At 47.1% G+C, this 142,417-nt stretch overlaps 5 protein-coding genes and 4 long non-coding RNA genes across 12 annotated transcripts; 3 read left to right on the plus strand and 6 right to left on the minus strand.

The window, feature by feature from the left end:
- The first annotated feature begins 14,046 nt into the window (after positions 1-14,046).
- Positions 14,047-57,714, plus strand: efna3a (ephrin-A3a). Its single transcript, XM_076139444.1, has 5 exons — positions 14,047-14,479; positions 49,092-49,393; positions 49,703-49,768; positions 51,589-51,666; positions 55,443-57,714. The coding sequence occupies exons 1-5, from the start codon at positions 14,340-14,342 to the stop codon at positions 55,559-55,561; spliced, it is 705 nt and encodes a 234-aa protein (XP_075995559.1). The 5' UTR covers positions 14,047-14,339; the 3' UTR covers positions 55,562-57,714.
- A 28,780-nt stretch (positions 57,715-86,494) lies between these two features.
- On the plus strand, positions 86,495-101,545 carry efna1a (ephrin-A1a). Its single transcript, XM_076139595.1, has 5 exons — positions 86,495-86,859; positions 98,119-98,414; positions 98,933-98,998; positions 99,494-99,592; positions 99,739-101,545. Exons 1-5 carry the CDS (start codon positions 86,762-86,764, stop codon positions 99,864-99,866), a joined length of 687 nt encoding a protein of 228 aa, XP_075995710.1. The 5' UTR covers positions 86,495-86,761; the 3' UTR covers positions 99,867-101,545.
- Positions 101,546-105,991: 4,446 nt separating this feature from the next.
- Positions 105,992-107,177, minus strand: dpm3 (dolichyl-phosphate mannosyltransferase subunit 3, regulatory). Its single transcript, XM_076139395.1, has 2 exons — positions 107,123-107,177; positions 105,992-106,873 (listed from the first exon to the last, which is right to left on the minus strand). Exon 2 carries the CDS (start codon positions 106,835-106,837, stop codon positions 106,559-106,561), a length of 279 nt encoding a protein of 92 aa, XP_075995510.1. The 5' UTR covers positions 106,838-106,873; positions 107,123-107,177; the 3' UTR covers positions 105,992-106,558.
- Positions 107,178-116,125: 8,948 nt separating this feature from the next.
- On the minus strand, positions 116,126-126,221 carry trim46b (tripartite motif containing 46b). 3 transcript variants are annotated; one of them, XM_076139666.1, is made up of 12 exons: positions 125,831-126,221; positions 123,527-123,788; positions 123,160-123,310; positions 122,174-122,372; positions 121,853-121,999; positions 121,453-121,548; positions 120,836-121,089; positions 120,414-120,535; positions 119,948-120,286; positions 118,026-118,255; positions 117,641-117,708; positions 116,126-117,539 (listed from the first exon to the last, which is right to left on the minus strand). In XM_076139666.1, exons 1-12 carry the CDS (start codon positions 125,888-125,890, stop codon positions 117,095-117,097), a joined length of 2,373 nt encoding a protein of 790 aa, XP_075995781.1. In that variant the 5' UTR covers positions 125,891-126,221; the 3' UTR covers positions 116,126-117,094. The 3 variants fall into 3 exon arrangements, with proteins under 3 accessions (XP_075995781.1, XP_075995780.1, XP_075995779.1); XM_076139665.1 differs by lacking the exons at positions 116,126-117,539; positions 117,641-117,708 and adding an exon at positions 119,088-119,152 and having other exon boundaries at positions 118,121-118,255; XM_076139664.1 differs by lacking the exons at positions 116,126-117,539; positions 117,641-117,708 and having other exon boundaries at positions 118,182-119,152.
- Positions 126,222-128,007: 1,786 nt separating this feature from the next.
- LOC142989546 (uncharacterized) lies at positions 128,008-129,938 on the minus strand. Its single transcript, XR_012960700.1, has 3 exons — positions 129,786-129,938; positions 129,270-129,417; positions 128,008-128,278 (listed from the first exon to the last, which is right to left on the minus strand). It is a non-coding gene; the product is annotated as an uncharacterized LOC142989546 (long non-coding RNA).
- Positions 129,939-130,970: 1,032 nt separating this feature from the next.
- On the minus strand, positions 130,971-132,190 carry LOC142989901 (uncharacterized). The gene is made up of 3 exons (XR_012960720.1): positions 132,040-132,190; positions 131,524-131,671; positions 130,971-131,238 (listed from the first exon to the last, which is right to left on the minus strand). It is a non-coding gene; the product is annotated as an uncharacterized LOC142989901 (long non-coding RNA).
- A 1,034-nt stretch (positions 132,191-133,224) lies between these two features.
- LOC142989900 (uncharacterized) lies at positions 133,225-134,447 on the minus strand. The gene is made up of 3 exons (XR_012960719.1): positions 134,294-134,447; positions 133,778-133,925; positions 133,225-133,492 (listed from the first exon to the last, which is right to left on the minus strand). It is a non-coding gene; the product is annotated as an uncharacterized LOC142989900 (long non-coding RNA).
- A 1,035-nt stretch (positions 134,448-135,482) lies between these two features.
- Positions 135,483-136,612, minus strand: LOC142989661 (uncharacterized). 2 transcript variants are annotated; one of them, XR_012960705.1, is made up of 3 exons: positions 136,488-136,612; positions 136,036-136,183; positions 135,483-135,750 (listed from the first exon to the last, which is right to left on the minus strand). It is a non-coding gene; the product is annotated as an uncharacterized LOC142989661 (long non-coding RNA). The 2 variants fall into 2 exon arrangements; XR_012960706.1 differs by having other exon boundaries at positions 136,036-136,186; positions 136,488-136,611.
- A 3,373-nt stretch (positions 136,613-139,985) lies between these two features.
- Positions 139,986-141,705, plus strand: LOC142989658 (protein S100-A10-like). Its single transcript, XM_076139285.1, has 3 exons — positions 139,986-140,132; positions 141,179-141,327; positions 141,463-141,705. Exons 2-3 carry the CDS (start codon positions 141,199-141,201, stop codon positions 141,622-141,624), a joined length of 291 nt encoding a protein of 96 aa, XP_075995400.1. The 5' UTR covers positions 139,986-140,132; positions 141,179-141,198; the 3' UTR covers positions 141,625-141,705.
- The last annotated feature ends 712 nt before the right edge of the window (positions 141,706-142,417 follow it).

A 142,417-nucleotide genomic window follows, 5' to 3' on the forward strand; every position in this document is an offset into this window, starting at 1 on the left:
TATGTTTGTTTATTTGCGATTATGCGCGACTGTTAGTGCGTCTGTTTGTTTCAATGTCTCTTACACCTCTTCCTCAAGTCGTCGCTCTGGCCTGGCAGGGGAGAGAGCCTGTCTCACACCCGGGGCTGGTTAGATTATACAGTACAAGACAGCGGGACGCGTCGCCATGACATCGATGACACGACGTGTGTCACCCCTCTGCTTTCTCTCTGCCATTTAGTGATGTGGCGTTCTGTGTGTATATATATATACGTGTGTGTGTGTGTGTTTGGGTGTGGGGGGCCCCCTATATTTCTCCTGGTGTCCGGGTGTGTGATGGAGGTGCGGTAGTATATAAGGAATGACTCGGTGGCAACTCATCTAATATGATTTGTGTAGACGCTCATAAAGCCTCACCAAGCGTAACTTTAAAAGAATGAATTGGAAAAAAAGGGGGCTGTGTTGATTCTGCCCTGAGTGCCGCATTGCAGGCTTCATAAATGCATTTACAATCTTAGCCTGTGTGATGAGAATTTTCCTCTGAATTTCTTGTCACTATTAATGGCAACCACATCATTTTGTCATCGTATCTGCTGGGTTTGAATATGTGTCACCGAGTGGTCCGATAGATACCATCATCGAATGAGTGTGTGTGTGCGCGCCTGTGTGTGTGTGTGTCATGCTCTGAGGAAGCAGTGAGGCATCTGATTCCCCCCCCCCCCCTACCCTGTAACTGTGAAAATAAATAATAAACACATTTAATTAAAATGAAAATGTGCAGCATTTCTGCGTTAATCCTAATTTATTCGCCTTAATTGAGCTTCCATTTGCTTCTCCCATGCTTGGCAGAAGTGTTAATAAATAAAGCATTGTCTCCATGCCATGAAGCATTTAGCTGAGCAAATCCTAATATACTGTAGCACTTCAGCCCTAATCAGCAGGAAGAAAACTCCGCAATGTCGTAAAACTACACACACATAAACACACACATACATCACCTGGCATGCACACACACCTGCACGCTCTAGCTTATATACATAATGTACATACACATACGCAGTCACTACCCCGCATGCATACAAACATGCATCTCCAAGCTCAAACACACATTCCCACATGCACACACACACACACACACACACCACGCACACAGGCAATTTTTCAGCAATAACGGCATCTGTTTCATATTGAAGACCCTCCCCGACGTTAATTAGAAAAGCATAATACACTCGTGTGTGTAGTATAATGTGTCCTGATAATATTTCCTCACTCATTTATCTTTTTAGCCTCACCCGAACATTCGCTCGGTGGGGGGACAATCGATCTATTTGTCCCTGTGTTCTTCAGTTCCGTGTTGCTTATTAGTGTCATGTGGTAAGAGGATATCTCTGTGATGAGAGTCTGGACCCCCCCCTCCCCCCACACACACACACACACACACTCCCCTCTCCCCCCCATCTCTCCCACCTCCTATCTCCTGTTTCACTGTTTTGGAGTCGTGGCGAAGTGCTAGTTTCCTCTCTCTAAGGGTTAGAATAATCACTTTCCAAAGCGGGGATTTAATTGCGAGTTAAAAGTCCATTTTGGAGACTTTCACTGTTCTTGAACTCTTGCTCCTTTGTCTGTCACCAAGCAGCATCGATGCACACTCTCCCCTCTCTCTCTCTCCGTCTGTGTCTCTCTCTCTCTCATTAGTGGAGTTTCCCTTCATTACCCTAATGTCACAATTTTGTGTCTACTTTTTTTGGGGGGAGATGTAATTGGGCTTCTTGCGTGCAGGAGAATCTCTGCAACTCCTGCAAGCGGTGAAATTCCACCCTGGGCATATTTTCATATTTATCTTCTTCGCTTCCCTTTCTTAGCTTCTTTGGACTCCTGTTGGGAGTAGCAGTAAACTCAGACGGCGTGGAAAAAGGAAAATGGATATGGGGCTAATTTTCCCTCACTTGACGCCTCAGATTGTTACGTAAGGTACTACAGGCAGGTTAGCAGAAGTGCCACGTCTCAGGCTTTCTCAAAGCTGCGTTTATCGGGGGGTATGTGAGTAGATTCCATATGTCTTTTCTCGGGGCGTAGTACATGTCGGGTGTATATATATCAAGAGGTCTGTTCCTCTTCCATGTGGCCTCAGGCAAAGCATCTGTACACATCTGCAGAGAGCGGAGTATCCCCCGTTGCCTCGTTATCTTCTCCAGAGCTGCTTAGTGATTTATTTACCTGCTCGCCTCATGCTGCTCAGGCAAAAAGGACGAGGAGGATAAAGGGAGAGAAAATGGAGGGGGGAGAGAGTGTGAGAGGGTGTGAGGAAAGAGGAAGCGACGATCACCGGCGCCGGCGATGAGAGGAGCAGGTGGAGAGGAGGCGCTTTCAGTCGACGTTCTGCAGACTGACAAAGCCAGCGAGGGGACGGGTGAGGGGGAGGAAGAGTGAGGAGAGGGGGGGGAAGAGGGGGGGAATGGAAACGACACGGCTGAGACGCGGTAAACTCGTCTCGCCTCGCTCGTTGCTCTTATAGCTCCAATCAAAAGGTTTGATTTGAGTGGAATAAAAATCCATCCGAGCCCCGAGGATGCCACTTCACATTAGTCTGGCCCGCATCAGCCATAACCAAACATCTCCAACTGGTGATGGAAAGCAGGTGGTGTGAGGGAAAAAGGTGCATAAGGCGATGAGAAGAGACAGGATTGTTTCATCTACTTCATTAAGTGTGTTTGTCTGCGTATGTAAACATCTATAGAAGTTAAACCCCCCGTTACATGTAAGACCGTGGGAGGATAATTGAAAATCTAACGTTTTCTGCCGGTGCAGTTGGAGGAAGGTTGCTACTCTTTACCGGTGGATTAGTTTGATTAGTTTGAGTAGAAATCAGAGGTGAAGCTGCTTCCATTGTTGCGTAATTCTACCTACACTTTCATCACAACAACAACGAAACTAACACTCGACTCCCTGCAAATGTGAGAGCAACATTTACTCACTTTTAGCTCTTTTTGTCAGATTAAAAGAATAAAAAAAAATAGAAACAGCTGCCTTCTACCGCCTGAAACAGGTTTTATGGCGGCTGCTAAACAGTAAATGTGCGGCCATAAAACTAAAATGAAAAAGGCTCCTTGAGCTGCAGAGGTGAGAGAGCGATAACTCCTGAGGTTGGTGATGACAGGCGATCCTCTCACACTGCTTAGAGTTCTTCCACTCACTCTCCATGTAAACTTTTTGAATAATGTATATTATAAATGCCATCGTTTTGAGGCGTCAGTTATTATTCCAGTTGTCAGTTTGTTCAAATGGTGAATATGACATTTTTTAAACTCTGTAACAAGCAGATGGGCAGCGAGTGAAAGCTTGCCAAGGTCAACCCTGGGGTACCCGGAGATACCGGCGTCTGTGAAGCGGCGCTTTTATCCGCAGCCAGGACTCACGCTGCTCCCCGGAGCTCTGCCTCTCCTCCCCACGCCGCCCCCCCCCGCTCTGTCCCCTCTGGATCTGCAGGCTTAGCTAGCTCAACCGTGTAAGCACATCTCCCCCAACGCAGGAGCCAGCCTCCGGCGGGGCCCCCTCGCCCGCTTTGCCACACAGCGTGCACCGGGCCACGCACCGGCAGTTTCGCTGGAAGCCAGACAGACATTGATGGAGAAGTCGCCCCCCTCCTCCCCCTCCGCCTGCCCGCCCTGCTCTCTGCCCTTTCCCACCTCAGCATGCCGGAGTTTACCCCAGAGGTTCGGTGCCAGTCATGTCACAGCCAAGCCCCTACAGTATGAATGTGAGACCCCGCCAGCGCATTCCACTGATTCACCCGGCGCGGTTCAGAGGGGGGGACGGGCCCGTGTTCAGAGCGATCAGGGTTCTACCGAGCTGGGCGTGTTAAATGACCCTCTTAATGTCACTTGGGAGAAAAATGGGCAATCTCTCAATTTGGCACGAGCTCGTCCATGGCGGCGAGGCAAGAAGTTGATAGAGTGCGGAGGTTTTAAACGGCAGGAAACCTGGTGACCTTTCCCTGTTTTCTGACACACTGACTCGATTGCCCTTTTGAAAAATGCTAATATCGAAACGGCTCCCGACAAAACAGGTCCTCCGCGAAAAAGCCCTGTGGCATGTCAGATAGAAAAGGTGGAGGAAGACCACGAGCTCTGTGTGTTTAGAAAGGCGACGAGTGGAGTTCGGGGGTTAAATCTGTGTGTAATGTGAGCGCGGCCGCATTTATCACCAGCTGTTTCTTTTGGCGGTACAACTTTTTGACAACTTCATACATCAAAATGTGTTCATAAGCAATAAAAACAACATCTGCACGGCCAATTTAGAATTTTTTACGAGGGCTGGTTATAAAATCACAAAAAAGCCTGCATTTTGCGACGAAGGCTGCCTCCTTCCTCGTCTTCCTCCAGAGCCAGTATTAATTCCGCCCTTCTTACCACCTGCGCTTCCTACCAAACCTTACGACTTTGTTTCTTTCGGGCTCAGCAAAAAAGAGAAAAGCGAAAAAAGAAACGCATAAAGAGCAACTTAATTATTTGCGATTTCATTCATTCAACGGGCCACAGAGGTGTGCAAAAGACGATAGAGAGCATAATTATCTTAATGGAAGACTGAGACGCATGCCCTTTGTAACACAAGCACCTCTTAACCGCCAAATCAATAGCGCACCGCCGCTGTGCCCTCAGCCCAGGAGTGGATCACCTCCATCTCCACTATCGAGCGCTGATGATCATAATAAGCTGCTTTGATGCAACTCGCATTACCAGGAATAATGAGGCATCCTCAATCAAGAGAACGCTATTACCTTTTTTTCCCCGTAGCTCCCCTCTCAGCAAAGTTCAACCTTAATGTAACTAAACAACTTTCTCCCCGTAACCTCTCCGGGGGCTTTACATCCCGCTCCCTCCCATTCATCTACTTCCCTCTTTTGCCGCCGCCGCCTCTCTTCTCGCCTCTCCTCCCTTTGCGCTTTTTCTTCCAGCAACATCTCGCCGGGAAGATTAATTAACTGCTTGTGATACGATTGCAACATGAGAAACGTAGAATGATGACCGTTGCGGTTAGGAGTGTCGCCCTGGCAGATTATGGGCTCATCAGAGAGCACTGTCGAAGGAGGCCGCTTAGTCTCCGGAGACCGCTTAGTCTCTGGAGACTTCCTCCGTCAACCTCCGCTGCAAAACAGATGTCGTGCCACGCAAAAAACTCCTCACCGATGCTTGTGTAACTCTGTATGAGACTGCGTCAGCCGTCGTGTGTCACCGGGCTTTGAACAAGTAACTGTGATTGCCGGGCTCATTACTCCTCGTCGCTGGACTGCACTGACTAACAATACTCCTCTGAGGCGATGCACTTGGCCTTTGTACGAGTGCTTACAGCAGAACGGACTGTGCATGTGTGCTGAAACAGCTCTCTGAGCATCGGCTGAGCCCCCCCCCCCCCCCCCCCCCCCCGGTGACTCATACTGACTTTCACAATAAAGAAACAAGAGCCAGGGTGCGATAGAAAGAGCCCAGAACAAGAGGATTTAAATAGAGGCACATATTGCTTTGTGAGCCTCTGTGGGGTCACTCTGGAGGAGCTTTGTAGCCATATGATCAAGGCGTTAGTCCTTCTTACGTGGGCGCTCTGTTGCCGTGTGAGCTGTCCACATAATGTGCCTGAACGGTAATGAAAATGTTTTATTTTAGCCAAGCCATTGACCACCTGTCCGCACACGAGCCAGACACATACACATTCATCCAAATCAGCCACATGCCAGGCGGCGAGGCAATTATTCAAAAAGCTAATTAGGTCACTCAGTCTCCTTTGGCCCTGCAGGCGGAGGATTGTGCAAGATGGTCAGACCTGACACAGTGACCTCGTGACGGCTTGCCTGGATATCGCTGGCCGGGATTGGTCCGAAGCCAACGCACGGGTGACCAGGGCGTGTCAGGCAGGAGTCATGATTGAAGTCCTGAGCATCAAATACAGGCCTTCTGGGCTTTGTGCCATGTGTTGCTGTGATCCTCCACCGTTCAGACAGAAGATGACCAGGAGTGGAATCCTTTAGAACAGTCGGGACGGGTTTCATTCTATCACAGGATCATCGCAGACAAAACCCACATATTGGCGATTGATTTGATTTAGTAGAGAAGAGATTGTTGCGGACGTCTGTGCGTGACGTGACTCAGATCTTAGATGAAACGACGGTTTGTAAATACATCTCCGGGAACACGAATGACAAAACGCCCTCGCTCCTTTGCTGCTGAATTGTCCCAGTGCAGCCAAGTCAATCTTACACTTCAATAATCCGGTTAATATTCAATGAAAGGGAATTCTGTTTAGCATTCTGTTTGGCATCCGACAGAGATAATTCATTAGTAGTGAGCTTATTGCTGCGTCATCAAGCCGATACACAATCAGCTTCTTCATCCTCCCGCAAGCTGTTTTTTGTTGTCTAATTTAAAGCCGTCATCCTCGGGCTGTTTTTCACTCTCACACACACACACACTAACGCGGGGGAAAGGCTGATGTCCGTAGACCCCCCTCCGATAGCGGTAGTGACATTTCTCCTTCTCCCTTAGGGCTTTAGCTAAACCCCCCCCCCCCCCACCTCTACCTCGCCCCCCCGGCCCCCCCACACCTTCTCATCCAAACTGCTTCAATTCCTCCTGAGCAATATCTTCTGCTGGCGGAGAAAAAGGTCACATGCTCCATTATTTCAAAGTGAACTTTCGACCTAACATTTACAGAAGAGGCACCAAAAAAAAAGAAGAAAAGAAAATAGCTGTCGGCGTGACGACGCGGCGGTTTGGTGAATCTTTGCTTTTTGTGCCCAGGGATGGATGGATGGATGGATGGATAGATGGATAGATGAGCGGAGCTAAAGCTGTACGGAGACGAGGGATAACAGGGGAGAGCGCAGAGAAACACACGTTGATCTGAGTGTTGGAGGTATTATTATGGGATATTGCAGGTAATTTCCATGCTAATAATAACCCTTCTATTGCGCGATACGGAGACCGCACATCCATCCAGGATACGGCCGACCCCCGAGGCTGTAATGGCAGTGACTAACAGCGCTTTTTGACTGTGATTCACTCTGCCAGTCAGCTCTCCCCCGCCGCCATAGCTCCTCATTAGGGCCGCGAGCCAGCCAAAGCCAAGCGAGTGAGACGCAGAGTGAAATCTTTGCCATTTCGCTCGCAACCAGAGGCACGTAAAAAAAAAGGTTTACCGACGACTCGCCTTCCGTTCAGCCCGTTGCTGTCCGTTTACAGATTTTCTTTGGGTTACAGATAGCAACAGAGAGAGAGAGAGAGAGAGAGAAGGGGGCGTGAAAGGGAGAGAGACGTGTGGAAAGAAACAATCTTTCATGAATACATTAGGAGGCATACTTAATTGCTTCCTCAATCGATCTTCATCCTGCGGTTTAGTCAGTTGAGACTGCTGTTTTGAGCCTGGTTATTGACTCAGCTGCTGTCCGGACATTTGCTTTGTCGTGCAAAAAAAAAACAATCCTCAGAGCTCCAATAAGAGGAGGCTGCAGTGAGGAGAGAGGCTTGTTTAACCAGGCAGAGGCTAGAGTACAATGACCATCATTTCCTGTCCTCCTGACTTTCTCAAGAATTGCATTTTTCGGGGGAAGCTCGTAGCTCTCAGGTTTTGTCGATACTTGTTTGTTACGCAGAGGCGTTGTGTTATTGCATATGGACTGTGTCGGCACTTTTATTGCTCAGTGGTACGGCCTGATTTCTAACAAGAAGGTCCGGGGAGAAAACCGTTTTTGCAACAAGTCATCTCTCTCTCTCCCTCTTTCTCTCTCTCTCGCTCCCTCTTTCTCTCTCTCTCTCTCTCCCTCTCTCTCTCTCTCTCTCTCTCTCTCTCCCTCTCTCTCTCTCTCTCTCTCTCTCTCTCTCTCTCTCTCTCTCTCTCTCTCTCTCTCTCTCTCTCTCTCTCTCTCTCTGTTGTGTGGATTGCAGGGCCGTACATTTTAAACAAAGGCCATTACGACCACACTGCTGGGATCTCTTATATTAATTAGATGTGCTGTACTTTATAATGTCAGCAGGTTACAATTCGGTACCAAACTTTAGTAAATGAGTCCACTAAAAATCGACTCCAAGGTTGTTCTTTTGAGCCAATTTCACCAAATTAAATGATTTCCAAGGGACCGGCGTCTAGACTCGGCGGCTGTCACTTTTTAATTTGAAGTCATAGCGTTTATGATGATATTTGCTGTTCACTTGCCAGGTCTGGGTCGGAGCCATGAGCCGGTGTCTTCTGCAGCACAAAGATAGAAGTTACACGCGCCAATATAAAAGGTCAACGCACCCGCCTGGTTTCCCAAATAGAACTGTGCTGTTATAATGATGGCACTGCCTTGTAAAATCTGTTTTCTCCGGTTGTATTTTCCTTCACGACGTCGGGGATAATGGCATCTGCCAAGCGATCGGGACATCGAGCGAGCAGCAACCAGATGTGAGATGGCAACAGGGAAAAAATACAGACGTTTAAGGGTAAAATGTCATAGGAAAACAGTTACTCAGGCAACCGTGAACATATTTGCGTCAAAATAAATATATAACTTTATTCCACAGTATCTTTTTAATGCATTGTGTTCTGTGGATCATTCCATAGAACACACAGGGCTGCTGTAGACCTCGTAAGTAAACACTGAATATCTCTAAGATCGCTCCAACTCCAACACATGACGTCAGTGACCTAGTTTGGATGTAATTTCCCCCCAATTCAGTAAATTTAGTAAAACGCGTATCATTTGAATAGTGAAGCACATGAAATATTCATGCGGCAGTAAAAATAATGAAAAACAAGATGATTTTCTTCAGCCTCCTCCATTTTGCATCTTAAGCGCCATCTGATTGGCCATGCATAGTTTCATTCCATTGTCACCGTGCCTGGTTGAAGCTCCCACTGTTGCTGCTGTTTTGGGATTTTTTTGTAATGCGATGGAAACGCTGGCGTCCCTTTGCCCTGTTTACGTCTCGCGTTCCTGACGGCTCCTATGCAAAGGAATATATCTCTCTTTCCTGTAACAGTCATGCCAATAAATCTTTTCTCCTCTTTTTGTCTGCTCATCAGACACACGCTGTTCTGCCGTCTCTTGTTTTCTTTCCTCCCCTCAATATTTCATGCCACTGAAAGTGCATCTATTCTCAGCGTTTCCCCATGCCTTACCACCTCCCGACTGTCAAAACATAATTTTCTATCATTCGACACCCCTCCGACTGTTTAACCCTTTGAGTGCCTCCCAGTTTTCCCAGAAGCAGCCTCTGAGTATGCTAAAGTGACCTTGTGTGTGCTATTCTGCACTCAGGAACATTTATTTTCATCTGTTTCTATAATTTCAGGCTGAAAACAAACATAAAAACTTTGTGACCTTTTGTCAAATTCAGGCAAGAACTAACCTAGTTCATGAACCATGGTGAGTCGAGAGTCTGCAGGCTTTTAGTCCAATCAAACAGGACACTAGCTGATTAAATTGGCTCTGAGTGGCTGGTGACGTGGTTGGCGAGCCATGCAAGCCAGTCTGCATACTGGCATACTGAACGCAGCCTACAGATGGGGCTACAAAGGCTGTGTGATCTATTCCTGTGGATTAAATTGGATGAAATGTGACACACAAGCTCCAGGGGTATTGATTGTTTATTTAATCAGTTCTGGTCACAGTTGGTGAAATGGGCACGACCTGGGATGTGCCGACAAGCTTCAACACCTGACTTTGCATGAGACACTGTAGGTTTAGCGTAGATGTACAATAGGAGAGGAACTTGGGAAGGGATGGCTGGGTGGCGTACACATATCCGTCGACAGGGGGCGCCATAAAGCTCCCAAACTATATTCATCAATAGTGATTGATTGGAACAAAATGAAGGTCAGCACACATTGGCACAAGGCTCATAGCAGGAGGGTTTGCGCTCTGGACTGACAGTGGGTAGATGGATGAGAGGTGCAATGTCCTACACGTTTCTAAATGCGGGGGCATGACCATTTACCAAGCATTGTTTGATCATATTTAACCTGAAATATGAAATTCCTCATTAATACAAATGAACAATTAAGAATCGTAATTACCTTCACTTACCTATATTAATCCTTTAAATTCCATTTCCTCCATCCAATTCACACACTTAGTGAGTTTCTCTCTCAGTGATTGATGGCGTTCCACACCTTACCTTTGTTTTGGTTCCATCCCAAAATATCATCATGCCTTTAATCCACGGCAGATTAACTCCAAATATTACTCTGCCTTTCTCATATTCTGCACTCTGAACCCGCCGCTCCCTTCCTTGCTCTTCCAACCCTCCGTCCTTTACGACCATTTACCAACACATCACCGCTTTCCCCAAAGGCTCAACCCTCATCCCGTGCATCCATTTCGCTCCGCTCCCTTTTCATCACGGCCCAACGCGGAGGAACATTGTTCTTGATTGCTTGGCAGATGCCATTATCCCGGGCTTATATCTTCACAATCACATTAGCCATTTGCACAGCTGGGCACTTACTGAAGCGAGGCAGGTTAAGCACCACACTCGCGGGGACAAAACGACAGAGGCCCACCTGGAGCTGAGGCCAGGACTCTCCTCAGCACCGGGCCATTACCGAAAACGCTGCTGGCCTTTCATCCATTTAGCCTCGTGTCTCCTTCTCCATCTTCCCTCTCCACGCTTTTCTTCTTTTATATTTTAGTCATCTATAACCTTCTCGGCTTCTCCCTTGATTCCCCTGCTGTAATTTCTTCCTAACCCAATCTATGAGCGCCCGCGGGCTTTCAACCATTCCTGTCTTTCTTTCTCTCACATTCTCTCCAACTTTTACTGTCCCCCCTCCTCTCCATATCCGCCGCTGCTGAATCTTGACGTGCATCTCGTTTAGTTTCACTTAGTTTGGAACAAGGCGGGGGTAAGGGATTGCAAATGCAGATTCTTACAAGGCCCGAGAGCCATAAGAGAGGGAAAGATGAGGGATGCTGGTGAGGCGACTGTGTCAGCACGGTTTACTGACACAATGCTGAGCAGAGATATAACACTTTTACAGTTCCACACAGCTTTCCTTTTACTTTCACACAGAGACGTTCATTTATCTGTGTCTACGGGTTTAAAAAGCCTTCTGCCGCAGATGTTATTTTTGTCACGCTTACTTTATATTCCGAGTTTGACATTTGGGGAGATGAACTGATCAATCAAATGGATCATTGTTTACTGACACAGCCACTGGACGTTCGACTCAATCAAGTCTAGCTCATTTAAATTCATTAACATTAAAGCTGTGATATCTCCTAAATGGGAATGTAGGAAAAGAGGAATAGATTGGTGGAGAAAATTAAGTGCAAATTGTAGCCAGGGGGGGAAGAATGAAGAAATCCCATGGAGGAGAAACCGGTACATTTTCCACTGGAATATTGCTTACCCTAGGAATTAACTTGGTTAGGAAATCAATATCAAGCCAACAAGGATATATGAAAGTGTTGAGGCAGATTGATGATAAGAAATTATCTGAATAATCAATGTGCCCATATTGCGGGTATTCATGAATTAATCACAGCTGGGGTTAGAGTCAAGGTAACAAGCCATAGTTACTGTTACTAGCGTGTACCTGTCTAGTGCCAGAACGCGACACAGGAGGCGGTATAGAGGCTGCGGCGAGGCAGTGAGCATACATAAACAGTGCATCGCATGGTGCAGAGTCAAAAGAGCAAATGTGCTCAATAACGTATGACACACACACACAGGCAGAGAGAGGGAAAGAGAGAGAGAGAGAGAGAGTACGTCATAAATATGCATTTATGCCTGTGCTGGTTTTTTTTACCGCGTCCAGGAAACATATTAAATGTCACTCTCCATATTTTCATCCCACACTCATTGGCGGTGCATAGTGGGCAGAGGCAATAGAGAGGGAGAGATCACAGGTTTATGAAGAAACGGAGGCACTCTCCTCTCTCTCCCGAGTGTGTGAGGCGACAAAGAGATGACAAATGTGAGCGCGGATGGAGGCAAGTGATCCGGTTGGAGCTGTAAAGAAAGGTAGTGGGACAGAGAGGGGGGGAAGGGGGGTTAGGGGGAGAGAGAGAGGGAGAGCGGGTGGAGTGGAGGGGGAGAAAAAGTGATGGTACTTACTCTTTCATCCACCCCTTTACTCCAGTCGCCACGGCAACATGCCTGGAGGGCACTCTTGAGAGGCGTCATCGCTGACAAAAACAACAGAGGGGGGGTGGGGGGGGGGATAGTGAGTGAGAGCAAATGAGAGCAAAACAGACAGTGTGTGTGTGTGTGTGTGTGTGTGTGTGTGTGTGTGTGTGTGTGTGTGTGTGTGTGTGTGTGTGTGTGTGTGTGTGTGAGAGCTGTGAGAGAAGACAGTATAAGCAGCACATCTGCGACCAACTCCGGCTACTTTTTGGCCCCGAGTCCCCGAGTCAAAGAAGTTTTGATTTTGACCTTCATGGCTTTAAGAAGCAGCGTTCCTTCACCATCACAGGTTATTAATGTCGGGGATATTGCTCAGCACAAGATTTCAACACATTTCTACAACCCTGTTTATGGCTGTGAATATTACTATTACCCCCTAACCCCCCCTACACACACACCCCCCCCCAACAAAAAGGGACACTATTATGAGATATGAATTTGGCAGAGTTAATCAAGCCGAGGTTAATGCTTAATATTTGGAATTAACCGAGACATTAATAGTGTGGGCTGCAGGTAGGCTAAATAGGATGGTTAAACCACCGCCGGCAAAATTAAACAGGTTAATTAAAGTCTCTGAATTTTCATATGCTCGCCCCTTCTCTCTCTCTCACTCTCGCTCTCTCTCTCACACACACACACACATACATGCGCACACATCCACATATGTGACTGTATGTGTAATGACTATATTTAATCTCCCAATGCCAATCTTAACATTTTCCCTTTGCAAATAGCTTTTTTTTTACCAATCTCTCCCTCCAGTATAAACGTTTAAATGCAAACAAAACAACTACATTTAAACGTTAAGGCCTTTGCTTTACTGCTCATTGTTTGACCCCTACAACTACAAGAACTCTGCATTATTTAAACCCCAGTTCCATGGCTGGAATGACAGTTACATATCTGAAGCTGGGACCAGTTCAAGCCACAACGCAGCTTCTGTTTTCCATGAGTGAATGTGTGGAAATGACGGTGGATCTGGACACTGTGTGCTCGTCTGCGCCTGAGATCTGCAGAAATCACTCATTGAATGTGTGATGCTGAGTCATTTTCCAGCCTGTTAGGCTTCATAAAGACTTCTCACGCATCCCCAGCTGAACACAGAACTAAACCCTGACAAAATGGTGCTGGGAAGTCGAGTTTAGATGTCATTCATGCATTTTTAAAAACCCTTTATATGTTTCATTGCTCACACTGATAGGCTGAACCGTGCAGTGTTTCCAGCCAACCGAGATGTTGAAGGCTCTGAGTTTACATTGACAGCCTTGATTGACAACCAGCAGCTTCATTATGCTTTTAATTATAGACCAAAACATGCCTATGTTCGTTTATTGTCACCTCTGACCCCTTGAGGAGGGTCTGATTGTCATAATGTTACCACGCTGGGTTGTGACAGAGGGGCAATTGAGCCACACAGTAATTACTACACACACACACACACCCGCCCACCCACCCACCCCCACACACACACACACACACACACACACACACACACACACACAGAGTAGGGCATGTGCAGGGGGCGGGGCAGGCTGCTTGGATGGACGTGTGAGCGCATCCTGGCCATCAGAGGGCGGGTTTGCAGCGCCGAGTGTGGATGCTGCTGCTGCTGCTGCTGCCTGTGATGATGATGATGGTGGTGATGAGGAGGAGGAGAGGACCGTGACAGGAGAATCAGGCGCCTTTGGGTGATTTTAAATCCTGCGTAAACACCGCCCGCCGCTTGCGTGGTCGCGTTTTCTCGCCTTATTGCTCGTTGGCCGTGTTGTTCCCGAACTGCCAAATATAAAAAAAAGAAGAAGAGAGAGAGAGCGCGCGCGAGAGAGAGAGACGCCGAAAGTGCGCAACGCGTCAGAGAAGAAGAAGAAGAAGTCCGGACAGGTTTGGACACGTGAGAAGAAGAAGAAGAAGAATCCCGTGCGGGTCTCGTCGCGATGGGATTTAAGTTGAAGAACACGTAACCCAGTAAGAACTCGACCCTGCGCGGCGGCACCTGTGAAACTTACCAGCGGCGTTTGTTTCTCTCTGGACCGCTGGGATGTTGTGAACGAAGCGCCTTGCCCGAGGGGACACACACACACATACACACACACACACACACACTCAAGGGGGACTGGGACGCAGAAGGCGGAGAGAGAGAGAGGAGAGAGAGTGTGTGTTCGTGTGTGTGTGGTGGAGGGGGTGGGGGGGTAAGAGAAACCAATGTGCTGGACCGGCACCGGAAGGGGGATTATGGCGCTCGCAACCATCTCCCTCAGTCTCATCACGCTGGCGCTCACCGACTTGCACCTGTCGAGAGGCAGCGACCGACATGCGGTGTACTGGAACAGCTCCAACCTCCTGTAAGTGCCGCGCGCCACGCACCTGGGCTCAATACTTGTTTGTTGTTGTTCTTCTTCTACGTCTTTCTTTGTCTGTTTGTACACAATTCAGCCCGAGAAAACTCCACCAAAACTCATTAATGACGTCTGAAATATTGAAATAGTCACTTTATTTTTGCCGCCTTGGCTACTAAATGTGTGGTTTGTCGACCAGTCTAACGTTAATGGCCCGTTTGTTGTGTGTCGCTTTCAGTTTGGGGGTTGTCTTCTTCTTTAGTTACGCGCCTCCACCCGTATTCTGCCCGCATCCATAATTCAAATAGAATGCTGAAATTGACTGAAATCTGCTACACACACAGGACACACATTAATGTATGCAGTCTCTCTCACTCACTCTATCTCTTCCACTCTCTCTCACACACACACACACACACACACACACACACACACACACACACACAGGAGCCTATCCTTGGATTCCTCCTCCAGCAGTAAGGGTTGCTTACCTCAGGTAAGCTTCCCCAGGCTCCTCTCGCTCTCTCTCTCTCTCTCTCTCTCTCTCCCCCTCTCCCTCTCTCTCCCTCCCCTCCCCTCCTCTCCTCTCTCTCTCTTCCCTTCTCTCTCTCTCTCTCTGTCTCTCACCTGTGAGCTATAAAGCCAGCTTGCTGTGGGGCAGAGATCGATGTGGATTCTACTGCCTTTGTCTTCTCATTAGCCAACAGTGAATCCATCTTTCTCACATTCTTTTATCTCCTCTCCTCTCCCCACACACACCTCCCCTCCTCTATCTATGTATCCTCCGTCCATTTGTATTCACCTCAGACTCGGGTCTCTTCTATCGTCTCTCTCTATCTCATACTTGGTTATTTTCTCCCCGCTCTTATTTTTCTTCTGTGCCTCACCAGCCGGCCTGTCCCCCCTCAATTCCCTTTCTCTGCTGCATCTCATTACTGCCCCCCATCTGCTCGCGGTCATTCATTCACCTCCCGAGCCCTCAGCTACAGAATACACGTCGATGATTAATACCAGACATTGTATGGGAGTGGTTTGACTGTGTGTGGATGGAGGATAATCCAAATATCTGAAGGTGTTCACAGATTAAACAGTGCAGAGAGAAGGCGATGGAAGCGGGCGAGGAGACGCTGCGGCACTATCGCGGCCTCCTCGCCGGTGTTCACACTGGAAGGCAGAGAGTCGCATTCAAAAAGTATTTTAGATTTATCACTGCAGTTAATCCCGTGAGTGTGATGTGAATAGAGAGGAGTCAAATTAGGGGAGCCTTTGTTTCAGGGCCGGTGTGTGTTCAGTGAGTGATAAACCTGCACGGATCTGAGTCAGTATAACAATCAGTCTTTGTCCCGTCTGTCAGTTTTAATTGTTCACTTGTGTGTGTGTGTGTGTTCTGTCACAGCACAGGTATGGCTGTTTAGGGCAGTAATTCATTTAAGTGTTGGCACTTTTTGTGACTTTAAAATGACATTTCCCTGAAAAATGTGTTTGTATTAATGAATTCAGGTGACTGTGTGTGTGCTTGAGTGTGTGTGTGTGTGTGTGTGTGTGTTCGAGAGTGTGTGTATGAGTGAGAGAGTAAGTGCAGGTGTGAGTTTACATGCCTGCGTGTGCAAAACCTCTTCTCTCTCCACTCTGAGACACAAATCTGTAAAATAATGCAAAAATTGACCCAGTTTGCAGGTAGCAGACAAATCCTCAGAGGCTAAGGCAAGAATACTGATGGCCATCAAGCTTTAAAAGGCCTTAGGCTGCGGTCCACTTCACCACCACTGTGTCTGCGCACATAGAGAGCCAGCTTTAGGCCTCACTTGTTAAACGATCCAACTCTGTCCCTCGTCTGGTTCTGGTTATAGAGACAAACTCAGGAGGGAGCAAGGAGAAGGAAGGCAGCAGCAGCAGCGGCAGCAGAGATCCAGATAGTGGAGGCCTTTAGGGCCACACTCCGGCACCAGCCTTAATGTGTTACCCTTGAGCACGGCATTCAGCCCAGATGGTTATGGCACAGCTGCGAGAAACGCTCTCGTTTGGAAGCCAAACTGTTTGTGGCGAGGCCATGAAAATGAGTTTTTATGGTAAGGCGGTAAAATCTGTTGCTGTGTTGTATTTAAACTCTTCTGGGGGTTGTAGCCGAGACGATTCCCCCGCATCTCTGTCCTGTTTCATTATTTTCTGCAGTTTTCCTCAGACAGCCTCAGACGGCGTGATTTAGTGAAGGTTAGTCCTTTTTCCTGGCTTTGGTCATTTTCAAACGAGACTTCTTGATTACTACAGCCCAAAGAAATGGCTCAGAGTGCTTTGATTACCGCCCAAGTCCGTCACGACCGCACTACGCCCCATTAGAAAGTGTTGCTCTCAGCTTCCGCTCTCAGCAGTGTGCCTCGCCAACTCGTTACAGATGTCCCTGCTAATGGCTGACTGAGGCAGGAAAAAACACACACGCAGGCCATTAAATCATCTCGCATCTGAGGCCATCTGCCAATTAGAGGGGGGAGATGTGCAACATCTTGAGTGCAAGCGGGAGCAGCGGTGCACTGCGGTGGCCTCGCCTACCTACGAGCCGCATCTCGGCGTCGGCGTCACCTCCTCCGATCGCGTGTTTGGCCTGGCTGGTTAGACAGCCTGCATCTCCATAATTGGACACCCCACGGCAGCACGATCAAAACAACGGTGCACGGCTTTCATTCACTCTCCTGCTCTCTCTCTCTCTCTTTCTCTCTCTACCAAGTTAAAGTTTCTCCCGTAGAGCTCATAACTAAGCAGGACACCAGATTCAAAAGTCTTTGCCCAGGCGTGGGAGGGAATAGCAAGAAAAGTGAGTTTGATTCGCCCTCCTCATGTCTCCTGAGCGAGATAAAAGTCTTCCATCACAGTTTCTGTTTGATCCTCTGTGAGTTACTGCCTGCTGCGTTTCATTTTTACCTATTATGACCCCCATTTGGACCTGAGACGGTGTCTGACAGGCCCCTACACCCAACCAAGGAAAAAAAGCGACCCCGTCCTCGGCTCGCCATATCTGGTGTTACAAAATAAATGATCACCTTGACAAATAGCTTCCCTGAGAGTCGGAGGTACGGAGGCCTTGTGATCAATGTGGTGCCGAGGTGCTGTCGTACTCAACAGGCTCATTAACCGGCAGGTCGGCCTGTGTGGGCGTTTGGAGATCCAGCTCCACTTGGAGGTGGTTCCCGGTGGATCAGAGGGGAGACCTGGCGCCTCAGCAGGGGAATGTTTGGAGATATGCGGTTGTAGTAAAGGGAATCTTTACTGAGAAATGAAAAGCAGAGGAGGAGGCAGGTGGAGAGAGCGATGAAGACGGTGCTGGGCAAGGCTGGATCAGGACGCACCGGGGGAAGGGGAGGAATGCTAAAAGGCAGAAAGAGAGCTTGTGAGAGAAAGTAGTGGGTGTCGCGGTGAGATTGGGTGAGATCATGCTGGAGAGGTGGAGAGTAGATCTGTCTCTAGGAGAGGAGAGCGAAGGGAAGACAGATTGAGTCGACCCCAAAGTCAGGGAGGGAAGGAAGGACGTGCAGAGGCTTTACCGGAGATGGAAGGGGAATTATTCGGGCTGAGTATGCTGGTGCTTTTTCTAGACAATCACACACACACACACACACACACACACACACACACACACCATTGTCCATCCATGCTAACGTGGACACATGCAGGGTCATTCATGTGGACTGGCGCTCAGAGACAATAGCCACTCGCCTCCTCCCCAGACGGCATGACTGGATGGCGGCGTAAACGCGGGGAGACGGGCACATTTGCTACCTGATTACGCGCGTCTATCTGCCCGCCCGCCTGCCCGCACCTCCATCTCCGGACTGTCTCGCCAATTTTGCATACAAATGCATCTTACTCGCGAGGCATTCAATTTGTTCCTTTTCCACATTCATCGCGCCGCACAGGCATCTCAAACAACATTAGACAGCGTGGAGCCCTCCTCCCCCCTCCCCCCTCCAGTGTCTAGGTGCTTTAAATGCTGATTGAAAAGTGCACACTGACCTTTTGCTGCATTTTGAATGAAACGTCGCTCCCTTCTCTAATGAAGTATTCCTATCTCCAACTATTCACGTGTTTATGCACGTTTGAGTGCTTCGGGTTTTTGTGTGGCTGCCGACTTTCAGAAGATTAGTTTCATGAGCAGAAGCGTTAAATAGATAGTTAACTTTACATCATCACCTGGCTTCATTATGAGCCGGTGTCAGACGGCTTATTAATGCGCGTGATTGGACCGGTGAGGAAGCTGCTTCCTCGCCATTTTTAGCTCGCTGGATCCGGCGATGGGTCGAGCAAATGGACGGAGAGACACTGAAAGGATATTTAATGGTCGGTATGGATCCGAGGATGAGCGTGTTGATCGATACGTTATATAGCGCGGGGAAGGGTGAGTGGACCCCCCGTCCTGACGAAAACACAACAAGGTTGCTTTCTGAGCAGCAATCAATCTGGATGCATCAGGTGATCAATGGCCAAATGCATTTTTAATTTGATTTCACAGTGTCAGTAAATCGCCGCAAAGTATTCGTAGCCGAGCGTCGGGAAGCTCAGGTCGAGCTTCGCCTCGTAGCAGCATGTTTGAGAATTGATCAGCACAGGCTCATCGTTCGCCTGCTCAGGGGTTTAACCGCGTCTACAGTAAACAAGGTCTCGGCCTCTCAGATGTGAGCACAGCAGAGGGAAGAGGGAAAGAGAAAGCTTCAAGACGCCAACGCTGAATACAAATGACAAAGATGTGAGTTTTAACAAGTCTCTGACAACTCAACAAAATGTAAATTATCCCTCTGCCACATAGAATAAAAGAGCATCAGATCTTAACGAGCTAATAACAGATTCTGCCGTCCTCACTTCAGTCAAACGTTTGTTTTACCAATTTTCTCACCGTGCGTCTGAGTGACATTTAAAGCTGATTTGTTTACGACTCTAAGCGCATCCCAGCAGCATCCCGTCACTTCTTTGTGGCGTTTTTAGGTGCATACATAATAGAAATCTTGAACACTTGCATTTTGCCCAATGTTGGTTTGATCAAGGTTCCAAACCCAATAGGAGATAGAACGCATCTCTATGGGGATGATAAAGGGGCGATAACGGCACAAACTTTCACTCTAGGAGGGGAAAAGGTTTGTTGACGGTGATTATGTCATACTTTCCCCCTTGGAAGCATGAACCTTGAAGGCTCCCATCCCTGTGCATTCTACCTTTTAATCCCACCCCGAGTTATGTTTTGGTTGATTGGGCCGCTGTGATGGAGCGGCGTATACCCTCATATACCGACAAATGGACTCTGAGGGAAAAGTGCCACAGGACTAATCTAAGAGTTAACTTTTCTGGAGGAATGCGGAGAAAAACATAGCCGGGCCTTCATGTGTCATCAAAAGCCATTAGCGTGCGGCGTACTGCCACGGTATGGAACCGCAGCTAACCGACACTGGGAACCCACAGGAGTCGGTCCCAGGCAGGTAGAACCAATTTCAGACTCAATGATTTGAATGCAAATGCTTTGACAAAGAGGGCTTTCCAACTTTTCCGACGGGTGGTCTCTGCAGCGCCTAACAGTGGGAGTCGCCTCTCCCACTGGGAAATTACATTGCCCCTATGATGGAAATGGTTCCCGTGAAGGAAACAGATCAAAGCTTCCGATAGGCGGGCGGGCGGTCAGTGGCTAGAGTTTGATTATTCTGGAAATGGACCTCGCTGCGCTGCAACACGCTCGGAAGAACCAAGGGTGGCCTGGGCTTTTGAGGGAGGGGGGCGAAAATAATTTGTCGTGGTATTAAAGCAGACAGGTACTTACTAAGGTAAGGCGGGCCAGGCGGAGTTTCGCAGCGCTGTTATCAGAGTTCCTGCTCGGGGAAAAGAAGGGAGAAGAAGGAGAAGCGAGGAGGCAGGTTTGTGCTCCGTCCTATCTCGTTCCCCGCTCGCTCCTTTCAGGTCTGGAGCCGCGTGGCAGGTACTTCCTCTAATGCTGTCGAGGTGCTTAACAACAGCGGCGTGACATCCAAACTAGAGACTATACTGTCCTCGCAGCTCGGGCGGGCGAGAGATACGGCGCCGGCGTTTTCTTTCACGCGAGGGCAATTTTGAATATGAAGAGTGTAATAATTAGGTATTCTGCTATAATTGAGATTTTTCCGACTGAAGATGTAATTATAGGAAGGCCTAAGACCCTTTGGCAGCTGTCGCCCCTGTAATGAGAATATTTGAAGAAAATTGAAATCTCTCTCGAGTGCTCGGCGCATCCGGAATGACTAAAAGTAATTTGACCCCCTTTAGCGGCGGCGGCAGCCACAACCTCCAGTGGTTTAATGTATCCTTCTCACGCGGTTAGAGGGAACATTTAAATCGGAACATCTTCAAGCGAAACTGTTCTATTACTAATATGATAGCAAAGTCTTTGGAGCTTGAAAGTGCGATAAAAGGGGATTGGATGGGAACGCTACCTGCAGGCGGAAAAGTGGGAGTTAGAATCCCGTGAAGAGGCTGGAGGCTCCTGCTTAGACGGGGAAACTCACGTGTCGCAGTTTTTTTGGGGGTGACAGAGACGTCTGGGAAGTTAGGGATTTGTTGGAGAAAGCCTGGGTTCATGATGGATTTATCCCCTTGACCCACACACACACACACACAATAGAACATATGGAGTCCTTCCTGCTCCGTGACACCAGCTCCTCTCCTCTCTGTCCGTCTTCACCCCCCCCTCATCATTTAATCAGGTCTCGTGTAGGGGCCCCGCATCAAAAATCTATTTGGAATTCATTTGCCGCCTTGATGTGTAAATTCGGTTATGGTTAATACATGAGCTACGGGACGCAGCGCATAATCACATCTCTCTACTAACACAGGCGCATTTTTTAATTCCTGGTGTTTCGTCCATTGATTCATTTAGGCAATGCGTGACTCATCTCTCACTCTGACCGTGGCGGGAGGATGTGAGGAGAGGGGCTAAGGAGGGGGCTTTCCTTCCCCCCCTCTCCCCTCTCCCTCTCTCTCTCGGCTTCCACACGGGGACCAGTGTGTGTGTGTGTGTGTGTGTGTTATTTCCATTTCGACTGAGCTGGAGGTGATCTGCTGCCCCCCCCGCCCCCCCTCGCAGCTTGTTATCACTAAAATACGAATTCATTACTCCTGACTAATGGCCGAGATTATGGCGAACATATGAGCGACGCCACTGATCTACCTGTCCGCCGCTCCCCCCCCCCCCCGTCTGTCCCCATGGCCACGTGCCACCCTGTATGCAGCGGTGCCGTCCTGCTTGTTTGCGGTGTGTATTCGGTTGGTTCAGCTGCCTTTTCGTCCCGGTAGCTTTGGGCCTTGTCTGTGTGTGTGTGTGTGTGTGTGTGTGTGTGTGTGTGTGTGTGTGTGTGTGTGTGTGTGTGTGTGTGTGTGTGTGTGTGGGTCTCATTTGTGAATTTGTGGGATGGTAACGTCGGGGTGTGACGCTTGAATGAAGGACTGTGTCTGGACCAGCGTCCTGTGTAAACTGGGAGACAGGCGGACAGAAGCCCAGATCCCAGCTCCTCACCATGCTGTGTGTGGGTGTATGGAATATCAATGTCCTGCTGTGCTCTCTGACTGTGTGTGTGTGTGTGTGTGTCTGTGTGTGTGTGTGTGTGCTGCTATTAGGTAGCATTAAGGCATTTTCACGTCTCGTTGTCTGTCTGGGTACGTGTGTGTGTGTGTGTGTGTGTATCTGGGCTTGTTTGCCTGATTGTTTGTGAAAGCAGAGTAATGATTATATCTCCTCTCTCGCTCTCGCTCTCTCTCTTTCCTTCTCTCTCTCTCCCTCTTTGTGTGTGTGTGTGTGTTTCTGGCCGTGGTGGTCGACGGTAGACAGGCAACAGGGGGGGGGGGGTGTGTGTTACAGTCTGGGAGTGGCCCTGCCTCTGTCTTTTCGCTTCACTCTCCCGTCTCTGCTCGGTCCTCACCTCGTGTGGAGTCAATAGGAGGTCCCAGAAGGCTGCCTTGCTCAACCGCATTGCCGTGCGCTCGAGGAGAGAGGGGGCGCCGCTCTGCCCATTTTCCTCCTTTTCATTTATTGCTGTATTGCTATGTAGAGGGTGAATCACCTATATAGTGTATGCATTATTTACAAATCAGTTAACTCTCTGCTCTGCTCTGTGTGTGTGCGTGTGTGTGTGTGTGCACTTTCAATTTCAGTCTGTAAGTTCATATAAGAGAAGCCATGGGTTTTGTTCACTGCAATTATATATATATGTGTGTGTGTGTGTGTGTGTGTGTGTGTGTGTGCGCGTCTTTCACTATAGCATAAAGTATACATAAGAGATAGATGGTTATGATAAATAGATTTGCTTTTGCAGCACTTAAAGGGATTCTGTGCCACTTCCCAGGAGGAAGAGGAAGAGAAAAGAGGGAGGAAAAAGTTCCAACCGAAAGGAAGAGAAAGAAAGTGAGGTTGGGGGGGTGGAGGGGAGGGGGGGGGCATTAAGAAAAGGAGATGGAGGAGGCAGATATAAGGCGGGCACGGATATGTGAAGGCAGAGAGTGGAGCAGGAGTGTGGGGGTGTGGGGGGAGGGGGACGGGGGCACTCGCACACAGGAGAGGAAGAGGAAGAGAGGGTATGGAGAATATTAATGGCGTGTCAGGAAGTGGAATATCTTTAAAGACCTCAACCTTTTCTTCTCACACCCGGCGCGTCGCAGCTCGGAGTCGCATCAGAGCCACTTTCCCCCCTCTCCCTGCACGTACATTAAATGCGTCGCGAGGGCCGCACGGCACCAAAACCACACACACACACACACACAACGCCCCAACATCCACAATAACCGGCGAGGCGAGACACGACGCCCACTCCATTAAATGTGGCGCTTCGGTTAACTGGCCGGCGTGTTTGCACGGGGCGTTTGTTTGGCTCAGCGAAACACGCCGGCGGGGTTTATTAGCGGTGACTTGTTTGTTCTACTCTCATTATCTGTATTAGTGAGAAGTGACCTCCAACACCTGCTCCACAAACAATTACTCTATCTATCTATCTATCTATCTATCTAGTAAACACATTTGGTGATTTTGAGAGACGGAGAGAGGGAAAGGGGGAGGGAGAGAGAGAGAGAGAGAGAGAGAGAGAAGGAAATGACACTCATTTACTACATGATGCGAAGAAGCAACACGGCGTCTCTCCGTGTCACAGGTGACAGGCGATGACGGGGGTCCGAGCTCGGGGCCCCGTCAGCGACCGAAGAGGAGGAGGAGGAAGAGGAGGGCACGAGGAAATGAATTTGGCATCGCTCATATGGCAAATGACAAAGGGAACACAGCGGGAAACGCGGGGAGGGAAGGAGAGAGAGAGAAAGAGGGGAGGGAGCCCGTTCTGTAGAGTTAAATGATGTAGTGAGAAGAATAACACATACAGCCCGGGGTCGTTGTTTATGACGGCAGAAGCAAGTGTGACACGCGGCGGCGGCGGAAGATGGATTCCTCCGGTGGAAATTGGTCTAATACTGCGAGGTTTATTCCCAGGGAGCCCCGGCCGCCGCTAAAAAGCATTGGTGGGCCACAACGAAGAGAGAGAGAGAGAGAGAGAGAGAGAGAGAGAGAGAGAGAGAGAGAGAGAGAGAGAGAGAGAGAGAGAGAGAGAGAGAGAGAGAGAGAGAGAGAGAGAGAGAGAGAGAGAGAGAGAGAGAGAGAGAGAGAGAGAGAGAGAGAGAGAGAGAGAGAGAGAGAGAGAATCAAATTCACATCCGGGGTTGATTTTATGTGATCTCCAGGAATATCGACTGGTTTAGTTTTCATCTTTGCATTTCTGTCAACACCAAACCTGTGGAGTGGAAGTTCTGCTCTCATACATGAACGCCGATTGGACCCAGTGTTGGCATTTGCGGTTTATAAAACCCCGCTCGTAATCTCTTAATTAGCAAATGCTTTAATTTTGCTTTAACGGGAATGAACTTTTGGTCAAATTAGAGGTTCCATTAAGCGCTTTCCACCGCGTCGAGGTAAATTAGCGGCGGGGAAAAGCGTATCTGTAGCTTAATGCGCAGTGCCAGGGAGATAACAGCAGTTTCATAAATGCCACAGACATTAGCATTCCTGCGTCCCCCTGTGTGTGTGTGTGTGTGTGTGTGTGTGTGTGTGTGTGTGTGTGTGTGTGTGTGTGTGTGTGTGTGTGTGTGTGTGTGTGTGTCAGGCCTCACTTTTCAAATCTATAAAAGATATTAATAAATTATCGTTCCTCAGCAGAAATCCTGCTCCGCCCCTCCGCCTCCCCTTCATTAGACAGTTCATCAACCATCCATCACGGTGTGTGTGTGTGTGTTATTTATGAGCAGGTCCCGCTGCTTTATAAACACACAGCTCGGGTTTCTTTAATTGCGAAGATTTTGGTTATATTGTCAGCCTGTTGTCATCCTGATTGTACTGAAGAAAGAGGGAGCTCATCCCAGCGTTCCCACTTCCTCACGAGCTTCTACCCCCTCCTCTTCCTCTCCCACTGCCTGCTATGCAAATGTCCGTTTTTCAATTCAATTTCAGGAATGACATCTTTAATCAGTGACCTTCGCTCCGTGTGCTCGGCCGGCCTGGGAAACAACAGGCGGAGGTGACTGAAGGCAAATTTAGTCTGAGCTCATTAATCAACGGGAAAATAAAAAACAGCCCGGGAGGCTAATTTTCACTCGCTTGACCCCGGGCAGGTGTTAAAAAAATGAGATCAAAACAAAAATGTATCTGTGAAAGTACAAAGTGCACACAGAATAAATTGACAAATTAAAGAGCGTCTGTGTTTAAAGCACTGATGTCTCTGTTTTTGGCACTAAACTAATTATCTCAGCACCACCAACTGCTGAGATACAGTCAAACTTCTGGCGTCAGGGAACTGGAAAATGTTTCACTTTAGATGAAATCAACCAAGTACGTCAACCCCACTAAGGCGGTGAATCCAGAACGCCGATTGTGACGCCACCGCAGAAGAAGTCGCCGTATTGTCAATGTAAATATGAGCGTTAATGCCGTAATGACTCATTAAGCTAACAGGGGAGCTTAATGAGTCGTTTGACGTGGAGCTCTGAACAGTCACTGATGTCACATAAGTCCCCACCTGTCAACAAGACAAAGATGACAGACGACACGCGTGCAGAAATACACGGCAGAGGCTGAACTGCTAATGCTTTGAAATGCAAATATAGACGACACTTAATTCAAAGTCGTGTGTGTGTGTGTGTGTGTGTGTGTGTGTGTGTGTGTGTGTGTGTGTGTGTGTGTGTGTGTGTGTGTGTGTGTGTGTGTGAGAGAGAGAGAGAGCCTGGTCAACCCGGAGCTCTCCCAACACTTACACTTGTCAAGGTGCCCTTGAGCAAGGCGAAATACTTGTAATTACTCAAAAGAGGCTGTTTTTATTGCCACTGGTATAAGATTGTTTCTTTTACTGCGCGTGTGTGTGTGTATAGCTTTCTTTCTCACTACAACTTCTCCCTCAGGCCCCCTCGCAATAACAAACGAGCGGCGCTCTGTGAGAGCCCATGCGAGGATCGAGGAGTTAAAAACAATCCGGACTGTTTGGGGCGAGCCGTCTGCGTGATGGATCAGAGACGTTGAGGAAGGAATAACAGCTGAACACACACTCGGCACCGTCAGAGATGCTCTCCTTTAAAGCACAAGCTCACTTACTGTAATTGGTCTGTACCTCCGCATCCGGCGACGACCGCCGCCGAGCACTTTCTGCTGAGCGCGGCGTTCAATCTCGTCTCAGTTTAACACGCGGCCGCAGCTCCACGCCGTCTGCTTTATTTGATCCGTGCCGAGATGAGCTCTAAGCCCGCGGGAAGATACGTTACACGGCTAGACTCCAAACTCAACACTCAAAATTCAACTCATTCATTCATTAAAGGAGAAATAATCCCCACACGATACGCACGCTGTAAGAAGTTGCTTTAATTGCCAATTTTTCCGCAGCCGCACTTTTGTCACTTTCCGAACACTATACATGTAATCATGCAAATTGATGAAGATTTGATTAAAGGGAGAACCTTCTGAATGCGGGCGAGTCGTGCGTCGCCCGCTCCTGTTTGCAAAAGTAGGAAAAAATAAAAGACAACTAATTAACAAGAAACTGTCTTTGCGCAACCCTGATGGCCCTGAAGTCGAGCTAATCAAGGGAGGAGGGGGGGCTGTGTCCCTTTAACACACACATGAAGACATAAGCTGGCGGCTCTGATTCTTCTCTGCAAAGCCCTGCAGGGGTGGTCCACTTGTCCTGCGCCGGCTATTAGCAGAGCCTATCATTGGTATTCATTTCCCGCTCCTAATTCCCCTACAGTGGGTTTTTTTTTTTTTTCCTCCCGTCTCACTTGACAGAGGACCGCGGGTTAAACGCCGGGGGGAGCGCTCCATCACGACTAAATCTGATCCAATTAAATACAGATTTAATCAGGCCCAGTAGTCGGCGGCTGAATACGCAATGTGGTCCGGGGGCCGGCGCTAACCGGAGGCCGACAGCGCGGGAGCAGGTTCCCGTCCCAGAGGGTTGTTTAGAGGGAGCGGAGGAGAGGCACCCTGCTCTCCACAGATCAATCCAGCATGTTCACCCATCTGCAGACAGGTTTACTTTTCACTTTTAATGAGCAGATGTTGACGACGTTCCCTCTTTTCCTCGTAGGGGGCAGCAAACCTTTATTCCCCTCCGCCGGTGATTTAGCGTAGGAAGCTCCCGTAAGAGCTTCAAAACGCACTCCGTTATTTAATGATTCAGCGGCGCGATTACATGTGGCGGCGGGCGAGAGCCATCTCGGAGCAGGTTAATCTCTGGCAGAGGACCGGTGTCTGTCTCCACCGCCTCCCCCCCCCCCGCTTTTTCGTGCCACAGAAGGAGGAGGAGGAGGAAGATTTTTCTCTTCTCCTTCCTCCCAAATGGTCGCAGCTGCTGATTGTTGAAACCTCCGACTCTGCAGAGGAAGCAGTCCTGTGATATGAAGTACAGCTCCCCAGTGCCCCATCAAAGTCCACTATAACTGCTGTGTCACCTTCAGCGTTCCGACAGGGGGATTGTACACGGGGAGCTGCTGCAGAGCCTACTAATGAGAAGTCATTGGGAGAAGGAGGGCGGCTTTTTCCTCGGGTCGTTTCAGTCACGACCCCAGACTTAATTATAAATCCCAGCTATTTAAGCCTGCGCCTGTTTGTGTAATAAACTCCATATTATTCTGTGAAAGTGGCGATTCTGGCTGCCACTCAGGACGCGTGACTGTGAATAAGTACCGAGTCACCCGCGTCCCACACGGCGACAAACCTAACGTAGCCTCGCTTGAATCAAATCCAACCTGGCAACCGGATCGACGCGACTGGCAGATTCAACAAGCTGCAACTTTGCCTCTGGTCTCGAGCTCTGCCAGTCGTTTATGTTAATGCAAACACGCCCGCTCTTCCCCCCCCTCCTCTTTCTATCCTTCTAATGTTTACAGTGATGAATTATGTGGCGCTATCAGATCGCGCCCTCATATTCTGAGTGTCATTGACATTCAAAGCAGCCAGGCAACCTTTATTGAAAAACCACAGAGGAGAGACGCTCGGAATTTGTCGCATTACTCGCAAGAGCTTATCTGGTCGGATTGTATAGGAGGGGGGAAAACACAATTAACACAAAAAATTACTTCAGGAGATCTCATAGTGTTTCCCAAGGAAAGGCCAAAAGAGGTGTAATTTGTTAATTACACTGGGAAATTGTCCTTTTTTCACTCTCATCCTGCCCTTGGGACAGGCGTCTTTCCGTCCTCCTCCACTTCAGATCAGCAGTCTTTAATTGGCTGTTGTGTTTGGAGGAAGAGCCGCCTCGCTTGTTATTTCCAGGTGTAAATGAGCCGAGGAGGGAAAGGTTACTCGGCGCCCCGTAAGACCGCGCCGTTGTTCTAGGACGCCGCCACCCCCCACCCCCCCGCCGCTCTGATACCTCAAACAGAGCCGTGTTTGAAGTGCTCGGTTGGGTGCCTGCGCTTTCTGCACCCGGGCCTCGCGTGGCGTTGGCTTGTTCAAATCTGGCAGGCCCCTCCCGTAAGTTCCTTCTTTTGTATTTGCATACCGAACAAACAGGAAATTGTGTTCATTTGTATGCAAATGTGTTTGTCCCCAAGGCTGGGATTTTGAATTAAAAGTTTTACCGTCCCATTAATTCCAAATTACACACAGGCACTGACATGGGCTCCTCGGCTTGGCAGGGGGGGGATCCGCCTCGCCATCCAAACGCATCTCTGTCAGTTTAGGCTGCTCGTATGCCATCTGCAGAACACAGTCGGAATTTGGATTTAATCTGGTCCGCTGATTTGCAGATTGATCGTCTGCGCCACGTTGCAATCTCCTCTTAATTATCCCGCCCAAATATGCAAAGTTGCGACGTGATTGATACCGGAGGATACTCGGCGAGACAGATGCGCGAAGGGCCTTGGAGCGCTTGACTGACAGGCTTTGCGAGGGGAGCGCGGGGCGAGCGGGAGGAGAGCGGCGAAGGCCGGCCCGGCGCGGCGCGGCACACCTCATCAGCCGCGCTCATTAAAATACATGTACATGCCTGATGAAAAATGCATGACCCCATCAGTGACGTGTGGCGTGTACGGCCTGATGCTGACACTCAAGGTAATATGGAAAATTAGGTCCATACATCGTTTGGTCCGGAGGCAACTTTGCATAAAGGTCCTTGTCTTTGTCATAATGTTGCCAATACAGCAATAACAAAGTATTCATTCAGCTCTTTAAGGTATCGATTATTATGACTGTTGCATGTTTGCAATATTGAGCAGCCATGACATTTGCATTCATGTTTCCCATTAGGATCTTTGTGATAGATAGATGGATAGATGGATAGATTTAATAAAGAATGAATGAAATGGTGAGCGTTCACTCTGCATTAAGGTGTCGCCGCAGTGTGAAAGCGCTCAGAGGAGCCGAGGCAGAGGCGACTGGCAGTCAAACGTCTGGCACCAGAAACGATGAATTAATCAGGGAAGCCGACGCGGATCGATAGATGTTCTGAACTAAATTACAGCTTCTCCAATCTCCTGGTTTTCACCCCTGCCAGGTCGGAGAGCGGAGAGAGAGAAAAAGCCGGCGTTTCACGCGGTTGGAGCTCTTTATCAGCCCAGACTGAGGCAAACAACACTGACATGATGAAGGCTCTTTATTGGAAGCAATACTGAGCTGCTGTTATAGAATAAAGTGACGGTTGTTGTTGCATTATTTGCTTCTTTAGGGTTTCGTTATGAATAGCTCGGGATTTGCACTTTCCAGTTTGGGCACGTTCACACAAACTCATCTGTAAGCTGATTTCTTTTTTTCCCCCGGAAAGCTCCTGGATGCACGTCAACATCTGTGAATGTGTAAACAAAGATGAATTTTACCGAATAGGAAAATAAATAGAGAGCACTTCTGCACGTTCTGGCAGACATTTGATGTGTGTGTGTGTGTGTGTGCGCGCGCGCGTGTGCGCGTGTGTGTGTGTGTGTGTTTTGGACCGTGCAGGCAGCAGAGCGATGGGGTCTGAGCGCGTGGTTGCCAGTTCTGCTAATGAAAGTAGAATTTGGCTTTTGTGTTTCTCAGACGCAGGTGGTACCGAAACCAGGCAGAGAGCCGACGCCTGAAGTTGTGTTTGTCCGACGTCTCCGACACGCGACCGAGCCGATATTCCCCCCGTCGATTCTTTAGGACGGCCGGAGCAAATTTAGTCAAGACAAGCGGGTCGAACAATATTTGATCAGCGCTGGAATGCATCCGTCTATTCATTGATTTCCCATCAACGTCGCTTTTGTGTTCCGGATGCAGAAAGTACGTAGACAGTAGGATAACATAGAGTTCACCTTCATCTAAGCTGGTTATGTTTGATTATCTTACAATCTTTTGGTCGTGTACATTCCAAACTATATTCCTGGATTTGCCCTCTGAAGATGAAACATAGAGATCGTGAGGTTTTGAGGAAGACAGAAGGAGAAAGAGCTGAAAACGTTCCTTGCTCTAGTAAAGGCTCATGAGTGAACGCCGCTCAATGTTTGACTCCATGTGTCACTTCTCCTTGTAGTAACAACTCAAATCTGTCCGGCGCCACTTATCACTTCCTGGAGACATTTGCAGTGTAGGGTGAACGAGACGGGACGAGAATCCGTAATAGATTCCAGGTGATTGGAGTGAATATTGAATATATGTAGATGTAAGTGTTTCTGCTGCCCTCCCAGTCCTGCAGAGGTCACGCTGTCTTCGGACTCCAGTTATGAGAGGAAATGCTGCTTAATCGGGGCCGTTTGTCATGTTTCTGCACTAATTATGCCGAGGCAAATTTGGTTTGTTTATTGTACTTAGAGGACAAGTTGATAAAGGGAAAAGCAGCTAAAGAGAAAAGTAGCAGAACATGTTTGGCGACGGGAGCAAAGGGCTGCGTCCCAAACGCTGAGGGTGTCAATGTGTGTTTGAATGGAGTTCAGATAAAAGAGGAGAGAAAATCTGCCTGGCGTTCCCGAGGTTTGTCTGTTTCACATATTGAAACGGATGCTCGGGAAAAATGACGAGCCGGCGCCATCAATCACCAAACACGGCAACTGACAATTCATTATTATTCCTCAGAGGAGAAAACTCAATTGTGCTTTCAGACTCAATGCGGAGCAGCAAAAGCCATTGATAAGCCTTCAATCTGTCGCATGACTCAGCCCCCCCCCCCCCCCCCCCCCCCTCCCCACACACACACACAAACGCCCCCCCCCCCCTTCCGCCATTGTTCCGCTGTGGAATAAACTGTCACCGAGCACAATGCCGTGGTGAGTGGACGGACGCTAGAGATGGCCAAGGTTGTCCCAAGTCATTACAAGTCAAGAGACTACCCCGGAAGCGTAAGGGGAGGAAGGCTGCAGTGTGGGAGGCTGCGGTGTTGAGGGAAGGGGAAGAAAGTACAAGAGGTTAAAGGAGGTGCGGAAAAGAACACGGCACACAATGTACCGGAGCCATTATCACAGTGGCCAACCTCAGCGCGCCATTCCACCTGTTATTAGCCGTGGATTGGGGGAATTGAATTAGACCGACTTGCCTTTAAAGCCTCTCCCCAATCCCGGCTGCCAAAAGCTTTTTACCTTTCAGCTTCTCCCGTGGCCGTCGAGAGCCACGGGGGTCAGCGCAACGGCGTGAGTGGGCACTCAGAGACACCCAGGAGGGAGGAGGAGAGAGAGTGTGTGAGAGAGAGAGAGAGAGGAGGAAGAGGAGAAAGCAGGGCCGTGGCTTGGCAGCTCTACTGGAGTCTGATAAGCTTTAAATGGCACAGCCACAATGATTCACACACACACACACACACACACACACACACACACACACACCTCTAGCAGGGCTTGTGAGGAATAATTTCTGGACCCCGGTTGAATTTGCAGTAGCAGGGAGTCTCTATTTACCAGTGATTGCATTTCCGTGGCCTCTTTCGGCCCGGCTTTCAAAATATTCCGTCGGCTCCGGGGAGGAGAAATCAACAGAACCCTGCTGTCGGCCTCACACGCTGACAGCTCGCAGGCCAACACGGGCACAGAACGGCAACGCGGGAAGACGCTTCTGTCTCTCAGATTTCCCCCGAAACAGAGTCCACCGTTTAACCACCGTTTGTGTCGCCTGATGACTTAATTGATCCGTTTGCAGAGAACGTTAAAGCGACGCCTGAAAGATGAGCTGTCTGCGTACTCGCTCCATCCTTCACTCACGCAGGGACGGAGACTTCACTGTTGTTATCCGGGGGGGGGGAGGAAGCAGTTTAGGGAATAGACGCAATTAAAATAGTCGAAGCAGTAAAGAGAAAGAAAAATAAGACGTTGCGTCCTCGGGGCCTTTTCACACCTGCGTGGTTTAGTCCGCTTCAATCAGAGATGCTTCCTCCCCCTCTTGGTAGGACGGCACACAACAATCTCACTCTGGAGTCCAAGATCCATCTTGAGGGAGTAAAACTACACCTTTGATTGTTTGCAGTTAATCAATCGGATGGATGCTCGTCGCCTCTCTCCGTCTTCTTCCTTCTTAACGCGAAGCAACGCGCGGTCGTCCAGACAACAGAACGAATCGAGTGAAAACTGTTCGGAATGCAATGAAATTCGCTCGTGCTGGAAAGACGGGAGTGGTCAGAAACACACACACGCACACACACATTCGATGAGGACGCTCTTGAGCAAAGACACAATCGATGGACCGGAACAAGTCCCTCGGCGGAGGCGCTGGACCGGCTGTCCTCCCTCGCCGCCGCCGTGTTTTGGAACTCTGGGAGCAGATCGACTCCTCGTTAGTCTGAAGTCACAACAATGCGACGGCGTACTTAGCAGCTTCGTCTGTGCGGAGCGACTGCTGTGCAGGCTGCTCGCAAGTGGAACAGATTGCAGTATTGCATATGACTCAAAATGTCCATCTGCCCCCATTATGTGTGTACTGCCTCTCCCTCCCCTCTTTTTGTTTTTTGCTTGTTTCAGCATAAAAATATTCATCTTAAAGTCTGCACACACAGCTTTCTACTCTTCTTTACTCTCTTCTTTGTTTGCATGCTTACACGTAAACATATATGAGGAGGTAGTCAGGGACATATGGGGGTACTACGCTACACACACACACACACACACACACACACACACACACACACAGAAGCGTGCATAAGCAGGTGGCAAGCGGCTTTGAACAACAGGTAATTATTTGCAAAGAATGGAGGAAGTGCGTGGGATGTGAATTGCATTGTGGGAAACGTCCCCGCAGGACACAGAGATGTCAATTGGAAAGGCCGGCCGTCTTTGTGCTCGCACCTCGTCCATTGTCCTCTGACGTGAGTTCGCTTTTTTTGGGGAGGTTGTTGTATTCCGTCGTGGGCGTATTTGTTTGCCTCTCGATAGGAGAGGACGACACGCGTCTCGCCGGGAGAGAGGACGCCGGCTGGGCCCGCAACCGCTCCACTAAACGGGAACACGAGTTTAGCAGTAATCCCCAAAAGCCCCAGCGGAGAGCGGGCGACGTGGCGTGCAGAGAGCCTGTCGCCACCTGTCATAACCCCGGAAACAGCGGGTAGAGGCAAGAGGAGGGAGCGGGAAGGGAGGCGGGAGACGCCGGCCCGCCCGCCATCGCCGCCGCCGCCACCAACCTGTCAATTCTCTCTCCTTCAACGTAATTGTCAAACGCGCGTAGTAGGATTACCGCTTCATAATCACCGCTCATTGTCCTCGTTCATTGTCTCCTCGCTCGATTTGTTTGTTTGCTCTGGCACGTTGGCAACGCCGGCGTTCCTTTTGTCCTTGTGCCAGCCAAGCGACGGTGCATTTGTTTATTTCAAGGCAATTGATTATAATTGAATTGAAGGAGAGAGGGTTGAGAGCCGGGGAGGACGAGGCACCCGGGGAGGAAGAGGCACCAGCACGTGGGATTAAGGCGAGTTTCCATAATTCTCAGCGCTGCTTTTAACCAACTTAGCTGACAGAGAATGATGGATTATTCATTAAAAGGGACACAATTACCATATTAAGTAGGCCGTTTCTTAATTCGTAGATCAGTTACACGCGCTGCATATTCATCTGCAGATACGGCGCCAGCGTGCTTTGTTGTGTCACTCGGGCGCTTTGAGTTTGGCAACGCTCCGCCAACGTGCCCTCCACGCATCGACAGAGATTACATCCAGCGCCCGGCCGTCCAGTGTTACCTGATAGCGTCTCCTCTTCATTACGCCGCCGACTTTTCCAGCTCCGAGCAGATGGAGATCACAAAGAAGACGTACTACTCGCTTTGTCAGGACCCAAACATTTCATTACCCCGACGTATTACAGAGGATATAAAGGAATGACGCTAGGGTTTCGCGATAACGGGAAGTCACATGCTGCTATTCATGCTCCGGCAAAACACTGACGCTCGGCTCTTGTAAACCAAGCAACCGAATCAGTGTAAAACTTAATAAATCAGTAAATAGATTTTTCTGAAGGATGTTAACGATCCAAGCTGCGCCTTCATTTCCTCTAAAGTACTAACGCAGCGATTAAATTCTGTGTGCTTCCTCATAACTTAGTTAATTGAGGAAGCGTGACGCCCTGCAGGCCGGAGCGTCGGCAGCGCGCTCCGGGCCGCGGGTGGTCCCGTACTCGGCACCCGGGGGGGGGGGACAGGGAGACAGAGGAGACTGATTAAACCGGGGTTGTCAGAGGTCTTCCGAAACCGACTTCCAAACCGGAATGGTGCCCGTCTCTAAGGAAGGTTTAGACCCGTTTACTATCCAGCTTTACTGCAGAACCGTTACAGACTTCTCCTCTTCATTTGTTCTTTTTAATTTAAATTTTATTTAACTAACGGATATTAATCAGCGGCTCAATTGTGAGTCTGGCAGAAGTTTTTATTTGAATTGCTCAATCTCACACTATTCAGCCCGAGTGCCGCATTATCCGCGCCCCCTCCTCTTCCTCCTCCACCATATTGTGCCTCTTCCTGCCGCCGCCGTGACTCACTCGTATCGGCAGACGCAGCTCACAGCTTTCGTGTCGCTTCGCACCTTATTGTGGAAATCCCCCCCACCGCCCGCCTCGTGTCCCGACCCGCCACGTTAAAATCTGCTGGCGCCTTCCGAAACGGAGTGAATCCCCATCCAATTGTTTAACTTAAACGTAATTGGGAACATTTAAGGCTTTATGCTCCGGAATCCCTGTCGGCCATGCTTCAGTCCCCCTCCTCCGGCTCGCTCTGTATCCCCAGCGGTTCTGGTCCGCTGCCCTGCCTCCGTCTCTCCCGGCTCTTTATTGACTGTTAGAGTGTAAGTCGGTGTTAAACCAGCATTGATGTATTAGCCTTTGAACCGACTGTAATAAACTCACATTTGTTTCGCGGTAAGCTGTCGCAGGCGCACGACGACGCTTGTGGCTAGATGTATCGAGAAGGTGTGTGTGTGTGTGTGGAAGAGTTGGTAAGACGGTTGGTATAGGTGCAACGTCCGAAGAAGAAGAAGTCTCGCCTTTTAATCTGAATGCAATAGGAGAAGCACCATCGATCACGAATCACATTCTCGTCTCTCGACTCTGACCCTCCCTCTATCCCTCTCCTCCTCCTCCTCCTCCTCCCTCGCGTAAGGAGCACGTCAGTCATGTGCAGCGGAGCAATGCGGAGGAACAAGGCCCCCTGCTGGGTCCGGAGCGTACCGGGTCAATGCTCGTCTGGGGCACAAACCAGCAGAAATCAGGAAAAACAGGAGGAGGAGGAAGTGGAGAGTAAAGGAGAGGGGGTGGTGGGTGCTGGTGGCGGAGAAAAGAGGAGATTAAGAGCAAAAAAAAAGGTTGGGAGCAATGAGATGGAGCGCCCAGAGTGGAATCATTTGTAAAAGCCGGCGCCGCTCTATTGGGCCATTTCATCCAGCGTTTAGTTAAGCGAGATTTGTTTTTGTTTTGCCTTTTGTCGTCGGGAATGCTGGGAGAAGTCAATTTGTCGGCTCATTTGTCAAACGCCGGACAGCGTCGGTGGCGGGAGCGGGGGAAAAGCTCTATCCCGGGCCGAGCCGGAGTGCAGATGGGAATGCGGGATTGCGGCAGATTGCCTGTGTACCATTTTAAATGTGGACTAGAAAACAATGACAAGTAAAGAGGGGCGCAGGCAGAGCACCTCTGTCCCAAATTGATGCTGAAGTGGAATAGGGCAGTGGAGGGGGGGAGGTGTGTGTGTGTGGGGGGGGGGGGGGGGAGTTGTACTGTAGGTAGAAGGGAAGATAGTGAAAAGGGAATGAGGAAATAGGAGAAGAGGAGGAGACGGTTGTGCTCGAAACTGGAACAGGGTCGGAGATCCTGCTCGGATATTTATGAGACACAAAGTCGGATAAAAATGTGACGATGAGAGAGACGAAGGTAGTACGAAGCAGGGAGTAGTAATGAGCGAGCGAGAGCCTGACCGTGGTTTGCAGCACCGGAAAGAGAGGGAGAGAGAAAAGAGAGGAGGAGAGTAAACGACAAACACGCCGCCGCGCAATCAAACGGACAAACAGAAAGTAGGAATGAAGAGGGAGCTTCTAGTGCAAAACGAGCGTGGAGGGGTCGAGGGAGAAAGAGGAAGGAGGGGGAGAGAGAGTGAGGGGCGGGGGATGGAGGGGGGGAGTATGTTGTTTTAAGATCAGTACGGATGAGTGCGTCCCCCCTCTCTGGGGAGGGAGGGAGGGGCCATCGACTCTGTGTGTCTGTCACTCCGTTCGTTTATGCTTCGCTCCGAGGGAGAGGTAAAGGTCACTGTGTGTGTGTGTGTGTGTGTGTGTGTGTGTGTGTGTGTGTGTGTGTGTGTGTGTTTGAAGTGCCGGGTCTTGGAATTGGGTTACGGACGGGATTTCATCACTCCAACGAGTCACTCAACCTCTCTTTCATTCACCTGTTTGTCTTCACAGCGGCCGTCTGTCTGTGTTTGATTTCCTCCCGTGTTCCTTGTGTGTGTGTGTGTGTGTGACCCGTGTGTGTGTGTGCTCCCCTATAAACGTTCCCATCGCATGTGACCGACAGTGTTCGACCGCACAACACCGCCACATAAACGGCTTCGTCTGGCTTCATCAGGTCGTCTCATTGACTCGTTCTCACTTCGCCCGTTTGTTTCCTTTGTTGATTTTGGTGCAGATGGCTGGGAGACGCTTCTTCCCTTTCCCAACGACTGAATTCAACAGATTTAATTACCGCGCATTCAAAAACCAGACGAGGCGCTCGCATACATCCCGGCTTTTAAGTGAAACAAAGGAGACGGAGAGACGACGAACCTGCAGCGCCGCGATTCAACTCACTAACACCCAGCTCACAGGCCAATCTGCAGAACGCCCCGTGAAAATGTAACATCGTCACTAATTGGCACCCGCAGGCGCACAAAGTTATCGTTGTTGTTGCAGGTAAGCAGGCAGGTGTGTGTGTGTGTGTCGCCCTGCGTGTGTGTGTGTGTGTGTGTGTGCTTAGACCGGTCGCCATGAAGGTTATCAGCCAGCACGCAAACTAGACTGGAGGTGCAGGGGAGGGAGGCGCCGCAGACTCCCCACAGGTTAGGACGAGGAATAAGTATGCAGCACCAGCTAGGCACTGATTTTTTTTGCCGTGTGTGTGTGTGTGTGTGTGAGCGTCTGTGTGTGGGTGTGTGGGTGTGTGGGTGTGAGCATGTGCGTGTTAACACAACTGTCTGTCCAGGTGTCTGTTTATCTGCCTGTCTTGTTTCTGTATGCGTGTGTGTGTGCATGCTTGCCTCTGTGTGTGTGTGTGTGTGTGTGTGTGTGTGTGTGTGTGTGTGTGTGTGTGTGTGTGCATTCAGAACCTCCCAGCAGGAGCAGCCAAAGTGCGCTCCTCTAATGTCAGCCCGTGGCCGTCCTCCGGCTAAAAGCCAGCGGCTCACTCTCCTCTGCACTCCTCCACCAATGTCACCTTTCCTCCCTCCACTTTTTTCCTTTCTCCTCCTCCTTCTTCTTCTTCCTCCTCTCTCTCTCTCTCTCCCTCCCTCCGTGTTTGTCATTTTTCATCATCTGTCCATGTTTGCTAATCTCCGTCCTTTCTCTGCTCTCTGTCTCAATTCATCATCTCTGCTCGGGTCTGGCTGAAGGTTACCTAGTCGCTGATAGAGAGGAGAGGAGGAGTAGACGATCATAAAGACTGACAGGGAGGGACGGAGGGCGGTGAGGAGGGGACGGGGACGGGAGGGAGGGTCCTCTTATCACTCCCTGTCTTCCCCTGTGTCTCTCGCTCTCTCTCACTTTGACTAACGTGCAGACTAACTCCATGTCCCTGAGTGCAATTTTAAGCCTGTTAGTGTGTCACCCGTGCGTGGAATCACACACGCACACACACACACACACACACACACACACACACACACACACACACACACACACACACACACACACACACACACTGCCAACCTGACCCTGTGTCTCTGCTGCAGCACATGTATACAGTATGATTCGCGCATGTTAAATATGTTGGGATCACCTTGCTCCGTCATGCTTCAGCACATATGAATGTAAGCCTGCACACACTACACACACACACTACACACACGCGGCGGAGTACATTAGGCTGCGAGTGTATGCTATCTTTACACACATAAGGTCACATTCAGAGCTCCTGCATGCCTCGCTTCACAGGTCGGCTGCATTCGGCCCGGGCGTGGCTGCGGAGCGTTCCTGCCCGTCTCCCCTATCTGAAATTCTAATCATCACTCGCAGACATTATTATTCCGCCGGTGTCCGGCCGCCCGCCTGCTCGCCTGCTAAAGCCCCCCGCGCAAAAGTTTTGGCGGAACCGTGAAGGCCAAAGTCCATTTCATAACCCGGACGTTTGTATTACATATTGATAAACACAATCTGTCGCTTACTTTCCGCCGCCTCCGGCCCGACTCTTTCACCTTGGCCTCCCTGCGACGGCAACTTCCAACTTTTTCCCCTCCCCACAATCCGAGGCACGTCCGGGTTCCCTTTGGAGGCGGCGCGCATTTCCTTAATAATCTCCCCTCTCATCTTTCAATTTTCCCCCCTTTGCCGCCCTCTGTCTCGCCGTCCCTTTCTTCCGCCCGGCTTAGAGCGCCTCACCTCTCCGCTATCTCTCCGCCTGGGCACCGTTCCCCCCATTTAACTCCGTCCTTATCGCCCTCCTCCCGTCCGTGTTCCTTCATCTCTCCTTTGCCTATCCATCGCCTCTATCTCGCCACCAAGCTACCTCTGCAATATCCCGCTCTGCTCCGCTCCGCCCCTCCTCCTCCTCCCCCCTCTCCCCCCCTCGCCTCCATCTCTGTCCTCCTGCCCCCAGCTGAAATTAAAGCCCGACGGCGTGAGCCTGGGCCCGGCCACACACACACACACACCTAAGAAACAGACCTTGAACAACAAGATAAAGTACATCAAAACTGCAATGGGGTTCACCGCTCTGTGGCAATGTATTTTTGGATGCTATTTCACATTTTTTCACAGGCTGCGCTTGGCGGCCTCGATCTCCCCGCCCTGCCCCGCCCCTCTCTCTCTCTCTCTCTCTCTCTCTCTCTCTCTCTCTCTCTCTCTCTCTCTCTCTCTCTCTCCCCCCCCCCCCCCCGCCCCCCCGACAGCGGGACGAGTCGGCGGTGATTAACGTCTATTAAAGGTGCCACCAGCTTTAATTCTGCCGGCGAGCGTCGACGAGTCTCTTTGCGTCACACTCCGTTTCACCCACAGCCACCGGAGAAGAAAAGTTATGGTTTGATCTCAAATGTCCGGTGTTTTTAATCAATTGTTTAATCAATGTCTAATTTAATATCTGCATCGGCGTATAATTGGCGAACAGCGTTGTTTTTGGAGGCCGGGCGTGCCAGACACGTTCCCTCAGGGGCCGTAAAGATTTGATTCAATCATTGATTCATTCCGATGCCCTACAGCGTAATTCAGCTGTCAGTCAAGTGACCGGTCTAATCTGTCAAAGTCGGCTTTTACAGCAGCGGCAAATTTACGGCGTCGTATACTTCCGGGCCGTGGCGAGTGTGCGCGGGGATGCAGAGGAACGGAGCAGAGAGAGCGTCAGGCAAAAACGTAGGAAATGGACTTCAAAATAGTAGAAAAGGGCGTCGTTCTTCATCACAGGAGGTGTAAACAAAGGCAGGGGGCAGGATGGTCAGCGTGCAATGTTTGGCCCGGGTGTGATGGCCGGCTGATTTAGCGCCGCGCGGCATCTGAGCAGGCCGAGGCCGGAGCGCTGAGCCTTCCTGGATGAGACAGTTTAGGCAGAGTGAGCCTTTGAGGCGCGCAGATTCACATCTGACATGGCTGCCTGAGCCGTAAGAACAACTCCATGAATTATGAAAAGGGAGAGAGTCCATCGCCGGGGCCGCTCGGAGAGAGAAGAGGAGGAGGTGGAGGGGAGGAAGAGGAGGGGAAGGAGGGGGGTCGATAAATACGTATTGTGGCGAGATGGGAAGATAGTGCGGAGTAAAGCAAAGTGGAAAATAAAAGAGAGAAGGATGCGCCGGCACAATGCGAGAGGGAGATATAGTGTGCAGCGTGTGTGACGGAGTATGGAGGGCGTTTGTTTTGGAGAGAGAGAGAGAGGAAGAAAGTGTGTGTTCTTGCCTTTGTGCGGCTAAGCATCTTATTTGTGTCTGTCCGCGCGTGTTAGCCTGAGTACGATCGACGCCGTAGCCGCAGCACAAAATCCAACCGGCGTGAAGAATTAACAACGTTGGATCGAGACTCATCACCGAGACACCAGACACACATACACACACACCCGCCACGCAGGCTTTGTTCCAACCTCTTCAAACAGTTTTCACTGCGGAGGTGTGACAGCACGCCAGGCGGGGAATCTGCTGCCCGCCATTACCAACCCCCAGCAGAAAAGAGACGGAGACGAGGGGTTTTTGCACCAATTATCTAATGTGTGATCTCGGGGCCGTGCTGGCTGTCGCGCGCAGCCTCTGGTTTATTCTCTCTTTTAATCTTTCTAGTAATCTTTCCCCCTGCTGCTGAGCGGGTGTCACAGCAGTGAACTCCCAGACAAGGCAATTCCATTAGGAGGTGGCACGAGGCGAGCATTCATTAACGACCCGGGCCAGATGCTGCTCAGCACACGGAGGGGCAGCATATGAGTTTGATTTGATTCCCGAGGATAATGTGTCGCGTCTCATCAGGAAAGTTGTTCCATAAAGGGAAGGGAGGGAAGGGGGGTGGGGGGTAGGGGGGTTGTATTCCGAAGGAGTTACTGTGACGACCTGAGAGAACAGGTGGATTTCCTTGAGTGTCATTGTGCGCCGTTAGAAGCGCTTGCCTCTCTTTCCTCTCTATCTCCACCAAGCCTCATTCCAGGCTGCTCAGTATTCTGCAAGGCCCTCGACTACTCGCCACTGTCCACTCAAATCTTCTCTCTTTCTATTGGAAAGCATATTAATAGAAAGACGCGTTAGCGCCGCAGCCTCGGCCTTCCCAATCTCCCTCCCTCCCCTCCTCCCCCTCTCTGCGCGGTCTGGGCGCATCTCTAAACAAAAGCGGCGTCGGCATCCTTAAGAAGTAAACACGGCGAAGAACAGGCATCCTCTCCTAGTAGGCGCCGTGTCAAATGCTTTTAAATACGTTCCTCTTTATCCTCCCGCTCACATGCTGTAAGTGCCCTCATGCACATGCAGCCTTCGCAATTCATAGCCTGAGGAGATGAAGAGCGATGTAATGAAGAAAAAGAAGCGACTGAAGCACGGCGCTCGTTAAAAACTACAAATATTCGACTTTTTTATTCAGCCGTACCTGTTGGCTGTAAGTCGTAATGGCCTATGTTTTCCAAGTGATAACGACACACAAGACGGGGCCGAGGAACAAGAGAGCAAAGAACAAAAGAAGCAGAAGAAGATGCGGAGGAGAGGAAACGCAGGCAGGTCGTTGCGCCGTCAATTATTCAGGAGAGGAGCGTCCAATCTACCCTGGGGGGAGCGGCGTTGGCCATGCGCGCCTCACATCATCACCTTGTAATGGGCAGCAGAGCGACATGCTACCTGCACAGATCCCCTGCTCCTCCGCCGGCTCTCTGCTCCTATAAGGCCTCTTATCAGCGCTCTGTGGCGGAACGTGTAAATAATTACTCCGTGACCATTCCGCTGTGCAGGCTGGAGGCTTGTTTGCACAAAGAAAAGAGGATATATCTTAAAAGGGCGACGGGTTATTTTAAGAAAATGGGGTGCATTATTTATGGCTGGCCGCTCGCAAGTGTTTGTGCATTTGTGCCTCTGTATTTGGTTATCGCACAAACCGGCGGCGGAAGAAAGTGGAAACAAGGAGCGGGGATGTTCATTTATTAAAGCATTTACAGTGTGTACACCCTCAGCAATCAGGGCGCAGGGTTCATTTCCCTCCCAGGTTTCCTTATGTTTGCGTAAGTGCGTGGGTACGGGTGGTGGAGCCACGGGGATAAACGGGCAACATTACTCGCAATGGCTGAATAACATTCCATCGCTCCCTCTCTACTCTGTGTTCTTATCCTCTCTCTATCGTTCTCTGAGTGAGGGCATGACGGCCTGCTCTACATAGGGCCTCAAACACACACACGCACACACACACACAAAATAATAGATGTGGGCCTCTCTTTTGTGTAATATATTTTGTTGTGTTTTGTTATTTTGTGCTCACTGTGGCCCGTGGAGATGTGCGAGATAAGCCCGTCGTGTGTTTGTGGACGTGGCCCTGGCCCTGGCGCTGGCTGTCATCCTCACTCAGCTGTGTGTGGGGAGGTCATCTTGATCGGAGCTTCTGCTGTGTGTCACAACCCCTCTCCTATCTCTCTCTTCCTGGCACTCTCAAGTTGCAATCATCGTCATTTCCCCTCAGCTTCACACTCACGCACTGTACACACAACTTTGAAAAGAAGGCCAGCGCTCTTCAGGTTTACCTTTTTAGAACACGGGCACGCACACACACACGCGCAATCTGCTTTGCATGCTCTATTATCTCCGTCGAGTACAGCGGCGAGCCTTTTGTGGAAGGAAAGAGCGGCGTCGGGAGTAGCGGCAGTAGCGGAGTGAGTTGTGCTTTTCATCATGAGACCGGCGGTGAAGGAGAGGCGAGCTGGCGGAGGAAAGCCAGAGAGCAGATGTGAGTGATCAAGCCGTTAATAGCGCCACACAATTAGAGGCTCACCTTGAGTGAGATGGACCCTTGTTATCGCAGCTTGTCGCAGGATATAATCACATGAACGCCTCAGTGGGATGGATGACTTTCCGTGCCTGTGACCGCCGGCTGACTTCACCTTGATACCGCCGGTCTGTTTTGTGGTCTGGCGGTCATTAGGACAGGAAGGATTCCCATCTTCCTCTTCCATTTGGCCATTTTGCCGTAGTTTGTTTATCGCCCCGTCCGAGTGAACATTGAGAACAAAGCTATTGTTTTGTCAGCCAATCAGAATCCAAGTTAAATTAAGCTGAATCACAGTCATTAGATTAGTGGAGTGTAATCATTGTAAATAGTGCTTAAGTGTGCTCTCGCGTGTTTGTGTGAACCTGTTTGCTGTGTGTGTGTTACTCAAAGCTCATTGCCTTTGAAGCCACATTTCTGCCAATTCAAGTTGCCACAACATGGCAGAACCCCAAAGCCAGGGGCAAATTATGGCCACAAAAACATTCCGGATCGCTTCTTGGATATATTCCCTCTGTAAAAAAGGCTGGAGGGGAGCCATGGTTTTATTTTCCACCGTATCATCCATATTTCTGTTTGATGTTCTCCCTGTATGGCAGTCTACAAAGTAGTGAAGCGGCCTAAGCCAAATAGATTAATCAATGAAATTTAGGCACATTTATATTTCCTCTTTGTGCACGTTGGCACCAACCCATGATGCTTTGCAAGTGATTAATCGAGGGTTAGAGCGGTGGAAACAGCGTACTCATGCTGATCATGATCGGTTTTATTTTCCTCAAGCCTACAATTCAAACTAGCAACTTGGCTCCAGGCGTCGTAATCACCGAGTCAATCCAGAGTCTGGACGCCGAAACGTTACAGACGCCAGCTCGCAGCAGACAAAAGGCCGAGAGGCGGCGGGAGATGCGGGTATACAATTTGTTTCCAGATGCAAAGTCGGGAGTACGCCAACGTTTCTTTATGCAGACGGATTTATGCCCTTAATCGGAATACAACTGCCTTTGTCTGCTCGGCCCAGATAGACAGGCCTCAGGTTAACCAGTGAGGAGAGACGAGACAGAGACGGAGACAGAGACAGACCGTCCTTCAACTTTAAGATCTCTGAGCTCCTGTGTAGGTCCAGAATCAGCCAGATAAGTGATGAGAACGTTTGAGCGATGGACTGGGTATCACATTAGAGCGTTTGGCAAAAGCTTAGAGAATAGATGGATGTTGTATAATATTTGATATGCTGTCATTTATTTCATTGGCGCTTTAAGACATTTGCCTCAAAATGGCGTCTGTCTTGCGGCGTTCATCTTCATCGCATGACAAATCTGTTCTTAAATAGGGTTTGGTTTCAAATTGCATCGCAGGAGACGAAGAAGAGGAAGTAGATTTATGTCCTTTTGGGTTCTTTTGCACATTTATTAACAAAAACCCTATGAGTAAGGAGGGTGTCTCTAAGTGTTTGCTGGCGATCACAGTATGTCCGACCGTATAGATGACTACAGGAGAGCTTTGAATTAAATTGTGGTGAAAAAGAAAAAGAAAGCCCGACCGGCGATTGTTTGGAATTGATAAATAGCCGTTAAAGTAATTGGCTCTTAAACGTAATCGCTGTCAAGGTGCCCTTGAGCGATCGCTGATGTAGGGGAGCGATACTATACAGGAGAGAAAGAAACCCTATGACTAAGAGCTTCCGTGAACAAACAGAGAAGGAAATGAAAAGCATAAAATGCGTGCGAGCTCTCGGCTTGCGGGAAGGCGGAGGAGGTGGAAGGCCGGCGTATAAACTGCAGGGCTGTTTATAGAGGAATGAGTAAATATAAAAAGGTAATGTTCCCCAATTCCTCCCCGGCTCGGGTGGTGGACAGAGGTTGAGGAGGAAACTGGTGGATGAGTCCCCGCAGTCCAATGGAGACGGAGGAGAGTTGCAGCGTCTGCCTCTTCCCACAGACTGGCTCAGCACTTGTTTCTCCCTCAATCCTCCATTTTGGATCGAAACATTGTAAAGCGGACCGTTAATTGCAATGTTAACTCAATCAGCGGGAGACTCGTAGGAGAAATTGTGTGTGCGTGCGTGCGTGTGTGTGTGTGTCTGCACGTGCACAAGTAATGAGTCCTGGTGCTGAGGTACAGAGAAAAACAGCCGAGCCGAGCTTGTGGCCGTCGGGGGACTGGATTGGAGGAGTGCGTCTGTGGTAAACAGGCGATTGGTGGATGGCATTTGAGTCACGCCATTTCACGCATCGCCGCTTCATCCCCCCTGATGAAGCCGATGTTGATTACCCTCGAGAGAGCGCGCGCCAGTGTTTTTTAAGGTTATCAATGAGGCCGCCACACTGACCTCATCTTAGCCAAGAGAGAGAGAGAGAGAGAACAACAAGTACGATCTGACATCATCGCTTTAATCAAGAGTTTAATCAAATGTAGGGATATTAGAAAGTAATGATGACAACAAACAAGGCAGACGCTGACAGCAGCACCCAAAAGAAACAACAGCGACAGATTAGACTCGCCGCTGGAGTTGTGACGGGTTGTTATAGTGACAGAAGCTGATACGTGTATTGTTCTGTAACTGTTCATAAAGGCTTTGAGTGTGTGTGTGTGGGTCGACAGAGAACAAATGTTTGGCTTTACGGTACAACAAAGCGAAATCCAGAAGGTGAATCTACCCCCAAAGCATGAAAACTTTAAACGCAGTCAATAAAAAGCCCGTTCCCTTTAAACACTATTTAGCTTTGGTGAAACGTTTTCATTTCCGCCGCCTGCACCTGTGAGGTTACTGCACAAACGTCCTCTCTCCGACTTTAGCAGTTGCCTGGGATGTTTAGACACATTAAAGGATGAGCGCCGCTGCGATTTTCCTTGCGTGGAAGTGTGTTTTCCCTCAGTCTGTCCCAACGCACGCGTCACACTCGTTTTGTCAAAGCAACAGCTTGTAGTCGGGAGCGGAAGGCTTCCTGGAGGTAATGTAGGGCAAAGCTGCACCAGAGCAGACAGCAGGGTTTGAGACGGAAGCAAGCGCCTCCCCCCCGTGGGTTTAGGCTTTTCACACAAATTAATAGAAATGAAGATGTCTTATTCTTCATATTTCTCCCTTCAAAGGTCAAATACAGTGTAGAGTCTTTAGTCGGGGAATAGAGTGAGGAAGAGGAGGGAAGGGGAGAACAGAGAGATCCGTGACGCCGTGCGGTATCGTATGCATGAGGAGACAATACAGAGGAAAGTAATAAAGACGGAGAGTGATACATTCAGGGGCCTTACGGGGACAATATCCTCGCGACGAAGACGAGGAGGAGGAGGAGGCCGCAATCTCCAATCTCAAAAGCGTCACTTTATCCGCATCAGTATTACGAGCCAAACAAAAATGAAAAACATCGCTCAGAAAACCCCCCGAATGCGTTTGCCGCGTTTTTTTTCCGATCGTGACAAATGCTCGACTCGCCCCGCGACTCATTTCTCACCAGCGTGAACCCGGATTCCCGCGCCGATCCTATATTTCATGGCTAAATGAGGCGCCGCGTCTCCGTCGGGCCTCTATGGTGTTTTCTTGCTCCTCTATACGAATCCCAGATTTTTTGGGAGCAGATGGTTTGTTTCCAGCCGCCACTACTTCTTCTTCTTCTTTCTTCTTTCTTCTTTTTTTAAAGCTCTTTAGCTGTAGCGCTCCCTTACCATTGTTATTTATTGATACTGGTAGTATTCTCCAAAGACTCTTTTTAGCGCAGATGTGAAAGGTGCAGCGGTGCTATCTTTGTCCCAGTCTTTCTTTCTCTCTCTCTCTCTCTCTCTCTCCTCTCTCTCTCACTTTCCCCGTGATCGGCCTCCCCTGGCAGCGTTCACCAGCCTGCGCCGCCTTTACTAACTAGCCGCGCGCTCCCACTCACAGGAAAATGATGATGAGACAGCAAAAGCGCGGCGGAGACAATGCAACGGCGTCCAGAGCGGGAGGGAGGGAGGGAGGGGGAGACCGAGAGGGAGAGACAGGAAAACACAGGGAATGAGAGCCATCAGTCTTTTTTATGCACTTTTACCAGATATAGTGTACGTTCGTCCCCGGGGAGCTCTATGTCTCCGTCTCCGTCCTGGCCTGCTCCTCTCTCTCTCTCTCTCTCTTTGTTGTTATCATTCAGTGCATCTTCCTCCTTCTCCTTCCCTCCCCATGCTAAGTTATTAAATCTCTCCTTCCCCTCCGTTTCCCCCCCCTCCTCTCCTCCCTCCATCCGTCTCTGCCCCGCAACCTTTCTGTCTTGTGCCACTAAGTGGACTGCTTATATAACGCCGTGCACCTTGAGGGACTCCCCGCCTCCTCTCACCCATCCAGCCTCCTCCTCCTCCTCCTCCTCCTCCTCTTCTCACTCCAACCTCCCCTCGCTCTGCTGCTCCATCTCTCTCGCCCTCCCCCTCCGGAGTCGTTTCCCTCCTTCCTGTCTTCTCTTCCCCTGCTCGTCTGCAACTTTGACACAAGCAGGTTTTCTCTCGTCTCCCAGAAATGTCCGGGCTCATCTTCGGCGTGTGTACGTCGGCACTCTCGCTGTCCATTCATCGGTATCCTGTCATGTATAGATTTACGTTGTTGTGTTCCTGTCAGTTGTGCTACATCCTCGCAGCTTCCCAGCCACTGCGTCACTCCCCACGTTTCACACACCATGCGGATTTTCCTCATAGTATAGTTTTCATATTCCGTACACACTCTTTCTGCCACTTTCATCTTCGCTCTCTCTGGTCTCCGTTCTCCTCATCACACAGCCATCGTAACTCTTGATCCATCACCATCAACGCCGTCAGTACCGCCCCCCCCCTCCCCACCTACGCCACCACCACCACCATCACCCCTACCACCAGCCTCTCTCTCTCTAAATATAGTCCCTTTGAAGCGTTGCTGTGTTGTCTTTTTCGCCGCAACACTGCAAGACAAAAGTCTGTCATCTCACATCTGAGCGGCAGGGATAGAGAGCAGAGATAAGATTGATGGCGCAGAAAGAACACAGGTTAAGAGAATTGATATACTGCCTCGCCGTGTGTGTGTGTGTGTGTGTGTGTGTGTATATGTGAAATCGCAAATGAGGAGAAGAGGTGGAGATGAAACAAAGGGAATGAGAGCGAAGGAGAGGAGAGGAAAAGGAACAGTTGTAAGAAACATGGAAGAGAGAGAGAGGGTGTTATGACATTTCTGATCCTCATTTTGTAATTGAATAATAATCCCTCCGGAGAGCTGACCTAGTAACATGACGACATGTTTTTGTGAACATGTCTCCAGTGTGTATGTGTGTGTGTGTGTGTAAGTGCATGCACATAATGTATGGAGTGAAGGGTGTTTAAAGTGTGTGTGTGTGTGTGTGTGTGTGTGTGTGTGTGTGTGTGTGTATGTGGCGCAGGAAACGTGTAAGGAAGAGCCAAGAACAGCGACGGCTCTGCAAACGCAATGCAGCACAATACCACCACCTACTGGCACAGAGTGGGCATTACACCTGTAGCTGCTGCAGGTTACAATTCACTGCAGCCCAAGGACAATTCCCATCTCATCAGCTCACCTGCAGGAGCCCTTCTAATGACTTCTACTTTGTCTAATTACAGATTGTGTAATTTACATAATAAGTATACTTAGTATCATAAACACCCAAGATCTCAGCAGGGGGGCCGCATGCTAAATCAGATCACAGCATCTTATCCCACCGCGGTTCAGTGCCGCTCACTCAGACTCTGACTCTGACGTGCCTGTCCACCTTTACTGCACGCACACGCACACGCACACACACACACACACACACACACACACACACACACACACACACACACACACACACACAGCCTGAGAGTTGAGCTTCCGTACCTGAAGCTTGGACCATCACTGGTTCCGTCCCCCTTGGGGAGGAGCTTGGATGTTGGAGGTCATCCTCAGCACCGTTCTTGACACTCGCCACAGGATTTTAAGTGGGAAAATGTGTCTTCTATTTGTGTAGCGGAAGAATGGATGAAGGTGTTTATGTGCGCTGAGGGAAAAGAACACCAGCAAATTCTGTGTTACCTGTAATTACTTATCCATCTCACTTTCTCTCTCTCTCTTCTCGCTCTCTCTCTCTCTGGCTATGTCTCACATGCAGACTACGGCGGGAAGGCTACACGGTGCAGGTCAGCGTCAACGACTACCTGGACATCTACTGCCCGCACTACAACATCAGCCAGCGGGGGACGCTGGAGCGCACGGTGGCCGAGCAGTACGTCCTCTACATGGTCAGCTACCACGGCTACCGGACCTGCGACCCCCAGCAGGGCTTCAAGCGCTGGGAGTGCAACCGGCCCCACGCTCCTCACGCGCCCATCAAGTTCTCTGAGAAGTTCCAACGCTACAGCGCCTTCTCGCTAGGCTACGAGTTCAGCGTGGGCCAGGAGTACTACTACATCTGTGAGTCAGACCAGCACACACACACACACACACACATACACACATCGCCACAGGCTCACTGTGAGTGTTAGAAAACGCCTCTGGGTGCAACGCAGCCAGTGTTTCTATCGACTCTGCTGCTGTCACCTACTATCGATGCCTGTGGGTGTTACCTGATGGATTGTGGGAGTTCACCTCAGGACGAGCAGTGACTTCACCACAGTGCAGCAGTTTGCATGGCTGATTGTTCCGGGTCGTGCTTCACGCCGGCCTGCAGAGGGCACAAGATTGACAGATTGTGTGTGTGTGTGTGTGTTTGCTCTGTTACAGCCACGCCCACCCACCACCACGGCCACAGCTGCCTGAGACTGAGGGTCTTCGTCTGCTGCTCTACTGGTGAGCTCTCACTCTCTGAGCACTCCCTCTCTCTCTCTCTCTCTTTCCCACTCTCCCTCTCTCTCTTCCTCTCTACTTCCTCTCTCTTGCTCTCTCCATTCCTTCTCTCTCTCCCTCTCTCTCTCTCCCTCTCCCTCTCTCTCTCTGTCTCTCTTCCTCTCTCTCTTGCTCCCTCTCTCTGTCTCTCTTCCTCTCTCTCTTGCTCTCTCTCTCTCCCTCTCTCTCTCTGTCTCTATTCCTCTCTCTCTCCCTCTCTCTTGCTCTCTCCCTCTTTTCATTTCTCCCTCTCTCTCTCTCTCTCTATCAGTCCCTCCATCAACAGCTTTTTCATCCAGAGAAACAAAAGGGGGAGAAAAGAGGAAAAGCTGAGGTGTGATCTCGTCTCTGGGAAAGAGATTTTCTGCCTCGGTGGCATTTTGTGTGATTGTGTTTTCTCCTCACATCAGTTCTTTGAGAGTGATGTCTTAATGTTAGTCTCTGTCTCAGTGCTGTCGGAGTAATGCTCTCTCTCCCTCACCCCCACCCCCCCCTCTCTCTCAGTGAATGACAGACTCTTTGTGTACAAAAAGCAGAAAACAGAATCAGCTGCTACATTCAGCCGTTCTTCCTTCCTGCTTCTCTCAGGCTGTCTCTCTCTCTCTCTCTCTCTCTCTCTCTCTCTCTCTCTCCCTGTCTGTCGCGCACTCTCCCTCTCTCTCTCTCCCTCTCCCTCTCTCTCTTGCTCTCTCTCTCTCTCTCTCTGCCCATTACGCACACACGCACTCCCACTCTATCTACGCGTCTCTGCCTCCGCTCTGTAGCATGTGTGTGTGTGTGTGTGTGTGTGTGTGTTATTTTTACCCTGGTAGCCTGCTCTCTCCCCTGCAGGCCTTTGATCAGGCAGCACCCCCCCCCCCCTCCCCCCTCCTCTCTAACCTTGTCAGCACTAATACATCCCACACTCAGGCCAGTGTGTCAGCCGCTGTGTACACACCACCTTAACCCCCCCTCATCCCGTGTCACGGCCAATCTATTGATGCGTCTCCCATGCCTCCATTTGCCTGTGTGCGCGTATGTGTGTGTGTGTATGTGTGTGTGTATCACCGTCTGTGCGTGTTGGTTTACCCTCACAGGCCTGCACACGGTTGCAGCCATAAATATTTTCAATGTGTGCTCGCTCGCTCGCTCGTGTGTGTGTGCGTGTGTGTGTGCGTGGGCGGATTTAGTCAGTTTACAACCCACAACCTTTACCCAGCGAGGTCGTTTTAACAGCTTGCTATCAAAACTCCACTCGGTTTCCGCCGCCTTCCAGACTTCGCTCGGCTTCTCTCCGGATCTTTCCCACCCCTCGCCCTCGCGCACCAGAGAGCGGAAACGCTTGCACCCATATGCTTTACATATGCCAGGGATCGTTAAAAAGAGGCGATTCTATGTAAATGATGCGTCAGAGTCGGTGGCAGCGGTTCAGACACACACACACACAAGCGCTCGTTTATTAATTCACGGCTGAATTGGCAAAGCAGACTGGAGTGTAATTCCGTGTCTAGACAAACGAGTAATACCGCCTTCTGTCCAAATGGTTTTCATCTTCAAATGAAGTTCTGAATCGCAGTCCAAGTCTTCCTCGCCTCCTCCAGCCGCTCAGCGCCGCGCCGCCATATCTGTATACAATTTAATGGAGCCTGAAATACACATTTTGCACAGCGTTGTCATTTTAATGGGGTGTTTACTCTCTTCTATCTCTCTCTCTTCCCTTCCCATCTTTCATTCTTCTCTGTGTGTGTGTGTGTGTGTGTGTGTGTGTGTGTGTGTGTGTGTGTGTGTGTGTTTGTGTCTCTCAGTCTCCCAGGCAGACGACGACTCCAGTCAGACTTCTCCAGACTACACAGTCAGGCCGAACATCAAAATACACAACATCGGTGAGTGACCGTGGGCGCCGTCAAACTTTTTAATAACTAATTTTAAGTTTTGTTACCGATTTTCAGCCATTTTAGTTTGAACACGCAAAACCAATTTGCCTCGACTTGCCTCGAACGGTATTTACATCCAGTTACACACACTTACAAGCATAAACACACACGGTCTGTAATATGTAAACACCTGTAAGTACTTCCTTTAACCCAACTCTCGACTGCAGTGTTACTCTGTTATGCAACATTCATCGTTTTTTATAGATTTGGGGGATCTGTGAAGACAAAATGGAAGCTCTAACTCCTCCAGTGTGCCTGGTTTTGCCATGTTAGTCACATATCCTATAGCACACACACACACACACACACACACTCAGGTAAAGCCCTCTTTTGCTCTTTGAAAATCCACAAGGTCAGTGGAGGTTCTGGCGAGGAGCGAAGGATCTGTGTTTGCCTAAAGAGAAAGCCTGTTTCCCAGCAGGTCGATTGTGCAGCCGAGCGGTTACATAAACCCTCTATTTTTCATTCTTCTCCTCCGTCCTCGTCTCGAACAAAAGCCTCTTGCTGGGAATCATTTAGTATTCTTGTTTCTGGCAGCCGTGGGCAGCCTGTGACGAGGGCTAAGAGAGTGTGACCTGCCCAAGATGGAAACCGAGAGCAGCGGGGACGGAGAGTGTAAAGAGCTCTCAAATCACCAGCACCTACAGAGAGGGAGAGAGGGAGAGAGAGAACGAAACAGTGAGAGAGAGAGAAACAGAGAGAGGGAGAGAGAAACAGAGAGAGATAAAGAAAGTCAGGATGAAAACAGACGGGAGGGAGGCTGTGAAAGTGAAGAGGCCTAACGGAGAGAAGGAGGGATAAGGCACAGAGAGAGAGAGCGGGAGGAAGAGGATGAAAGAGAGATAAAAGAAAGAACAGTTAGAGGGGTTTGGGAGGCTCCATGGTGGGCGAAGGGCTCGGCTGGCAGCTTACGTAGAATTTAATGATAAAAAACACAGACGGGGGAATCGTAAAAATCACAGCCTGCAGCACTGTGATGCATCTGAGTGAATACATTAGGAGGAATAAGGCAGGAGGCACACACACGCACACACACACAGGGACACACAAACAAGACTCACCTCTGATGGCCTTGCCGACTGCTAGACACCCACTCTCTCCCTCTCTCTCTCTCTCTCTCCCTCTCCCTCTCCCTCCCTCTCCATACGTTCGGCCTCGCATCTCCGTTTGCGAGTTATTACCTTTGTTTCCGTGTCACCTCGGCTCTGTCCACTCCACCGGCCTCTGGCGTCCCCTCTTCCTCTCCTCTTCCTCCTGAGTTAATCACAACCTTCCTGTTTTCTCGCCGTAAAGCCGCTCATTATATTCCGCCGCGGCTCTTTTTCCCGCCTGTGACGTGCGTTTGGCCTTAAGTGCTTTCTCCTCATGCGTCAGGTGCCTGTGGTTGAAAGGGGCTGAAGCTGAGGCATAAACTGGGCCGGGAACACAGGAATACGACTTCATTGCTCTGAAAAACACCAACACCTTGATTCGGCGCCATTAGTGTGAAAGCCGGTCATTATACGCTGGCCTGAATATCAAAAAGAAAAATGGAAAATCCTTTGATACCACAAATGAGACAGAGTTTAATACCTGCTTTTCATCTCAACTTCAAACTTAAGATTCATACAGAGAGAGAGTTCAGACTCCATGTTTGAGTTCTGTGCCGTCAAAAGCACTGGGATTGAAGCACCGACTGCCCGAGGATGACGAGTGGATGCAGAATTCTAACTTTCTGGGGCTTCTGGGAAAACATCGGTCTGCCGCGGCGTCACATAATGTTCCGGTACGGGAAAACTGGGCGATCTCCGTGTAACAATGGAGGCGGTGTGTGCCAGCTGAGCCTCCACCACACTGGGCCCTACAGCCGCCTGTGGTGCGTTTGGCTCCAGCCTTCGTCAGGCAGACAGACGAGACAGACCTTTTTCCAGTCCTCGACGTTTTCCTGGCTCGGCGCAAACGCCTTCAGCTGTTGGGGATGAGGGGGGAGGGAGTGGGAGGGGGAAGGGAGACGTTAGGCGGCACGCTCGTCTTCGCCTCTGCACCCTGCACAGGCACGATTGCCGGCCCGGGAAATTGGCTGTTGTACCCCACAATTGTAACGCGATGTTTGATGCCATTCTGCTGACCTTTGATTGCTTGTTGTGGCCCCGAGGCAGCCGGCGTCTCGCATGTTCGCTTCCGATTACCGACCTCGTACCGATGATGATGATGCTCCGCCCCCGCCTCCCACCTCCCCCCTCCTCCCTCCTCCCTCCTCTCTCTCTCGCTGTCTGTTCAATCACATTTCAGGCCCCTCATGCAAAGCCAGAGCAGGAGATGCTGTTTATGTGGCAACAAAATACGCAAATTGAAATGCAATCCTTCCGGCCACCGAGGTGAATCCGTCTGATTGGACGGTGTGGATGTTGAGCCGCGACCTCGTGGCCCTTCCTCCAGCGTCGGCGCTCTTCTATTCCTCCTCTAGCCTCCGCCGAGCAATATCTTGTTTATCAAGTTCATCGCAGTGTGAATGTCAGTGTTGTGTGTCAGCGCCTGCAGTCGGAACGGCTCGCGTTTTGCGGCCTGTGAATGGCTCTGACGAGAGGGAGACACACACACACACACACACACGCAAACCAGTGCAAATGCAGGGAGTCTGTCTGAGGTAACGATAAGAGAGATTCCATACATTTTCTGTCTATCAGCGGTTGGTATTTCTTATCACCTCTCATTTCATTCTCAGTTTTAACCCTTCAAGTCACAAGGAAACAGCATTGTGAGAGAACCTTACTTCCTTCCTTCCCTCCTTTGTTCCTGTGAACTTGAACTCGGTGATCGCAATGTGAGACACAAACATACAGCACATCGGGGCTCAGCGGTTGTGTTTGATGAGAGGTTGAAGGAGAAGAGGAATCGAAAATCTGATGCTTTCTCGGTTCGAGTTTTATATTTTCCGATGATTTCACCGATGATCACACACTGTGTTTGTAGGTGTTCAAATAGGTTCTAGTCATGAATGATTTGACTCTCTCATATTTAAAGGTCTCCCCGGCCTTTAACTACATTGCCTCCCTGAGTTTGCTTTAGAAAGATAAGTTAGTTCTTCCATCTAAGCGTGTTTTCCTGGCCCGTTGTTCTCTGAGTGCTGTGACGGATGGACGGGCAACAAAGCTCTTGTTCCTTTTGGTTTATTTCAGCTGGAAATAACTCTTGATATAATGGGAAACATTACGTGCAGACAGTGCATAATGACTCAGTACAATCCACTTTTTACGAATATTACAAATGTGCTGTTTTTTTCTCCCCAGCTCTTTCTCCCTCTTTCCCCTCCAGCTAATGTTCCATTGTGTCTAATCAATGGCGAGGCCGTAGTAATTTCGTTTGATTGAAATCCCTGTAGGATAAAAACATCATTAGCCTGAAAAGAGGAATACAGGAACAGAGCGAACAGAACCAAAGTGTTTTTAGTCCCGCGCCCCATGGGGGATGCGACCATATGTGGCAGTGGTTGATGATAATTGGCGGTTTGTTGATAATTGCATCATGACATTTCCCCGCATATGTAAAAGCTCCATTTGCATGCGTCGCACATTTGCTTTAGTTTGATGGGTTTATAGTGTCATAACATTCATGTCCCACACACACTTACTGTATCCCTGTCACTCTCTCTCCCTGTCACTCTCTCTCCCTGTCACTCTCTCTCTCTCTCTCTCTCTCTCTCTCTCTCTCGCTCTCTCTCTCTCTCTATCTCTCTCTCCCTCCAGATGATTATAACCCTGAAGTTCCCAAACTGGAGAAAAGCGTCAGTGGCAGCAGTCCGTCACGCGATCGCCTTCTCCTCACCATGGCAACAATGCTCGCGTCTGCCATCCTGTTGTGCTAGCGACTGTCACCGCCGAGTTACGCTTCGTGCATAGCTGGACCGCCTTGTCCAAAGGGCTTTGTATCCACCAACAGTGAAGTTTTGGATGTGAAAAGTTGTCAGAGGCAGAGAAGAACCGAATAGCGGCGCCACAAAAACACAATCAGAAAATGACAGAGTGACAGAAAAATCCCTCGGACTTAATTTACTGGACTTCAGAGAAAAAAAGGAGAGGCCTTCTTGCTATCAGAGTTCCACCAGTGTGTTGTCTGACATCACTACCATATGAATAACATAGCATTTCATGCAGGCGTGTTTGCTGCACCAGATTGCCGTGGCCGGCAGCCAAGAGGCGTCTTTCACATGCAGCGCAGGTTAAAGTGGACGCAGACTTACACATGCTCACCGCAGCCTGGATATCCGTCAACTGGAGTAGAGCCACCTGCGGGAAGCTTTGGGGTAAAGACCGGAATCGGAACAGGACCGGACTCGTTCGGAGAGAAGGTGGATTGTAAGCCTCGCACCCAGAATCCCAAAGAGTTACACCCGATGGAAGAGCGACCGGAACTCACACACTTTGGATGTTTACGCCGTCAGTCAGCGTACGAGCGCGGCTGTCAGCGTGAGCGAGCTGCAGATATACGAGCTCAAGGTGTTTCTGAAGGAACGGCGAGGACTTAGCGAGGGAAATCTATGGACCTCTCAGAATCCATTTTCTCGCCTGGGACGTGCAAAGTACAGGCCCCGGCTTTCTGATAGGTACAGACTGCAAGAGCCTGACACCCTTAGACGGTAGTGAGCGTCCTCTCAGCTCCGCTCCTTTGTCTGCATTTTCCACCTTCACACTGTAACAACCCCAGAAAAATACACACTCTGGACTAGTCATTTGGCGGCACTTAGATGTGGTAGATGTGGTAGATCCGTGTTTTTGCTCCAACACTTTGACCATCAAACACACACTCCAAGTACATTTGTCCGGATGTCCAAACGTTTCTCTGCAGCAATCAGCAGAGTCATTCAGAATAACCCTAATTTAAACATCCTTAAACCACGCGACTGCAAATTCCCTTTTTGACCCCCGCCCACCTACACACACACACACACACTTCCCCTCAGTCCATTCCGTTTTCACTTCAGAGGTACCCAGCCTATATAAGTACTGTCGGCCATTACAGCAGTCATGGTCACCATGGAAACGACCCACACACACACACACACACACACACAGTCGCCAGAGCGCGGCAGGTGCCTGAGGAGAATTTGTGCTTTGAGTCACAAAGTAACGCTGCCGCCATTTTGTTAAAAAACACGTGTGAATGTGCAACTTAAAAAAAAAACTACACTTTTTTATATTGTAATACAGAACGTAGGCTGGCATTAATCAGAATACAACGTTGTGCTTTTTTAATTTACTTACTTTAAAGGTTCTTTTATTTGAACATTAAAGTCTGTTATTTATCGACCTAATTTATTAGTGTGCATTTGTAGGCATTTGCTCAATAAGCTATCGTGCCATTTTTTTATTACCCTTCTTTTTACTGTTATTGGACTTTTTACTGCAGCATTTGCTTGTGTAGATAAATAGTCAGATGTAACACGACCTGACGTAAAGAAGAAGAAGGTTATTGGTTATGACTGGTCAGCGGGGACGTACGTGTACACACACACACACAGTAACGCCCGGTGTAACAGATACTGCTTACAGATCGCGTTGCTGAGGAGTCATAAACCAACAGAGATGCACAGAAACGAGAGAGACTGATGGAGAGACGACATCAGACAAAGGAGCCTGCAAAGTAATGTATATTTATAACACATGTCAGTTATGGAATGTGCGTGCGTGTGTGAAAACGCGTACGTGTGTGTGTATGTGCGTACGAGTGAGTAAGACAAAAAACATATGTGTGCACATTTGTGTGCGTATGTATGTAGAATGTGTTTATCCGCGCTTCAGAGTACGTGGCGTTTAGAGATTTCGTATCCATTAAGAAATTGTTTGTAGGATCTGAATATGCAAGCGTGTATGAGAGAATGTGCTCCTCTGTAATGTTAGTTTACGTTCCGGGGGTTTGGGGGGAAATGGGCAACAAGCATTTACTGATGTTGAAGACAACCACAAGAAAAACGTGTTTACCTTAAACAAGAATGAATATTAAAAAAAAAATGTAAATTGGAAGGAGAAAAAAAAAATAATCATTAAAATAATGCCAATTAAAAGTTTTTTGCAAATTTATTTTGTGTTATTTATTTGTTTACACATGTGTGGGAATGTAAACATAACTTGACTTTGCCCCTCAGTAGGTGGAGTCATGAGGCTGCAATACCCCACCTGTCCACTAGGCGCAGACCCATGTTAGAAGGCGTACGTGAGGCTCAAACCAGCTGTACAGAGAAAAGAAAGGCAGACAGATATTTCAGGCCGAGCAGACTGAGACGTCGGCGTTTATTCCTCCCGAGGGAAGCATGAACCCCGACCCGCCAAAGAGCCAGAAAGGTAACCATTCCCAAAACACAGAGGGGAAAATCACAGAACCGAACCGTGTGGAATCATCGTATCAAGCCTCCACTTAAATATTACTCTCTTAATTCACCATTCATGAATCTTTGATACTGTGGAAATTGGGTAAGACTATTAAAGTACACCCAGATTACACACACACACACACGCTCGGTCTCCATCTGCGTTTCCTTCCTCTTCACTCGCCCTCTGCGCTCACTCGTGTTTGTTTTTGTGGAGCACCTCTCGAAATCTCCTCACATTTCTCCCATCAAATTTCCACTTTTAGATCTGTTGTCGGGAGAGAACTTGAAGCAGCGTACTCGTGTCGCACATATTCCCGGTGTAAAACTCTCACCCTTTCTCACATGGCCCCATCCTCGCCGCGCCTCGCTTCACAAACACTTCTGCTGCCATAAAACTTAATGACAGCATGAGGGGGGGGGCTCCACATCTCCTAAACGATCCCTCCATTTCTCTCTCTGTCTCAGAAAAAACACACTCACACACCTGCAAGCCATTCGTGTCTCCACAAATCTATCTCCCCACTCTCTCTCTCTCTCTCTCTCTCTCTCTCTCTCTCTCTCTGCCTCTGCTTTCCCTTTGCTGCCCCTGTCTGCTTCTTTCTAATCTCTAATCTAAAGAAGCTGACAGTTAGGTGGGAGACAAGCGTGTCAAGATGCAACTATGTCCATCCACGTCCACGTCAGAGGGACAGAAGGGGCCAGATAAGATTGCGTGCCTTTGATGTTGCACACCGGCACCGAGATCCTGCCTGCCTGCCTGCCTGCCTGCCTGCCTGCCTGCCTGCTGCTGTTTCTCATTCCTAGACTGGAAAGTTGTACAGATAATAAGGCGGCAGGATACTTTCAGAGTGGGTTTAAAAACACTCATACGTGACGGACAAATACCTGGCATTAGAGGCGTCACTATGTACCCAACAATTTACTATCAAGTGAATCGTGTCTAATCGTTTCTATCTCCCAGCTGAGTGAGTGAGCAGCTTCCTATTATATCTGACATTCGTGCGTTTAGACTGACAGACACATAATTGCAGTGTGTTCGATGAATATTAGGTTTAGCTCTGCGTATGGGTTTGAACTTGCACGTTAACCGTTGAATGTCACGGAGGAAACAGTGAAAGGATTTTGAGTTTCTGCTCCGGGGCCCGACCTGACACAAGTATTATTTTTTTTGCAGGAAATGGGCCCCGTTTCATTTCTGGCACGAAGGTCGGCTTTGGTTAGTTATGCAAAGCTGTTGTGTTTACCTCCTTAAATTCCTGTTTAGAGACGATTACGTTTCTGCGAAACGCAAACACAGATCTTCATATTTCCACCTTGTAGTATACTGTATGTTTAACAAGGACCCGGCCTTGACTCTAACTAAGGAAGGCATTACATTAGCAAACCTCCTCTCTGTTTGGAGGCATATTATCGTTTTCTGAGTCATTTACTGTGAGATGCGCCATCTGTAGCACGAGCAGGCTGGCGCTGTCTACAAGAATTCCCCTGACAAGCTACACCGTCTGGGCAAAGCCATGAAACAGATGCCGTCTCCTCTGAGAAGTTGTTATGGCTCAGGACTTCTATGAGACAATCAGCGAGGCAAATGCTGCATTCAAGTGCTCATCGCAAACCTCTGTTTCTGAGTAGTGAAAATGAGCCGGAGCTCAGTCAAATCAAAGCCCACAGTCGGAAAATTGCTTCATTAACGAGTCATTTTTCAAGCAGCCATAGTCATGATCTGATTACCTTTGCCTGCAAAACCTGTTTTATATGTATAACAAGTAAACCTTAAAAGGCATAAACCTGGAAATATTTACGAGTTATTACCACGTTAGTTACCTTATAAATATTCTCACTTCTCACTCTGTTGTTTTCAGATTAAAGTGATCAGTGTGTGTTTGATGTTTTGCTCTTTGAAGCAGCATCGCGTGCAGGCTAGGCGTGCATAGCCGCAGTGATACGTGGTGTGTGTGTGTGTGTGCCAGTGTGTGTAACAATCAGGTTCCAGCCTGATTTGTTTTCATGCATCGAATGGTCTCAGGGTTAATTTTTTTGGCTACATTTAAAGCCAAAGAGCTGCCAGGTTACATGTTAGGGGTTGAGATTTGGGAGGGAATTCACCTTTTCACCCATAGATGTCGCCACAGCTTTCTCTCACTCGGAGGTTACGGCGGTGGACTGCACACACAAGCAGGCAGGACATCTGAAAAACATTACACAATAGGTTTAAAAGATGTCTGCCTGTAAGATAAGGATTAGATTCAGAAAACAATGCAATGAAGATGATGATGATGAGCCTCTTTCTTTCTTTATCAGGCCACGTTCTGGGTTAAGCAGGCGGAGCTGCAGTGCAATATGTCACCGTAATCGTTCAGTCAGTGTATTGCAGCATTGTAGCTCATATCTGATCACCTGATTAGTTAATGATGTCGATGTGGCAGCTCGGGGATGTAGAATATTAATCAAACTAATGATTCGGTGAACAAAGCCAAGACAGAAATCAGGTTTTGGTAATCCATCACACATATCACACAAGACAACAGAAACACCTGCACTGAATTCCTTATGTTAGAGTAGAGAGGTGACTTGCTGTACTCTTCTTCTTCTTCTTCTCTTAAGTTTGGCGTCTGAATGTTAGTGTGGTGCGTTATGGAGCGTTCTGTGTTCCACCAATCCGCCATATCTCACATGCTTAACACATTACATTAGATTAAGTGGAAATACATGTTCCCACACCGCCGCCAGCTTTAGCACAGTAAAGCACAAAAAGTACATAAAGCGTTTAATCTTCTGCTTTTGAAGTGTTTAGTTGAGCTTTTTTGCTTTCTATTCTGTGCCTGTGCAGCAGCAAAACAGAATATTTATCAGGTAAATTCACTATTTTGGCAAACAAGGAATCCAATCTTGTTTTCCATCCTCCTGGCTCATTTATTCATGGAGGGTTTTCTAAGGCTGGAGCCTTTTTTTGTTCAGCGTCCTGCTTAAGATTCATACACATTCACCCTGTGTGGCTTTGCCCGACACATTTCAGGGTTGAGGGGTTTGCTCAAGAGCACTCGGTTGGCGATTTTTTCAACACAGACAAGACGTTGCTCTCTCAGTTTTTCCTTCGTTCTCCAGATCTTCCCAGTGAGGATTCAAACCAGCAACCGAACAAATCTGTGACTGGCTTCTGCACTAACATTCTCTGACCTACAGCTGTCATATGTATCCGCTCACATAGTTGCAAAATTGATGTTATGCCTGTACTCTAGCCTGAAATTATGCAAAATCTTGGAAATCTGTCCAAGACGTGGACTTAGACTTGACATTCCTCTATCTTTAGGTCCTTGTAGGTCAACTGTGCTCCTCCTCCTCCTCCCCCTCCGCAGACAGACACTGACCCAGACATCTGGGGTCCCACTGCTTCATCTCTTTACACCCTTGGTGACAGGAGAACAGACAGTCAGCTATCAGGTGTGACAACCCAGGTGAGACATGTGATTTATCAGCTATCACTTTCTGTCACAGCTGTTGTAGGACTCTGGATAAGAAGGCTTTGTGTGGTTGACACGCAGTCTTTAATCAGTCTGCCACTTAAGCTGATAACAGGCTTTGAATACTCGCAAGAGAGAATTTAGCATTTTGCACCGTATTTATCCCATTTATCAAAGTCAATAAAAGCTTAATTCTAACAAAACATCCAAATTTACAAAAGCATCATACTACTTTAGGGTTTTATGTGATAGACTGTCTGGGACATGTTGTTATGAGAAATAAAGACCCTTCCCAAAGCAGGGAAATGCCAATGTGCATCTTAATTAGAAAGGTGTTAAGCTTCCTGGAGGGATTCGCTTTTGCTCACTTTTAATTTGGCTCCTGCCAAGTCTTTCCAGATCAGTTGGCTAATGTGTTGACGAGTTGGAAGAAAGTTATCGCAGAATATCAAACGAAACACATTTCCTGTCTGCAGCAGCCTCTGGTACCAGTAGAGTGTGAAAATGTTTCTGAATATTAAAGAGGGCAAGATATGAGTGTAACCCTGGGCTAGATGAAATGGAGTCAGATATGAGGATGTAATAGCTCCATGACAAGACATCAGTCAGCCTCTAACTTCAGTTTGAGGCTTTTCACTGGCCAAAGCAGAAGGATCCTGTGTTTTATGAATGACTGTCATTATTAAAAGGTTAGACTCATGACCTACTGTAATGATGCAATCTGAAATCTGTTTTTGAAACGTTTTTCATGAACTGCAGAAAATCACTGCTGTTTTTCCTCATGTGTGACAAATAACCAATGTGAGATTTGCACGTTTTACGTCAGGGAAGTTGAAGAAATCAATCAATTTGTAATCAACAAATGCTGTTTGACAGCCTCGCACGTTCCTACCATGGCAACAGTAGGCTGTTTTTTCTGCCTTCCAGCCGAAAAAAATAATCACTGTCACTGTCACTTATGTCTCTTCCTTCCGGTATTCTTTTGCTTTCACGCCTTTCTCTCATTTTCTCTTCATCGCTCCGTTCACACTCTGCCTGTGGCCTTTCGTTCTTGTCTAATCTTTCTATCATCAGGTTGTGTTTCCCTCTAACCCCTCTTAACCCCCCGGCTTCATAGTCTGTCAAAGGGAGTCGAACCTTCAGTCTCCTCAGTTCCCTAATCACCCCCCACCCTCCCCCCTCCTTCTCTCTCCAGATTTAGCCATAATCCCCCCATTTCTGGGTACTACATCTGCACAACACTCAACAGCTGGAGACTCACTTGCACAAACAGCTATAGGCACCGCCGTGCGCGTGTGGGTATGCGCGGATATGTACATGCGCCCACAAGTTGCACATCTGGACAAAACCTAAGCCTAGAAATAGCTTGTGTGTCTCCAAAATAGGTGTGTTGACAGACTTTGTCAGAATGTATAAGGCTCTAAAGTGCTAAAAATAAGAATAAAAGAAAACAGATAAAAGCGTTACAGATTTAGAGAGCTGTAAAAGAAAAGAAAGAGCTTGTCTAATTGGTAAACACATCCGGCATGAAGACAACATCGCTACATAACCATGAAGTTGGATTTCTCACATTTCCTTCCAAAGTTTCAAACAACACTATGCCACCAAAAAGCAAATCCTGGAGCTGCTCCACTTGCTTCATGAGAGAACCAGTTTTTGGATTTAAGCGCAAGTAACACATTGGTTTAATTATTATATAAGCCCATTTTCAAGTTGATACGTTTTAAGATTACTCATTCAAATCTTTTTGCAGTACATTTTTGACAAAGTGAAGTCAGACGAACTGTACAGTTGGTTTTGTCGGTAATTCTTGACAATTGAATGATTGAAAGCCAATCAACGCTGATTCACTGATCAACTGTCATTTATTTATTAGAAAGGCTGAGTATGTTTTACTTGGTAACTTATTTTGTACATAGTGTCACGGATTTGTTGCCCTCTGTGTCATATCAGTTACTTGATCAATACATAATTAGAAGTTTCTTTCTTTCTGTTAGAAATATGTGTCTTTAAATAATGCATTCATAAAGGAGAACTGTGGGAAACATGAAAACATTTATGATTCCATGGTGACACATCTGTGTTTATAAATTGCCCCTGATGTCATGGCGTTACATTGACAGATACACACCGGCCCCTACATACACTAATTCCAATGATTCTTGCAGTATAAATAATCCCGGAGGCTGAAGCCAAATTGCCGTTCGCAGCACAGCAGAGTGTGTTGAAGTGTTAAAGTGTTCATGGCCACAGTGATAGATGAGATGTTCGCGCAGACTGGGACTGATGCCGCATTCAGCAGGAAAAGAACAGAATGAAGGAACTGTCTTGGAAACACCAACACCTAAAATGATTTAAATGAATCACCCATCAACAAACTATACCACAATCCTAATGAGTATGATCGTATATGAGTATAATGACACAAGACTTTTTATTAACTTTCAATTGCAGGGAATAAGAGAATGACAAATACTTTCCCCCCAGTAGGAACTTCATATTTACTGTAAACCCATAAGGACATGAACGTAGCACACCTGCTGTTAGTGGCTTCTCTCAAGGAGTCGCACCTGTGCCTAATCAAAGCTAATCAGCCTCCACCCCCCTTTATATGACAGACAAAGAGGGCAAACACACAGGGAGATAAAGGACCTGAAAGGAAGAAACACTTTTACACGCATACAATCTACTGTGGAGGCACACAAGGTTTATTAGCATAGCGATACTCAGACAAACACAGCTTGGTGGAGGAAGAAGAAGAAAGAGAAGAAGCACAAATATTCCTTCTCTGTAAGTCCAGGGATCAAATTCAACAGAAAGGTTCAACAACTGGTCATTTTCTCCAGTTTTGTACCATAACATTTGTTCCTAGAGTCTGACTTTAACCACACAGTCAGACCCAGTGAAACATACTTTAAATTGTCCCTATTTCCTCGAGTAGCGTTGGTGATTTGCTGATTTGATCTCCTGTAGATTCAATTTCCATAGTAATAAGCCATAGAGGCAGATGATTTCAGGGTTATTCCGCACCGCACCGCACCGCAAGTAATGAAACATTTCCATCCATTACATTTGTTTTAAATGAGAAAGACATTTGTGGAAAGAGTGGGACTTCTTCATTCTTTTTCCCTGAAATGACTCAGAAAAGCTCCCCGTCCTGCAGTTGCATGAAGGTCCCAGGCCAGACATGAAGGTCAACACTGATGGACACAGATGACTTCCAAGCACAGGCTCAGTTTATTCCCACACCATTAGGACTGCTGTCCCCGACCACACAGAGACACTTTATGACCTCTGAGACAAATGTGGCCAAACCCTCTTATCTTAACCAGGAGAATGTGTTGCGAAATTAACCTTTGCTTCTCCTGAGAGGGATTAAAAGACAATGAAATGTTTCTAGAAGAGTTAATCAGAATGCGTAAGGACGGCGCCACGAGAAATGTGTTCGTGTGCACACGAGCTGCAGCAGCACTTAGTCAACAGGGTGAAAACAAGTCTGAACACGGTTACATGGTTCACCTGTGCTGGCATGGCCGTTACGCAATTCCTGTTCAGTTAAAAACATTGAGACAGACATCAAATTAACGAGGACTCTCTATTGACGCTGCCCACGTGTTATTATCCACGTTGTTATTACTCGTTTGACATGAACAGCACTCAGGCAAAAGGGTGTGGGTTTGTGCTTGCAAGTTGAACTTTTGCTTTTAATCCTTTTAGTGACACTTCAACCTGCCATAGTAAATACTCATCGTATTCATGTGAAGTCAAATGACTCTGAGATGTGAAACTGTTTCTGGCAGTGGAGAATACACAACATAACTGCCTAACACTGCAGCTCTAAAACGGTTTTAGCAGCTTTTTGTTCATTTATATAACATTTTGACAGAACTGTTGGTTCGCACAGCTGCCTCACGGCAACATGGTTTTAGTCTCAAATCCGGTTTAGGCCTTTGATATGGATAAAAGTGTCTGGCAAATGAATTTCATCCCCTTTACAACACTACATTTATTAGAACAAGATACTTCTCCACTGGCTGCAATGCAATACTGTACCCTGCTGTCCTGACAACATTAATCGTAACAGTAATTCATCGCACCCTCTACCCCGCTGGCCAGCATGGACACACAGATTAAACCTTCTCTAATACGATTTTGCACTGAAAGAGTCAAATTTGCCAGTAGCAGTAGGATGATTTAGAGCAGCAGACTGGACTGAGCCCTTCATATCTCCGGAGATGGACATGGCTTACTGCACAGTAAAGCTGCCCAGAGGCTTGCGGGTGAAAATCCAAATGAGAGCACATCATCCATATGTGCGGTACCTGCCCAGCCGGGGTCAGGAAGGCTGCAAACAGACCATCCAGCTGTTGTGCCAGTTGTGTGGTAAACACAGCAGGATTAGCCCCTGCTCTTAAGCCAGCAGATAATAATTTGAAATGCACTAGGGTCAAAGGTTGATTACTTGTGTCTTGTTCTGTGGGTGGAATAATACGGTTCCCATATCCTGACATTCAGAAATAGAAGGACCTCTGGGCCGGGTCTTGGCCTTGAACACCGACAGCAACACCACAACCGCCGTCCTCATATAGAGGACAGATTTGTCATCCCTGGAAGCCAACAATTGACAGGCTCGTAAATACAGTGCGAGTCTCATGCACGGACAAGCACACACACGTCCAGCACACGTCTGCACATCTCTCTCTCTCTCTCTCTCTCTCACTCTGGTGCAGAGGGAAGGAGAGTGACCTTGCAGGCACTTAGTTTAAACCGCTGGATGAATTCTATAAATCCCATCAGGCCAGCTTTACCAGGATAAAGGACATTAATAAGTATATGTATGTATGTATGTATATGAACACATTGAGGTCAATAGATGAAGACCTTACATCACCCTTAACGTTTAACACCATAGACACAATATGAGCAAACTTAAAGTAATAACGTGTCCCTGTAGGCTGTGGTTAATTGATGTATGGCCCTTGACTTCATAATTCACCCTTGCTAAGTCCAAAATTGTGTACTGCTAAGGCACAGCTGAATGAGACATCACCCACTGTTATTAAATGATGTCTGTTCCAACGGAATGTTCAGTGTTTTGGAATCGTAGCGGCGGTGAAGACAAATGTAGGACAGATTTCACATCTTTGTCATGTCCAATCTTTTCCCAGTGTGAAACCTGTCCAAGAGAAGCAGGAGCCATCTACTCCCAACTCACGCAAACATCTCTCCCTGCACAAACAGGCCTCTTACTCCCCTGAGGAGACAGTAAGTCAACGTGCATATGCATGGACGGTGCAGGTATTATCATGTTTGTTACACTGATAGACAGGAAGATCCACCGAGTCATTCTGCACACCAATGAGGGTGCAGAGGAGATCATGCAGGAAGATGGATTTCAACAATAACAGACACATGGTGCCAGCAGCCTGGTTAAGAATGATAGCTGAGAGCCAAGCCATTTTCGGGGGGGGCAGATCCATAATGCGGAATTCCCAAGGGCCAGCACCTGCCTGCTCATACAGACAGGAACACACACGTCTCTGCGCTGGCGTACACGCACAAACACATGCACACTCGCACGGCTTGCATGGCCAGTGGAGGCTGTTGCTGCCGGGGTGTGAGGTGCAGAGTGGGGCCCCTCTAGGGCTTGGAGCCTTTGTTCCTCTTTCACAGGCTCTGCTTCCCTCTGATGATGGGCCCATTGTCCGTGCTTCCAGTGGACCTGCACCATTCAGGCCTGCTGATAAAGCTCCCTTTCACCAACACAGGCAGAGAAAGTAGGAGGCAGAGGAGGGGGGAAGGGGCGAGAAAGGCAGTGATGGGAGTGTGGAAAGGCAAAGAAGATGGGAAGGAGAGGAGCGGAGAGCTCGGGATGGGAAAGAAAGAGTCGGGAGGGATGAGAGTCTTGCGGAGGGATGAGAAATGCCGGTGAGAAGGTTTTTCTGAAGAGAGGCCCGGATCGAACTTTAAAAGTGACACGCACACACGCAGTCAGACTGAGAAACAGGAAAGAACAAAGGAAGGATTGTGGTAATGACTCCAGACAGTGGACGGTCTTACTGGTTCTCCTGCGGCTGATCTGAGATGAGTCATTCAGGTGCACACACACATACACACACAGACTACCCAGTTGTTTCCAACGTAGAACTTAAAGTCTGCATGCAGTTCCTAGCTGAATTTTTCTTCTTTTTCCATCATTGCATGAATCTCAAAAAATAGAAATCGACCAAAAAAATAGCGCCTCGTTCCTCCGAAATAGATCTTAATTCCAATCTTAATGGGAACAAACATCAGTGCTCGACTTGCAACACTTTTACAACATCACCTAACTAGCAAGTTCTCCAAGAGCTGGTATTATTACCCAGTTGTTGAGGTGATACACTTGATGCCTTTTCTGTTTTTACTTAATAGCTCAGAGCTTTAAGGGATTTCTGCCGAAGCTGTTAACCTGAAACACTGTTGACAAAACGCTGAATGCCGTTCAGCAAAACACTACTTACGTAATTATGCAGATTTATTTATTTATTTTGTGTAACCATGCAACTGAACCAAACATGCCTGTTTTTTTGGTAAATTGTTTGGAAAGGCAGGGAAGGAGGGAGGAAGAGAGAGGAGAAAGAGTGACCGCTGTAGCTGTCACGCTGAGCCGGAGGCGACGCCGCTGAGAATGTCACGCGGCGTTCGGTCGTACCAGCAGGGTTTGGCCTGAAGGAAGGCCTCTCCTCTCGCTCTCCACAGGATTAGAGGGGTGAGCGGTGTGTGCCCATCATGGACACACACACACACACACAAACACACACACACAAACACACACAAACACACACAAACACACACAAACACACACACACACAGAGGGAAACGTTCCCGAAGGGCGAAAGCAGCCAGTGGTGGTAAAACACTAGCGCCACAGGAAAAGATGGATTAGTGGCGCAGTGAGCATAAGAAGAGGAGGGTGAAGAGTGAAGCAGGTGGTCACTCCAGAAGGTTAATGATCCTGGGCGCCTTTCACTGGGACTGAGAAGCCAAGGAGCCGGAAAGAAAGGTCGGAGCTGAGGGATATTCAAGCAGATTTAACCCCTAAGACTTAACCAGATCTTTCTACCAAGAAGTCCATTAATCTACCGTGAAGTCGGGATCTAAAAATAGATTCTGTGACGGCCGGATCCCATCCAAACATAATCTCTGAGGATTGTGTCCAGAACGTCCAGATTGTTCCTGAGCAAAGGCAGAGTTTGTTCATTAATGCTGATGACTAACGCTGTATTAGATGTATAAACACTAACTTAAGGAAAAATGTAAATAGAGGAGCGGTAGAGGAATGTAATGAGAGCAAGCGGGTCTTTGTCAGCTGAAGAAGAAGACAGATGCTTTAAGGAAATAGCAGGGCACTCGTTATGATTTGTCTTGTTCTAATTTGCACAGTCTAGTGCCTTGGTGGAGGGCAATGGCAGGAGCATTAACCTAACACACAGGGTCTTGGGGTTTGTTTGATTTTTTTGATGGCGGGGGAAACCGGAGAACCTGGAGGAAACCACATGCAGGAAACACAGAGGGGAGCATGGAAAGTCCACACAGGATGAAGGCTTCCTCAGGGTTTTGGACCCACAGCTCTCTGCTGCGAGGCGACATGTGGATTTACGACGTGTTTAATTGCTTTAATTGTCATTTATCTCGATCTAGACCAAATGGTTGGGATTGATATGCCAAAGAAAATATCTTTATCTGTTACCAAATCATTTCTTTGACGTTCTTGCCCCCTGGATCTGGATCAGGGTCAGGATCAGGATTGGCACCAGAACGGGTTCCTCCCCCTGCCTGTGCCACGCCCTGACACCAACATCACTCCACAACCCTCTGAGTCATCCTGCGAACAAACAAGCCAACAAACAAAACCGACAGACGCGTGCGAAAACACAACGTCCTTGGCGGAGGTAACAAATCAAAGCGGGCCACTCGACTCCACAGCTCCAGCGTCTCATTTGGACTTTTAAAAAAAAAACTTTACACGTTGACCACATCAGTGCGAAAAAAACGGACAGATTCCTCCGCGCCTCCTCTCCGACCGGTTTCGTGCGTCACTGCGAGTTAAGGTCGGAATAAAAGTGGAGTTAACTGAAACATTAAATATATTCAGAGATAATTACAAAGTGCCTACAAAAGCCTCTGAGCCGCTATTAGTGTGAACAAAGCGATGAAGCGTTTAACGTCTGTGGCGTTAGAGTTTCCTCTTTGTGGGTCTAATCCGATGAACAAAAGCCATTACAGGTCCGGTTTGTGCGCCGGGTCAACCGGAGAGCCAGTACAGATTTATGAAACATCAGGAATAGCAGAGCAATCATGTAAGCAGCAACAAGCTTTTACACAACTCCTGACGCGAATAGATACAATCAGGAAAAGGAAAAATCTCGTTCTCTGGCGGATGTAAAAATACTCATTTTGTGAATGGACACAGGGCTGCAGATCCATAGGTTACTATGGTAATTACAGGCGAACCGGGGGGGGGGTGGGGGGGGGGAGACAGGAAGCGCTGGGAGCGAGTGGCGAGTTCAAGCCACAGGGAGGAGGAGGATGTGTTTTTAGAGGAGGCATGGATTGATTCAGGGAACGACTTCCATCCACACAGCAACAGGCAGCGGGACAAAACAACAAGGAGAGAAACAACAGATGCAGGAGGGAGGAGAGGAAACGAGGACGAGGAGTGACAGGGAGTGAAGACAGAATGGAAGAAATTGTGTGTCATGTGACTTCGATGTGTCATCTTTGACAGCGGCGCCGGCGCTGCGGGATCCCAAATCAAATCCGATACATCCGATCCGTTGGAAGTGCGTTTTCACTCTGTCAACAAGAGGGGAGACGCGAAGGCCAAAAAGCTCGGAGGCAAACGATTAGAGGCGCTTTAAGGTACAGAAGGATGGGGGGAGGTAAAGGAAGGAGGCGGGAGAGGAGCGGAGCAGGAGGGGAGGTTAAGTACAAATTTGGAACCACACAAGCCGACCGCACACTGAAAGACTGTAATTTGGATTTTCCCAGAATAGCCGGTAAACGAGGGAGCGAGGAGGGACGGAATAACATAAACTCTTTAGCAGCACGCAACACGCACAACAACAACACACTCCCCGGGACAGCCATCATATCTCACACAAACATATGCAAACATACACACACATACACACACACACACGGTGCATATAGGCCCTCTTTCTTGCATAAACACACGGATAGACATTACATATACAAGCCTACACGTGCAGACATTTCCGTCGATGCAAAACGACAGAGAAAGTCGTTTTCTACGACGGCGCGAAGAGGAAACACGATTTATGCTCAACTGTTGTTTTCAATCTGTGGTCAAGATGTCTTTCGCTGACATTTTGCTGTCTGCCACTAATCACGCCGCCTCTGCGTGTAACTAATACCTCCCGCGCTTCCACCGTGCAGACCAAACCAATAATGTCATCAGCAGCGGTGTCACGGCTGATTTACGTCTGCGTCGATTAGCACGTCTGCAACGAAACGAGCCCGGGCGGGGGCCTGAGCGCGTGCGGAGCTCCAGGTATCCGCCGCCGTGCGTCCCGGGCGCTTCAGAGCCGCACGTCAGCCGCAGCAGACAATGCGCAGACGTGCAGCGGCTACCTCTCAGAAGTAACTGATAGCTTAAACGCGCACGCATGCATCATAACTGGACACAGATGTGGGGGAAAAAAATGGCTGCATGCTGCCTGAAACACTAACGGCACGGATAGGAGAGAAGTATAAACAAAGTGTCACTCATCGGACAGACCTGAAAATAAGCTTAACTGTGGGTTTAGCTCAGTCCGGCCGCTCTGTGCGTCGCCCTGCGTGCAACCGCGCAGCTTCAGGTTAGCATCACGTAGAGAGATGCTTTCAATGCTGGGAAAATTTGCAGATTAAACCTACTGCCTGCCATCTTGTTAGTGCCCTTGAGCAAGGAACATGACCCCCACCCGGCAGCACAGGATAGGCCCTCTTTTGTAATTATTGGTGTCTTTGGCTAACATGCTCGCAAATTATTTGTTTATTTGAGAGGAAAGCACACACAAGGATGGAATTAACAGGATTCTGACTCCACACATACATAAGACACACACACACACACACACACACACACACACACACACTCCGATCTATCTTCTGGTGTTTACATGCCGTTAAAAGAAATCGATTTGTTTTTTTAACGTGCATACTGGCAGATTCAATCAGAGCTTGCTGAACTTTCGCAAATTCAATTTCATTCCGAGTCAGAGAAATGTTTCAGGACAGCGTCGGACATAACCGCCTAATTTTCCAATGTTCTAGACGCGGGATCTTAAACCTGTGAGTCGTATTAAAAGCCTTAGAAAAGACCCAGGAAAATAATGTCTGTAATTACGGTTGTATGAGGTGTGTCAGGGAAAGAGGCAGCGAACTTTCTGCAGACTGAAACTGGATTTGAGATTAGATAAAGCAGCAATACGTTATACCTTTGGGTGTTTGACTCAGCTGTGTGCATATAACTTTATCTTTATGTACTGCCTGTGTGGGTTGGCGTAGCACCAGAGACCCACCCACACACACACACACACCTGCCCTCACTCTGATTTATTTACGGTAGTTTCACCTTGTCTAATGTGTTTGGGCATTAACATGGAGTCTCTGGAGGAAATGGTAACAATGAACACAGCTGACGGCGAGCGCTGCCTGCAAAAAACGCCGTCGGCCCAACACGCGGCGCTCCGTAGGTCAACTGGAAGAAGTGGGTCAGCTGTTGCTATAAAGTGGGTCACAGTGGCACAGCGCTCATGGCCCTGCGGCGAGTTGACGTGGTGTAAAGCGTATGTCGTCCTCATTAACAAACAAGGATCCAGGATTTGCACTTTATGTGTCTGCTCGGTGATTTAAGCCTCATTTCTACAGTTAGAAACAACGACTGGACCACTGGATGGAATTATTACAATATACTGTAGGATTAGATATGAGATTAAAATTCATTTTTAAAATTCATTTTTCTGCATTATCTCAAGCATTTTATACAATCAGTGCGTCAGTAGAAGAAGATTCAGCTCCTAAATCAGCCAAATGACCTTCAACCAAGGCTGCATTCCGTACAATCATCTTAATGTAACCAGAAACAGATCTGGACCACGAGTCCACCATGCGATGACAGATCTGTGTCCCTTTATCCCGCTGATTTATCAGAGAAATCACGTTTGTCACAATCAATTTGGAGATGAATTGTCTTAACAAACATCTGGCTCTCTAATCAGATACAATTTGAAAGTTTCATTCTTCTTCTGCTGCTTCTTTGTGTGTTTTTTGTTGTTTACTTAGATTTGTTCTCCTATATTGTAAGTGAAGATGGGGTTGGAATGGTTGTACATGTTGTGACGCTGCTGAGCTTTATGTGTAACAGCTGTGTGTGTCTGTTTGTGTCTCCGGTCCATCTGACGGCTCAATATTCTCTCAGTGGTCCACATCATTGTCCAGGCGTCCTATTTAAAAGTACAATCTGTAATCCAGCCTGTGTCATGCCACTGTAAATGGAATGACAGCTTCTAGCACACACACAGACACACATACACACACGCGAGGGCTACTCCCAGCTTAACATAACATTAACATATCAGTAGCAGGTTTATTTTAGAAAATGGAGTATTGGGACTTTTAATAGAGTGACTTAATCGCCGAGGTACCCACTTCCTGTTACATTCTTGTGAAACATTTGTGATTATATTGGCTGGCTGTGGGCGTTATCGCCACAACTTTCTCCGCCGCTATGGTTTCTGGAGAAGCTGCCGCCTGCAGAGCTGCTGAGATGAGTCAGACTCGTAACACCAGCAGTCATGTGTCATTATGTCTTCTCCGGTGCGCCTGTCCTTCATTTCTGCCTCCAGATTTGGACGATACTCAAAAACATCTGTATATCTGTAATCCGTCGTTAGCCAAAGCAAATAACCTGAAGGTGCAGCGTCACCGCGATGAGCCAGATTACTCGTTCCCCTTGTCTGGTTTGATTTGATTTCAGGTTGGATTTCGTAAACAAGCCGGCGGGCACACTTGACTCTGGGGGGGGAAGGGTAGGGGGGGGGCCTCTGTTGTCATGGCGAGTCATGGAGATGGGTTTGATGGCTTTGTTTTGCACAAGGCGTGGGATATCATCTGCAAACATGTTGGCAAGAAAGAACAATATGCGGTTATTTCCTTTCTTCCGCTTGGTTGTGCATTATCACGATGATTGCCCGTTTGCTTCGACGCCAAACTTAAGAAAGGGGGGGAAGGGGGAGGGGCTAGATCATGTTGACTGCTCTTAGTCGTTTAGTCATTCCTGTGCGTTACACTGTACAATGCATTCAATATGGGTGACATTTACCTAAATTGTTCTGGAGGGTTCTTTCCCATGTGGGACAGCGTTTCCCTTGCGTTGCATTGACCGCATGGTTTGTGCCTCGTACCCAACTGCTTATTTCACTTCCAAGGTCGTTTCCCCTCCAGTCCTGAAATAAAGAAGCATTTGGCAAACAGAGAGAGAGAGCCGAGATTGATTGTGAATGAAATCGCTTCGATGGCGGCGCGCTATCGACAATCTGGACTCTTTTCTGAACATCTTAAGGCTTAATCGCATCTGAGCCCGGGATCTCCCCCCTTCACACGTTCACCCCGCCTCATGAAAAGGGAAAAAAGAAAAGAAGAAACAGGAGCGAGCCTTGTTATCGGGGGAGCTGGAGTAACTCAGGTGTGTTTGCTCTGCCTGCAGGCCGCATACACGCCCAGCAGACACGCACAGATGCAGACAAAGCCAGATATAGTCACACACACATGTTCATACACATCCCAGTGCACACAATGTTTACATCTCTCTTAAGTGAGAACAACTTCAAACGTGGTGTATTATCAGACGCCCCCCCCCCTCCCCCTTTTATATAAGCGCTCCTGATTACACATCAACAAACACACTCTCAGTTTCAAATATCACCGTTTCCCACACACACAGCTCGACCCGATGAAATTCCAAACCCAGCCAGGAAGATTGAAATTCCTCTTGGAAAGCAACTAAACTCCCTCATTCTTTCACGAAGCAGACAACCGACGCATCACTCCCCCAAACTCTGCTCAGAGGTCACGTCAGAGGTCGGGCTGTGAGTCATTCCAGACACGTCCAGCCTGTTACTAGCAGCGTCTCTGACCCGCCCAGAGGTCAAAGCCAAGGGTCCAGATGCAGTGACCTCTAAACACAGACGGCTAAATACCGAGCCGGGCACAAGAGCGTGTGTGAAGTGCTTGTTGTTTGTGGAATCCTCTCCTCCTTCCTGCTTCCTCCTCCTGCCTCCTCCTCTCGCTCAGTGTTTGCTAACACTCCGCCACCGGCGACGTCGGGACACTTTTAATCAGATTAGGCTTTTCATCTATTATCTGTCATGTCAATAACGTTTCAGAGGATTTGAAGAATAAATTACATTTGTAACCCTCGGGGGGGAGGAATGGAGGAAGAGGAGGAAGCGGAGGAGCAGCGGCGCTGTTCTAGGAAATGGGATTTTTAAATTGATACCTCATCCGTAAAATATGCGCAGAAAGTTTCTCTGAGCTGTCTCTGGATTTAGACTTCTCCACTCCACTTAATTGCAGCCTGATATTCCAGAACGTTCCGTTTGCGTTTCGTCTCCGAGTGACACCCTCGCGTCTTTGTTGTTGTTGAAGATAAACCCGGCCATTTTGTCCCGGCCCATGTATTTGGATAAGTGGGTTTTCAGTGTATTGTGGTATTTTGTGTATGGTCTCACATTGAGTGTTTTGTTTAAGCATTTGTAATGTGGTCAGCACTCACACGAGAGACATGTCCAGCATGAGAGTGGACGCCTCGTGTTTGTTTAGCTTTGGGTCCAAGACGTATGAGTCTCCTCATTGCTTTGGAAGTTAGCCTTCTCTGATTCTCCTCTCCCTCTCTCTCTCTCTCTCTCTCTCTCTCTCTCTCTCTCTCTATTCCTGCACACATCTGCCCCTGTTTGCGTGTTTGCATTGGGAGAAACCTGGGAATGGACGAGCGTGTTTGTGTGTGTGTGGACGAACCAGGCAGGCAGGCAGACGGACAAACATGCCAAAATGTGACCGAGGGAGGAAGACGAGGATAAAAACAAGGGTGGACAAGTGAAGGGAGAGAGACGGGGAGGACAGAGAAGAGCTGGATTGGATGGTGGAGAGAGAGAGAGAGAGAGAGAGAGAGAGAGAGAGAGAGAGAGAGAGAGAGAGAGAGAGAGAGGCCCCTGACCTGACCACACTGACACACTCGGGTCGCTCTCTCCTTGCCAGCTGTGCATTGTGGTCTAGTCAGAGAGGACACACTCGCACACACATATACTTATCTACGCATGTTGGCGATGAGGACATACTTGGCCTGTACGTGTGTGTGTGTGTGTGTGTGTGTGTGTGTGTGTGTGTGTGTGTGTGTGTGTGTGTGTGTGCTTGGACGTGACAGCCTATCCATGTATGCTAAAGCCAGCGCGAGTACTACCGAAAAAATCAAACCGTCTGTGTTTGTTTTCCATCCAGCCGAGCTCACGCCTTTGTGTTCACGTCCCCGAGACCTGTGTGTGCATCTGTGTGTGTTCGTATATTGACACGTCTGGCGGCCCCCGAGTACGCCGGAGCTCATTTCCATCTGTTTTCCTTGCTAAGCAGCCTGAGCGAACAGCGATATTAGCGTGCAGAGCGTCCCCGCGTAAGCACTCCATCATCTCTGTCCCGTCCCGTCCCGTCCCTCCGTCGCCACATGTGTGTGACGGCTGCGAACCATTAGCCGTGTACGGCACAAACGGAGTAATTAGGAGTAAGTGCTCAAAGGTGCAACAAATCCCACCGCCGCCTCCGCCTCCGCCACCTCCGTCCGTTCCCACAATCCTTTGCTGGATTCGGAGGCCACCGTTCCCACCGCTGGAGCCTGACTGTTGCCCAACACGCACGTCTCCCCAAATAGACACGGTGCTGCTAACAGGCGCTGTGGGCACCCTGTGTTTTCGGTGCGGGCCTCGGCTAGTGCTGACTGGCCATGGACGAGGTTATTTATACCGGGTGTGGAGTTCCTTTGGACTGGCAGGAGAGCGAGGTGCAGGAAATGCAACATGGTCAAAGAGTCAACGACGGGAAAGTTCCCTCTTAACGCAGCAGTTTGGCATTTTGGTTCCTTTTCTCTTTCCTTCCGTCCGTCTGTCTGTCTGTCTGTCTGTAGCATGTACCACAGTTATGCACCACATGATACTGAACAACCAGCGTCCATACTTGGCATTGAGCATTTGATACTTAAGAATATTTGTTTCTATGGCAGTGTGTGTGCTGTGTGTCTATAAGTCCATTTGTTTGTATGTGCGTTGTGTGTCTGTCCGTCATTTCCAGGAAACAGGCTTTTCCTCGGCAGACCTTAAACACAGCCAATCTCGGCGTAACCTCGGTAACCCCCTCCCCACACACCACCGCTACCATTATCATCACCACCTCCACCCTTCCTCACCCTGCAGGAGAGAAGCTGGGAATCAATACTCCACCATCTGAGGGAGTGAGTGTGCCAGCATCCGTAAGCTGAGGTTTGGCTGTGGAACATGAGTGAGTGAGGGACGCACACACAAACAATAACACACGCAAACACACACACACACACTGCCATAAACGTCCACACACTGCACACACATGTTCATGTTTGTGTGTACCCGTGGTGTGGGGACTTCCCACACACACACACACACACACACACACTCACACACACACACGCTCATGACATCTTTATTCAGCAGCGATACACAGCGGAGAGAGAACGGAATGGAAAAACTGCACGGCTCCGGCTGAGGTCAGTTTTGGAGACGAAGCCATCATTGAGCGAGCAAAGTGAAAACCTGAAGTATGCGCCTTAATCGCTGTCCTCGCTCTGCCCTCCAGCGATACGTGCTCCAGGCCAAGTCAAACAAAGGGCAGAGAGAATAATCAGCACAAACATATTTGCATATGTTCACAGTTTACTGTTGAACGAGTGCAAATGTGCTGTGGAGAATAGATTGAAATAATCATTGATGCAATCTAATTAAGATAACTCTTTTCCATCGATTCTAATTAGTTATACACATAAACAAAATCTGCTTTGCTATGCATAGATTTTATGGATAAACACACCTATTCACACACACACACACACGCGCACACATACACACACACACACACACAGAGGCCGCCATAAATTACAGTCACCCCATCTGGGAGCATTAAGAAGCTGTTAATGAATAGGGTGCTGGAGCAGCAGCCACAAGTGGAGCGATTCAGATGGAGGAGGGGGGAGGGAGAGGGGGAGAGGGGGGGGGAGGGGGAACTATGAAGGCGGGGGTGGGTAGCATCTGGGCTGCAGATATGTGTGTAGTCATGTAAAAGAGGTTGCGGTAACAGCGCATGTTTACGGGGAGGAGATGAGTGAAGAGATGTGTGTTTGAAGCCAGAGCTCTGCGTGACCTGCCGGGTAGGGAGGGGAGCGTTCCATGCATGTGGGGTTAAATGTGGGTACGCACATTAAACAATACATTACAAACCGTATTGGAAGAAGTAACCATGCATTTACCCATGTATAAGTACAAATACCACTCTGTTACAAATAAAAAGCCTGTGTAAAAAGAGAAAACCACAGAGAGGACACACAAGTTTCCCATATTACAGTATTAGATTGAAGTCTTTCCTGCATTCAGATCAGTCTCTCTCAGCAAATTCAACAATTTGTCACCTGTCAATCATCGTATCGAGTGCATCGACTCACCCTACGTCAGCTTGAATTTGAAGTCTGAATCTATACTCGTCAGATAAACACATTTAGAATTCTCCACAGCAAATCGGGTAAATGTGCTTTGTTTTCCTGCCTCACAAACTGCTGAGTGTGTAGCAAACACACAGAATGCGAAGGAGAAAAGGGCAGCTCAACTCCAGGCCGATGATTTCTCCCCTTATCTGAGGGAGGTGTCGCAGGGAGGTGTGGCAACAGAAGGGCCAGTTATCTTAAGTGACCTTTTAATACCCTTGGTCCTTTCACAATGCCTCTATAGGCGGCCGTTCAAAGTGGACACATGGGTAATATACAGGGGGCAGAAGTGTGCCTGCCAAGGAGACAAAAGACACCACCTGTATGCTAATGTCTGTCCAGGCTTTTGGACGGAGCAGCGCCGGGGTTGAAGTGTGCCGTTCCTCTTGAAAAAGGCTTGGAGGGCAGTAAACCGTCAACAGAGGGCAAAAATTGATTCGCGGAAGAAACTAGAAGTCAGAAGTGTGGCAGTTTATGAGCGAGAGGATGCTGTAAAATTGATTTTCTCCCTCTTTAAGATTGCAAAAGAAAAAAGACAATAGGGGCAATGCAGCAGAGTTACTGTCGGACAGATGAGAGAGAGGGAGAAGAAGAAAGGCCGTAAATTTCATCTCCAGTCTGTGTTAAGTAATGAGAAAGAGGGAGAGTGGCGGAGTGTGCCACCTCAGATGGGAGGGAGCTAGACAAAGGCTGTAAAATTCATTTTCCCTTCCTCCTCTTTAGGTAATGGGAGAGAAGAAGTCACGATGGGCGAGCGTGGTGCTTTTGTCAATAAGCAGAAGGAGGGAAAATGGGGCAATAAAATTCATTTCCTCACTCCTCGCTCCTGTATTTTCCAAAGAAAGAGAGAGATTTGAGTGGCGGAGTGTGCCGTGGCAGAGGGACGCCTGTTCATATGGAAAAAAGGAAGCCGGGTCAGAGGCTGTAAAATTCTCTTTTCTACTTTCTCCTTCCTTTTCCTTCTCTGATTCCCTCCGGTAATGAGGCGGAGGCAGAGAGGCAGCATGTGCCTGTGTGAATGGAGGGTGGAGTAATTGCTTTTAAGCAGAGTTTTAGCATGGCACATTTAGAGACGTCCTTTAAGACCAGGCTACAATTACTCCTTGGCAGCCCCAGACCACACATGCGTACACGTCGCTCATTCATAAACAGGCTTATGTAAACACATCTCCAGCATGCATACGGACACACAACACCCCCCCTCGTCAGCTGGATATTCCCCTATCTCTGTTTTCTTTCACACTTTGGAGCAGGAACGTTTTACGCCCCAAGTCGTTTATATTTACCCTGTATCCATACAGACTTTGCTATGTTTCGGCCTCAATATACTATACAAGGTTCTGCCCATACACACTTGTAGTTTCCTTACTATCAGCACAATAACTTGGAGGTTCCATCAATACTGCCTTCCTGTCTGTCATTAGCCACGGCCCAAACATGCACGTAAAGTATATAACCTCTTGTTAGCCACGGTGTCACTTGCGGTGGCTGTCAGTGTGACACTATTCTGGGCATCCACCCGCCGACGCCTCCTCTCTCCCTCCATCTTTCCCGAGGCCTGTCGATGCCAGGACAGTCTGGGCACTTTGGACAGATCAGCGCTCTTTGGGGGAAGACACAGCTTGTCACTTTCATTTCAACACTTCTCAGGGGTAATGGGCAAACATTGGACAGCACCCCGCCAACGATCCCCTGCTTGAAACAGACAACAGCTTATGTAAAACTGTGAAATCTTACAGGATCCCCAAATATATCTGGACTTAAATGGACATTTTTAGATATTAATGAGTGAAATGGCTCTGTGTGTTGTGAAAGGGTCGCGTTTAGTGGTAAATCCATCGAGAAATACCTCCCACTCTGCAGCTCTACAGAGATTCTGCTTATTGTTTTGGTTTTCTGCTCTAAAAATACGCAGTGTGGTCGCCCAAATATAAAACCGTACGACCAAACTGAGAATCAAAACAAACAAACCTAACCTGCAAAGAAAGTCGAGCATCAAGAAGACCCAGATATGTGTCAGGACTTGGTGGAGAGCAAAACTCATGCATCAGGTGGACAGAGACATTATGACAGCAGGGTTTTGTTTTGGTTTTGTGTGTCTCCTTGATGTGCTCTTACACAAGGAGACACACAACTCTAACCCATCGTAGCCATGACTACTCGATGAACCGATAATCTTCAGGGATGTGTGTCACACAACAGCTGGATGTGGTGATTTCTCTGCCACTTATCCAGGTCCAGGTCCAGGAGGCAGCATGGTATAAGCAGTGCAGCCCAGATGTCCCCGTCCCTGGCCAAGATCTCCAGCTCTCCCTGGAGGATACAGAGACATTCACAGGCCAGATGGGATAGATAATCCTTCCAGTGTATTCTGGGTCTGTCCCGTGGTCTCCTCACAAGAAGGGATGATAGATTTCAAGTACCATAATGTACTCTATCCATACATTTAAGGGAATTTTCCATCGTTTTATGATGTTCGGGTCATTTATGTGAACACTCAAGACTTTTTCTGGTGATTTGGAGCATTCTGGAGATATTTAGCGTTCACTTGCCAGGTCTGTAGGCCTCTGACCCGTATGGATTCAGGTTCTTTTGATGTTCTTTGCTCAGGGGTCCGTCAGTTCTAGTAGGACAACAGTGTGAATACCTCACAAAGACAAACTATAAGAAGCACGTTGTAATCTAGCGTCATATTACAGATGAACGTCTTGATGAGGAGAACAATTTTGAACCAGGATTTTGAGGACTTTTAATAAATTTGTGTTTTTCAGAGCACGCCGGCATCTCTTACGTCTCGTCATGTCGACTATTTCTGGGGATCAGGTGCACGTATAAAAGTAAAGCCTATTCTATTCCGTTTCCATTTATCTGTTTCCTTGTGTGGAAAGGAGCTCAGCTGGTCTCGGCGAGGCTGTTAGAGCACCGTGGCGTCTCAGGTGAGAGTGGTAACGTGACGCTCCGTTGTTTACCAAGCGATATGATTTCTAGCGATATGATTTGTCTAGCGCTCGTCGGTGTGCAGTTGTAATCTTGGCGGGCCAGTTATTCACAACCCAGACCCCTTATACACACATACACACACACACTCTCTCTCTCACACACACACACACACACACTTGCAGGCTGTTGTTTTGTTGCGTTGAGGAAAAGCAGGGAATGGTAAACAGAGCCTCTGGGTGGTCCCTCTTTCTCTCCCCGTGGACGCAGTGCTTAAGTCTGCTGTCAGGAGAAGAGCCTCTCTTCTTTTGAACCCAACCTGCGTTCCTGCTCGCCTCCCCACTCTCTCTCCCTCTCTCTCTCTCCCTCTCTCTCTGTCTCTTACTTCTGTCGCTTGTTTGTGGCTGCTTGGCGTCTGTGCAACTGCCCTCATACATATTGAAGGGGGCTTTTGAGGAATCTGCCTGTGTGCGGCTTACTCTCGTCTCCCTATTTACATTGGAGTGTCAATCTCTCTCTCTCTTTCTCTCTCTCTCTCTCTCTCTCTCTCTCTCTCTCTCTCTCTCTCTCTCTCTCTCTCTCTCTCTCTCGCTCTCTGTATAAGCCCCTAAAAGTACTTTTCCATTATTGCTATTCAGTGTCTGTTTTTATTCTCACTCTCTTTCACCTGCCCACATCTATGTAGCCCCCTCTCTTTCTCACTTCACTTAGCTGTTAATTATCTCTGCCCATTTTTTTTTTGGCTTTTGCTTTTGTGGATTAAAAACTCTTTTGTGCATTTCTGGAAGCCTCTCTACCTTTACTCTCACCCCTTCCCCTCCTCTCTCACTCTCTCTCCACTTCAAATGTTTATTTCATCGCGTTGCTGTGTTTCTCTCCCTAAAAGTCTTGCATGAATTTTATACCTCTTACGCCTCTTTTGAAAACCTTTCATTCGCACAGATCTTTCTCTCACTCCTCATTTATTCCTATTTTTCAAGCCTTCCTCCTCCTGCCCCCTCCCTCCCTCACTCTGCCCCCCCTTCCTCCCCTTATTGCTTTTTTGCTGGTACGCTGTACTTCATTTGTACATCTTCCCACATCTCATACCTCATTCCTTTGTCTCTGTGGGTCCTTCTAGTGCAGTTTGCTTCCTCTCTATTTATATCTCTCTCACTCTCTCACCAGCCCCCTCTTATTCATTTGGCATCCGTCGATCCTTCCACTTCTCCTCCACACTCACTTTTGCCTCAAATATTTCTCTGTTTGCGCGTCAAACCTTTATTCTAACCTTCCTCCCTTATCCTTAAGCCTCTATCTCTTCCTGTCTTTTTTTTTTGTTATTTGTTCTTTCACACATTTCTTCCCTCTCGTTCTGTTCCTTTGAATCTCACATACTCGTCTGTTTCTCATTCTTCCTCTGCCTGGAAGTGAAGGGGACGGACTGATCGCCATCCTGTATTGGCCAAGAGGGAACACGAAAGGCTTTGTGTTGTTTGTCGATGAGTCACCTGCAGTATCTGATCCCGGGGAAATGATACATATAATTTCAATTTGCCCAAGAGATGGAGCCATAATTACAGGTCAATACAGGTCAGGCTTTGCTAATGATTAGCCCAAAGGATGACTGTCTCATCTACTAGCCACAACATGTTTACTGTTTCCTGTTTGCATTGTTCCACTTTGCATATGGTTCCTCTAAAGTACATCTTTTTAAAGCTCCACTCTCATCTCACACCTCCTCACTTTTGCTCTCATTCTTGGTCTTACACTCCCGTTATCTAACATTGTGTTTGCATTTCTCCTCAATCCTCCTCCTCCTCATCCGCCTCCTTCTCAGCTGCTCTTTGTCTCTCAGTTTGGTGTGTACGGTGCACGCAGGCAGACCCACACCGGATGCGTGTCTGAGTGTGTGAATGTCTAAGCACATCGATTGCTAAACTATGTGGAGGGCTTTCACCGAGGAGCCGTTGGTACCAGCCTCACCTGAACTCTCATCTCGCAGCTACACACACACAGATCATTGGCTACAGTTAAGCATAATCGAACACCTCTTTGTTTACCTCTGATAATTAACCACAGGTAATTAGGACTGGGCATTTACTGCTTCATCTCGCTCTGCCGCTTACTCGCTGATTACCTTTGTTTGGCTTTAAAATGACTTCACCTCATCATTAACTGCACTGCGATTTCTACTACCTCAGGAAATTGAAGGGGAAATCAGCCTTTGAAACCGGCGCAGGCAAACACACCACCATGAACGGACTTGCTCTTCACACGTAAACTCTTTGAGTGAGGGGCGGTTGTGCTATTTTGGATGAGCTCTGTTTCACATGAGGAGGCAGACCTGCGCAATGCTGATTACAGAAAAATACTTCACTGCCATTGTTCCCCAACAGGCGATCATCAGTTCAGGAACGGCTCCTGCTGAGGAGCGCCGTTGACTACCAATAGAGGAGAACAAAACAAGGAGGCTCAAACGATGCGGCTGACACTGGACACAGAGTTCACACCAACGCATTTTCCTCATGTAAATAGGTGCTGGAGTGTTGTTAGGGGATGCGGACACGATGACAGTCTGTCATTAAACCCCTCATTGGTATTCACAGTGAAGGAGGCATGTGGATCAGCCACTTCTCCTTTGAATGGCCACGTTGGAGAGCAAAGAGGAAGAAAGTGTCAGCGTGCTGCGACACAAGACAAGATCACAGTGTCTCAGTCTCACTGTAGGCCGGGTAAGTATGAGCCTCCAGAACATTCAGGTCACTGAGGTGAAGACGACATGATGTGAGAACACGATCAAGTCAAAACGTGCCATGGCTAAGTCATACTGCTCCAAACATTGTGTGCAGGTTAACATTCTTCTACTCCCAGAAATGAAGAAAGGGTTCCTATTCAATAGTGGCTAATAAAACTATTTTACTTTGATATGAAGAAATAGGATTCAATCTTCTTAGAACATTTTGTTCCCATCTTGAATTCCTGTTCTTGCTTTGCTTATCGTTTAAAAGGATTTGTGTGTGGAGGAAATATGTTATAGTTCAGCTTTTCAGGATCAAGGAAAGTGCAATTCTATGACATCATCTAATTACGTTGGTTAAAATGGTTGAAAAAGGACAAATTATGGACAGTTAAGTTCCCATGCCTGCATGAAACGTTTCCCTATCATTTTCCTATATCTCATTTTCATCCCGCAGAGCAGGCTGAGTGCAAATTCAGGATCTGAGGTGAATAGGGCTGTGTTTATGTATGTGTGTGTGTGTGTGTGTGTGTAGATGTGCAGGAGTGCATGACAGCCACTACTTGTGTGTCTCTGTCTGATCAGAGTTGCAGTGTTGTGTTTTACTTCAAATTTCAGTTTACCCATTCAGTGTGGAAGCTTGGCGTGAAATTAAAGGTCTGCTCATTTGCCTCCTGATAGAGTGTTGACGTAAATGTTTGCAGTGTGGCGAAAGCTTTTCCAGAACAATTTGCTGTAGCAATGCAAATGACAATTGTGTTGGCAGTCCCTCTTACCCTGTTATCGTTCCATGAAGCCTGAAAAAACAATTGGACTCTGAAAAATTGATCCAGGGGGTGTGAGAGCTCTCCATGAATACAAAACACATTATTTGGGATGACCTGTCTGACACAGAATATCACGCAATTATCATGTATATGCAGCGGTCTGCATTTGCACAGTTAGACCTGCCACAGTTTGTCAATTTGAACAGAAATTGTAAATGCAGATTTTCCGAGAGCCACCTGAGCTGTAGTTCACTGTCTGGATCTTTCTCTGCGTAAAGCATATAACACAGAACTAAAAGCTTTATGTAAATCACCCGACAAAATGCGTGTGTGGGTGTTTTTTTTCAGACGTGATTATTCAAAGATACAGACAACTCGGCGTGGAATCATGGGTCAAACATGAGATGGAAGTTGCTTTAACGTACATAGAGCTCCAGCTGAGTGGGATGCAACTGCACTGCGACAAATTATTAGATAAGTTGTTGATTCAGAATAAAATATGCAAAACTGACCCACAAATCATTGGTTTCTATGGGCAAACACGTCTGAGTGACACCTGGAATCCAAAACGATGATAAAAATGTGTGAAAGGCTTCATGTCAGAGCTAAACAGATGCTGATCCATATTAAGAAACTCCCAGTTGATTTGTTTGACTCTTCCTTTCTGCACTCTTGTACACCCTTTTTTCAGTTTACAGAAACTGATAATGAAGTGCTACACTCATTATATCCTACGCTGCACTCATTCCCTCTTAACTTTGTCAAATATGAGCCTGAATTACTCCACAGATTAACATTCAAACACATTCTTGAAGCCTGAAAGGGAGTGGATCCTCCTGACCGTATTGGCGACTTGCCTTCATTCATTTGTTTTCAGTTTGCCTTGCTTGTTGTTGTTTAGTGTGATACTCTTGAATGCTCCTCTGCTGCTGAGCAAGCAGAGCAAATAAAGCACCGTGTCAGGCAGATGCAGGCAGGAGAAACCCCCCCCCCCCGGATAACATGGCTCATTTGGCTGAGCAAGAAGTGTGTGGTCCAGATTATCCATGTCAGTGGCACAGAAAATGAATCAGGATTTACAATCAATCCTTGCATGCTGCCTGACGTCCTTTTCCTTTCTACAGTCAGTAGAATGATACGATGCATTTTAAGTTAGTAGTAGATAGTAATTCGGAAAATTGTGATGTTATATGACATTAAAAACACACAATCACATATTCAGTTTATGAAGAAACGTCTAGCCTATAGCCGTATTCATGCCCTGGCCCCTCTGCCTCTGTCTGTGGGTCGGGTTGGTCCACAGGGGGCTGGTGTGTGAGGTGGTCTCCTGCTGCTGTCCCCCACTGGACCATAAACACAAAGACCATAAATTTATATCTTCCCATCACTCCAAATCAAATCATTTCATTACAAACCCCCCCTCTAGATTTTTCTGTTTATTTATTATTATATTTATATTAGTTTGTTACCCTCTAACCACTAGTTGTTATTATATTTCACGGATTTTATGTTATTGTGATACTTTAATGTTTTACTACTTGCACCATTAACACCATCTGTGAATGTTTCTGTGCTGGAGCAGAGCTACAGTCTATAAACAGATGAAGGGGCGGGGCTTGAGTTTCTCGGACAGCCCTCTCATTGGGTGTATGCCGGAGAGGGGGCGCGGCGTCTAACTGTGGGCGTTTCACAAAACCATCCAGCACGCCGCTCAGGATTTCATTCACTTCGGATTTCCCGTGTCGACCTGAACTTTTCCCCAGTTTTCATTCGCTGCACAAACCTTTTTTCTACGTTTTGTTCCGGAGCCGTGGCACGCAGACGCTTGTTTTGCGCGTGCATGACTCCCGGCTGACGGGACGGGTTCGTTTCTCGAAAGTTTATCCCTGTTTTTGTTTTCTTTTTCCTGTTTTTTCTTGTTTTTCTTGCACAACCTTACCTGAGTTGTGTGTTCGCCCTGCACTCCTCCTCTTCTTCCTCTTCCTCCTCCTCTCCGCCACCATGGATTTGGTTTGGATTGTGGGCTTTGCTGTGAGCGTCTGCGCCCGGTTCGCTTCAGCGGAGCGGCACAACGTTTACTGGAACAGCAGCAACCCAAAGTAAGTCAACTGTAATCGCTCATCTGTCCTCCTTTAATTCAGCGCCTCTAAACAACGATTAGAAAAATAGAAACAGACTGTGTGGCAATTTAGGAAAAATAAATAATTACGGTCTTTTTCTAATCTTCTTCCCAATGGGCCGCAGATTATTGCTATCAGCGTTTAACTGCATTGGAATAGTTTGGGGGCTCATGCATATTCAAGTAGTTTGTTGTGATAAATCTGTGACGGAAGCTACTCAGCGCGGTTGTCATGATAATGCAGGCAGTTGGGACTCTCCCTCCCTCTCTCCCTCTCACTCTCTCCATTTTTGGCTCCACAACTTTCTGGGATCGACGCCATTGTTTTCCTTACCTGTAAATTCTTTCTGCCTAACCCTGCTCAGGTTTATTTTTCTTTAATCCACCTCGCAATCTGTGTTACATGTGCTGCGGGAGTTGCTACATCTGCTCCGTGTTTATATCCCCCCCGATCGAGCTGATAGCGAGGCATGTAGAGTGGTCCTCACTCCTGCTGCACAGTAGAGAGAGGGAGAGAGCTCATTAAACCGGATGGATGAACAGATTTCACAAATACAAGGCTAATTTTCCAAGGAGCAGATTTCCAATTTAGAAGCTTTGCGTGCACAATCTGTCCAAACAACAGAAATATTCCTTCCTTTAGATTGCTATTTTCCCTCTCCTCTCTCCCATTTGATGAAGCAGATTTATTCACAGGAGCGTTTAAAAACAAAAATAGCAGAGGGAGATGTTGGCACGTCCATGCAAACATCACAACGAATTAAATCACACACACAGTTTTCTGCTGTTGCTGTTGTTGATTTCCCTTCATGTGATTAAATCCTACAGGGAGCATTTGGGAGTTTGCTGTGATGAGGGTGGGATTGTTTTTCTGTTTTTTTTTGTGTGTTGCTGGGTTTGACTCACAGCAGAAAGTGTTGAAATATCTGTTGCAATATCCGCCCCATCTGACAAGGTGTCCTCACCTCTGTGTGTGTGTGTGTGTGTGTGTGGAGTGGGAGTTTGGTTTAGCTCCCTAAATCAAGTGATATCACATGGGGTTTACGTGGCTGGAGAAGGGAGGAGAGTGTGTGTGTGTGCGTGTCTGTGTGTTCATATTTCAGGTGGTAAGACGAGTAATAATGGCGTGTGACAGAGACAGAGGAGGTAACTTGAAGCCTGTCCAGTGGGTCACAGCCGTGGGAGAGAGATGGATGTGCTCAGGGAGGAGAAACTGGAGCTCAGATTGTTGGGGTTAGGGGCCGTTTGGAATAAGTGGGGGTCAATTAGAGTTATGGTTGATGATGAGGACGAGGGGTGAAATAGCTGGGAGGGAGGGTGTGTGTCTGTGTGTGTGTGTGGGGGGGGGGGGGGGGTGTTTGCATGAGGAACAGAGATCATGCAAGCACATGCATGCACGCACGGCTGGAAACACACCCACGTACCAACACGGGGAAGGCAAGCACAAACACACACACACTCCTGGCAGACAACACACTCAATCACAGAGCCGAGATGCTCAATCACAGCGACTGACGCCATCTCAATCAATCAGCGTTAAGCTCAAACACTCTCACTGCTGTGCAAACACACACACACACACACACACACACACACACACACACACACATATGCGTCTTGGTTTGCCCAAAGGATCTCCAAAATGATCTCCATACGTTCAGTCACTGCTTCCATCTTCATCTTCTGCTTGGTGGTGGTAATCACAGTCGTTCAGGGGGGAGTGAGAGTGAAGTTGGGAGTCTCAGACGTGAAAGCGTTTGGTTCGCGTCCCTGCAGGGGTGTGACAGCCCGCATTCCTCTATATTTACTGGTAATCCACGCTTTTGCGCTCTCTGCTTTCTCCCTCTCTCTCTCTCTCTTCCTCCGCCACTCCTGATCCTGCACTCTCTCACACACACACGCTGCAGAGTTCTTCTTCTTCCTTATTTTTTACCTTCATCCTGAAATCTGCTGTCCCCTTTGCCACTTTGTTTCCCACTGAGGGTGGACGTCTGTGTGTTCATTGTTCCATCGCTCTGCCGATCAGTGAGCTGTCGCTAATCAGATTGATCTAATATTGAACAATTCAGTCTATGTTGTGGAGCCTCATTTCCCTTCTCTTCTTTGTGTGATTGTAAAGGGATACACACACTCTCTCTCCCTCTCTCACACACACACACACACGCACAGTTGCCCTGTTTAGGACTAATTTGTGCATGTGTTTGTGCCTTCGGGGCTTGCTGACTTCCAAGGTCGAAGCTGCCTGTACTGCTGTGTCTAAGCAGGAGTGAACATTCTGTGTGTGTGTGTGTGTGTGTCTGTGTGTGTGTTTCCACCTCTTTCTGACCCCTTCTCTTTCACTATACCCGTTCAAAGAAAGTGTGTTCCCAACTGATTAGTAATGGATTAATCACCGGTGCTGGTAACTTCCCAGAAAGAGGCTCACACAGTGTGCAGTGTCAGTGTGTGTGAGTGTGTGTGAGTCGCTGATGTGTCAGACTGTGTGTGTGTGTGTGTGTATGTATGTATGTGTGTGTGTGTGTACCTAGCTATATACTACATACAACATCTCCAGATTGAAATTTATGACTCCCATCATATCTGAAGCTGAACCAACCTATGTACACACACACACACACAGACACACACACTCAAAAACAACACGTAGCTGTGATTGATGTCAACATCTTCCCCAGAGCCCTCTGGACTTCACAACACTGGTGTGAAGCAATAATCTACTCATTCACTTTTCTCTCTCCTGCTGATAGAGCCTAAACACCTCCCCTCCACTCCTCCATCTCTCCTTCCTCCTCCTCCTTCTCCGCTTTGTACCTGTCTCTCCCTCGCTCCGGCACCCCTCCCTCCCTCCCTCCCTCCCTCGTCTTGGCCAGGTTCCCTTTTTATGTCGGGTCTGTAGTCTTGAGTTGTGTGAGTGTGCTAACCGCTTCAAACTCTGACACACACACACACACACACACACACACATCTGCCTCGCCCAACATATTGATTTAAACGCATCGTCATCTTGGTCTTTGCCGCCGCTGCCGTTTATTGTAAACACATATTTGGAGTCGAACATTCTCAAGGTTTTGCCCGTTTTTCTGAGGACACAAACACAATACACACCTGCTGTGGGTGAGATCCAGGTCACGCAGAGTTCATTAAGGTAGTTGGCACACACACAAACACACTCTCCTTATTAGTCTGTTTTGATATCGCACAAGATACAAATGACCTTTTTAATGACTGGGGCGCTAAATATAAGCTACAAGAGCCCGATATCACTCACACATACCTCACGTCTGATAATGAAACTAACAATACGCAAGATAATAAATCAAAGGATTGAAGCTGCTGTGTTTTCCCTGTAAAAGAACGCTTTTTTGGCTTAAGTTCCAGGCTTTAAGTGTGTGTGTGTGTGTGTGTGTGTGTGTGTGTGTGTGTGTGTGTGTGTGTGTGTGTGTGTGTGTGTGTGTGTGTGTGTGTGTGTGTGTGTGTGTGTGTGTGTGTGTGTGTGTGTGTGTGTGTGTGTGTGTGTGTGTGTGTGTGTGTGTGTGTGTGTGTGTGTGTGTGTATCTCCAGTCGGTCCGGGTCGTCCTTTGTGATTCCTCCCATACAAATTGGCCGCGCTGTCTCCACGGCGAGCCACAGAAAGAAGCTGGTAAACTGGTGTGACCGATGTGGCGGGGGGTCAGAGTTCGCGGCGTGATGAAGTGGCACGGCCTCTATCAATCTGTCAGTCACTCCGTCACGCCGGTGGTCCCTGAATGCCGCCTGCCACTCAGGCCGGCCCCTCTTCCTCTGGGAAAACTCCGGCCCACTATCCCGGCCGCTTCTTTTTTTCGGGGGTCCCTTCACTCCTTCTTCCTCCGTCCGGCTTCCTTTTTTTCTATCTCCACTTTACAAGCATGGCCCCCTTTCACTCCATTATTTCTTCACCTCCAACTCTGAGAAAGGGGTGAGGAGGGAAGCACGCATTGGGAGGCGTGGAACCCAATTCTCCTCTCATTCTTGGCACCCGTGGCAATCAGTCACAAGGAACTTTGCCCTTTATTTCACGCTCCTCCACTTCTCTCCCAACCGCCTCTCCTCTCCCTCCAATCCTCCTCCTCCTCTTCTACTTCTATTTTCCCTTTTTGGCTCGTCTCCTTCTCGTGCTGCGTCTCCAGTTCCTTGTCGTGGCGACGCGAGTGGCCGAGCCGGACTGAGAGCTCCAGTGAAGGAGAACCACACCGAAGAATTAAGCGTACGTGCAGGAACGGCGTGTGCTTGTGCTTGTGTGTGTGTGTGTTTGCCTTCATGCGTGTGGGCGTGGGCGTGTTTGAGAGATGGCGGATAAGATCGGCTCGTCATCGAGGTGATTAAGTGGAAAGGAGCAGATAAGGGATTTTCTGCGCAGTCCGAGTTACTTTCCACGAAAAACCTCCAAGTTTCCCCTCTGTGCCGTCTAATCCCGCCTCCCCCCCTTCACCCCCCCTCCTGTAATATCGCCCTGAATCTCCATCTTCCTCTCTCATCGTCTGCCCCCTGCCCCCCCTCCTATCCGTAATCCGTCTGTAATCTGTCTAGTGAATTCAATCTGCGAGGGGGGAAATACACCACAGAGATTGTCAGATGGGTGTAATCGCCTCTGCCTTGTTGCCGCGACGATGGTTGGCGTGCGCGAGCTCCCTCCTCCCCGCCGAGAAATATAGTCAAACATTCACACGCTTGTTGTTGCCGTGTCAGAGGGGTTTGTTTTATTGACTGAGCTAGATACTGAATCAGGCCAAAGGTTTGAACTTCCCACAGGCGGCGGCGGCCATGTCTGTGTTACCTAAGTCTGCTGTGTGTGAGTGCGTGTGCGTGTGTGTGTGTGTTTCCCTCTGAAGTGCTGTACTTCCTGGCGACGTCTTATTCCCGGTAAAACTGCGTATCCTGTCTGCACAACACAACACAATACGCTCGCGCCCCTTTCTCACACTTACACACGCAAAGCCGTAAAGTCACGACCCCGGGAGCGGACGGAGGAGATTCGCGGCCTCGTGTGGCTTATTAACGCCGCCCGCGAGAACAGACACGTCAGCGCTGAGTGATGGTTTCATAAGCCGGCGAAGGAGGCTGGAGGATGATGTCGGGATCTGACCCCCTCACGGCCCCCTCGGCTGTCATATCTCCATTCCCTCTCTCTCTCTTTCTCTCTCTTTCTCTCTATCTGAGATTTTACTCAGATCGCCCGTCACCCCAGTCGACCCACGTGTGCGTGTGTGTGTTTCTCCGTGCTCCGTCCATCCTCGTCCTTATCTACACCGCAGACTTCCCCTTCCTCTTCCTCCTCCTCCTTCTCCTCCTCCTCCTCCTCTGTAATTGGGTCTATGCTCCTCTACAACAGTTCGATCCCTCTGCTGAAGATGAAAGACTCCCCTCAGTGAGCAGATGCACCATTATGATTAATGTTGCCCTCACTTTCTCTCCTCTCATTGTGTGTGTCTGTGTGTGTTCATTTGTCCTCCAGCTTGTTTGTTTCGGTGACAGTGTTCACCACATCCAACTGTGTGTGTGTGTGTGTGAGTGTGTGTGTGTCTAAATAAGGGTCGTTTTGTGACTTGTGCTGTTTTCCCCTCCTGTTAGTTTATGGACTGCATGTAGTGTGTGAGGCTTCTGCTCCTCTTGCTGCTTCCCCCTAGAGGTCACTTGTATTATTACTAATATCACAATTGGAGATCTGTGAGCAAGAGGCAGCGCTGTGGTCTAAAAAGCCATTTAATAACACCGCTCTATACTCACAGATTGCGATTTTCCCAACGGAATTCATTAAACGCTGAGCTCAGACTGCTGTGCTTGGGCGAGAGAGAGAGAGAGAAAAAAAGAAGCAGAACTAAAATGAAAGTTTATCTTCCGGAAATCAATCGGGGCCGAATCGATTTTAGCCGTACGGATATTTGCCGCCGGTGAGAAATGTGATGTCAGCGTTGACCTTTCTGTTCTCGGCCCTTATAAGATACAAATGGACGGCGGGACGGCGTGAGACAGTTGGAAAGAGCATGCGTATTCATCTAAGCCTCCTTAGTTCAGGGGTAGAGGCCAATTATTTTCCTTCCTCCCAGATTTAAGCTTCCGCTGCTTTGCCGGGTGGCAGATGAGCTGGTCCGGGTTAGCCACAGAGCTCAGGGAAGGAAAGAAGGAAAGAAGGAAAGACCAGCGAGGGAGAGGGGGCCGGACAAAGGTTGACTGACAGACCAAGAGGGGGGAAAGCTGATGGATGACCAAAAAAGTCACCAAAGCACAAAAGGATGACGGCCGGAATATTATGTCCAGAGGGAGGGGCAGAGGGAGTTGGGACAATATTAGTCTCTATGGCGACCCCCACGTAGCTTTGTGCTTCGGAAATCTTGGCATATTTGGAATACCAACAGGTCGGGTGTGTGGTTGGCTCAGCGAGTCCTTGGTGTGAGCGGGGTAGGGAGGGAGGAGGGCAGGGGGACACGGGGGGATGTGCTGGGCTTATTGAGTGATGAAAGACGGACAGAGAGAGGGAGGAGACGCCTGACGCTGATGGATGGAACTGGAAGAATGGGAGCGTTTTTTGGTTAACAGGTCCGCTCGGCTTCAACGCCTTCATTTTGAACACTGAGCTTCTTCTTCTTCACACGCTGCGTATCTCACCGCGCCGCCGACGTCTCTCACTTTTATTTCCGTGAAGTTGAGAAACGCAGGTGGGGAAACGCAGGTGGAGAAGCCGTCACCCTCTTTTGAACTCCCACGGGCAAAGGGAGTCAAACTCATCCTAGCTGAATACAAGCAAACAAGCTCCGCCCGGGCCCGTTCGTCAGCTCTGAGGCCTCACCGTCCCCTCGCCGTTCACCCTAAGCCCCCTGCATTAGAGAGGCTCTGGTGCCGATGAATGGACCCAGCCTACCCCCCCCGTCCATCCAGTAATCCGGGCAGCGATGAGCCGATTAGGTGCTCCCCACATTCCAGTTTGCTCATCCATGATGTAGGCCAGTCACCTTCTAGGTCACATCAGTGGTGTTTGTGTGCGTGTGTGTGTGGGACTGTATGTACTGTGCAGGTCTGATCGTCATGTCCAGACCTGAGCAGTGACTCCTCAACTTTGAACTCCTCGTGTTGTTCACTCTCTAATGCCCTGGGCCTCCTTTTTCCTGCCCCCCTGTGTTTGCCTGTGTATAAAATTCGAGTGCTGACTTGGCGATTCCCCGACCTTTGATCCACGGTGCGGCCTGTTCACCTCAGAGGTTCTGGCATTCCGCGGGCGGGGCGATAGAGTGCAGAGATGAGAGAGGGTGATGGATGAATGAAAGGAGGGGCCAGAGGTGGAGAAGAAAGCAAAATGCTGGCCAGAGAGATTAAAGAAGAGAGATTAGACTCCTGCTCCTGAAGAGGCTCCAATAAATCAGGAATTCCTTCAAGGGAGAGGCGCATGAGTTTGGAGACACAAACACACACACACACACACACACACACACACACACACACACACACACGTAGCTGACCACTTGACATTCTCAGACGCCGGCTATTATCAGCGTTCATTATCAGCAGTCATTATCCCTCTTTATCATGACAGAAGGTAACACCGGGATTCCTCACAGCTCTGCAGAAACAACACACGTGCAAGCAATCAAACATTTAAATATATTCAGGCTCAGGCCGACACACACACACACACACACACGTGGGCGCTCAGCAGCGTATCCGCCATAGATCCGCCACAAATCAAATTTAAGTAGAGAATACAGGAGCTCCTCCCTGCTGTTGTTTTTTGTTGGTGAAAGAGTTACTGCCCCTAATTGCGGCCTCCCGGGATAAGAAGTCTGGATAAATCAAACGAGGAGACGAGGAGACGCGGAGCGAGCGGCGGCCTGCATGTTGGGAATGACATGGAAGGAAAAAGGGAGGAAGACGGACAGAAAAGTCTGAAGTCAAACTCTTGTCAAAGCAATGGCGGCTTGGTTTGACTCTGTTGGCACGACCCATTCAACACGGGGGGGGGGGAGAGCTTCTTGCTTGCTCACTTTGAAGTGCATCGCTCCCTTCGCTTAATTAAGCCCCTGATGTGGACGCTTTCATTTGGGGGCCGAGAGGTGTCAGGAGGGAGGAACAAAAGGCAGCCGGGTAATTAAAAGTATTAGCAGTTTGATAAAAAAAACAAAAAAAAGTGGCTAGCAGGCCGCCCCGGGTTGCGTATTCAGCCGGCGTTCATCTCCGGCTGAGCGGCGGCGCGCTGTGAATGGAGGCAGTGTATGAAACGGGAGGCGCTGATGAAGCAACTGTAGCTCTCGCATAGAAAACACGACTCAGAGGAACTTCAAAAGCCAAACCCGGCTCAAAGCCCTTTGACCCCCCTCCCCACCCTGCCCACTCCTATTCATAACCCCCCTTACTCCCCTAAAGCTCGGCCTAAAGGGGCTGGGAAGTGGGGCACGAGGGGGGCGAGGGGGGTCGGGGGCGTAATTACCCCCCTCCAGGGTAACTTTAATACCCTTTTTTGTGTTTTAATTACGCCCCCCTTCGACCCCCTTTTGACGAACACATTGGGACCATACCTCAACCAGTTTGTAATCAGGGCTCGGGGTGGGGGGAAGGGTCAGGGGGCGGGGGAGTTAGCACAGTGTGTGTGTGTGTGTGTGTGTGGGAAGGATGATAACTCTGTTAGGCAGAAGCAGACAACAGTGTTTGTTAGATACTGTTTCTCTTTCAGGCTGCAATTGGGTAAAAAAAAAGAACCCACACCAATCTGGTAAACAGAGCGCGGCAGGCAAACGGCAGATAAGCGCTGAGCTGTCTGGACCATGGTGAAATGATAATTATTGCTCTCTCTCTCTCTCTCTCTCCACCCCGTTAAGTTGGCCGAAGCGCTCTATAATCGCCGCAGTTCGGTGGAAGTTTTCCATCGCCGAACTAAAAGCAAAAGGTTCCTGTTCTCCAGCGGGGACGTGTCACTGTTCTAAACGGTTGTTGCAAGCTAATCTGGCCCATCAGTATTGAGGGAATGCAGTGGAGCGGAGAGGCCGAAGGGGCGGTGAGGGGGGGAACAGGAGCAGGAGCAGGGGCAGGAGTCGGGGCCTCGGGTTTTGGAGCCACGGCGTCTGTCCTCCTTCCAGGGGCGACCGGGGGGGGGGGGGAGTCCCATGGCAACGAACGGCACCGGCTAACGAGCGACAGGGGTCTCTGTCTGTGCACTTTGATCGTTAGTCACACATATGGACCTTGTCTCGCAAACACAAACTTTTTTTTATGAGGAAATGCCAGAACTCATTGAAGGAGAAGAAGGAGAAGGAAAAATAATGGCTCCAATGTTGCATTTCTCTTGCTGATGGTGTCAATCGCACCCCGAAGGCTGCTGAGAACTTTTAACTCCCTGAGATCTGAGGCGTAAATGGCAGCCAATATAACACACACACATACACACACCGCCTGGCCTTTTGTGAGCCGCTGAAAGACTGAAGGGCCGGAGTGTATTCATTGCAAAGGCAACAAAACCCGTTATTAGACACACATTCTGGACCTGTGTTGTGAAAATATTTAAGTCGGCTGAGTTTCATCAATTCTCAAGGAACCCCCGGTGATCCAGAACAGTAGGAGATGGTAAATTGATAGGCGGCGCTCGGGAATTCAATAGTGACTGAGGAGTTTGTGTGTGTGAGAGAGAGAGGAAGAGAGAGTGAGTGTATGACAGGTAGCTATTGCTTTAGCTTGTTGAAAGATGGGAATTACTGAGTGTGTGTGTGTGTGTGTGTGTGTGTGTGTGTGTGTGTGTGTGTGATAGATGGTGGTGGTGGCTGGGAGGCGAGTGTGTGTGTGTGTGTGTGTGTGTGTGTGTGTGTGTGAGCCTTGAGCCACCCCTGAAGCAGTGGAGTGGCTCAGTCATGTGGACGGGGGGACCCAGCTGAGACGCTGCTACCTTTTAGTGATAATCCGCCCGGAGACAAACTCTTCTTATCACTGAGCGACGATCCGAGCGGAAAGGAATCAACTCAGAATAAACACAATGAGACTTCAGTTATCCGACAAAGCTCAGTAAGTGCTGTGTTTGATGGTGAAGTCGAGCTTATCCATTATCATTATCATCATCATCATCATCAATCAAAATAAACAGCTTGTGTTTTTAAAGAAAGTTCAAGGGAAATTAAATCTGGGTAAAATTTACTGCCAACCAAATTTTCTTTTTTTTAAATTCAAGATATTTTGGTTTCAAGAAAAAAAAATCACTAAAATCTACAAACAATCTAAGATGATAAAGTCGATAATAAAGACGTCTGAATGGAAAACAGATTTTTATGCTACAAATAACAACCTAATCAATTATTAACATTAAGCTTTTATTTATTTTTGTTGCTTGACTCCTCCATTGATCCAGCAGATCATTCCGGCACCAAATGCTCCAAAACAAACCGCAGGCCCAGAGGTGATGGAGGAAGGGACAGTTTACTTTAAAGAGCGTCGTAAAGAGGGTGGAGGAGCGACAGGAGGGCAGGCAGACAGCCTGTCTGTCTCTCGCTCTGTGTGTGTGTAATGAGAGGGAGTGAGTTGGGAGACGGGCAGGCCGTCACCAGACTCTCGTTGTGTCCACATGCCTGCGCGTCTGTCTCGGACACTAATGAATGGGTTAAAAAACATGTGACCCTTATTTTTATCTCCAGTAGTAACTTCTCCTTGTGTGTGTGTGTGTGTGTGTGTGTTTGTGCTTCTCTCGAGGTGTGTTTATCATTATGCATCCCGCCTATCATCTGTGTGTGTGTGTGTGTGTGTGGGGGGTGTGTGTGTGTTGCCCTGCAGATGTCGATACTCATCCCCTGACTTGGCGGGCTAACTGACTGCTAATGTTTCTCTGTAAACATCATGCAGCTCCTGAGGGAGAGCGGATCAATGTGCAGCAGCTCCACACACAGCAGTCGCTCGCCCGGCCCCACATTCATCCATATTTATGCGCATGTTCTCTGTAGATCACTCTTCCACTTATTGTGTTCCAGCCCCCCCCCCCCCCCCCCCCCTCCACCTACCTTCATTCCACTCACTGCACTCACACACACACACACACACACATGAACACACTCTCTGGCTCCGGCTCTATCTCTCATTCCCAGGCTTCTCAGTCTTTCCTCTGATTTCCCTGTTGTACGCCGACATGTTGCCGATCAATATATAATCACAGGTTTTGAGGCTTATATTTATTACGGCTCTGATGCTGTAGCCGTTGTTATAAGTCTCCTGCCACTCGCCTCACCGTCCGTCTCTCTCCCCCCCCTCTCCTCTACAGGTTCCTCTGGGACAACTACGCGGTGGAGGTGAGGCTGAACGACTACCTGGACATCGTGTGCCCCCATTACCCTCTGGGCGAGGTCCCGTCTGTGGACGCCGAGCAGTACGTGCTGTACATGGTGGAGCGCGAGGAGTATGACACCTGCAAACCGCAGTCGTACGACCAGATGCGCTGGGAGTGCAGCCACCCGTTCGCTCCCCACGTCCCCGAGAAGTTCTCCGAGAAGTTCCAGCGCTTCACTCCGTTCACCCTGGGAAAGGAGTTCCGCCAGGGAGAAAGCTACTATTATATCTGTGAGTGTGTTTGACAGTGAATGTCAGTTTGAATCCTCTGCCTCTACCATCATAGACAATAATAGATACTTAAAAGTGGCGTTTAGTGTCGTTGTTGGGCGACGACGTCATCGCCATTGTTGGGGATTTTCGACATTTGAGAGCAGGAATGAAAGGAGAGGAATGAAGGAAAGAAAAGAAGGTAGTAGGACATAAATGTTGTGTCAGGTCGGTGGAAATACTGGAGTACCTCAGAGATCATTGATACTAAAACACCGACACGACACCGCTGGGCTCAAAGCGAGCGACGATGTCACCCCGACCACGGCCGTAATTAGATAAACTGCGGGACAAGACACACTCCTGTTCACAGATGGCTTCCCAAGGCTTTGTCCCGGCTCTGTCTGTGTCAAAGTGTGTGTGTTTGTATGTGTGTGTGTGCCTGCGTGCATAGAGGTGGATTAAGAGGCCAGGGGAGGGTAAGTGCATTAGTTAGTCTGTAATTAACACCTGTGTTGTTTCCTCTCTGTCCCCTGCAGCCAAACCTTTACACCACCATGGACAGGAGTGCATGCGGCTCCGGGTGGACGTCGTAGCGGCTGACGGTGAGTCTCTCCACCCCCGCCGGCCGTTAGAGAACAGCACAGTCTTCGTAACGGAGAATAGGAAATCTGGGTTCAGGAGGTCGTAGCTCGTCGATATTCATTTTACTGTTTTGTGCGTGCGGCCGTTTCGATTCCACTCTGATTAAGGCAATGAGTTGATTTCGATCAAATGCCACATGAAGTAAATTGATATCGACAACAGGCCTGGACTGTGCGATCATAAGTTCATTTACTGGGGCACGTAATCACTGCGTAGGCTGACGGCGTCAGCGTTCTGCACCTTCAGTTCCTCACGTGCCGCACTTCCTCTCGTAAGCCGATTGAGCAATGATTCATGTACATTCAGCAAATTCGGGATTTGTATTGATTAAATGAATCCAGTACAGGTGTTTGTTTGCGTATATACATAAAGACTAAAACAGGATAAGTGACATTCCCTGATGTTTGTTGGCAGAAGACCCAAGCTGATTGAGAAAATGTTGTTCTCCATTTCAGGCTCTCAGGAGGCCAGAGTATCTAAAGCAGGAGGTGCAGGAGGAGCAGGGGCCGGAGCCGGTGGCGGGGCTCACAACCCGTCCAACAGACTGCATGCAGGTATGCTGACCATCCCGTCTCTAATTATCCTGACCCTAAAACAATCCGAGTTCAATCCCGGTCAAGACAAAGTTTGCTTTAGTTCAACCAGGATTGAATTTCAACCTGAGCGTCTCACTAACGCGCCTCTCCTTCTCGTCTTCTAGCGGACGAGCCAGTGGTGGTCCTGCCAGACGTCCTGAAGAGCACTCGGACAGTCTCCGCGGCGACGACGTCATCGCTGTCGATCCTGTCGCTGCTGGTCCCGTTCACGTTACTGCTGCTGTCGCACTGATGACGCACAGACAAACTGCTGTTCCCGGACAATTTCACAATTTTAGTTTGTTGTTGCTGGGACATAATGAAGACAGTCTGTGGGGGATGAAACCACTGACTCAAAAACAAGACCGTTAACCACGCCCAGTGCTGGCCACCGGGGGGGCGAGAGAGACAGATTTTTGAAGCTCGTAGAAAAAAAAGTACGGACAGACCCACGAGCGCCGAGCGTGCCGGAGAAACTCTTTTCTTTGTTTTTTTCAAAAGGTGACAGTGTTATTGTGTTTTCTTCGAAAGGTCAAGCTCTCTTATGGAGAAACTGTGATGGGAAAAAAAAAAAGACTAAAGACTCTTTGGAAACCCCGACGAGAGAATATGAAGAATTCAAAGAGGAACCTGAACTGCCCGAAAGAACAATCAAGACGAGAAGAGAAGACGCCAATGGACGGACCGACACTCGTTTCAGCTCCATAGAGGATCTCTTACCTTTTTTGAGCCAAAGATCAGTCATCTCTCTCACTTGTAAACTAATTCCACCCTTTGAGTATCTCGTACTGTTTGTTGTGTTGTTCTCGTAAAAAGGTATTGAGTGGCATTGATGTCCCAAGTGATTTACTTTCTCTTAATGTAGCATCGACAGACGCAGGGGCGGTTTCTCACGACGACCATTCCTTTGCAAACGCGACCATGTGCTTTTATACTGTAGCACTATACTGCACAGTACCAAACACACACACACACACACATACACACAGTCAGACACTCGGTGGAGACGCTGCGTGGAACCGTGTTACATTCTATGAAGATAATTTATGACATTTGCAGCTGAGACGTTTAACTGTATATACCATGTGTTCTCGATGAAATGTTTACTGTTGGCAAAGGAGGGTGGGAGAGGCACGGTGGGGTGGGGTGAGGGGGGTTGGGGGGGGCTTTTAGTACTCGTGTGAAAGGGAAAATGTGCGTGTTGTTGCGGTGAGAGTAAGAGAACGAGCGCGAGTGAGAAAGCAAGAGTGTTTGTCGCTGCCAAACGTGAACACTGATCTGTTGTGTGTAGCACAGAGAGGCGGGACTTCTCTGATCGCTGGATCTCGCCCCTGTTTTGGTCCAAAACCAAGAGCTGGTATCAACTTTTTGTTACGACACGACTCACGGCTGGAGTCGTCACGTATTAACATCTTAGTTTTGCTACATTTAAACCTCCAGGTACAAAGAAACCCCAATTTGTTGCTCACAGTGACACGTCCAATATCGTTCTTAAGCATCATAAAATGCGACATTTTTCTACTTTGCCACTCTGCAACAAACGCTCCCAAACCTTTATAACAACCCTAAGTATAATTGAAGTTGTTGTGGTTCCTTAAAACAACAAACAGCAGAGGAGGAGCAATAACTTAACAATTATTTCTGTCATTTTTGTGTAATGGCTGATTCTGCTTACCTCTGCACTTGTGGGTTGTGTCCGATTTGTTGTGTAATTGTATACACACCACTATCAGATATGGTCCAGGATTGGGTCTGGAGACTCGTCGTGCAAATGTAGCCTTAGAAAACGAGCACAAACTGTGGATTCAGCAAAGTGAACTAAGTAGAGTCGCCTATTGTTCAATTTTGCTAATTATAAAATTGTGTTTTAAGAGTAAAAGTTGTACCAGTTCACAAAAAAAAAGACACGGCATCAAACTGCTGCCTAGCACACACACAGAGAAACACACACACACACACACACGTCTGACAGGCTGGCTTGAACAACGAAGCACAACAGTGTGTGACGACCACTGAAGTCATTTTTTTTATGGGAATCCTTGTTACTTAATTTTGTACATGTGTAAGTAAGCAAAGTGTATAGTATGTACATATACATAGATTATATAAAAGACCTGTTTGATAAATATGCTAAATGTGAAAATTTCATGTGAAATAAAAAAAGTGATATTTTTGGAAAACCAAACAGCTTCCTCGTGACTTTTCCAGTTATTTCCCAGGATCCTTTGCCCTTTGGGTCACAGTGGCGCTTGATTTTGATGTGTGATGTCTAAAATAAAAAAGCTTTCAAGAAACCGAACCCATGTTCACCTTTTGATCAGTGGAAAGAAGAGGAGCCAGAGAGCAGAGATAATGGCTGACAGGCACTAATGTGAAGGGCGACGAAGACAATCGAGGCCACGGTGACCCCAGATGAGAGACGAAGAAAATAGAGGGACGAAGGCGGGAGACAGTTGTGTTTATCATGACCACTATGGCTGCCTTTTGGCGAAGGGACTAGATACATACAGGAGGGGTGAGTCTTTATCTCCACCTCCACCCTGCGTCTCCCCTCCTGCGTCTCCCCTCCTCTCCCCCCTCACCCTGACCAGCCATTGTTCTGATCTTTCTCCTCCCTCGTCTCTCCCTCCCCAGAGGAGCTTTACGGCCGTGACAGTACAAACAGCTGTAGCACCACAAAAAAAAAAGAAGTGGTGCCACCGCCTCACGGCTCCCTCATGTTTTCGAAGGAACGGCCGTAAATTATCCCGGCTTGGACAGGACCCCCTTAACCGGCCCGACCCCTGGAAGAGGCTCCTGACGGCCTTTCATTGAGTCGCTCCTTCAGTGTGTGGAGGTTTGAGTACAACGCGAGCAAACATAAGGTACAAGAAAACCCTGACGACTCATAAAAGTACACAACTACACACAAGAACATCCTGAGGGCAACATGAGAACAGTTTTAAGAGAGTAATAAAAACACATTTGCTTCACCTTTAAAGTAGGAACGACTCAGCAGAATTGCTCGAGTAGTTACTACTTACGTATTTACATTTTGAGATACTTACTTTTACTTTTTCTACCTTTTCCACTTCAATTAGTCACTAGTTTCATTGCAGATTCATACATTTCTAACACAAGATATATTATAAAAGATATATTATTGTACCTTAACTATTATGAGGCTCTGTTTTTGGTGGTTTTAGAAAGGAAAAGATTTTGGGAATCTTCCATCTTGGGGCCTATTTATTCTTTAATTTCTAATTTGTCATGTTAACTTTTACCAAATTAGAAATTAAAATGCAGAATCTGTATTTTCCTGTGTTCATGTTGGTAGTAGTACTTTGACTTGACTTGGGCATGAGGTTACGGGTTTGTTTTGAGTAAGACGGACAGTTGTTTTGTAGTAAATGAAACATTTCCCATGAAACCCGAAAAAGAAAGACCTCAACCGACACATCCGCCACGAGGGTTTAACAGAATTAGAACTGAGTCGATAGTGTGCGACAGCAAAAAATTGGGCGGAGGCCACGAGGCGCAGCGAGAACGCTCTCAAAATCAGAGTTTTGGCAGAGTTGTCTTGGCGTGGCCAGCTGCTCTATCTCTGCCGCTCTGGACAAGAGAGTCAAGCCTTCCTATCAGCAGGACGCACCGTGAGACGTCCCTGTCTGCCTGCTAGCGTATGGTAACCAACTCAGAGGAGCCAGGAGGAGGATCTGTGTTACAGGGCCGCAGGGAGGTTACCTCATGTTTATGTAGCTATTTGTAGCTTTTATAACCTTCTTTGCTGTCCTACAATGGGAGAGCTGATGTCCTATAAGTATTAAAGCAGCTGTTTATGAGCAGAGCAAGGACAATAAACTAGGTGTGACATGTGTGTGTGCAGTGGAGATTCACAGCGTGCTCATATTAAATGTCCTTTTAACAAAGAAGCTGAAGTTGAGAGCCCCTTTATTCCAGTCTGTCTCTCTCTGGGCCTATTATCCCGGGCTTTAGGTGACGACGGGGTCAGAAGGGGCTGATGGGAAGGAAAAGACCTCGGTTACTGTCAACACAGAGAGCGCATTGGGACGCCTCTGCACCGATCCGGGCACATCCTGGCCCCCTGCCATCAGCTGGCGCCCGGGTGTGGTCTCTGTCCTGTCACACGCTCCCCGAACGTCGCCTCTGCCTGGGTCATCCAGCTCAGGCTTCGGTTTCCCGTCTGTGCCACTGTCCTTTTTAATGTCATTCCCACTAATCCACCCACTTTCACATCCGATCCCTCTATTTTCTACCTGCCTTTCTATCCATTTTTATTGTTGTCTCTCTCCCTTTCTCCGTGTTTTTCAGCTCTCAGGTCTGGATGACTAACTGTCTCCCTTTTCTGTCCTCGGCTAGATGGGTTTGAGGTTTTGCTGTGAAATGTGTGGGTGGGAAAGAAAGTCTTTTCTGTGTGGAAAAATGATAACCTATCATTTTTCACTCTCGGTTCTCAGTCTGTCGAGATGGATTCGCTCCCAGCAGTGTCACTGACTGTCTCTTGCGAAGGTTTTTTATAGTGTTCCAAGGTCTCGGCGGGGCCACACTGCGGGCACAACCCCAGGACTTGGCCCTCTCAATGTCTCCGTCCCCCCATTACGTTCCCTCCTGTTTTTCCATTTCCTCTAACGCGCAATTTATCTGATGTCTCTCACCTTGCCATTCAGGCGCAGAAGGTGAAGAACATTCTGTCCACGCAGGCCATTCATCTCTGACTGACAAAACCCTCCCCTGCCAAAGCCAGACAGACCAGTTATGAAATGTTGGTAAGTGGCTCTCGTACTCCAAACTCCCAAAAAAGAGTGCGTGCACTGGAAAAAAAAGCCGCAGTTGCAACAAAGAGGATTATGGAGTAAGTAAGGCGTAGATCAACATCACTGAGGGTAAGATGAGTTTGGAACGCAAAGAAGGGAACAGACGTACCAACTTTGTGCTACAAGAATCAATATTTCAGTACAATCCAGCTTCTTTAACGTAGAAAACAATGTTGAGGAACTGATTAAGTCTAATTTCGGAGACTATTTGATCCAATTTTGGGGAGGACAGTGAGCGAGAGCACAACTGGCACCTCTCTGAGCTCTAGTGTAAACGTTTAAATCAAGATGGACGCTCTCTTCTTCTTCTTCTCTGCAAGTCCCGTGTTTCTATTCTGGTTGCTGTCACGTAAACTTCACAGCGGCGTCAGAACATAATCAGATCTTCAAATTAGTTTTATTCCTTCCTATCATCCGGCATCTCAAGAGCTTAGGAAACAATCCGAGGCCTATTATTGCTGCTCTGCCGAAATGATGCACCCTAATAATAGATCTTGACGGATTCGACGCCGACTCCATTGAAATGCAAAGGCAGCACTTCACAGCTTTCTCTCAGGGGGAACAAATCTCTCACCTCCAAGCCAAGACAATAAGCAGGCGGAGATACAGAGTAACTATGCAATCATTACTATGGATTGTGCTCAGTGCTTCTCGTTAGTGTAGAAACATCCCCTCTCGTTACGGTCCGCCTCTCATGTTTGCACGACTTTGTTGGCTTTTGGAGCTTTCATACTGGACTAGTTAGTGTTTTGTGTAAAGGTGTCAAGATAAAATGCATCAGCTGTTAATCTGTTTTATTGCTTTATAGCCTGTGGAGATGTAATGAAGGATGGACGTCTTCAAAGTTACATCTGGGGAAAATGATGACAAAGGAAAGTGATTATTTCACATGTGGCTGTGAGTAAGAACATAACTGCCTACTGAGCGAAGCCTTTGGTGTAATTGCCAAAGTAGAATGTTTTCAAGTAAATCACAGGTTGCCTTTCATCCCGTCTGCTTTAACAACAGCTTGCAGATAGACATGGGGGGGTGACGTTGCAAGGCATGATGGGATTTTGGCCAAATGGCACAACAGGCAGAGCTTGCACGTCGAGATCTGCCAACCCTTTTGCATCGGTTCTGAAGTTATGGGAGCTTTTGAAACCCTGTAATGATGCTCTTGGCCAGACGCCGCTTTGTTTTCACTCAGCGGGGACGCAGTGAAAATGAGCATAGACGGGCTTTTAAGGCTAACACAAAAAACTGCACTTGCCAAAATCAGATTAGGTCAGAACGACATACTCAGCTTACATTTACAGACAGAATAACTCCTCTGTACGGGAAGAGGAAAAGCTGCATAATGGATATTTCATGTTGAATACAAAACTGGGACAAAGGAGATCTGTCTTTTGGACTTAAGGAGGCATTGAGCACTTTCTCTAACTCCCCCAGGCCATGTGGTATACGCTCCGAGACAGCATTCTTCATCCAGTATATGCATACACTCATGCAAATACTGACATCCGGCCTTGGCCCCGACCGGATCCCCAACCCACACACACACACATTTCTAAAGGAGACAAACTGAGGAAAATAGATCTTATATTTAATTGAATCACAGTAACAGCCTCAGGACAGGAGTCTGACATCAGACAATGGAATGTACACTTCATTTCAAATAAAAAACCCTGTCCAATCAAACACACACACACACACACACTCAGTCTATGTCTAGACGGTGAAATGCTATTTTAAAAATCAAAACTGATTGACAACATGTGAGAGTTCTCGCTGGAATAAATATGCAGCCAGGTTGTTTCCAGTCAGCAATGAGCAATGTGTTGCTGCGGAATGTGAAATATGTTTGCTAGGTTGCTGCGTCCCACACGTGAGGGTGGAGAACACACACTAAGTCCCAAAAGTGCTGCAATCTGTAGCTGAAACTTAACTTTGCATGGTTGTACACATGGTTTAATAGCACATTTACATAGTTTATGAATGTCGAATTTCAGATATCAGGAGAATGAAGCAACATTGCTGCTTCAGATCTGACAGCAGCCGGTTGATGTGACCTCATCACTCCAGAGTTGTGTATCAGTCTGTGCTTCCTGTCAAGTCTCTCAAGAGTCTCTACACACAACCACACAAAGTCCTACATCTTCAGACCCTTTCGCCTCAGGTCGCCTTTGGCTTCTTGTATCTGCTCCTGTAGCTCCTGGGCCGCCTCGTCGCAGTCGTTAAACGTGGCCACCCTGTAGCCCACCGTGGCCAGAGAGTAGCAGCCGAATGTCACCAGCAGATAGACGGGCACGGGCCAGGCTAGCTCCCGGTACGTCAGCGGGATGCTCAGGTCCAACAGGTCGAAGGAGACCACAGCCCAGACGGCGCCCAGGAGGGACGCGCCGAACAACCACTCCAGCAGCTTGGTCATGGTGGAGGAATTCCGGGAGAAGAGCCAGGAAACGAGCTGGGAGAGACGAGAGAGACGAGACAGACGAGAGAAACCAGAGTTATGAGGTTAGTGGAGGTCCATTCATGACGTTAGCTTAGCTTTAGCCACATAGAGTATTTTGCTGCAAAAGACCGGAAATGAACAACAATATAGCTTGTGATAGAGCTGAAACGGTCCAAACTAACGAGCTTTGTCCGTTCAATACTTGGTTTAAATAATTCGCAGTCTGTTATCAGTTTTAGTGGATATAATCCGTACGTTTACCTTCTCTTAAGCGCCAGCTCAGCTCTGCGCAGACTGATGACGTGTAAGCCGGGTGCATCATGGGAAATGTAGTCGTTTACAACAGCGCTGCAAATAGTGAGACGAGCGGAGGAAGAAGAGCATTAGCTTCCTCACTCAGGGAAGAATAACTCGGAAAAAGTAATGCACAGTAAATAATGACAATAATAATTAACAAAAATCCTAATCTTTCATAAAGGGTTGATTGATAAATTCTGAGCCTGACACATCAGTGAATTAGCAAGGGGTTTGGCGGCACATGAATAAGTAAATTCATTGGAGTAGTTCCAGGAGCACCCAGGGGTCTCTGAGCTGCATGAGAGAAACTTTGTTGGCTGCTCTCCATGATTATGGCTTTGAACTAGTTCTGCACTACCTCCTCACCTGAGTTGGCCCCCCTTTAGGTTTCACCTCTTCCCTAATAAGAAAAAGGTTTAGGTGTGAAACTGGGATAAACCCCCTCCGGCATTGTTGGCAGAAGTGTGCTGAGGTTCAGAGCTTAGCAACCAACCCTCACAAAACAAAGCTGCTCTGCAACTTTCCTGATATACTTACTTGCAAATGCGCTGTCAGCTGAGGGATAGAAGGCAATCTGTTTTGATTGAGGCCTTAATGAGGCCCCCAGCCAGGCTTTTAACTCACATTAGACCTCTAACTGTTTCTCTGTGTCATCCTCTTAATTTAGAAAAGCCATTTTGAAAATGAGATTACCATTAGCACCATCTGAACGCTATCTGTAAACACAAATGTCTTTCCAAAGTGAGGAATCTGACAACAGTTGTTAGAATTTCATTAGGGGCCACTGGGAGCACACAGTTGTCAGATCTCAGCGTCTCCAAAGGCGCTATGAGCCACATCCGTCCATTCATGGCGGTGAACCGCGGCCGCAGAGGGCACGGACCTCTCCAGGGTGAAATCGGGGGGGGGGGGGAGACGTAAACATCATTCACTTAGCCAAGGAAAGGGATGCACTAAAGAGCCACCAAGATATAAACATTATTCTTGAGGGAAAATGGTTATTCTGGGTGTGTTTATGTTTTTGTCTGTTATTAGTGCAAGTGATGATGTGTGAGCCTGCTGGTGGAGTAAAGTCTGTGTCGTGAGGGTTTACGCCTATTATTCACAAAGAATGAATCAAGCCTGAATCATTTTCCTATCAAGAAAATGGAGCATATTTGTTTCTCTAAACCATTATATGTACATTTCCCTTTCCTGCCATGTACGCAGAGAAGTTACTGTAATGCATTTCAGACAGTGTGGGACATTGTGGTAGCTGGAATTGCAGTAAACATAATAATTAACCATTCTTTTGTCATGGCACTCTTTGGTTTAGAGGTCCTACCGAGGCATTTGTAACTGTATCAAGGTGAAATGATAGTAAAAAAACAGAAAATGTATCTAAAATGTTACATTTTGTGACTTGCCACTAATGTATATCAGTTCCAGTTCCAACTTCAGTTCCAACTTCATTTTTCATATAAACCTAAGGCTCATTTTGTTTGTAGCAATGCATTAAACATGTTAGATTACAAGAATTGATTACATATGAGAGCAATCCATGATCAAGACATGAATTAATCTAATATTCTGATAGAAATTACACTTAAATTAAGCATGAAAATGACAATATTACTGTACAGGGGAGTATAAAGTGCTTACTGTTCCTATAAAGGTCAGTCACGGTTCACTGGGTGTTTGGCAGCCTGAAGGAAGGAGTCAGTGGGTGATCAGGGTGCTTAGGAATGATGTCAGCCTTTATAGTGACATTCTTCCTATCTCAAGATTTAAGTCAACTGAATTTAGGTGGCTTACATCATTTAGGTGGTCCTCACATCATTAGACGCATCGTAGTGTTGTGTGCTCCATTGTACCTGAGTTTCATCGATATAAGCCGCACTGTGAGCGTGTGTGGCACTCAGTGGGAACGGTGGAGCTGGCTTTTCTCAGCATATCTCCCTGCCAGCTCCTGTTCCGTTCCAGTACGCAGGAAACCTGTGCTCCAGCCGAGAAGGCCTGGCAGACACAACGCAACAGCATGGAAGCAGGAGCACTGAAAGAGAGAGAATGTGTGAGAGAGAGACTACAGGGAGGGAGGGAGGGAGGGAGGGAGGGAGGGAGGGAGACATGCAGAGCGCAACAAAAACGAGACAGGGATGTGGGGTACCATGAGTGAGAGGGGCAAAGAGCGGCCACGGTATGATAAAGAGAGGGGGATTTCATAGCTAACGGGGCGAGAGAGAGAAAGCTGAGAGGCCAGGAATGAAAAGAAAGGGTGAGCGACTATGTGGACGAAAGAGGAGAGGGCAACAAACAGAGAGGAGGGGCGGAGGGGCAGACAGGGGAGAGAGCTTTAGACAGGGGAAGGGGGTGAAATCAGGGGATTTGCAGGTGCAGCTTGAACAACCATTGACCTTAATGGTGCATTAAATCCAGCTGTTGCTTATCCAGACTTCTCTCCAATCCCCTTAACACCTCCAACAGCGCTGTACACCGCATACGGCGCCTCGGTTCCCACAAGACGGAGCGGGCCACGGCAGTTACAGGGGCGAGGAGGAGGAGGGGGGGAAAAGATGAAGGCAGGAGGGATTGATGGATAGAGAGAGAGTGTTGGAACAGAAGATACTTGATCCTTCAAGTGCAGGGAGGAGTGGCCTGTGGACGACATCCACTGAGAGGAGATAAGAGGCGTAGATAACACAGCGGGAGCGGTAATGGAGAACTGTGCTGTACTCTGTCTCTATGCTTATGTCAATATTAGTGGAGTGAGGTCCAGATAAGACGCTGTACAATTAAAAAGCAAAACACCAAGGATCAAGATGGGGCTGGATAAAAACAATTGCGTAATATCTTGAGTGTGTGACCAGAAAGAGAGAGAGAGTGTGTGTGTACTGGGAAACTAGTGTTGGAGATAACAATAGAGCTTTGGCTCAAAAACAGGAACCCTCTGTTTCCTGGGCTGGAGACCTGAAGCTGTGTGTTACTTTGTCATTAGACGTGTGAGTGTACTGCATGTGTGTGTGTGTGTGTGTGTGTGTGTAGATGTGTTATGCAAAGGGAAAGAGTGACTCAAAGTGTGTCGCCGTTTCCAGGAATGCTGCAACTTGAGAAGGAGATGATACATGGTGAGGAGATCCAGACAAGAGGAGGCCAAATCAGGATAGATCTCACCAGCCTCCTCCAGAATACATGAGGGGAAATAATTGATTTATTATTGATTGACTTGCCAGGAGTTGTTTATTTATTTAGTAGTATTGTGTGTGTGTGTGTGTGTGTGTGTGTGTGTGTGTGTGTGTGTGTGTGTGTGTGTGTGTGTGTGTGTGTGTGTGTGTGTGTGTGTGTGTGTGTGTGTGTGTGTGTGTGTGTGTGAGAGAGAGTGATCAAAGCCTGATTGGTGGTCAGTTAAGGACAGTGTCTCCATAGTAACTCTTGTGTTCCAGTTTTGGAAGTTACTTCTAATCACACATAGGAGCTTTTCCATTGGCTATTTCTCAAACGACTTTCAATGCCACTTGTTGCCATGAAACAGCACAGTGGGCGACTCTGAGGTGACCACGTATCAAACATGACTCGTCACAGTAGGGAGTCCTGCATGTTTCTACATTGATAAGCAGGCGTGTTGGTGAACATCCTTGATCCAAGATCGTTTAGCGACAGTGAGTGTCCTTATTAAATTGTTGAGATAATGGCGACGGGACCTTTGCACTGCTTAGGCCCCACTTAACGAAGTCTCAGGCGACTCATGTGTGTGTGGGGTCAGAGTGTGGTCAACTGTGACCAGTCTGAACCATGTGAGAATGGCACTTGTTTTGCCCTCGGTGCCCCGAGTAAAGACACACACCTGTTTCAGCTGTGCCGTGATGGCCGCAATGAAACGGTGAAGGAATGTCCCCCCCGCCCCTCCCCTCCCTACCTCTTTCAACACCACCCAACTCCCCTCCACCCCCCCCCCCCCCCCATGCTGTCCTAATGAATCTCATCACATGTCCCGCATTTGTCCCACGTCTGCTGTTTTGCTTGTTTGTTGACCTTTAGAAGACGCCATTACTGATCAGCTTCATGGGTTGTGCAGTTCTGCCTCATAACACAACCCCTCCTCCCAACGACCACATCCACAGCGTGTATGTGTGTGTGCGTGTGTGTGTCTGATCAAATGCTTCTTGTCAGTGTAACGGCCATTAACAATGAACAACGGGCATAAGCCTGATGATGTCTACCTCTCCCTCTCTGGTTTTGTCTCTCCTCTCCTCTCACCCTGGAACACAATGTCCTTAAACATTAACATTATTGACATTGGAACTAATTGGCACATGGTTATAAAAGTCCCCCCTGGGCTATTTTAAATTGGACTGCACCATTTCCTTTCAACAGAAGATAGAGGAGTCCACGCACAGGACCAGAGGAAGTATTGATTATACATGGTGAATGCGGGTCAGTGCAATGTTGTACCAGGCAAAGGGGGGGGGGGGATGATGTACGGCTGCTGGGTCTAGACTGGATAGAAGTGACCTCATCTTCTTTGCATAATGGATGGTAATGGGAGGAGGGAGTTTGCTTGCATGTCTGATCACTGCATTGTTCTCCTTTGACAGAGCTAATGCTTCATACTGATCACAGGGAGTTGTACCGTAGCTGCGGTCGGGGGAGGTACAGGTACATTCAGGGGCGCAACATCCAGTGAGATTATCTGCCTTGCTCGCCATCGTTTACATCAATATCGGGGCAAAGGTTATCGTTTCTTTTCACCGATACAATTAGAGGCCTTTGGAGGGAGTGGGACATGCGTCAGAAAGCCAAACAGCCCAGCAACAACACATGCATACAACACACCGACTCTGCTGTCTCATTATGTCGCCGATTTCCTCTCTCGTTCCGCCAGATTAGGTATGTACGGGCCGAAGTCACTATGCTTTGCCAGATCAGACAAATCACATGGATTGTGGTCATCTAGTGTGCGTCAATACTCTGTTTATACATCCTGGAAACTAATTATAGGCTGCTGTGCAATGAGACATGTTATCGAATCCAATTATATCACAGTATGTCACAATAAGCTTCTCTCCAGAGGTGCATACGTTCGTTTACTTCACCAATGCAGCGCCGTTTGTTGTTTTTGAAGTTGAAACATCCTTTGCACCAATTTTATACCGATCCACTATTTGTTTATTATGGCTGTCATTGACTTTATGTTAGGAATGTGAAAGGTCAAGGCTACAAGGATTACGGATTGGCGGTTGGGCGGAAGGTAATACCCTGGAAGCTGATTGTGGCTGCCTCAGGTAGGCGTGTCTGTCTGTCATTGCTCATGGATGAAGTTGATTGGGTGAGACTGCTAGCCTGTGGACCAGTCCATCTCCGGCTCTACACACTAGCCATATTGTGCCCCCCCCACTCCCACCCCGGCTCATCCACCCCGAGACGACCAGCGCTCGACCTCTCAGAAATCTGACCCCGACGCTCCTTGCTGCTCCCCCAGGCACCTGCCAACCTTTCACCTCCTCACGGGGCGAGCATCTGGAAGGTGAGGAGGGACAGGAGGAGAAGGCCAGGGTGGGCTGTTGACATGGTAACCGATAGGAATGGTCGTCCGTGGACTTCAGAGAGATATTCAGACGGTTTTGTCACAGATCAAATGCAAAACTTCACTCTTCGTCTGCGTACTTCCATTGATATCTGTCATTGTACGTCACTTTCTTTGCTGCTCTCTCTCTCTCTCTCTCTCTCTCTCTCTCTCTCTCTCTCTCCTTCCCCCTCCTTCCTTCCTTTTCTCTCTGCATACACCAGGACATGATGTGTGCACAGCTGGTCTTGAGAGAGCCGTGCCGGAAACATGTGTGGTTTACGAATCCCTTGTTGACATTCTGATTTGACTTGCCTTTCTCTTTTTCGCCGAACCTGGAATTTTAACTGTGCAGGGGCTGCGGAGGTCCGACTCAGCATGTTTGACCAAGGTGGAAAACCACTCACATATGCAGCAGAGTGCCTATTTGACTGACTTACCATATAGACAATGTCAGGCAGTTCATGAAGCTCAGAGGGAACTCACTCCTGCAACAGGTATTAGTAACACCAAATGCTACACACACATTAGGCTGTATGGAAACAATAACATCCTAGCTGTTAGAAAGTAGAGTGTCCAGACGTATATTTGAAGTTGCCTTAAAGTGACACCCTTGGGCCCAAACACTATAGTTTGAGTAAAGCAGGGGTTTGAAGGGTTGAAACAAATGAGGCTCTGGATTCCTCTGGATTCCTCTGGGTTCCTCTGGATTCCTCTGGGTCCGCAATGAAATCATTTTTAAATCTTTGGAAACGCACATTTTTGGATTGGGTGTGTGAGTGATGTCACTTGATGTCACAGGGACCCGCCCAATCATCCAAAGCCCCGTTTGGCACGTCTGCAGTTTGATTTATTGCAATACATCATACGTTCGTCACATAATACCAAATGCATCCAAAAAAGTAGAGGCAGCAAAGGGGTGCAGTACTCAAAAGCCAATACGGGGAGGAAACGCCATCCGGAGCCTCAAAGTTAAAGTGAATTAGCTCTGTGCCTCCTCTCACGGTTGCGGTGCACGAGGTTACTGTATGCGGCCATATGGTCTCTGTCTAGCATTACTGTCACCCTTCATTTATCATAGTGAGGGAAGATGGCCCCTCTATGCCCCTTCAAATCCTCTTAGCCAACATTTAGCTGATTGATTTTTACCGCCCCCCCCCCCATTCAGATTATCAACCTGATAAAAGCAGGAAGTGGTATAATATTAATGCTATTCAGTCTCATGGGCGGATGGATGGATGGATGAGGGAGAGAAAGCTTTATAAATGTTTCAGCGGCGATGTCAGGCCGTGTCTGGAGGAATAATATCAAGGAGGTATTATTGAGTTTACAGGGAGAGCAAACTGGGTAAAAGAAATGAAATGTGTGTGTGTGTGTGTGTGTGTGTGTGTGTGTGTGTGTGTGTGTGTGTGTGTGTGTGTGTGTGTGTGTGTGTGTGTGTGTGTGTGTGTGTGTGTGTGTGTGTGTGTGTGTGTGTGTGTGTGTGTGTGTGTGTGTGTGTGTGTGTGTGTGTGTGTGTGTGTGTGTGTTATGCAGTGCCATTTGTGTACCTGTTACACACAAAGTGGAACAGTGAAATGAGACCAAATGTGATCCCCAATTGAATTCCACTCATTATATTCATGTTGATTTCAGCGGTCAACTCCCCGTCGCAGCAGAGATCCACGATCGTGCTTTTATTCAACACAAAGATTTACCGAGTCGTCCCCCACAAACAGAGCATTCCACTAATGAGTGTAAATGCCACACAGTGAGCTCAGCAAATAAACCAGGCTTTGTTGAATCTGCGGTTTAGCTTCATATCATTGAAGACAGTTGGTCTGGAGGATTCCAACAGACCCCGGCTCTGTGTACGGCGCGCTCTCCAGATGGCACCGCACACCGTCTCTGACAGATTGTGCAAAGCTCCGAGACCCTTCATAACTTCTCCTGATTCCCTGCCCCCCATTCTTGCCTCTGATACATACTAAATGATGATCGTGGAGATTATGTATTAGTAATTCCTGCCAGGTCTTTAAAAGAATGGCCATGCTGTGTGCTTAATACTCAGTGGAGGGATTATGTGGACCCCTACATGTGGTGTTGTGGCTGCATACCTCCAGTCAGACTAAACCCAATCTGTTACAGATTTGGACTAAAGAAGAGGGGTCCAGTGGGTGGGGGGGCTCTACTGTATTTATGCTTTACAGTACATTCCTCTTCTTCTATATCATGAGGGTTTAGAGCTAAGCCTCCCGACGGAGGAAGTATTTTTATCTGAGTGTATGAGGACATTAAAGAGAACCTTGGCTTGAGTCAAGGCTATCTTAGCTATGTTTTCTCAATCCCCTTTTTTCAGCCTTTTTATTTTCCCTTTGTGGTTAAGGCAAACCCAAATTTCCCTACAGTTTCCCCTTAAATGTGGGTCCAATTAAACACATATGTGGATTTTTGGTATTGAAGCTCATAAAAGGTAAACTTTTGCGATTTACATTACATTTACATAAGGAATGCTAAGTGCCTGCACATGTGAGGTGTTAATATCTTTACCAAAAGCAGACTGCAATCATTATTCATTAGTCCCACTTAAGGTGTTTTTGCTTTCGTAAGGATACGTATCAGAGGTCTATGAAGCGTAGGATTCTTCCTTTTAGGTGAAGCGAATCCTTCTGCTGGTACGTCTGTAGTGTATTGTGGGGCAAACATCATGTATTTGTAATTGTATTCTGCTTTTAAGTGTTGGTTTAATAAACAGCATACTTATACTATATACAGTTTGAGTATACAGCCAATATGTAAGGATTTGTGTGTTCATGGTTCTATGCAGAAATCCGTAAGTCCCAATCCAGTGGTATCTTGCATACGGAAATCTCTCTCCTTCAATCCTGACTCACATTATCACACAGGTCATAAAATAACGGCAACGCAGCAATAACGGCAGAAAAAGGCTCAAAGAGGCAGAAAACAGCATAAAAAGTATGAAAAAGCTGTTAATATTATAATAAAGAGGGGAAACTTAAAAGCATAGACAAAGAGGCAAGTGAAAGACATTTAGTAAGAGATCAATGAGAGAAAATGATTCATAAAAGTAAATCTATTAAGATGAGGTTTTATGTGGTGATTCTAATTTATCCTTCCTAAGCTGCCATTACTGCATAAACAGCACATTTGAAAAACCTGCTTCATCAATATCTAATCAAAATAGCTCCAATCATTCATTCTTTCATTCTTTCTTGATGTAAATGTAGAACTTTAAAGCTTTGTGTCACCGACAGTGTTAGACTGAGGCGTTGCTGGGATTCTGTTGTGTCTTGCTGCACCCTGGTGGTGAAACGAGGTATTACTTCTTGCTGACCGATTTGCAATATGAGTGGAAAAACACAACGAGGCTCGACAAAAACACAAACACAAAGGAAATGCCACAATGTCACCATTATTTAAAACCATTTTCATTTACTTAGTGTTTATTAAGCTTATTTCTTTTGCAAACATTCTGCCAGCAGGTGGAGTTTACGTGGATTAAATTCTAAGCGCTGCTCATTAACTTACAATCAAGCAAGTAAAAAGAAAGAAGAAAAAGATCGTTTTTTTATCATCAGCCAATGAAGCAATGTGGTTATCTATCACACCATGCACAAGGCAACACACTTATCCGCTCACACACATCAGATCGCCCTCTCTCTCTCACACACACACACACACACACACACACACATCTGTATTGAGATACAAAACAGCAATGCACAAACAAAGCTGCAGACACCAGTGATTAGCTGTGCAGTAGAGGTATAATTGGATCTTCTAATTACAGTATTGCCTCATTGTTCCTCTCTACCTCTAATTTACCACTCAATCTCATTTACATCCCGGGAAATCATTTGGTTGGCACCGTAGTGGATGAATGATTGGAAAGTTTTCACCAACAGTAACAAAACAACTGCGTGGTGAAACACTGTGGTAAAGTTGAACACTGCTACTAAGTCACATAATGTCCATTATCTTTAAAACAGAAACAATGTTATGGTAAGCATTAAAGCATGAAGGATGTGAGAGGACAGGCTAAACGTTTCTACAGGGAAAGGATCACATTGTGTTGTGCTGAACCTACAATAGCTTTTATAAATGTAAGCAATAAAGCCTGGCTACAAGTGCAAAGCATTAAAGATCTAATTCCATACTGGATGTTCTGGGTATTCCAGACACTACTTAAGCAATATCCTTGCAAAAATGCATGTAACAAAAAATGTAAGAAACTTAATTACATTGCATATTTGTTCGCTATAGAAACATTTTCTTATACAAATGAAATTAAATAGAAAACAAAATCGCTGAGATGTCTACCTTTTCGCTCTAGCCGAGTAAATACTTCACACAATTACCTTTTACATTCCTAATAACGTTTAACCTCAGAGTGGGTGTCAGTTGTTATTCATATTAGCGACCCGGGGTTGGATGGTTACCCTACGGACCGGAGTCTGATCTGCGTTGCGATTGGCCACCAGCTCTTGCAGCTGCAGCCCCCCGCCGCCGATGAAACAGAAGGCGGGGCACACGGGGCCGGAGCAATCCACGTGGCCCTCCCAGAGCGAGCGCAGAGAGTGGGCGTCGTAGAAGGTGACACGCCCCTTCTCAAAATCAAGGCACACGCCGAGCCGGGGCGGCAGCGGGTAGGTGAGGCCCGTGGATGAGGAGGAGCTGTTGCCATTGGTGATGGGATCTCGGTTACCGTTGCCATGGCTGTGGTGGTGATAGCTGTGCTGGGGCAGATATATTTTGCCCATTCCCATGGTGAGGAAGCAAAATGGTGGAGCCGAGTCCAGCGCATCCTCTGCTCCACTGTCATGGCCGCTGTCCGGGTCGTAGCTGCAGGGTGAGGAGCAGACAAACATCTCCATCCTTAGTTTCTTTACTTTAACATGAGCTACTACTACATTTAAGTTGGATTCCATACACTCTCCACTCACCGGGGACTCGCCATGTCTTGTGGAAGGTGAAACCACTCCTGTAGTTTGGACTCCAGACCAACTCCCACCTGATCAACAAAGGAAAATGGAACTGAATAATAAATAACTAACTACAAATTCTCTTGTAGCAGAAATTCACATAACAGAGATTTTCCTGTAAAAAATAAGTAGAATGTCCAGTCAATCATATGCACAAAGTAACATGTTCACAAGTATAAGGTAGGTGAGCTCACGGATAAAGACGATGGAATTCCATTTAGAACTAATGAACTAATATGCAACAACCCATAATTACATAATAACATTAATTATAAACAACAACAGCAGCATGTAATTTGTATTTGACAATTTTGTAAGTGGAGATCAGAGAACAGTTTTGACTTGCCTTCACAAGATAAGACCCAGGCTCCACTGAGCATGCCCAGTAGTGCCGTCCTTGCGTAATCGCCACATCCCCTACCAGTAGGTCCGAGGTCAGGTGACAGGAAGTGAGGGCGTGATCTGCAGCCTGCAGCAGAGACAGACCCGGGACACTGCGGGCACAGCGCTGCTCCTTGCTGACCACCAGCCGGTCGGCATGGAGACCCCAGCGAGAGTCCAAGTAGAAGTTTAGCACTGACAAGTAAGGGTGGAGAGTGCATCAGGCGCAGACGCGTCAAGAGACCAGAGACAGTAAGAAGGTGTGAGGGTAGAGCAAAGACAGACAGAAAGTCAGAAATGGCATGGAGAGATGTTAAGAGGGACGGGAGACGTTTGGGTGTTAAGGCAACAGAAGGAAAGACGGTCGTGGAGTTAGATAACACCAAGGAACTGACAGGAGACTGGGGAGTGTCTCCATAGGGACTCAAGGTGGCGCTGTTTCTGAGGTGTCATTCCAGAGTCCCAACCACATCATTACTACGTTTTTTTTACTTCTCTCAGTCTTCCTCCTCGGCCTTTGTTGCATTTAACCAACAAGCTCCAAAACAAAGTGAACCTTGAATAAGCACAGAGCGTCTGATAGCCACAAAAGAAAATTTGAGTGATGGGCAGTTTGTCGTTGGGGTCTGGCATGTCAGAAATACAACTTGAGTCCTTTGTTCAGGGCTAATAGGAAAACAAGAACACAGAGCAGGCATGCACCACCATCCACCAGAGAGAGGCTGGATACTGGGAAGAGATAGGGAGGTTAAGACTGATGACTGAGGGAGTAAAAGGCACAAAGTATCAGAAAAGAAGCCCTGGGAGAGGAAAGTGTCTTTCCTCCAGAGGAGATACAGTTTACAAAGGGAGCACAGGCCACAGCAGGAGGGAGGGATCCACCGCTAAAACCATGGATCTGAGCCCGATCCAAGTCGTTAAGCCTCGCGTCTTAACAAACTGCAAACCTGGTCAGCACGGTGGACAGAGTGCACAGCATGAGCAATGGGGTAGAAGTGGGGTCGACGGAAATGCGTGAACTTCTTACGTTGGTTATGAGGCGTGCAGGCTGGCGGCGTGGAGGCGGCGCAGGATAGGGTGACGGGTGTAAAGCTGCGATGTTGACACATGAGAGAGACACGGGCAAATGAATGATATGAATGTGGAGATGGTGTGTGTGTAAGGTTGGAATGGGCAGAAAAAAAGAACAAATGATTAAGTGTCTCAGCACGATAGCCATAATGCTTAAGTGACTAACTTAAATAATGAGATGTAAACAGATGGGTTTGAATCCTGAATGACAAGCAACGCAGCACCTCTTACTTGGACCAGATACAGCCAGGGGTAGGTATCAGAAGTTATACAGGAAGGTATGAAGTTATACAGGTTAACTAAACTGCACACTGGGTTCTATGAAATTTTCTTCCATCAGTTTTGTCTCGTGTCTGCTGAGGTACACGAGGACATTAATCCCACTTTGATATGGGCTGATGAATTGAAGCAGCAGCTCAACGAGGGACGCGTAGCGAGCCAGAGATGAAGCTGACCACAGAATGCTTTGTGTACCTGCTCAATACTGACAGGCAGATGTTCCTTTGCACCAAATCTCTCCGAGTTCCCCTAAACTGGTGACTACACAAATGTTCCTGTACCATTCAGTGAGATGGAGCACGAAATGCCAAGTCTCTTTTCTAACTATACCTGGAATCGACCGGGTTCTGTCCATCTGTCTGTCTAATCCGATATGACCTACATTTGCCAGATTCCTTGTGTGGTTCAGATTACATAAAGGTGTGTCACTGTTGGTTACATCTCATTTGTGTGGGTGCAGTTTCCAAGAACAAATTCTCACTCTCTTGTGTTTATGGGGACGACCTAATAGTACCCCTGGTGTGTACGTTCTCTCACCTGGTGCAGGTGGAGTGTGTAGGTACACCTCCTCACTGTACTCCCCGTAGCCTGCCTTGTTGCAGCCTCTCACGCGCAGCACGTACACACTGTCCATCTCCAGTCTGTCGATCACGGCGCTCAATCCGTTCACTTCGTCCAGCCGCTGCCAACCCCAGCGGGCGGCGGCCAGTCCTCCCCTCATCCCGCCCCTGGACGCTCCTCCTGGTACTACACCCCGTCGCCGATATTCAACAGAGAAGTGCCAGGCCGGCGCAGAGTCCTGGGGCAGTCGCCAGCACAGGAAGAGCTGGTCGTAGGCCAGTGTACGCTGGGTGTCGATCACTGGAGCCAGAGGTGCTGTGACAGTGTGAACGTGTTGTGTCCATGAGTAGCATACTTTAGATTCACATTGACATTTTACATTTGGACGATCAGTATGCCCACTTTCGGAGAATTCTCCACCTTTACACCCTCATATTCTCACCCTGGATGAAGTTCAAATCGGTGAGGGATTTCAGTTCTTTGGAGACGTCTAGCTGGAAGTGTCTAAAGGACGGGTCAGCAGCCAGACAGAAACGCTGCAGATTCTCAATGCCGTGATTTAACCTGGAGTGGAAGAAAAGAGAGGGAAACCTGAACATGAAGCACGAGAAGGGTGTGTCATTTTCTCAAGATTCTTATTTGGTAAGAGAGAAGAACACCTTCTTCTTTCCCATGACACCAAAGGCTTAACTGCATATCACTTTTCTAATATGTCTACTTGCACTCTCTTGTTGTCATTCAGCTATTTGAAAGGGTGCAGCAAGGAGGGCAGAGACTGAACTTATTGACAGAAATGAAATAAACAAAGTAAAGGTACAGAGACATCAGGACAAACAGTACGAAAAGCTTCATTCACTGCCAAACCTGTTATGGGTCTGGCGCGCAGCCTGCACAAAGCAGGGCTGGTCCGTCTCTTTTAGCAGCTCCTGGGTGAACGCCATCAGCCCGGCGTGCTCCATCAAGCTCCGTCTCTCCGCCACCTGCCCAGACAAGGCCTCGCCTCGTTTCTGACGCGCCACCTCCATGGCCTGCGTGAGTGTCGAGTGGCGCTCGGCCAAAGCAGCAGTCAGATCCCTGATGCTCTGAGTCAGCTGCTCTCTGGCGGAAACGCTGTTAACCTGGTGGTGAACGAAAACGGAACAAGTTCACAGCTCACTTTAAAAGTCAGGTTTGTCCCTAAAGCCCTTGTAGTGAGAGGAGTTGTCATGATAGGACCAAACGTTTTCATCCTGAGAGAAACTGCCCTTGATTGCAAGTGGATAAAAAGGTTTTCAAAGTAATTTGCAGATTTATTGCAGGCCTCATTGTACCTCTAAAAATAAACAGTTAGGACAGAGTCATTGCTTTCATTCCCTTACAACAGGGTTAATATATAAGAAACACAAACAGATAAAATAAAGAGATAGTTAAAGGTCATAAACTTGTGTATGAGCATTAAACAAGTGGTGTGTGTTAATTCTATGTTCCACATTATGAATCACCTCAGTCTGAGTGATTGCACTCTCCAGCTGGGTGATCTGAGCCAGAACTGTCTCCTGGTTGGACAGAATGTAGTTCATCTCCTTGGTAATCTTCTCCTGTCAAGAAGAAACAGCAAAAACAGATGAGCAACAAATAGACACCAGACAAACTTACACAGCGTTATAATAACTACACTATTGTCTCACACTGCAGTATGATCTACAGTCAAACATGAATAAATACATTCTAATACCGTATTTTAACGTCATTCTTAAGGATTTCACTTTGTGGATTATGTCTATGTTGTATTCTGATTTCCGAGGCGTGAGCTTGAATCAGGCGGTTCAGAACCTCAGTGGAACTTAAAACACTTCATCTTTGCATGTTTTTCAATGAAAGCAAGTACAGGTGACATCAGACCTTCAGGGCCTGGTACGCCTGAGCTACAGGAAGGATTTTGTGTCCAGCATGGATGCGGCGCAGTTTGCAGAGAGGACACAGCAGCCGCTGACAGGACCTACAGTAGAACTGTAACTTCTCCTGGTCGTGCTCAGGACAGGTCAGGACCTGAGGAGGAGAGTCAGACTTAAGCAAATCCAACTTATTTAAAGAGTACAATACACGTTGACAATACATTGAAGTGCTGTGGAGGCTGGATGGTAGTTGGTTTAAGAATGAGTCTGAGTCTAAGATGATGATGTAGTTAGTGCTATGAAAGATAACCGTGTGTTAATGTGTCACCTTTGGTCTGAAGTTGAGTGTGGGTGGGATATGTTCATGCTGCGCCCGTGGCGTCCCCCATGGGTGGTAGAGCTTGAAACACTCATTACAGAAATTGGACTTGCAGTCAGCGCAGCCCTTTGTTGCCTCCAAAGCTTGAGGAGGTTTACAGAACTGACACATCACAGCCACACTGCCCAGGCTCACAGTGTGTCTGTACCTGGGGACAGAGAACAGATAGTTTGAGCTCCACTGAGATTAAATATAATTTCATCAGTATTATTATTAGTAGTATTACTTCATCATAAGTATTTGGACTCTAAAGCTGCATAGTCAGGACACACAGAGGTTGCAGTCAAAAGCACAAATCCAATCAAACCCAAATGCAGGCTATGACTCATGAAATCTCCAATAATGGGAATACAAAAAGCGTAGTTGCATATTGGATCTATGTTGCATGGGTGTGTGTACTGCATGAGTGTGTGTACTGCATGAGTGTGTGTGAACTGCATGGGTGTGCAAACTCTGCTGGATTCCTCATCAGCTCAGCTGCAGAATAGCTACACTCAGCATTTGGATACGTTCCCACGCCTCCAGTGTTTCAGGCTGAAGCAAGTTGTAGTGTAGCTCCGTACATCAGTGATTCTGCATGTGTGTGTGTGGACTTACATGCATACTGTGGTCACACACTGCTGCTGGGGCCAGAACAATCCCATAATACAGTTTTGTATCTGCATTATTAGCATTTGGTTATTAATATTGTGTATTTTAAACTCGGAAGATCATGTCATTTTGCGCGTTTGTGTGTGTGTGTTTGCATTTTTGGATTATGGGTGTGCAGATGTGTTAAATGCTAAATGATCAATCCTGGATCCACATCAGCACATATAACACCTGATAGAGCTATTACTGTGGCAGGGAGAGAATGTGTGTGCGGTGAGTCCCAAGGACAAGGAAAGAGCAGCTAGGTGTTAAGATGTGTGTGTGTGTGTGTACGGGGTCCCTACCTCTCCACTATGCGCTCTAATGTGAGGTTACGTAGACAGTCAGTCAGACCCTTCTCCCCTAGTTCCACATCTCGACCACAGGGGATGCAGGGAAACATCATCAAAAGGGGTGGACCCTCCTTCCGCCGTCGCCCTGGATATGTCCCACATCCTGGACACCAGGGCATGGATGGGGGATGGGGAGCAAACCAACATAGAAATCCACTTAGGGAGACAGCAGATGATAGTAGAGCTTGCCTTTGCAATGCACTCATCAAAAAGCTTTTAGGGAGTATGTTTGATGTTATGAGTCAAATAAATTATCTTTCTAATTTTGCAGCTGTAAGTATTATAATATTATGATGGGAAATGAAGAGTTGTTCCGAACCTGCCCGCAACACGCGGTCTATGGGTCGCTGCTCCGCTTTAGGCGTGGGCCTGCGTGCCTGACGGGGGGAGCGGGTGTTGGGCGTGGAGGCCGGGGAGTTGGGCTCCGGAGGAAGCTCGGGAGGCGGGTAGCCGTTGGCCACCAGGACCTCCGAGGCGCACATGAGGCAGACGCTGTGCTGGCACGGCAACACCACGGGCTGCTTCACGATGTGCTTACACACAGAGCAGTGCAGCTCGTGCTCCAAGCTCTTCATGTTGGACTGTGGGAGGCAAAGAAAGAATCTGTTAAAGTAGAAGGGATAAGAGAAGAGATGAAGAGAGATGGGCAACATTTGAGTTTGCCTGGTTAAAGTATGAACAGAACAGTTTGGTGCAGGAGCTCTCTGGGCATAACCTCATGTTTATTTAAAGAGGAATAGACCAAACTGTGTGTGTGTGTGTGTGTGTGTGTGTGTGTGTGTGTGTGTGTGTGTGTGTGTGTGTGTGTGAGTGTGTGTGTGTGTGTGTGTGTGTGTGTGTGTGTTTGTGTAATTGCATCTTTTATTCAGGAGCTGGACAATTCCAATGAGTGTGTGTGTTTTATGTTGATTACATGGGCCACTCCTGCTGCACCCAGTGGCCCAAGTGTATTAGAGTCACATCGATAAATCATCTTTCTTTCTCAATCGAATCCAGACTCAGAGTATTCACACACTGGAGTACATGTTGGTGGTTATGTGCGGTTAGATCAGTGTGTCATTGCAGGATGAGGATGAGGCGGTGACGGAGATTGACCTGCAGCTGTGAGCTACACGGTGACCTTTAAGGAGAGATGAACACCAGAGCAGGCTGGCAAACTATTTACCAACATTTGTGTGGAATACATGAACACGCAACACGCATACACCTGATTTGCTGCGAAAGGGGGATTGTGTGTCACTGATCTGATCAGATATCTACCATAACTCACACACACGCCACAAGAGTAGCGTCTTCTGTGTGTGTGTATGCACATAATCTTGCTTGCTGCTGAAGAGGAATAAACTCCACACACGGAGACACGTTTCCACCACACACACACACACTCACACACACACTGGTGATCTGGATTCATTGATTGCTCCACATTTTGTCCCCCCATAGTTTTCAACCCTAAGACATGCTCTCTCGCTCGCTCGCTCGCTCGCTCGCGCTCTCTCTCTCTCTCTCTCTCTCTCTCTCTCTCTCTCTCTCTCTCTCTCTCTCTCTCTCTCTCTCTCTCTCTCTCTCTCTCTCTCTCTCTCTCTCTCTGCCTGCATCAGTCGCTCTGTGTCATTCCTCCAATGTCAACTCCGGCCTCCTATCCCCATCAGTCAAACGCTATCATCTCTCCCCATCCGGACCCGCGGTCACCTCACAGGCTACAGAGTCGAGCATCACCGGTTTTCGGTGCTCGTGTCTCGGACGCTTGAGTGGCTGCGGGCCGCTGCGACAAGCGCATCCTTACCTTCACCTGGAATCTGGGCGCCATGACGGTGGACGCGTGCATGTTTCCAGTATATCACAGAAGAAGAGAGAGAGAGAGAGAGAGAGAGGGGAGGCAGGGAGGAGGAGGAGGAGAAGGAGGAAGGGGTGGGGGGGGCGATCGAGCGCTACATGTCCATCAGTGCACACCGAGCTCAAGGACGTGGGCACCGGCGTGGGGGTCTCGATCACGCCGCTGCACCCTGTCACACCTCTGTGTGCTGGAGCTCCACCGCGGCCGGATGCTCTCGTATCTCGTATCCGCACTTTCCTCATTCGCCTCAGCAGCAGCAGCGAGGTGGCCGCCCCGCCTCCTGTCTCCATGGAAACCATCATTCCAGCGAACCCAGAAACGAACGACACCTTTTCTTATTTTATTTGACTATTTACTATACTATTTTTGTAATTCCAACTATTATTCACGCTCCATATTCTGAGTGATGAATCGGTCATAACCCCCTTGTGTGTGTGCGCGCATGTATGTGTGTGTGATGTGTGCTGGTGGCGTGTGAGACCACCAGCAGAACCTGTTCTCGTTCATTCTGCCTTAACGCACTTGTGCTCTGGCGCATGGAGACAATTTAAGATAATTTCCAGATAGATGAGCTCATAACATGGAAATATGGGTAACAGCATCAACAAAACGAGATACAGGCGAAAGTAATCAATCAATGATATTACACCTACACCGAATACATGAAAGTAGATATCTGTCCATTTTACAGAACGACGTGCATGAGGAATGCGGACATATTTCCTTTTCTGTGTTCCATTACATACATAAATAAATGAAAGTAGGTTAATTGGAACATATACTCACACTGATTCGAAGCAACGCGTCCATCGCTGATGTGGCTGTTTTCATATCCAGCTCTGCCATTTTAAGACCCGCTTCTCCCTGCTGCCATCATCTAGAAACCAATCGCAGTGTAACTGGTCCATAGGCCGTGCGGTGCATTTTAACCACGCGAATATATGAAAATGTGTCCTCTATCGAATCAGTCTGCGGTCCGCATGTAGAGAAACCGTCTGCGTTTTGTCTATAATATTTCAGAAAACGATCGATCGCGCAGAAAAATGTTCAATAAAACCAATCAATGCATTCTATTACAAAAATCGAGAGATCAAATGTCTAAATTTGATACCAGCGCAAGTGTAAATAGCCACATGGTTGCTGTCAGATGCCTGTGGCTTTCTTCCTCGCCTCAGACACCCAGCCCCCTAACCCCCTAGCCCCGCCCCCCTCCACCCGCACTGAGCACCTTGAGATGATGGCTCACAGCAGATGTTCAGTTTTGGGGAGCAGATATCATATCAGGTCTTGTGTTGTCAGTCGAGCTGCATCCTCTGGTGTCATGGATCATATCTTCAAATCGGCACTAAGTCTGATTATTCGTGGCATCCTGGCTACAACCACCCGCCCATCTCACCATTCTGAGGCTACCAGTCTCCATGTTTGTGTTCAGACCTCATATCATCACACGTTATCACACTGAAATTAGGTTCACTGGATTTGAAAGTTAAAGCGGCTCTGTTCATATTATTGAATCATTAAATCAGAGAAATGTCAAGAAATATCAAGGACTCAACTTTATCCAATGCCTCCAAAAATCTGCCTTGATTAAAAACAATCTCTGAGTCAGAGTTTAAACTGTTTTAATAGTGAAAACGTTTTATTTTCTTTTACACTTTTACTATTTTAGTCCGTCATTGTTTTGGCTGAGTACACCTGTTCTTCAGGAGTTTAACAGTCCAGGACGTTTTGTCATTTAAATGGCCATTTTAGGGGTGGGGTGACGCGTCGACGTAAATCGACTACTCAATTACGTAAATACGTCGATTTGCATAACCGTGCGCCTACACGTCATGATGACGTAAAATGGCCGCGTCAGGTGAAAGCATGTACGCAACCGGAGAACAAGCTGCAGCGAAAAAAACGGCCCACGGTTTCAAGTGAAGGCGTCGCCGAGCGCGTTGTCAACTTTGTGTCCCCGCAAACCAAGCATGAGACACCAGGGCAGGGGTGGCGAACACGCGGCTCTTTGCCGGCTGAGAGCTACAAGCGGGTCTGCGTCTCATGTATTTGTGTTGTTGTACGCAGATTGCGCTTGATCACTTTTACTTGAATTGAATAAGAGATATGTTGGATTGTAAAACGGAGATTATCAATCAAAAAGTGGCTAGTTGTGGAATAATGCACTGCAAATCTTTGTTACATTTGTTTGTTTTCAAGCGAAGATGATTTTCGAAACTATTGAAATATTATTGAGATAAATTTGATATTTATTTTGGGGGCAATATTTTTTTATATTGCGTAGTAAATCTAATCGTTAGATTAATCAACTAATCGAAAAAATAATCTGTAGATTAATTGTTAAAAAAATGATCGTTAGGTGCAGCCCTAGTCCATTGAATATTCAAGATCAATTCCCCAAATGTATTCGGGTCTAAATACAAAACCCCTGCTCCTCCCAATTCACACACACTTCTCCACATTCCACAACTTCCAGCCTGCCAACTGTAAAACGCCCAACTTGTTATCTCCGATCCTGTCTGATTAGTAAACTGTGTGATTATAGCAGCAGGCAAGGTAATGTAGGTGTGGCAGGACAGTTGATTATGTATGTATGTATGTGTGTGTGTTATGTGTTGCAGCTGTATATACAAATCTCTTCACGTTGTGTCAAGAACACTGACTTGTCCTCTTTTGCAGGATTGTGTCTTAGGGATACTTTACGTATTAGATACAAGTATGAGATAACAAAATAGCAACAACTATAGGTCAGCTATAGGTGGTGTGAGTTGACACATCAGTGAGAACATGGATCAAATATAAGTTTCTTAAAGGAGAGAAATAATCTAAGAAAGGAATTTAGAAGTAGAACTGAATCTGCTTGATTTTCTCTCTAAATGAAACAGTGGACTTGTGCTTAAGGCTTTTCTTTACCAACCTCTTCTATCTTAGAAACCTCAACAAAAAATACCAGGAGGCAGGAATGACACAAAAGATCATTTTATTAGCGTCACATACATGTAAGGGGAAACTGCTTCTCTGTTATTTCTTCTTTATATTAAAGAAACACATCCTTTATTTTGATACTTTATTTTCTTTATTTCCTCTTTACATTTTTTGTTGTTGTTCTCCCTCCTTTTTCACCATATCATACATGGCACAGGTCATGCGGCAGGCCATGATCCCAAACTCCTCGAAAGACAGGGACTTGTCATCATCCGCATCTGTGTTAGTGAACATTTCATCTACCATTTCCTGTATGGATTAGAAAGATAAAAATGTCCCCCTTCATTTTATTGCAATCTCAGTAATGCTAAGTATTTCTTTGTATTCTATCAAGCCAGAATGACATAGTTCAGTGGTTCCCAAAGTGGGGGGCGCACCCCCTAGGGAGGGCGCAGAGCTACTGCAGGGGGGGGCGCGGCTAGGGATGGCAAGAGGAGCGATATGAATGAGTACTGCCTCAGCTAAGTGAATGAGGCAATGCTTCTTTGTCTCAGACCGTCAGATCAGCCCTCCCGTATTATTTTATATTGTAATTATTATTATTATTAGAAATAATCTAAGAAAGGAATTTAGAACTGAATATGCTTGATTTTCTCTCTAAATGAAACAGTGGACTTGTGCTTAAGGCTTTTCTTTACCAACCTCTTCTATCTTAGAAACCTCAACAAAAAATACCAGGAGGCAGGAATGACACAAAGGATCATTTTATTAGCGTCACATACATGTAAGGGAGAACTGCTTCTCCTTTATTTCTTCTTTATATTTCAGATATCCATCCTTTATTTTGACACTTTATTTTCTTCCTTTCCTCTTTACTGTTTTTGTTGTTGTCCCTTCTCTTTCACCATCGCATACATGGCAAAGGTCATGTAGCAGGCCATGATCCCAAACTCCTTGAAAGACATGGACTGGTCTCCATTCACATTCGATTTAGAGAACATTTCCTCTACCAGTTTCGTACGGATTGAAAAAATAAAATTATCCACCTTCATTTTATTGCAATCTCAGCAATGCCAAGAATTTCTTTGTATTTAATTAAGCCAGAATGACATGGTTGATTTTGCACATTTAACATCTCCTGAATTACAAAGTCTAGAAGCAAGCATTTAGTGACAACGAGTGAAACATGTAGATATAACAGTGTTAGTGTGAGTAGTGCTGTGTGTATCTCTTGTAAGTATGTGTAGTTGTAATAAGTGTCTTTGGACCTACATGCAGTCATATTACAGATTCCTCTTACCTTGTCGCTGATGCCCATGTCAGATTCCACCATTCTCTTAAATTCTTGCTGGGACATTTTTCCATCTCGACCAGCATTTTCCTCAAAGACGGCAATCATGCTGCCCATAACATGAAGCAAGGACAATTTATCTGCCATGATTGTCAATCTGCTTAAGAGATACAAAGGAAAATCATTCAGAGTTACTGAGTTACTGAATTAGCCATGAAAATGAAAGAAAATAGTCCACTTAGAATATATCAATGTGAAAAGAAAGAACAATATAAGACCTATTGATATATATGTTTCTCTATAAGATTCATTTTTTTCGTCTGCAGAAAGTTAAAAGCAAATAACTGTGATCTTGCAGCTCAAGTGTGATGAAGGGAAATGTTTGCCAGCAGCAGCTACAAATCATTTTCCTATTAAAAATGCTGATTTAGATGGTTCAAGTTTTCTTAGAGAAAATCTATCAAAATTGCATTTTGTTCAGACACAAAGCTCTCAGAAAAGCAAAGAAACCCCACCCCTTCCTACCTGTGTGCAAAAGAGAATCCACACTGAGAGCCGACTGGGTGTGAGGGTTTAAATAGAGCAGGGATAAAAAATGATGCTGTCGTGCTCTGATTGGTTTGTATCTTGTTGGTTAAGTTTTTGCTGTTGGTGAAACAACTGTGCACTCCTTTAACTAATCTACATTACATAACTCTGATCACCTGATTCACCCACTGGCACAAGTGTAATGTTGTTATGTTGCTGTTGGTGAAACAACTGTGCACTCCTTTCACAATCTACATTACATATGTGGAAATATGGGTTACAGCATCAACAAAACCCGCAGCAGAACATGTTCCGGTCTGACTTTAAACCCCTGCTCCCCTCAATTCACACACACTTCTCCACTTTGCACAACTTCCAGCCTGCCAACAGTTAAACGCCCAACCTGTAACCCTCCGATCCTGTCTGATTGGTAGAACTGTGTGATTATAGCAGCAGGCAAGGTATTCTAGGTGTGGCAGGACACACACGCATATATATGTATGTGTGTGTGCGCTATGTGTTGCAGCTGCATTATACAAATCTCTTCACAGTGTGTCTATGAACAGTGTTTTTGCATTTGTGATGGCTATTTCAGCCATTCTTTTCAAGCTTTACAGCCTCATACGTTGATATTTCTTACAGGGAAGACTCATGATTACTCATCAGTGGGCCGAACATTTAGGGCAACACCCAGTCCTACTTTGCACTGACTTGTCCTCTTTTGCCGGATCGTGTCTAAGGGATACTTTACATACTTGATACAAATACTAGATGACGAAATAACTATAGGTCAGCTATAGGTGGTGTGAGTTGACACATCAGTGATAACATGGATCAAATATTAGTTTCTTGAAAGAGAGCCACAGAGTCACGCCCCTTTAAAGTCTTAGATAAGCTCACAGTGCAACAAAGCTAAATGAAGCTAAATCGTTCACATTCTCTGCAGCCATGCCCTCCGACCTGGAGACATCGATGGAATTGTTCATCAAAGTGTTCCACCGTTCTTTATATTAAGATGGGACGCTCAGTCAATCTAATCTAAGAAATAATCTAAGAAAGGAATTTAGAACTGAATATGCTTGATTTTCTCTCTAAATGAAACAGTGGACTTGTGCTTAAGGCTTTTCTTTACCAACCTCTTCTATCTTAGAAACCTCAACAAAAAATACCAGGAGGCAGGAATGACACAAAAGATCATTTTATTAGCGTCACATACATGTAAGGGAGAACTGCTTCACCTTTATTTCTTCTTTATATTTCAGATATCCATCCTTTATTTTGACACTTTATTTTCTTCCTTTCCTCTTTACTGTTTTTGTTGTTGTCCCTTCTCTTTCACCATCGCATACATGGCAAAGGTCATGCTGCAGGCCATGATCCCAAACTCCTCGAAAGACATGGACTGGTCTCCATTCAGATCTGATTTAGAGAACATTTCCTCTACCAGTTCCTGTACGGATTGAAAAAATAAAATTGTCCACCTTCATTTTATTGCAATCTCAGCAATGCCAAGAATTTCTTTGTATTTAATTAAGCCAGAATGACATGGTTGATTTTGCACATTTAACATCTCCTGAATTTCAAAGTCTAGAAGCAAGCATTTAGTGACAACGAGTGAAACATGTAGATATAACAGTGTTAGTGTGAGTAGTGCTGTGTGTATCTCTTGTAAGTATGTGTAGTTGTAATAAGTGTCTTTGGACCTACATGCAGTCATATTACAGATTCCTCTTACCTTGTCGCTGATGCCCATGTCAGATTCCACCAATCTCTTAAATTCTTGCTGGGACATTTTTCCATCTCGACCAGCATATTTCTCAAAGACGGCAATCATGCCGCCCATAATATGAAGCAAGGACAATTTATCTGCCATGATTGTCAATCTGTTTAAGAGATACAAAAGAAAATCATTCAGAGTTACTGAGTTACTGAATTAGCCATGAAAATGAAAGAAAATAGTCCACTTAGAATATATCAATGTGAAAAGAAAGAACAATATAAGACCTATTGATATATATGTTTCTCTATAAGATTCATTTTTTTCGTCTGCAGAAAGTTAAAAGCAAATAACTGTGATCTTGCAGCTCAAGTGTGATGAAGGGAAATGTTTGCCAGCAGCAGCTACAAATCATTTTCCTATTAAAAATGCTGATTTAGATGGTTCAAGTTTTCTTAGAGAAAATCTATCAAAATTGCATTTTGTTCAGACACAAAGCTCTCAGAAAAGCAAAGAAACCCCACCCCTTCCTACCTGTGTGCAAAAGAGAATCCACACTGAGAGCCGACTGGGTGTGAGGGTTTAAATAGAGCAGGGATAAAAAATGATGCTGTCGTGCTCTGATTGGTTTGTATCTTGTTGGTTAAGTTTTTGCTGTTGGTGAAACAACTGTGCACTCCTTTAACTAATCTACATTACATAACTCTGATCACCTGATTCACCCACTGGCACAAGTGTAATGTTGTTATGTTGCTGTTGGTGAAACAACTGTGCACTCCTTTCACAATCTACATTACATATGTGGAAATATGGGTTACAGCATCAACAAAACCCGCAGCAGAACATGTTCCGGTCTGACTTTAAACCCCTGCTCCCCTCAATTCACACACACTTCTCCACTTTGCACAACTTCCAGCCTGCCAACAGTTAAACGCCCAACCTGTAACCCTCCGACCCTGTCTGATTGGTAGAACTGTGTGATTATAGCAGCAGGCAAGGTATTCTAGGTGTGGCAGGACACACACGCATATATATGTATGTGTGTGTGCGCTATGTGTTGCAGCTGCATTATACAAATCTCTTCACAGTGTGTCTATGAACAGTGTTTTTGCATTTGTGATGGCTATTTCAGCCATTCTTTTCAAGCTTTACAGCCTCATACGTTGATATTTCTTACAGGGAAGACTCATGATTACTCATCAGTGGGCCGAACATTTAGGGCAACACCCAGTCCTACTTTGCACTGACTTGTCCTCTTTTGCCGGATCGTGTCTTAGGGATACTTTACATACTTGATACAAATACTAGATGACGAAATAACTATAGGTCAGCTATAGGTGGTGTGAGTTGACACATCAGTGATAACATGGATCAAATATTAGTTTCTTGAAAGAGAGCCACAGAGTCACGCCCCTTTAAAGTCTTAGATAAGCTCACAGTGCAACAAAGCTAAATGAAGCTAAATCGTTCACATTCTCTGCAGCCATGCCCTCCGACCTGGAGACATCAATGGAATTGTTCATCAAAGTGTTCCACCGTTCTTTATATTAAGATGGGACGCTCAGTCAATCTAATCTAAGAAATAATCTAAGAAAGGAATTTAGAACTGAATATGCTTGATTTTCTCTCTAAATGAAACAGTGGACTTGTGCTTAAGGCTTTTCTTTACCAACCTCTTCTATCTTAGAAACCTCAACAAAAAATACCAGGAGGCAGGAATGACACAAAAGATCATTTTATTAGCGTCACATACATGTAAGGGAGAACTGCTTCACCTTTATTTCTTCTTTATATTTCAGATATCCATCCTTTATTTTGACACTTTATTTTCTTCCTTTCCTCTTTACTGTTTTTGTTGTTGTCCCTTCTCTTTCACCATCGCATACATGGCAAAGGTCATGCTGCAGGCCATGATCCCAAACTCCTCGAAAGACATGGACTGGTCTCCATTCAGATCTGATTTAGAGAACATTTCCTCTACCAGTTCCTGTACGGATTGAAAAAATAAAATTGTCCACCTTCATTTTATTGCAATCTCAGCAATGCCAAGAATTTCTTTGTATTTAATTAAGCCAGAATGACATGGTTGATTTTGCACATTTAACATCTCCTGAATTTCAAAGTCTAGAAGCAAGCATTTAGTGACAACGAGTGAAACATGTAGATATAACAGTGTTAGTGTGAGTAGTGCTGTGTGTATCTCTTGTAAGTATGTGTAGTTGTAATAAGTGTCTTTGGACCTACATGCAGTCATATTACAGATTCCTCTTACCTTGTCGCTGATGCCCATGTCAGATTCCACCAATCTCTTAAATTCTTGCTGGGACATTTTTCCATCTCGACCAGCATATTTCTCAAAGACGGCAATCATGCCGCCCATAATATGAAGCAAGGACAATTTATCTGCCATGATTGTCAATCTGTTTAAGAGATACAAAAGAAAATCATTCAGAGTTACTGAGTTACTGAATTAGCCATGAAAATGAAAGAAAATAGTCCACTTAGAATATATCAATGTGAAAAGAAAGAACAATATAAGACCTATTGATATATATGTTTCTCTATAAGATTCATTTTTTTCGTCTGCAGAAAGTTAAAAGCAAATAACTGTGATCTTGCAGCTCAAGTGTGATGAAGGGAAATGTTTGCCAGCAGCAGCTACAAATCATTTTCCTATTAAAAATGCTGATTTAGATGGTTCAAGTTTTCTTAGAGAAAATCTATCAAAATTGCATTTTGTTCAGACACAAAGCTCTCAGAAAAGCAAAGAAACCCCACCCGTTCCTACCTGTGTGCAAAAGAGAATCCACACTGAGAGCCGACTGGGTGTGAGGGTTTAAATAGAGCAGGGATCAAAAATGATGCCGTCGTGCTCTGATTGGTTTGTATCTTGTTGGTTAAGTTTTTGCTGTTGGTGAAACAACTGTGCACTCCTTTAACTAATCTACATTACATAACTCTGATCACCTGATTCACCCACTGGCACAAGTTTAATGTTGTTGTGTTGCTGTTGGTGAAAAACTGTGCACTCCTTTCACAATCTACATTACATATGTGGAAATATGGGTTACAGCATCAACAAAACCCGCAGCAGAACATGTTCCGGTCTGACTATAAACCCCTGCTCCCCTCAATTCACATACACTTCTCCACTTTGCACAACTTCCAGCCTGCCAACAGTTAAACGCCCAACCTGTAACCCTCCGATCCTGTCTGATTAGTAGAACTGTGTGATTATAGCAGCAGGCAAGGTATTCTAGGTGTGGCAGGACACACACGCATATATATGTATGTGTGTGTGCGCTATGTGTTGCAGCTGCATTATACAAATCTCTTCACAGTGTGTCTATGAACAGTGTTTTTGCATTTGTGATGGCTATTTCAGCCATTCTTTTCAAGCTTTACAGCCTCATACGTTGATATTTCTTACAGGGAAGACTCATGAGTACTCATCAGTGGGCCGAACATTTAGGGCAACACCCAGTCCTACTTTGCACTGACTTGTCCTCTTTTGCCGGATCGTGTCTTAGGGATACTTTACATACTTGATACAAATACTAGATGACGAAATAACTATAGGTCAGCTATAGGTGGTGTGAGTTGACACATCAGTGATAACATGGATCAAGTATTACCGTAGTTTCTTGAAAGAGAGCCACAGAGTCACGCCCCTTTAACGTCTTAGATAAGCTCACAGTGCAACAAAGCTAAATGAAGCTAAATCGTTCACATTCTCTGCAGCCATGCCCTCCGACCTGGAGACATCGATGGAATTGTTCATCAAAGTGTTCCACCGTTGTTTATATTAAGATGGGACGCTCAGTCAATCTAATCTAAGAAATAATCTAAGAAAGGAATTTAGAACTGAATCTGCTTGATTTTCTCTCTAAATGAATCAGTGGACTTGTGCTTAAGGCTTTTCTTTACCAACCTCTTCTATCTTAGAAACCTCAACAAAAAATACCAGGAGGCAGGAATGACACAAAAGATCATTTTATTAGCGTCACATACATGTAAGGGAGAACTGCTTCTCCTTTATTTCTTCTTTATATTTCAGATATCCATCCTTTATTTTGATACTGCTTCTTCTTTATTTCCTCTTTACTGTTTTTGTTGTTGTCCCTTCTCTTTCACCATCTCATACATGGCAAAGGTCATGTAGCAGGCCATGATCCCAAACTCCTCGAAAGACATGGACTGGTCTCCATTCACATTCGATTTAGAGAACATTTCCTCTACCAGTTTCTGTACGGATTGAAAAAATAAAATTGTCCACCTTCATTTTATTGCAATCTCAGCAATGCCAAGTATTTCTTTGTATTTAATTAAGCCAGAATGACATGGTTGATTTTGCACATTCAACATCTCCTGAATTTCAAAGTCTAGAAGCAAGCATTTAGTGACAACGAGTGAAACATGTAGATATAACAGTGTTAGTGTGAGTAGTGCTGTGTGTATCTCTTGTAAGTATGTGTAGTTGTAATAAGTGTCTTTGGACCTACATGCAGTCATATTACAGATTCCTCTTACCTTGTCGCTGATGCCCAGGTCAGATTCCACCATTCTCTTAAATTCTTGCTGGGACATTTTTCCATCTCGACCAGCATTTTCCTCAAAGACGGCAATCATGCTGCCCATAACATGAAGCAAGGACAATTTATCTGCCATGATTGTCAATCTGCTTAAGAGATACAAAAGAAAATCATTCAGAGTTACTGAGTTACTGAATTAGCCATGAAAATGAAAGAAAATAGTCCACTTAGAATATATCAATGTGAAAAGAAAGAACAATATAAGACCTATTGATATATATGTTTCTCTATAAGATTCATTTTTTTGTCTGCAGAAAGTTAAAAGCAAATAACTGTGATCTTGCAGCTCAAGTGTGATGACGGGAAATGTTTGCCAGCAGCAGCAGCTACAAATCATTTTGTTCAGACACAAAGCTCTCAGAGAAGCAAAGAAACCCCACCCGTGCCTACCTGTGTGCAAAAGAGAATCTACACTGAGAGCCGACTGGGTGTGACGGTTTAAATAGAGCAGGGATCAAAAATGATGCCGTCGTGCTCTGATTGGTTTGTATCTTGTTGGTTAAGTTTTTGCTGTTGGTGAAACAACTGTGCACTCCTTTAACTAATCTACATTACATAACTCTGATCACCTGATTCACCCACTGGCACAAGTTTAATATGGACAGAAGACAGCAAAATGTTTCTTTGACATGGGAGTTTCAGGCTCAGTAACGCAGTGCAAAGCTGTAAACTGTATGGGTTCATACAAAGATGCATTTAAAAGCTGTGTTATTTTCAAATGTACAGCCACAATCATGCTGTTCCAATAATTACAAAAGGGGACTGAACCAACCTGTTTTCCCAAGCCTGAGCTCTTTCCTTTACACACCCTTAATCAGGAGGATGTGTTTGGAATGAAAGGTGAGCACCCACGCCCAATGTTTAAGAGCTCCAGTAAAAGAAAAACACAGCATGGCGCCACAATAAGTCAGTATGGATCCATATAATGCACTTTGCACCTGCTTTGTCTGAATAAGCATGCAAACATACATTCATATTTCTATTGTTGGGTTTGTCCAGATTGGAGCTTGGACAATGTGTGTTCATGTTCCAGATGGGAAGGTGAAGCATGAGAGTATTTTAATCTTATTCAGCAGTCTTGATGTTTAGCCTCAGTCATAGACATTAAAGATGAAGTGCCTACCAACAGGGTTTGGCACCAAAAGCTTTCAGATGCATTACCAAAAAGTCCACAAGAGTAGTAAAACAGCACATGACATGGCTTCGCCGTAGCTATGGCAACTCAACTATATCCCCATAACATGTCGGTGAGGACTTATGGATTCCTATCGAGATCTAATGAGGGATTCTGTAAATTCTCCCTCAGAAATGTGTGGCGTGTATAAAGTTGTACGGTGTAGTTTTAGATGAGGTGCCATTGTGCTCGAGAACGAGAGGAACCCAGTGTGCCGGTGCTCCTGGAAGCTTGGAGCTCATAGTTCTGGGCTGCGGGAGGCCGTGCTGAGCTCTATGGTTCCAGCCACTGCAGCAGCTTACCACTATTGTGTGGTGCAGGCGGACCCGGATCCCTGGGTCAGATTCAGGCCCTGCAGAGCCAACGGGAACCTGGCAGATCCCCAACTAGTCTTGAGTGTTGTCAGTGTATATTGTAGTTGCTAGATGCACGACTACCTGTGTGCAAAAAAATAATCCACAAGGGAAGACGCAGTTCAAATTGAGGCACCGCTGTGAAAATAATATGGACTGGTTTTGTAGCTTTTGGTGGATGGTAAATTGCTGGAAGAACCGGTTTGAGCTCTTTTGGTGTATACTATTCGTGCGTGTGTGTGTGTGTGTGTGTGTGTGTGTGTGTGCGCGCGTGTGCGCGTGTGCGTGTGCGTGTGCGTATCTATTTTTAAAGACGTTCATGTTGTAAGGGAGTGTGTGTGTGTGTGTTTGGTACTTGACAAGCTGGTTAGGCCACAGCTTATAACTTGTGATTATTATAAACTGACTGAACAGAACAATGGTGTCCGATGAGCATGATGATGAGCTGAAAATGGATTATGATGACATGTATATAGATTTCCCTCTAAGAAAGCTGTTATGATGTCCTCAACATCAGTTTTCTTCTGTCGACACACACTTCCTGTCTTATTATGGTGTAATGGATGTGTAACTGACTGCACAGTGACTGTAGTTAATTACTCAGTTCGTTTGTTAATTAGATTTTTTATTTTATTTTTACTGCTCCCTGTGTAATGTGTAACTAGAATGGATCCTTGGTTTTTAAGCAATTAAAGCCATTTGTTAACAATTTTATTATTTTCGTCTCTAAATGTTTTGACAGAATGTACCTGCTTTTCGGGGCTTTAGAAAACACATTAGGACGTTTCCTAATTTTAATGACTATTGCATTTTTCATTTTAATATACAACATCAATTTAACAAGTCTTAATTTGTAATAGCGCAGGCTAGCCACAAGGGGGCGACCGGGTTACGTAGAACGTAAAAGATGGCGAGACCGCGGAAGACAAATAGAAACATAGCAAGGAGAATACACTGAAAGAATAATGATTAATGTGTACAGTCTTGTGAGAACTGACTGTCGACTGTCGCGCTAGAATGAAAAGCTCGAACATAAATGAAATGCATTCAGAGACGTTTACCATCTCTGAATCAGAGTTCAAGTTTTTATTTATTTATTTTTTACTATTTTAGTCTCTAATTGTCTTGGCTGACTACACCTGTTCACCAGTAGTCTAAGAATCAGTCTAGGACCTTTTGTCATTTAAATGTCCATTCCATAATTTCATTCGATATGCAATATAAATTCAGAAATGTATTTGTAACAACACAGACTGACCACACGATGGCGCTAAATGTAGGTATGTTAAAGATGGTGGGACCTCAGGAGACAAATTTAATTTATTAAGTGTAATACACAGAAAATGTGCACGTGTTTAGTTTTGTGAGCGTACAAATAAATATTTCTATTGTAAGTTATAATGAATCATCAGTTCAAACAATGCGGACTTTGACCATGTTTAAGCTAAAACCACTAATAACACCGGAATGAAATCACTCAGAAAAATATTTAATTAGTCCCTTAGAGACTGATAGGCTCTGGGGTGAGTTAAGTCTAAATCTATCTTGCTGTGTGTGGTTAGAAGCTTCTACCATTGTTCCCAAAATGCAAAAGAAAACAACCTGGTGATGTCATTAAGTTCCACACCAGCCACAATAAATGCGGCAGTAGCCGAGCGAACACACTGATTTGGTGTTCTGCTCAAAAGTGACCTTCTTGCATTAAAAAAGATATTTAGATATTTATATTTACTATTGTTGTGATTTTATTTAGCGACAGTAAGATTTACCTGGGTGCTCTTTTCATGTAAAGACTCACATCAAGGAGCTTACAGCAGCTTCACCCTGTAATTATATAATTATATGATGAGATACACAGATACACAGCTGTGTTCACGTTAAAAAGTACAAATACCATTTTAATTTTTTTTTATTTTCTTATTTTAGCGTGAAAAGTGAGGGCAAGTGTGCAAAGAAAAGGGATAACGGAATAATGAGTCACAGCCTTTAGAATAGAATGAGCTGAACTAGGTGGCAAAACAAAGAAAAAAAAGGAAAGAACAAAAAGAAAACTTGGCCTAGACACTCTAAACTGTGACAAAGGATCAAACTGAAGAGGCACACAAGTGTTCCGGGGGGAATTCAAAATGGCAGAAATTCTTGCGCAAATTAGCGCGACCTATTGATTGATGGAAGCGTACCGGACAAAGGGATCCAGGGAAACGTGTACGTGTATTTTGCTCCGTTTTTTATAAAGTTACCAATGGAGATAAAGCCCGGATGTAAGTTCACGTGACAGAATGGAACTTATTTTGTTCGAATCACTTTGTCTCGGAAAAATGGCGATTTATTGGGTTTTGGTGCTACCGCCCACGGGTCAGTCCAGCGGTGAGTGTACCACACACACACACACTCTCTCTCACACACACACGCCGCAGCCGGGGCGGTGTCTGACTATAAAACCCCTGCTCCTCTCAATTCAACTTCTCCACATTCCTCCACCCAGCTCCCAACTTCAAGCCTGCAACGGTAAGAGACCAACCTGTAATCCTCTGATCCTGTCTGATTGGTAGAATTGTGTGATTATAGCAGCAGGCAAGATAATCTGGGTGTGTATGGACAGTAATTATTATGTGTAATTATATCTGTCAGTAATAGCTTCTCTGGAATGCTATTAAGCAGTTGTACATAATCCACCAGTGTCTCTATTGTCTCTATTGTCTCTATTTAAATTGGTAGTTAATCATTTTTATTGTGTCTGTTTTAAGAATTCCAGATTGTGTTTTATTGTCCACCGCAATAATCAACTATGAATCTGTCCCTTTGATTGTGAGACCGTTACTTGTGTTTGGTGAACAGAGGTGTCACTCCCCACAAAGGGTGTGTGTGTGTGGCCCGTGGGCATGTGCACACATGTGCTTTGTTGGATGTAACGTTGTGTACAGTAAAGTCTCTTCTCTGCACTGTGTCCCTCAGGTTCAGCTTACTTTGTCCTCTTTCAGCTGAGCTTATTTTTCCATTTCCCCTTCCCAAGTGACTCAACTTTTCCACCCACTCTCTGCATTCTAACTGCTGTTGCAGCAGTAACACAAAACTCTCCACAGTGTGTCAAGAACAGTTACAGTTTTCAGCTTTTTTTGCATTTGTGTTGGATATTTCGGACATTCTTTTCAAGCTTTACAGTCTCATAACTTGAACTCTTTAAGTTGATATTTCTTTCAGGGATGATTCATGATTACTCATCAGTGGGCAGAACATTGAGGGCAACACCCAGTCCTACTTTACACTGACCTGTCCTCTTTTACAGGACAGTGTCTTAAGAATACTTTACATACTAGATACAAATACTAGATGACACAATAGCAACAACTATAGGTCAGCTGTAGGTGGTGTGAGTTGACACATCAGTGATAACATGGATCAAGTATTAGTTTCTTAGAGCCACAGAGTCACGCCCCTTTAAAGTCTTAGATAAGATCACAGTCTAACAAAGCTAAATGAAGCAAAATCGATCAAACTTTTTTCTCATTGTTCACATTTCCTGTCTGTACTTAAACTTGACTTTTGTGTCTCAGCCCAGCTAAAGTCCGCAGCCATGCCATCTGACCTGGAGACATCGATGGAAATGCTCATTAAAGTGTTCCACCGTTATGCCAAAGATGGAGCGCTCAGCCGGAAAACCCTCCGAGACTTGATGACCGTGGAGCTGTCTAACTTCCTGCAGGTACGGATCCACGCACTGCTCCACTGCAAAAACACAGTGGGAACTACAGTAACACAAATAGGTTATATATAGCACTATACTTATACTTTGATGACGTCATTATTCATTGATACCTGTTTGTGTTCCCCTAAACAGTCTCAGAAGGATCCTGCTGCTGTGGACAAGATCATGAAGGATCTGGATACAAATGGCGACGGCAAGGTGGACTTTGAGGAGTTTGTTTCTCTGGTTGTCGGACTTTCCATTGCCTGTGAGCAATGTTACAAAGCGCATATGAAGAAGATGGAAAAGAAGTAATTTGAAAAAGAAAATACTGCAGAAAATCGATTTTTATAAAAGTTGTACTGTCAAATAAATACACTGAATACTTTTCAGAGACCAACAAGTACTCATTTGGTTATTTGTGTGTGTGTGTGTGTGTGTGTGTATTCCTCTTGCATCAGTGTGTGTTTTTGAAATGGACCACAAGCTTTATAAACTACAATATCTTATCCGTAGAACATCTAATCACTATTATTGATACCTAATTGGTCACTGTTTGCTTTTCTGGTCGGGATCATTTCACCCATTTCACTGGAAGTTCCCTTGGCAACTGCACCAGCGATAGTAGGTGTTCCCGTTGAACACACACCTGTATTTTATGCTGCTTGCTCAAGGTGTAAAGGGGCAGTTGAACCTCTCCCTCTCTGATAAAACTGCTGCTTATCACCTCTCTGAGGAATCTACAGAATGTTCCGCTCATGATCACGCCCCTGTGTCCAGATACTGCCACTCGCATCAGTCTATATTATTATGGCTGTGGAAGCAAATGCATTTTCATTCTAATGGAAGTCAGTATAGAAAAGGGCATTGTGCAATTGTGTATCTTTGTGATCATAAGGTTGTATCAGGCTGACCTTAGGGGGCTGAGTCATGGGACACAGCAGTATGCCACTGTTTCTCCACAAGATTATTATTGTGGTGTTTCATTGTCTGGCGCAAGTCAAGAAGCAAACAGAGGAACAGGATTAACCCCCCACCTCACCTCACCCTCTTCTGTGTCTCCCTCAAGCTCTCCCTTTCATAGGAAAAGCCAATCTTCCCCCTGAAT

The sequence above is a fragment of the Genypterus blacodes genome, unplaced genomic scaffold (assembly GCF_046128005.1).
Source record: "Genypterus blacodes isolate CSIRO-AG114 ecotype Tasmania unplaced genomic scaffold, CSIRO-AGI_Gbla_v1 ptg000438l_1, whole genome shotgun sequence".
Taxonomy (NCBI): Eukaryota; Metazoa; Chordata; class Actinopteri; order Ophidiiformes; family Ophidiidae; genus Genypterus; species Genypterus blacodes.

Bases quoted from the DNA above. Each gene is read 5' to 3' on its own strand.
- efna3a (XM_076139444.1), top strand. From the start codon at position 14,340: ATGTGCTGGACCGGCACCGGAAGGGGGATTATGGCGCTCGCAACCATC. The intron at 14,480-49,091 runs GTAAGTGCCGCG...TCTCACATGCAG, and splicing joins TGGAACAGCTCCAACCTCCT to ACTACGGCGGGAAGGCTACA. The intron at 49,769-51,588 runs GTGAGCTCTCAC...TGTGTCTCTCAG, and splicing joins CTTCGTCTGCTGCTCTACTG to TCTCCCAGGCAGACGACGAC.
- efna1a (XM_076139595.1), top strand. From the start codon at position 86,762: ATGGATTTGGTTTGGATTGTGGGCTTTGCTGTGAGCGTCTGCGCCCGG. The intron at 98,415-98,932 runs GTGAGTGTGTTT...TGTCCCCTGCAG, and splicing joins AGAAAGCTACTATTATATCT to CCAAACCTTTACACCACCAT. The intron at 98,999-99,493 runs GTGAGTCTCTCC...TCTCCATTTCAG, and splicing joins GGACGTCGTAGCGGCTGACG to GCTCTCAGGAGGCCAGAGTA.
- dpm3 (XM_076139395.1), bottom strand. From the start codon at position 106,837: ATGACCAAGCTGCTGGAGTGGTTGTTCGGCGCGTCCCTCCTGGGCGCC.
- trim46b (XM_076139666.1), bottom strand. From the start codon at position 125,890: ATGGCAGAGCTGGATATGAAAACAGCCACATCAGCGATGGACGCGTTG. The intron at 122,000-122,173 runs GTGACACATTAA...TCTCCTCCTCAG, and splicing joins CACTCAACTTCAGACCAAAG to GTCCTGACCTGTCCTGAGCA. The intron at 117,540-117,640 runs GTGAGTGGAGAG...CTCACCCTGCAG, and splicing joins CAAGACATGGCGAGTCCCCG to CTACGACCCGGACAGCGGCC.
- LOC142989658 (XM_076139285.1), top strand. From the start codon at position 141,199: ATGCCATCTGACCTGGAGACATCGATGGAAATGCTCATTAAAGTGTTC. The intron at 141,328-141,462 runs GTACGGATCCAC...TCCCCTAAACAG, and splicing joins AGCTGTCTAACTTCCTGCAG to TCTCAGAAGGATCCTGCTGC.